General features: G+C 48.9%; 1 protein-coding gene across 4 annotated transcripts; it reads right to left on the bottom strand.

Annotated features, from left to right (window-relative positions):
* Positions 1-43,443: 43,443 nt before the first annotated feature.
* Positions 43,444-131,867, bottom strand: LOC147728480 (protein ECT2-like). Of its 4 annotated transcripts, XR_015309561.1 has the most exons (12): positions 131,407-131,867; positions 131,166-131,249; positions 121,693-121,774; positions 120,593-120,671; positions 115,151-115,270; positions 97,071-97,206; positions 92,339-92,493; positions 85,123-85,230; positions 83,016-83,138; positions 75,318-75,483; positions 74,273-74,418; positions 43,444-44,167 (listed from the first exon to the last, which is right to left on the bottom strand). XR_015309561.1 is itself a non-coding variant. In XM_086963291.1 (11 exons), exons 3-10 carry the CDS (start codon positions 121,695-121,697, stop codon positions 74,299-74,301), a joined length of 846 nt encoding a protein of 281 aa, XP_086819417.1. In that variant the 5' UTR covers positions 121,698-121,774; positions 131,166-131,249; positions 131,407-131,867; the 3' UTR covers positions 43,445-44,167; positions 74,273-74,298. The 4 variants fall into 4 exon arrangements, 3 of the variants coding, with proteins under 3 accessions (XP_086819417.1, XP_086819415.1, XP_086819416.1); XM_086963291.1 differs by lacking the exon at positions 75,318-75,483 and having other exon boundaries at positions 43,445-44,167; XM_086963289.1 differs by lacking the exons at positions 74,273-74,418; positions 75,318-75,483 and having other exon boundaries at positions 43,910-44,167.
* Between the last annotated feature and the right edge of the window lie 12,312 nt (positions 131,868-144,179).

The following is a 144,179-nucleotide window of genomic DNA, read 5'->3' as shown; positions in this document are numbered from 1 at the left end:
ACCCCCCGAGCAACCCCAACTGCTCTCGACTCCCACCCCCCCAGGACAGGCCCCCCCGCAACTGGAAGTACCCCCATCCAAACCAACACTCCCAACCACCCCTCAAAGAAAGGCAGCAATGGTCGCAGTCTCCACTGCGATGACCTTAAGGGCCAGTAGGGCGTGGTACGATGCGAAAGGTTCGTGAAAGCAAATCAACCCCGCACACTCCGCCCCACAATCCCCACATCATAGCGCCCGAAACCTCAAGTAGCAGTGCTCCACTGCCGCGGGCCCAGCGCCCCGGTGTCCAACCAGCGAGTCCACTCCATTAGTCCAGATTAACACGCCTCAAGTATCTCTCCCGAAGTCTGCGGCGTCACGATAGGGCCCCGGGCTCCACCAAATTCCGAGAGTCCCGTCTCCGAGCCCGTGCCCGGGTCCTCCGAGTCCGTGCCCTTCCCGGACTGACTTCTGGTAGACTTGGATAAGTACGCCACTGCTTGTAGGGCCGCTTGCCTCTCCGCCTCCTTCTGTGACACCGAAGGTTTGCCGGTCCTCCTGCGGTTCTTCCTGATCCGTTGAGATTTCCTGATCGGTTGTGTCACCTTAGCCTCCTCCTCCCTGGCCTTGGCACCATCCGTTCCCGCTTTATAAGTGTCCCACCAGGCCCAAGCGTCCGCCGAGGACGTGAAGAAGAGTGTCTGTTCATCTACCACCACTCTCAGCTTCGCTGGGAATAACAGGGAGTACTTGATGCCTTCATCCCGGAGCTCCCGCTTAAGGGACAGGAAGTTCGCCCTGAGCCTCTGCGTCTCAAACGTATAGTCCGGGAACATTGTGACCCTGTTGTTGTCCACCTGAAAGGGTCCCGCTTCTCTCGCCCTTTGCAAAAGCCAGTCTCTGTCCCGGTAATGGAGCAGCTTGAACACCACTGGGCGAGGCGGGAGGCCCGGGGCCGGCGGGCGCGCCGGAACCCTATGCGCTCGCTCAAGGGAGAAGAAGGGGGACAGTCCCTCCGGTGCCACCTCCGTTCTCAACCAATTATCGAGATAGCCCACCATATCGTCACCTTCAATTTTTTCCGGCAGGCCTTCGAGGCGCACGTTGTTGCGCCTATTCCGGTTTTCCGCGTCCTCGGCCCTCCGCTCCAGTACCTTCAAACGATCCATCACCTCCGTCATCTGCGCCTTCACCGCTGCATGGCTCGGGGCCAATTCCTGAACCGTGATCTCCACGGATTTCACTCTGTCCTTGAGCTTATCGTGGTCAGCTTTGAGGAGGCCCAAGCCCGTCGCCACCTGGGCTATGTCCTGCTGCAAGGCGTCTTTAGTGGTGGCGATGGCCTCCAGGATCCGGTCCTGCATCCGTTGTAGCGCCGACTGGTCACGATCCGCTCCCTCCGCAGCTTCTGTATCGGTCGCACCATCTCCCTTCCCTTTCGGCTTCCCCATCTGGGCCGGTATGAGCGGTGGCCTCCAAAGCCGTCGCCGGGCTTTGCCCAAGGAAGGTCCTCTCGCAGCAGCAGCAGAAAAGGCCTGCCGCGTTTCGCGCCTGGGGCACCGCTCTAGTCTCCGGATCCAAGGCTGCTTCTAGGGAGCAGGGTTTCGATCGCCTGCTAGTCCAGCTGGCGCCAGTCGTGCTCAGAGGCCCGGGGCCATCGTCACTGGGCCGTCGCCATGTTGTCGCCGCCGCCACCAAGGGTTCGGATCCCAACCACCGCCGGTGGCGCTCTAGAGGTCCACTCTTACACCCCGAGTGAGGCGCGATGCAGCCGCTAACACCTCCTATCTGTGGAAGTAGCAATCCTTAATGTGTCTCCGGGCCAGCGACTCCGTCGTCCCTGTGCCTCATGCCACTGCCGCCATTTTAGGTCGATGATTTCACACCTGAGTTCAGTTTTCAGAGTCAAATATCGGGCTTGGGATGGCCCCGAGTCGTCCGCCGTCGGCGCCGGACCCTCCGTGGCACCGTCCAGTGTCGGATTATATCGATTTCGTCGGGGTTCGATCAGATATTCAGGATATTTTCCGGGATCGGGCGCGGAGCTCCGAGCTCACGCTGCCTACCTCCTCGGCATCCAAGCCACGCCCCCCCCCCCGCCCCACCTCCATCACCTGAAAAGGGGCGAGGACTCACCGTTCTGTGGGATACTGCTCTGCGAACCTGCTAATCTGGACGGCGTAGCTGTGTGCTGAAGACTCCCTTCTTCGAACCCACGCCTTGCGGAACCCGCTCCGCGGGTCCCGCTTCGGATCCCTTCACACCCCTGGACTTTGCAGTGGGGTCTGTGCGAGGCAGCAGGGCTGCGAGCGTTACACCGGACTCACTTTCCCAGGGGTCCCGGTGTCAGTGGCCGAGTCACCTGGCCCCGCTCTCCCTGACCGCCCCGCCCCACCTCCATCACCTGAAAAGGGGCGAGGACTCACCGTTCTGTGGGATACTGCTCTGCGAACCTGCTAATCTGGACGGCGTAGCTGTGTGCTGAAGACTCCCTTCTTCCAACCCACGCCTTGCGGAACCCGCTCCGCGGGTCCCGCTTCGGATCCCTTCACACCCCTGGATTTTGCAGTGGGGTCTGTGCGAGGCAGCAGGGCTGCGAGCGTTACACCGAACTCACTTTCCCAGGAGTCCCGGTGTCAGTGGCCGAGTCACCTGGCCCGCTCTCCCTGACCGCCCCGCCCCACCTCCATCACCTGAAAAGGGGCGAGGACTCACCGTTCTGTGGGATACTGCTCTGCGAACCTGCTAATCTGGACGGCGTAGCTGTGTGCTGAAGACTCCCTTCTTCGAATCCACGCCTTGCGGAACCCGCTCCGCGGGTCCCGCTTCGGATCCCTTCACACCCCTGGACTTTGCAGTGGGGTCTGTGCGAGGCAGCAGGGCTGCGAGCGTTACACCGGACTCACTTTCCCAGGAGTCCCGGTGTCAGTGGCCGAGTCACCTGGCCCCGCTCTCCCTGACCGCCCCGTCCCACCTCCATCACCTGAAAAGGGGCGAGGACTCACCGTTCTGTGGGATACTGCTCTGCGAACCTGCTAATCTGGACGGCGTAGCTGTGTGCTGAAGACCCCCTTCTTCGAACCCACACCTTGCGGAACCCGCTCCGCGGGTCCCGCTTCGGATCCCTTCACACCCCTGGACTTTGCAGTGGGGTCTGTGCGAGGCAGCAGGGCTGCGAGCGTTACACCGGACTCACTTTCCCAGGAGTCCCGGTGTCAGTGGCCGAGTCACCTGGCCCCGCTCTCCCTGACCGCCCCGCCCCACCTCCATCACCTGAAAAGGGGCGAGGACTCACCGTTCTGTGGGATACTGCTCTGCGAACCTGCTAATCTGGACGGCGTAGCTGTGTGCTGAAGACTCCCTTCTTCGAACCCACGCCTTGCGGAACCCGCTCCGCGGGTCCCGCTTCGGATCCCTTCACACCCCTGGACTTTGCAGTGGGGTCTGTGCGAGGCAGCAGGGCTGCGAGCGTTACACCGGACTCACTTTCCCAGGAGTCCCGGTGTCAGTGGCCGAGTCACCTGGCCCCGCTCTCCCTGACCGCCCCGCCCCACCTTCATCACCTCCATTCATTGGACCAAGACATACAAATAGTGGTGTGCTACGCTGCGCGGGAGCGCGCGGGAGCGACCGGGGCAAAGACCGGGCAAAGAGCAGGCCGTTTGAGGCCGTTCGAGTACGGCAGAGTCCGGCCTAGGCCCACTCCCCCTGGACGTCTAGAAAACCACCTAAAATGCCATTAAGATCAGGGAAGGAACGTACTGTTCAAATTAACACATCCAATGGCGTCATTTCTGGTCCCCTGGACGCTTTTATCACACAGGCCACTGGTATCTTAGAAAAGGAAATTGCCATGGTTGAGAAAAGGCTGTCAATAGACCTAATCAGTGGGAAACGATCCTCACTGGGGGCTTTAGCTACATCTATCTCCCCTGCACCCTCTGTACCCCATGCTGCCTTCAATTGTGTCCATACTACCTCTACGGACGCAATAGTCCATATAGAAAATGTTGGGGGTAGCCAGACAACAAGGGACAAAATAAAGGAAGAAAGGAATAGTATTAACTACTCCAAAGATACACAGGGGGTTGGGATGGAGGATAATGACTCCGTGATTAGTGAGGAGAAGGATCTTAGCCAGTTATCCGGAACTCCTCTCCTCAATCAGTCCAATATTTCTAATCCTGTTGAAAAGGTTAATCCTCCTATATCCAACTCTGGCCCCAATACTAAAAAGAGAAAACGGGATTCTAGATTGTCAGGGGAAAAAAATCTGAAACCCAACGAAGTAAATAGAGTTCAAGGGGAATGGTGTTAGGGGTCCGAGCCTCATCCAAACTCGCTAAAACCCTCTGTGCCTAACAATATGTTATGCCCCTCACTCTTGGCTTTGGGTTCCTCGACCACATGTCCCATGTGCCTCAATAGCGATGAGGCTTTGCTGGCAAAAATGGAGGCCATGTTTAAAACACTACTCTTACCAGTCCTGGAGCGGACTAGGCTCATGACCTCTAAAATCGATAGCATGGAGGATTTGATCCAATCAAACCATACGATGCTACAAGTATTATGTGGCTCTAATAATAAGTGTACTGTTAACATACCAGCACCAAGTAAGGCACCCAGTAAGGTTACTAGTAAGAATATGGAAAACGACAAAAATTTCTCTAATAAAATAACAGGAATGAATAACACCACATCTAAGGGGGAACAAAAAAACTAATACTACCTTTACCACCTCTTCCAAATCAGGAGCTAGCTCTCAGACTCAGGTACTAAAGCCCCAAACGAAAACAGAGGTTAAACAAAATATGGTTGGGCGTCAAAACATGGGTCCCCAAATACAACCTAATTCAAATCGTCCTTCCCCAAGTACTTCAAGAACCCAAAATACTGCTTCCACCAATCACAGGGAGGGGGGGCGTAAAAGGCCAAATATTCCCAGTGTTGATCTTCCACCCGAAGCCGCCTTACACACCATCGTTCTGACAGGCGTAGCACCATTAAAACCAGGTTCAAGGGAATCCTATGGTGACCTTCGCAACAAAGTCACTTTTTGGCTAAACAAAAATCGCCCGCTACCCCCCTCCACCCCCACGGAGATATTGTATGTGAGGAGAGTAGATTGGGTTGGGCCGGAGGCAAAAGATCTAGAAGGAGACTGTATCCTTATATCATTCAAAGACTCATGGGTGGTAGATGCTATTAAACGAGAACCTAGATTTGCAAGGCAGGGGGGGATGTACAAACATTAGCTTTATCCTATTTTTACCCGCGCAGGCATATACCTTTTCAATCTTATCCTTTGTTTCGTAAAGGTCCTGCTGCGAGACATCCCCTGGCATTAACCCCGATTGACTGCCAGTGCCCCTTTCTCTTCAATCATTTTGGCCCCCTTTCTGGCTTGGAAGCTATAGATTGACTTAACGATCCCTCTAGCGAGTCTCTGGCTTGTAGTGTGATAGCCCAAGTGCCCATTGATTATAATATGGTGTGCCCAATTCAATTAACCAATCTAGAAGACGGGGAAGGAGGCCAAACATATCTGCCAATCAGCCCTAGACCACACGTAGTTACCCAGGGGTCCCTGACCGAGGAGAAAATTATTGCCCCTGTAGATTGTGTTAGGCACTTAGTGGTCAATGATGATATAGGGGTGTCTCATGGATCTGTACGGCCCCTACACCCTCTGTTGCCAGACAACTTGAACGACCATCTAAAAATTTTGTCCTGGAATATAGCAGGTATTAAGGCGCGCCTTCCGTCTACAGATTGGTCAAATTTTATGGACAATTACGATATTATCCTGTTGCAGGAAACATGTGCAACGGAGCCTGTCCATAAGTTGGGCTATATCAACTTTTTCAAACCCGCAACCAAAGGAGGTAAAGGGCGGGCCGCAGGTGGCTTGCTAATCTGGGTGAAACAATCCCTGGGCTTCTACCCAACGGAGTTCCCGGTGGAGAATCAGGATCTCCTATCTATTGTAATAAACAAAGGGAACAAGCAAGTTATGAACATTATTAACATTTATGCTAGAGGCCTTCCTGGCGGTCGAAGCCCACCCCTGTTGAACCTTGTTGATCATATGAGAACGAAAATGGACGGAGGCATCACTACCATTCTTGCTGGGGATCTAAATTGTACTATAGAACCCGTGCTAGATATGGGAGATACCTGGACTATGGCAGATGATTCTGTATGGGGTATCCCAGACTTACAAGTGGAGAAGAGGGCTAAAGCTACAGAGGCTGCAGTGTCCTGGATGGCCTTTTGCCTACAAAATGGGTTCGGTGCATGTAATGGCCGCTCCGCCTCGGATGTGAAGGGAAATTGTACTTTCGATAATGGCCAGAGGCAAAGCCGCATTGATTATATTTTACTGGACATGGAGCATTGGGCTCTGCTAATTGACATGGCAGTTTTAGAGCGCCCCGAAAGTGATCATAACCCACTGTCCCTATCATTGAAGATACCGGATTTAAATAGACACGAGGAATCATCTGCAACCAATACAGGGGACGTCCAACTTACCAACGACAGGAGGAGACTGAAGTGGTCACGGGTTATGGAAGATGAGTGCTTACTAATTAATATCAATGATGTGGTGGGAAATGCACTTAATGAAATGTTGCAAATAGATATGTCGGGGGTGGATACTGGAGCAGCAAATAGTGTGATGGGTGTCCATATCAAGTGTTTTGACAGCTTAAAAACAATGCTATCTAAACCATGTGGGATGGCTGCTACTAAAACTAATCCTTTAGCCCAAAAATGGTACAATAAGGACTGTAGAGAGGCACATACAGCTCTTATTTCTACCATTAAATCTCGGGACATGGTTGGAGTGAGAGCTGCTAGACTCCATTACAAAAAAACCCTTAGTAAAGCTAAACGGGAGTGGGAGGATGAGTTTTGGACAGATCTTCTAGAGGCATCATCCTCTAATAACCAGAAAAGGTTTTGGGATCTGGTTAAATGGGGTAAAAACATAGACTCTTCTGCCCCGGGAAATAATGTGCCACTTGAGGATTGGGTTTCATTTTACTCGGCCCAATTTAGAGCTGGGGACGATGAGTCCACAAATTCCTTAGGTAATGCACCCATGCAGACCCCAGAAAGTGAAAAACTCACCTTTACGGTTGCTGAGGTTGAGCTGGCATTGGCACTTACTCTCCGAGGTAAGGCCCCCGGTATGGACCTGATCCCGGCTGATCTTTTTAAATCTAATCCCACTTTGTGGCTCCCGTATATTACTAGAATAGCTAATACTTTGGCTCTTGGAGCAACAGTCCCGAAATCTTGGAAAGGGGCCGAAATTGTTCCAGTCTATAAAAAGGGTGATAAATCCATTCCAGCAAACTACCGCCCTATCAGCTTAATCGATTCGATTCAAAAGATAGTGGCGCGTATGGTTTTGGGACGGGTCCAGGGTTGGATAGAAATGGAGAATATTTTGTCACCTATGCAGGTGGGCTTCAGATCGGGAATGAGCACCATAGATCAGGTTTTCAGATTCTGCCTGATCTATTGGAAGGAGGTTTGGTTAGGTGGTGGTAACATCTATGCTGCTTTCATCGATCTGAAGTCCGCCTTCGATCTAGAGCCCAGGGACAGGCTATGGGGTGTGCTGGAAAATTTGGGGGGCCCACCAGAACTATTGGACCTTATTATAAGACTCCATGAGGACAACTTTGCGAGGGTGAGGTGGGGGGGGTCAGGGACAAGTGACAGAAACATTCCCCGTAACCCGAGGTGTTCGCCAGGGGTGTGTCCTGGCCCCTACCCTCTTCCTCCTTTTTATCGACCAAGTTGTTAAATTCTTCTTGGATACCCCCACTGATGCACCAATGCTGGCAGGGATGAGGTTCCCGTTACTCATCTTCGCAGATGACACTCTAATCCTCTCAAAAACACGCAGCGGACTACAGCGGGCTTTGGACCGCTTTGAGGAGTTCTGTGCCATCAACAATTTGGTAGTCAACGTGGGGAAAACAAAATTTATGGTCTTTACAAAAAACCACTCAGTCCGGAGTTCAGTGAAGATGAATGGAGTAAACCTTGAACAGGTTGATACCATGACCTATCTAGGGGTCACCCTTGATAGCCGCTTAAGATGGAAAGATCAGATCAATATGCAACATCTTAAACTTGCTAGGCTGACTGGTTGTCTCGTTAAAGAGCAGAAGAAATCAATCACTAAACGGGTCCTGCCGGCCCTTAAGATTTATGATGTAAAAATCTCTACAGCCATTTTATATGGCGCGGATCTATGGGGCCACATGGACTTGTCTAACCTGTACAAAACTCAATGTAGATTCCTTCGAAACCTAGTGGGCCTTCCACAGTCTACACCCTTGCTCCCCCTCTGTTTGGATCTTGGTTCCCCCCCCTATCAATGAGATGGCAAGATTTAGGTTAGTGGCATTGTGGAGACGAATATGGACATCCCCAGACCTATCCCTCTTTGCAAAAGAACTGTCGGAAGTTAGGTCTATCAGGGGTTCTGGGAAAATACCATGGTTCTCTGCTGTCAAAACAATTCTGAAAGACATGGGTTTGGAACATCTCTGGTCATCCCCACAATCTAACTCTTTCCCACCCAAAGATGAATTCAAATCTCTATATGGGGCCACTATCCGCCTGAAAAGAGTGCTGCTGTCCAACAAAAACGGCCTTACAGGCAGGTTCTTAACATTCAAAATTGACCTATTGAGAGAGCCATACTGGGATGTTATATCTCGAACGCTGGATAAGAAACTGTACCATCAGTTTAGAGTGGGCGCTTTGCCATTAAACATCTTTCTGAACAAACGATCCACAGGGATATCACCTCACTGTACTTGCTGCTCAGGTCATATTGAATCAGAAGGTCACTTCCTTTTTGCCTGTCCTAGGTACGGAGCACCTCGAAAAAAATGGCTAAAACCCTTGTTTCAAAACTTACCATTCAAAACAGCGAAGGAAGCCATACAGGTACTCAGGAACAACACTTCAGAACTCTTTGTGGTAGCTTTGGCAAAGTATTTGGGATGGGCTTGGCTTCTTAGGCTAAAAAACCGTACGCCTTAGCGCCAAGTATAAAGGTTGTTCTGTAATCGGCCATAATCTGTTTAGCTTGAGTATGTAACTGCTAAACCACCCTACGACCATCTCTCATTATCTGCATTCATTGTTCGCAATATTGAACTGCAATCCTGACCTTTTTAATGCAATGTTTTTCTTTAATTTTATATAAAACATTCAGGTCTCTTTATTCATCAATTGAAATTTAATCCGGTTTTATCCATCTGTTACGAATGTTCTTTTGTTGTACACCTATGTATTTTGCGAGTGCTTAAATATTTTCTATTGTATTGACTTTCTTTCGATATTTTAACTGAATCAGTTATATTCTTCTGTATTTTAATGTGTCTTTTATGATTTGCTAATAATCGAAATAAAGACTTTAAAACCTGAAACCTGAACCTGATTTAATGAGCCATTCGCAGTTTCACTGTACCGGCCGTGTGTACTTACACGTGCATGGCTTAATCTTTGAGACAAGCATATGCTACTGGCAGGATCAACCAGGTAGCCGCACCTGACGACGGGGTGGGAGCCGCGTGCCCATCTCCCCGACCGGCCACCTTCGCGCGCGCCCCTCCGTCTCTCGGGAGGCTGTCCGGGGAAGGAGCCCGCCCGCCTGGGCGGGAGGGACTCGCCGGAGGGGTGCGGAGAGGGTGCGGTCGCATGGGCACCGGCAGGCCCAGCCGTCTCCCCCGGGAGGGAGAGGCGGGTCGAGGCGGAGCCTGAGCGAGACGCAGGGGCGCCGGGCCTGGCGGTGGCGGCACCCCTCGGAACGGTCGTTCCGAGCTGCTGTGAAAACGTGCTGGGCAGGGAGGGGTGACGGTGTGGCGCACGGGGCCTGACGGACCTGCTGGGCAGCAGCATCCTAGGGCCTGGCGCCAACCGACCCCTCCTGCTCTGGTCTGACCACTGGAGTGGCACGAGCTGCCGGGGGCGCTCGGCCTTCGCTCTGCTGGGTTCGAAGGGGCCTCCCGCCAGGCGGCAGGCCCTCGAGTCGGACGGTCCATGCGGGGTGGAAGCTCTTTGCTTGAAACAACAGCCGAGGCTGGCCAAGCAGTCCATCCCTAAACGGACCGAGAGTGCCCAATCGATCAGAGAGTACAGCCGGGGGAAAAAATCTCCTGGCATCCCCGGACCTCACGGAGGTCTGCCTGAGCAAACTCCGAGGAAAAGGGACCATCGGGAAGGGGCCAAGAGGCAGGTGCGTACCCGGGCCCCTGGGGGCCCCCCGAGGCGGGCCCGGGTGCTGCCTGGCCCCGTCTCGGCATGGCCAGACCTCGTGGAGGCCTGCCTGAGCAAACTCGGAGGAAAAGGCCCATCGGCGGTGGGGCTGAGCGGCAGGTGCGTACCCGGATCCCTGGGGGCCCCGGCGGGTGGGCCCGGGTCCTGCCTTCCCCGGATTCAGAACCGCCCGACCTATCGGAGGTCGGAATAAGGAAAAAACTCGGAGAAAAAGGACCATCGGGAAGGGGCTGAGAGGCAGGTGCGTTCCCGGGCCCCTGGGGGCCCCGGCGGGCGGGCCCGGATGCTGCCTGGCCCCGTCTCAGCATGGCCAGACCTCGCGGAGGCCTGCCTGAGCAAACTCGGAGGAAAAGGTCCATCGGCAAGGGGGCTGAGCGGCAGGTGTGTACCCGGGCCCCTGGGGGCCCCGGCGGGCGGGCCCGGGTCCTGCCTTCCCCTGATTCAGAATCGCCAGACCACACGGAGGTCTGACTGACCCTCTCTCTAGTAATCCGGAGGAAAATTACCCTCCTTTCTTGTAATCCGTGCACTCGAGGTGACAGAGGGGACCCAAGGCGCGAAAGTACCCGACCTCCTGGAGCCCTCGCTGGGATCCGGGAGACAAATGGCACCTCACCGGAACTTCCAGGGAAGTTCGGCCATCTGGTCGCCCCATTGGAAAGCATTGCGGGCGACCAGATGGCCGAGGCGATCCGGGAGACCAGATGGCCGAGGGGATCCGGGAGACCAGATGGCCGAGGGGATCCGGGAGACCAGATGGCCGAGGGGATCCCGGAGACCAGATGGCCGAGGGGATCCCGGAGACCAGATGGCCGGGCACGAAAGTCAAGCCAGCCGGTGTCACTCTGTGCCCCAATGGAAAAAGTGAGCTGGCGCCAGGGAACGGTGGGGTGGGACCGGAGGCCCAGGGCCGTGGCACCCGGCCCGGACGGGCCCCTGGACCCAGCCTGGGCTCCCATGCCCGGAGACGCAGGGGACGCCTTCCCGGGCCCTCCGGGGCCCCGGCCGGAGCTGCTGAACTCAGCCGAGCGAGGGGAGGCTTCCTGGGCACAACGGAGCCCCGTCCCGGGCCTTTGGCAGTGTGGCAGGTCAGTGGACGGGCCCAGGGCCGTAGCACACAACCCGGGGGCCCGGCCGGGCCCCTTGACCCAACCTGGGCTCCAAGCCCCGAGGCGCAGGGGAAGCCTCCCCAGGCCCTCCGGATCCCGTCCCGGGCACCCTGCCACGCAGCAGGACCAAGGACAGAGCCCGGGATGGGGAGGCCGCCCTCCCCGGGCCCTCAGCCGAGCGAAGGGAGGCTCCCTGGGCACAACGGAACCCCGTCCTGGTCCTTTGGCAGTGCGGCAGGCCACGGGACCGGGCCCAGGGCCGTGGCACCCGACCCGGGGCCCAGCTGGGCCCCTGGACCCATCTGGGAGCCTGGAGGCGCAGTGGACGCCTCCCCGGGCCCTCCCGGACCCCATCCAGGGCTTCCTGCCACGCAGCAGGCCCAGGAACGCACCCGGGGCTGGGGCAACATCCTGGCCCGCCCAGCTGCCGGCTGAGGACCACTAGGCCGAGAGGGGTCCCAGAGTACCTTGTCCCTAGTAATCCGGAGGAAGGCTACCCCTCTTTCTGGGAACAAGTGCGCACCGCGAGGCTGAGGGGACCCAAGGAGCTGGAAGTCCCTATGAGGTGCCATTTGCCTCCCGGATCCCAGCCAGGGCTCCAGGAGGCAAATGGCACCTCATAGGGACTTCCAGGGAAGTCCGGCCATCTGGTCGCCCCATAGAAAAACATTGCGGGCGACCAGATGGCCGAGGGGATCCGTGCGACCAGATGGCCGAAGGGGATCTGGGCGACGAGATGGCTGGCCGGGCACGAAAGAGAAGCCGACAAGAACCTCCGGACCCCGTCCCGGGCACCCTGCCACGCTCCCAGGCCCAGAGGCGCAGGGGAAGCCTACCCCGGGCCCTCCGGAACCCTGTCCCAGGCACCCTGCCACGCTGCAGGACCCAAGGCGGAGCCCCGGGCAAGGAGGCCACCCTCCCCGGGGCAACTGAGGGGCCCATGACGGAGCTCCTGAACCCAACCAAGCACGGGGAGGCACCACGGAACCCAGTCCCGGGCCTTTGGCAGGGTGGCAGGCCGGGGGACAGGACCCTGGGCCGGAGAACCCCATCCGGGGCCCGGCGACCCTAGCCGGGGACCCCAAGGCCCAGAGGCGCAGGGGTAGTAGCCTTCCCGGGACCCTCTGGACACCCTCCAGGGCATCCTACCACGCAGCAGGCCCAGGGACGGAACCGGGGCTGGGGCGGTCCTGGCATGTCCAGCTGCCGGCTGAGGACCGCTAGGCCGAGAGGGGTCCCAGAATACCTTGTCCCTACCAATCCGGAGGAAAATTACCCCCATTTCTTGTAATCCGTGCACACAGGGTGACAGAGGGGACCCAGGGCGCAAAAGTGCCCGACCTCCTGGAGCTCTCGCTGGGACCTGGGAGGCGAATGGCACCTCATCAGGACTTCCAGGGAAGTCCGGCCATCTGGTCGCCCCATAGGAAAGCGATGCGGGCGACCAGGTTGTCGAGGTGAAAGGGGCGACCAGATGGCGGGGACCGAAATGACGCCCCTCTGCCTGCCCCGGGCCTGTGGGGCTCCAGGGCTGCAGGGCTCGGGGACTGCAGGGCTCCACGGCTGCAGGGCTCTACGGCTCCAGGGCTCCAGGGCAGCAGGGCTCCGGGGTTGCGGGGTTGCAGGGCCCGGGAGCCATGGAGCCCGTCTCGGGCTCTTCCCCACGCCGCGAGCCGGAGGAGGGAGCCCCGGACGCCTGGGAGGTGTTGCCCAGGGCACATCCCATCTGGTCCCCGGGAGGGGACCGCCAGCCCGGGGAGGGTGTCTGGGCATACCCTTGTCCCTAGTAATCCGGAGGAAAATGACCCCCCTTTCTTGTAATCCGAGCACGCGAGGTTACAGAGGGGACCCAGGGCGCAAACGTGCCCGACCTCCTGGAGCCCTTGCTGGGGTCCGGGAGGCAAATGGCACCTCATCGGGACTTCCAGGGAAGTCCGGCCATCTAGTCGCCCCCATAGGAAAGCATTGCGGGCAACCAGATGGCCGAGGCGAGAGGGGCAACCAGATGGCCGGGACCGAAATGACGCCAATCTGCCTGCCCCGGGCCTGAAGGGCTCAGGAGCTGCGGGGCTCTGGGGCTGCAGGGCTCGGGGACTGCAGGGCTCCATGGCTCAGGGGGCTGCAGGGCTCTGGGGCTGCAGGGCTCTGGGGCTGCAGGGCTCCGGGGCTGCAGGGCTCCGGGGTTGCAGGGCCCGGGACCCAAGGAGCCCGTCCCGGGTACTTTGCCACTCTGCGGGCCGGAGGAGGGAGCCCCGGATGCCTGGGAGGTGTTGCCCGGACATCGCCCATCTGGTCCGCAGCAGGGAACCACCAGCCCCGGGAGGGTGTTTGGGCATACCCTTGCACCTACTAATCCGGAGGAAAATTACCCCCCTTTCTTGTAATCCGTGCACTTGAGGTGACAGAGGGGACCCAGGGCGCAAATGTGCCCGACCTCCTGGAGCCCTGGCTGGGATCCGGGAGGCGAATGGCACCCCATCGGGACTTCCAGGGAAGCCCGGTCATCTAGTCGCCCCATAGGAAAGCATTGCGGGCGACCAGATGGCCGAGGCGATCCTGGAGACCAGATGGCCGAGGGGATCCAGGAGACAAGATGGCCGAGGGGATCTGGGAGACAAGATGGCCGAGGGGACCCGGGAGACCAGATGGCCGGGCACGAAAGTCAAGCCAGCCGGTGTCACTCTGTGCCCCAACGGAAAAAGTAAGCTGGCGCCAGGGAACGGCGGGGTGGGGACCGGAGGCCGTGGCACCCGACCCGGGGCCCGGATGGGCCCCTGGACCCAGCCTGGGCTCCCATGCCCGGAGACGCAGGGTACGCCTTCCCAGGCCCTCCGGACCCCGTCCTGGGCACCCTGCCACGCAGCAGGACCAAGGACAGAGCCCGGGATGGGGAGGCCGCCCTCCCCGGGCCCTCAGGGGCCCCGGCCGGAGCTGCTGAACTCAGCCTAGCCACCAGCCCCGGGAGGGTGTTTGGGCATACCCTTGCACCTACTAATCCGGAGGAAAATTACCCCCTTTCTTGTAATCCGTGCACTCGAGGTGACAGAGGGGACCCAGGGCGCAAATGTGCCCGACCTCCTGGAGCCCTGGCTGCGATCCGGGAGGCGAATGGCACCCCATCGGGACTTCCAGGGAAGCCCGGTCATCTATTCGCCCCATAGGAAAGCATTGCGGGCGACCAGATGGCAGAGGGGCGACCAGATGGCGGGGACCGAAAGGACGCTAATCTGCCCGCCCCGAGAGCCTCCCTGGGCCCTGGTGGACCCTCCGTCCCCGGCACCCGGACTGGCTTGCAGGACGGAGTGGTTCCCGCACCCCAGGGCCTGCCGGAGGGAACCAGAGCCCCGGGCCCGGTCCCAGGCACGGCTCCCGAACCCTAGACCAGGCCCGGGAGAGCCTCCCCTGGGCTGCAGGGCTACAGGGCTCGGGGGCTGCAGGGCTCCATGGGCTGCAGGGCTTCAGGGCTGCTGGGCTCGGGCGCTCCAGGGCTGCGGGGTTCGGGGGCTCCAGGCTACGGGGCTGCAGCAGTGGCGTAACGAAACTTGAGGGGGCCCCCCTTCAAACTACATGGAGGGGGCCCCCCTCCCATCCTCCGTGCCAGTCTAGAGCACTAAGGCCAGCGACCCGCCATACTGCAGGGGATGCGGGCTATTGTTACGCCACTGTCACCAATACAGCTGTTATAAGTAACACTGGATGGTGGAGTCAAAGGTTGGGCGTAGTCTGCCAGCAGGCTATCATAGGTAGTGGTCCATTCATTACAGGGTCCCTGCCATCAGTACGCCGGGGAAGTTTGCCCAATTTTAGGTGGGTTTCCTGATGCAGACTCCTGTCATGATATACAACATCGGGCCCACTCATCGTTCAGTTTTGACAAAAGGCGCATCCACGGCTCCTTCTGCTTTCAGTTTTAAAACATTAGACGATGCGACAATGCAGTATTTCAAAAGCAGATGTAACTACAAAGATCACATTTTGATAATACATTTTTATTAGTAGACAATAGCAATCTTAAGAGGCATTACATAGCTTCATACACACTTTGACCCCAATTCCATCAGTCTCACTCTCTCTCTCTCTCTCTCACAGTCTGTCAGTCTCTCTCTCTGTCAATCAGTCTCTCTCTCTCAGTCAGTCAGTCTCTCTCTATCTCTGTCATTCAGTCTCTCTCAGTCAGTCAGTCAGTCTGTCAGTCTCTCTCTCTCTGTCAGTCGGTTGGTCGGTCGGTCTCTCTTTCTCTCTGTCAGTTTCTCTATCTCTCTCAGTCTGTCAGTCAGTCAGTCAGTCAGTCAGTCAGTCTCTCTCAGTCAGTCAGTCTCTCTCTCTCTCTGTCAGTTTCTCAGCCAGTCAGTCTCTCCGTCAGTCAGTATTCAGTCGCTGAGTCAATCAGTCTCTACTCTCTCTCCACTCTATTTCTCTCTCTCAACTCTGTCCACTCTATCTCCACTGTCTCTTTCCACTGTCTCTCCCTCCACTGTCTCTCCCTCCACTGTCTCTCCACTCTCTCCACTCTCTCTCTCACTCTCTCTCTCTCCATCCACTGTCTGTCTCTCCACTGTCTCTCTCTCCACTCTCTCCCTCTCTCTACTCTCTCCACTCTCTCTCTACTGTCTCCCTCCACTCTCTCTCCACTCTCTCTCTTTCTCTCTCTACTCTCTCTCCACTCTCTCTACTCTCTCTCTCTACTCTCTCTACCTCTCCACTCTCTCTCTCTCCACTCTCTCTTCACTCTCTTTCTCTCTCTCTTCTCTCTCCCTCACTCTCTCCCTCCACTCTCTCCCTCCACTCTCTCTCTCCACTCTCTCTCTCCGCGCTCTCTCTCTCTGCTCTCTCCACTCTCTCTCCACTCTCACTCTCTCTCCACGCTCTCTCTCTGCACCTCTCTCTCTCCACTCTCTCTCCCTCTCTCTTTCTCCACTCTCTCTCTCCACTCTCTCTCTCTCCACTCTCTCTCTCTCCACTCTCTCTCTCCACTCTCTCTCTCTCCACTCTCTCTCTCTCTCTCCACTCTCTCTCTCTCCACTCTCTCTCTCTCCACTCTCTCTCTCCACTCTCTCTCTCCACTGCCTCTCCACTGTCTCTCTCCACTGTCTCTCTCCACTGTCTTTCTCCACTCTCTCTCTCCACTCTCTCTTTCTCCACTCTCTCTCTCCACTCTCTCTCTCTCCACTCTCTCTCTCTCCACTCTCTCTCTCTCCACTCTCTCTCTCTCTCTCCACTCTCTCTCTCTCCACTCTCTCTCTCTCCACTCTCTCCCACTGCCTCTCTCCACTGCCTCTCCACTGTCTCACTCTCTCAACACACTCTCTCAACTCTCGCTATCCACTTTCTCTTTCTCCACTCTCTCCACTCTCTACTCTCTCACTCTCTCCACTCTCTCTCTCCACTCTGTCTCCACTCTCTCTCTCCACTCTCCACTCTCTCCACTCTCTACTCTCTCCACTCTCTCCACTCTCTCTCTCCACTCTCCACTCTATACTCTATACTCTCTCCACTCTCTCCACTCTCTCTGTCCCTTCTCTCTCTCTCCACTCTCTCTCCACTCTCTCTCTCCACTCTCCACTCTCTCTCCACTGTCTCTCTCTCCACTGTCTCCACTCTCTCTACTCTCTCCCCTCTCTCTTTCTCCACTCTCGCTCCACTGTCTCTCTCTCCACTGTCTCTCTCCACTGTCTCTCTCCACTGTCTCTCTCCACTGTCTCTCTCCACTCTCTCTCTCCACTCTCTCTTTCTCCACTCTCTCTCTCCACTCTCTCTCTCTCCACTCTCTCTCTCTCCACTCTCTCTCTCTCCACTCTCTCTCTCTCCACTCTCTCTCTCTCTCTCCACTCTCTCTCTCTCCACTCTCTCTCTCTCCACTCTCTCTCTCCACTCTCTCTCTCTCCACTCTCTCTCTCTCCACTCTCTCTCTCCACTCTCTCTCTCCACTGCCTCTCCACTGTCTCACTCTCTCAACACACTCTCTCAACTCTCGCTATCCACTTTCTCTTTCTCCACTCTCTCCACTCTCTACTCTCTCCACTCTCTCCACTCTCTCTCTCCACTCTGTCTCCACTCTCTCTCTCCACTCTCTACTCTCTCCACTCTCTCCACTCTCCACTCTATACTCTATACTCTCTCCACTCTCTCTGTCCCTTCTCTCTCTCTCCACTCTCTCTCCACTCTCTCTCTCCACTCTCCACTCTCTCTCCACTGTCTCTCTCTCCACTGTCTCCACTCTCTCTACTCTCTCCACTCTCTCTACTCTCTCCACTCTCTCCACTCTCTCCACTCTCTCTACTCTCTCCACTCTCTCCACTCTCTCCACTCTCTCCAGTCTCTCTACTCTCTCTCTCTCTCTCTCTACTCTCTCTCTCTACTCTCTCCTCTCTATCCACTCTCTCTCCACTCTCTCTCCACTGTTTCTCTCTCCAGAGTTTCTCTCTCCACTCTCTCTCTCCCTCTCTCTCTCTCTCCACTCTCACTTTCCACTCTCTCTCTCCACTCTCTCTCTCCACTCTCTCTCTCTACCCTCTCTCTCTACTCTCTCTTTCTACTCTCTCTCTCTACTCTCTCTCTCCACTCTTTCTCTCTACTCTCTATCTACTCTCTCTCTCTCTCTCTCCCTCCACCGTCTCTCCACTCTCTCTCTCTCCACTCTCTCTCTCCACTCTCTCTCACTCCACTCTCTCTCACAAAGTAGTGTGTGTTGCCATGGGTGTCCGCAGAAATGTTTCGGGGGGGGGGGGGGGGGGGGGGGGACGACACATTCTTAACTTCATCACCATCCCCCTTGCACTCTTCTCCCTCTGCCTTGCACCCTTCTTGCCTCCCCCTTGCACCCTTCTCCCCCTCCGCCTTGCACCCCTTTCTACCTTGCACCCTTCTCCACTCTGCCTTGCACCCTTCTCCCCTCTGCCTTGCCCCTTCTCCCCTCTGCCTTGAACCCTTCTCCCCCTTCGCCTTGCACCCTTCTCCCCCTCCGCCTTGCACCCTTCTCCTCCTCCTCCGCCTTGCACCCTTCTCTACTTGCACCCTTCTACCCTCTGCCTTGCACCCTTCTCCCCTCTGCCTTGCACCCTTCTCCCCTCTGCCTTACACCCTTCTCCCCTCTGCCTTCCACCCTACTCCACATCCGCCTTGCACCCTTTTCTACCTTGCACCATTCTCCCCTCTGCCTTGCCGCATCTCCACTCCCCCTTGCACCCTTCTCCTCTCCGCCTTGCACCCTTTTCCCCTCTGCCTTGCACCCTTCTCCCCTCTGCCTTCTCCCCTTCTCCCCTCTGTCTTGCACCCTTCTCCCCTCTGCCTTGCACCCTCTCCCCTCTGCCTTGCACCCTTCTCCTCTCCACCTTGCACCCTTCTCCACTCCGCTTTGCACCCTTCTCCCCTCTGCCTTGCACCCTTCTCCTCTCACCTTGCACCCTTCTCCACTCCGCTTTGCACCCTTCTCCCCTCTGCCTTGCACCCTTCTCCCCTCTGCCTTGCACCCTTCTCCCCTCCGCCTTGCACCCTTCATTTACCAAAGAGAGTGGGCCCCTCCCACTCCCCACCGCGGGGGGCGATGGTTACGCCTCTGTCTGTGGCTCGTTAATGACCAGACTTATTTTTCAAGAAGGAAGAGTTGGAAAGCTCTTACCGTTTGGAAGGGTAGAGAAGTTCAGAATTTTTGTAATTATGGAGGAATTGTTTTATCATTAGAAAGGTTGTGGCTATAAACATTTTCAGAGTTGAGTTTTTTTTAAAAAAAACATATTAAAGGAGAAATAGTAAGCTATGGCCAAGCCTGAACACAAGAGACTTCATTTAAGGCACTGTGTGACACAAAGTATAAAGTGGAAAATAGTTTACATTTAACATGAGTACATTAACTTATAGCAGGCCATGTGTGAGAATTGTTTAATGTGTATCCTGTTTATTGAAGGGATGACTCTTTAAGCCTTTCATTCATTCTATCTGTGCAGAAGGGTTTTAATTTTGGCACATTCTTTACATTTCACAAATCTTGATCTGTGGGGAATGCTCTCTCCCACCCTTGTCAGGGCCCTGAGCAGTGCTCCTGCCTCCTGCTCTCTGGGGCCCCCACCCCATCCTCTTTCGGCCTCCGCTCTGACTGAAGTGAAACAATGTATGTTGATACTTTGTTTCTCTTCAGTCAGAGGGAGGGGCGAGGGGAACCGAGCAGGCGGCAGGCTGCACCTGCTTCAGACGAGACGAAGGAGAGAGGCTTGCTTCAGCGCAAGCCTCTCTCGCTGCCCTCAGAAGAGCTGAGGCTGGGGGGCCGGGGCCCCCTTTATTTAATGAAGGGAGTGAGGCCCCCCCCGCACTGCAGGGGCTGCGGGGGCGTTTGTTACGCCCCTGGGCTGCAGGGCTCCTCGGGGGCTCCAGGGCTCCAGGGCTCCGGGGGCTCCACGGCTGCAGGACGGAGGGGTATTCCCGCACCACCGGGCCCTGCCGGACAGGGCTCAAGCCCCGGGCCCGCTCCCAGTCCCTGCTTCTGAAACCCTAGCCAGGCCGGAGAGAGCCTCCCTTGGCCCGGATGAACGGTAAGTAGGAGGAAGAGGCCTCTCCATGCCCAGACCCACCTTGATCTTGCTGTCTTCTTCGCTCCAGCCCTTGGAGCTGCGTCTTCTCCCTGTCCTTCAGGGTCCTTTTGGAGAACTGCTGGCAGATCTCATACTCCACAGGGATGTGAGACGCAGGGAGACAGTGGATGCAAACCCTGTGTGCATCAGACTTGGCCTTCTTCCCAGCACACTCCGGGCATTTGTCAAATAATGAAGGCATATCTGACAAAAGAGTGGCCAAAATCATTTTTAAAAAAAGGAAAGGGCAAAACACGTCAAGTGAAACACTCTACACACTTTAAAAGTGCAAAAATTAGACAAAAACACCCCAAAAGGTGAGAGCTCAATGCTCCAGGGTCCTGCTAGCAGGAGCAGGAAAAAGAACTGAAAGTGGAGGGATTTGCTGTGCATTCTGGGATACTGAGAGTTCTGGAATGTTTCCTTAAAGGCACGGTATCCCTTTTTGAGCCACATAATGACAGCCTATCAGACTTGTCTGTTCATCCCTTCCGCTCTATCATTTCAAGGCTTTCTTGGTGAAAGGGAAGTTTCTCTGTGGAAGAAACTTGGCAGACTGTGTTGAATATGGTATTGGTGGAATATCCTTTGCATTTCTAGTTGTAGTGTAGCCTTGCAGGTATAGGCTGCATTATTTGTCTTTAAATTCTCTCTTAAGTGTCTATGCAGGACTGCACAGAAGACCGCTTAAGAGATTATTTTTGATTGCTCCAGGGTCCCTGCACATGAGCGGGACTATTTACTAGATTAGGACTATACACAGAGATCCCCTACTCCAGAATTACCGCTCTTTCAAGGCTGGATGAGTGCGAATGACTATTTGAGCGGCAAGCCTATCCGAGACTTATGCAACCATTTAGAGCCCCGTCCTAGTATTTCTAGTGTTGTGCCTTGTAGGATGGAGCTGATGGAGAAATCTAACCCCCAGCAGATGGTACCACCTCCAGTAGCACCGCTGGGGGGGGTGATTACCTCTCTAGTTGCCTAGAACGTTTTGTCATGGAATATAGCAGGAAAATTCCAGGACCCCTCGTGGGTGCAGTTCGTCAGGCAATTCTGCGTTTTTTGTTTACAGGAGACATGGCTGGTGAGCTGTGACCTATTTCTGGAGGAATATAAAGCTTTCTTTTTTCCTGCTTCCCCGTCAATTTGTGGCAGTGCTAGGGGTGGCTTGGTTATATTTATAGCACTAGCAGTGAATTATAGGATCCATCACTTGCCCACCTCGTATAGAGACTCCCAAGCTGTTATTTTAAGGAGAGGTAATGATAGTATGGGCATTATTAACTTTTGCAATGCGGTAAGTACACCGGGGGAATGTAAGATTGTTCAGTTGTTCTGCCTTTTAAGGAAGTCATGTGTACCGGTGGCCCACAAACTTACGGTGGCATGGATTTTAATATGCACCCTTGTGGTGATCCCAAACAAAACAACCTGTATGAGTGAGTTGGGGTGTGCTAGGATGCGGGGCTTTCACTTTGAGCATTCTGCCCAAGGGGAAGTGCTCAATAACATGCTCAATTAGTTTGATTTGATACCATCTACGTCCCTTTCCGCTCCCCTCAGCAAACAGCCTGTCCGGACATTTAAAGGACGAGGGGACGGCTCTTTTATAGACCATATCCTGCTCTCAGCTGGGCTTCAGTCTAACCTTCGGGAGTTTATAATCATGGATAGTGTATTCAGTGATCATAACCCCATCTGTGTGAACCTTAGAGGTCGGTTGCTGTCTAGTCAAGACAGGTTGACAGCACCGGGCATGTTGAGACCCACAGATAGCAGGCACCGTTTAAAGTGGTCTCAGGTTTCGCCAGATTTGTTTTATGCCAAGGTACAAGTGGTCTGTGCACTTGAAATTGCATCTTGTGTGTCTCCTTGCTCCCTACTGGGGGGAGTTCTTGAGGCCTTTGAGGGTATTATCAGCAAGGTTGGGGCTCTGTTAAGCGCACCCACCCATAGGACAGTGTTGCGTGATCCCAGATGGTTTGATTCTTGTTGCTCTAGGGCTGCTAGAGAGCTAAAAGAAGCCTTAAAAGTTACCCCAAGAGACCAAACTTTGGTTTGTGCCCATCACATTAAATATAAACGGCCACTGGCTACCCGCAAGGGGGAACTTAAAGATGCAACATGGCGAGAATTGTTGGAGCCAAGTACTTTAGGTAACAGCTCTAAGTTCTGGGGCATTATTAATCGTCTGCTATTCGAGAAAGACGGGTCTGGAGAACTAGGCACTTATATAACAGAAGATGAATGGGGTCTCATTTTAAGTCCATTTTTATGTGTTACAGATCTCCAACCATTACAATCTAAAGACCTTAACAAAACACCCGCTACCTTCACACAGATTGAGGTGGAGAAAAGCATTTTAGGGTTGTCATGTAACAAAGCCCCTGGCCCGGACGGCATCCCGCCCGATCTTTTTAAATATAATACTTTACTTTGTGCCCCGGTTCTGTTCCGCTGTGTTAAATGCAGCGGCTAGTCAGTTGTCTGGAGTCCTGTGGCATCTTTACCATTGGGCCGGTTTTCATGCAGGGCGATCGTAATAGCACTTTGTGCTATAGACCGATCTCTTACGGATTCCGTGGTAAAGGTTGTGGGTGGGGTTTTATTGAACAGACTATCCTCCTGGGCGAAAGAGAACAAAATCATTGCAGATATACAATATGATTTTCGTTCAGGGCATTCTACCCTAGCCCAATGCCTTAACCTGTGCATGATCCTGGGGAAGTAAACGGTCGCCCGCCATGGTAGGATCTACAAGGCCTTCATGAATCTTTCCTCTGCTTTCTGACTGTGTCAATCGGGGGGAAACTGTGGCAATCCATGAGGGCCATGGGGGTGGAGGCTGGCCTGGTGGACTTCTTGGGGGACCTGCACAGGGATACCAAGGCCAATGTTAGATTTCCCCAGATCTTCGGGTTTCGAAGGATTTAAAATTGAAAGGGGGAAATAGGACGCGAGGCAAGATGGCCACTGACGGATCGTAGGGAGAAGTCGCACTCCCTCCTCTCCCTATGCCTCCTAGAGGAAAGCTGTGTTTGGTGCGGTGCATCGAAGGTATCTGTGAGAAGGTGGCCTGATATGCAGTGCTCACTATTCTAGTGAACACTATGTATCAGTCCAACAACCCTTATTGATGATCGGTTGTAAGTCAACCTTATAGACCAGCTATCCTAGTAGCGTGGATACGAACAGTCTAAGGCTAAAGACTCGAGAGGGCGTGTTAAGCCAGCTGTTATACCACACATATACCCCTTGAACACCAAGTGAAAGGACACTACACAAGTGTTATGAAAATAAACAGTGTATTTATTAGAATCACAACAGCCCTGTACTCTTTATGAGGACAGGGTACTAAGCACACAACAAAACTCTTACGAAAATACTTAAGTTAGCACAGTATATACAAATGCCCGAGGGGCACGGAAAACCATATACTCTGAAAGTGGAATGCGAAATTACTAGCAGGTAAGTACAGTACTAATAGGCTTTGGAATCGCTAGGGCTTGACTATAGAATCTTTAGATTACTTCTAGGAGGCCCAGGGAACTCGGGTGCAGAGTGTGCACTCTCACGCGTGATGCGGGACAAAGTCTATGGTAGCTAGATTTCAGAAAGTTAGTGTTCTCGGGCGAACCCGACCTGGTAGGAGGAAAACGAAAGTGGATTCTGACCCTTGGATAGTGAGGCTATGCTGGGGCACCGAAATGCCGAAGTTACCTAGCCCAGGGGCTGCAGCTGCATAGGTCTGAAAAGACGTCGGGAATCCTCGTAGACGGACCAGGAGCCGGAAGAAAAGATGCTGGCCGGTGACCAGTGAAGAGAGTTCGGATGGATCCAAGCCTGGATCTTGAAGAGGGTTGACACCTGAAAGCAGAGGGGACCAAGTTCGTGACTACTAGCCAGTAGTCAGGTGGCACCAGGAGGGCACCAGATGGTAGTCACCTCGACTAGGTGAGTGGGCGACGCTGGGCTCTGCAGATCTCACGGACCAGGAGGCGTTGTCGGCGACCAGGATGGAGGAGCGAGCTGTCCCAAGATGTTTGAAGCTGTCGGCGTCGCTGGACCCAGGATTGGGCAACAAAGCCTTGGCAAATTCAAGCCCACGCGGTGGACCTAAAATGGCGTCTTGAGTGGACCAGGAGGGTCCGGGGTGCTCCTCTTTTGGAAGGGAGCAAGGGCCAGTCTGGAGCAACCAGACCAGCAGCAGTGATGTCGTCGGGCGTCGTTAGAGAAGGCCACAAGCCAGCGGGCTAGTAGCCAAACAAAAGTAGAAGGGCCCCACGCAGATCGTGGAGATGCTGGAGGGCTGATCTTCGGTGCTGGAGCTGCTCAGGATCGGGGCTTCTCGGACCCCAAAGCACTCACCGGAGGATTACTCGGCGGGCTTGCTGTGAAGAAGTCGTGCAGTCTTGGCGATCGTCGGTCCCTCGAGGTCTCGTCGCACTCACGGTTCTCAGCTTGGCTGTAGAGGTCAGAGGTGCCAGGGAAGCCGGGTCTCATCGAGCTGTGTTGTCGGATTCCTGAGGAAGGACTTGCAGCAGACCGCAGTGTTCTTAGGATGGTGCCCGCTTGATGCAGGGTGACTACTCCTTAGCCACAAGGGAGAATCTTGAAGAAGAAATCTTGAAGTCCTTTCGAAGAAAGTCGTGTCTTGATTCCAAAGATGATCTAATTTGAACAGGGGGCCCGCTCCTATTTTTATACTAAGAAAAGGGGCTGACCCGGTGACTAGGTCCTGCCTATGGGTGGGACTAGGAGGGGGGTGGTTACACCCCTCTCCCATGCCGGACTTCCCCCAGGCCAGGGGCTGGTGTGCCCCTGGAACTGGTTCTGACCGGCCTATGCGTAGTGAGCACCGGGGTGCCACTCAGCAGTCACCTTCCTGAAAAGCCCTGCCTACCCAGGATACACAAAACCCTGTCTGGGATGGTGCTAGCACCGCCCCTGACAGGAAACCCTTTGTCCAGGCTCCCCTCGCTGGAAGGACTCCCAGCTGCAGGGGGTCAGACTTGTGTCTGTGGTGGCAGCGTCCATTTTGTGGCACTGAGGCTTTGCTTAACTTTAACCGGGGTTCACAGTTACATACATGTCGTGTCCTTCTAGAAGGGTGGAATGCTAACCCCGTCGCCAGAATTGGCGAGGGGTTAGTATTCCAATTCGTATGACACCTTACTCGACATGTTTTGATAAAGCAATACCAGAGATAGCATTTAACCGCGAGGATTATAATGCACTTAAGAGTATATGGTATGCGTTATCATGGAACAGCTATTAGGACTTGGTTCCGCAAGCTGCAAACGGGCTCAGCTCATGCCAGAGCACCATTTCTCACGATTCCAAGCACTCTGCCTTCAGGATTGTTAAGGCCTGCCATAGGAGTGACTGATAGGAATCTGTGTGTCCATTTTTAGGGTTAGATATAGGTATACTATATCTACAGCAAAGGGTGATTACACCACCTTGCACCAGTTGTCGTGCAGCCAGTTGTGTCAGATTTAGATGGCCTTCCAGGGGTGGCATAATACATGCTTCAGCCCCTGGTAGGCCCTGGGTACACCTATGCCCTGAGTTACAGGGTCTGATAAGGTGGCCCAGTCCCAATTGGATAATGCACCTAAGGTACACATGTCAATTTAGTGAGAGAACAGCTAGGCTGTGGGTCTGATTGGCAGGCCCACAGCCAGAGAAAGTCGTACACCAGTGAAACAAAAGCAAAAAATCTGAGTGATCATAGGATTGCAGACCCTACTCTCCTACAGTATCCAGTACGGACGATTGGATTTAGCAACAAAGACTTCGAGTGATGTAAAAAAAAAAAGGCTGAGAAGGCTTGAAAAGGGATGAATCGAGTTTGAGACATTGCATACTCCCTCCTCTGCTGCCGCAGGTTCACCACTTGTTACACCCCGGCGCCCGGACTCGGCGGAAGGGAGCTTGATCGGAGTTTTACGGCTCCTTGAGGAGATCGCCTACGTGAGTAGACGCTGTTGGTGTAAATTGAGGAGCATAATGTCTCTGAAAATTCAAAAAATAATAAAGGATGGTAAAGAACAGAAGGAAAATAAAGAAAAGGCTGTCCTGAGTGACTCGGGAGCCCCGGCAGCTAACCTGAGGACGAAAGTACACTCGCGCAGGGTGGAAGAGCGAACCGCGCTGAGATGTTTTGAGAGACACGGATGCCTCGAAATGTACAGGCAGCGCAGGAAAACAGAAAGAAAAGGAAAAGAAAGATAAACCGAAGGAGAAAGCAACACTTGGCAGGAAAAACACTAACTTTAGTTCAAGTTCAAATTCAGGGATTTATATAGCGCACTACTCACCCAGAGGGTCTCAAGGCGCTTGGGGAAGGGGGGTTCATTTTTTGTCGAATAGCCAGGTTTTAAGTTCTTTTCTGAAGGAGATGTGGTTTTGAGTAAGGCGGAGGTGAGTGGGGAGTGAGTTCCAGGTCTTGTCCGCCAGAAAGGAGAAGGATCTTTAAAGAGTTCCGAGCAGGCAGCACTGAGACAGCCTACCGTAATAGAGGCTTTCTCCCCGGCAATGGCGGCAAGCGTCAAGGCTAAGGCGAACACAGCTTTCTCTACGGCACCACCTTAGGCTCCGGTTCAGGCTCCAGGGTCAGCAGATGACTTACAGGGGAGACACGACGACGGGGTGGTTTTTCCAGGGGGTGCAGCGCAGGTTACGGGAGTTACCGAAAAACAGAGGACAGACGCGGGTACGGAGCAGATATCGATGCTCATTACGGCAGATGCAGGAGCCGCGGATGCAAGTAGAATGCTTACAGTGCCTCAAGGTGAGACTCAGTGCCCTATTCCTGACATTGTAGATCTCCAGCCCTCGCAGGATATGCAGTTAGCACACCCACTGCAACAATGGCCTACTGTTAACGGGGCACCACAGGCATCAGCGGTAGTAATTTCATCGGTGTTGACTGACAAGGTAGATGCTCAGATAAGGGCCGATGATGTGAGTGTGAGTGATAGTAATGTTCTGACTACCCCCCTGGTAGAGGAGCAGGCTGCGGGGGGAGAAGCACCACCTGCAATAATGGAGACATTGCTTGAACTCGAAACACAAATTGATGGCAGCGCTGTAATCCCTGCCTCACCCAGTGATGACTGCTTCTACTCCCTCAATGAGGGTGAGGGGTAGGAAGAAGACGAGGAGGGTTCTGAGACAGGTTCTGAATTGGGCTCAAGATCTACGGATGTTGATAGCAATATGCAATCGTCCGGATCAGATTCAGATACCTCAGAGGTAGAAGGGGACACAGTGCAAAAACCCTCTCCCCGCCGCAAACCAAAAAGTACTATGAATAAGAGGCGGAATAGATCGAAAGCTGCTATAAGCCCCCCTCAGTCAGAAGTGGTAAAAAGACTGGATTGGGACTATTCGGCGACGTCGCAGTTATACCAAGAGGGGGCAGGGATTATCCCAGCACAGCACCGCTCACAGAGTCAAGGGCAGGCCTCGGGGTTCGATTTAATGTTTTCAACTTTAAAGCAGATGCAGGGTGAGGCCAGAGCTGAGAGCCGCAGAGCAAGGCAAGAAAGCAAGAAGATACAGGGTTCTCTACGGAAGATAAGCTGTATGTAGAGCTAGCAGGAAGGGTTACAGAGGTGGAGGAGCGAACTGGCAACTTGGAGGATTCAGTTGGTAAATGGCAGGAGTTTAAGCAGGAGCAAGAAAAAAACTACAACAGATGTACTATGAAAACTTGAGGATTTTGAGAACAGACAAAGGAGGAACAATATTAGACTTCTGGGTGTGGCAGAGGGGAAAGAAGGGCAGGATGTGCGGGCATATGTAATTGAACTACTTAAGGGAGCACTACCGGAGATAACAGGCTGGAACTGGGAGGCTCAAGTACAGCGAGCACATAGATTCCCTTTTGTCCAAAATAAGGGTAATACGACAGCTAAACCACGTGCAATTTTGATATATGTGGGAAACTACCTGCTGAGTGAAGAGATTATGGCAAAAGCAAAGCCTCAGGCCAAATGTCATTATAAAGGTGTGGAATTTTTTGCAAGGCCGGACTTCTGCCACACGACAGTGGGATGGAGGATGAGGGAGTTAATCGCTCCATTTCAAAATGTAGGATGTGAGGCATATTTAATGTTCCCCAGTCGCCTCAAAGTGATTCGAAATGGTCAGTTTAAAGTTTTTTATTCTGAGATGAAGGCCCAAGAATATCTGACATAGCTAAAAGAGAGTAGAGCACAGGCTGGCACGGTTGCCTTAGCAAGGCAAGGTAATCGTAAGACTCAGCAGTAGCAGTCCTGGAAGAGTGGATTAAGCTTTGGTTCTTGAATGGGGGGGGGGGGGGGGGGGAAGAAAGAGGAAGGGATGGGAATGGGAAATCTAAAAAGGATGGTAAAATGATGTATCAGCACTATTCTCAACGGGGAAAAAAAAAAGAGCAGGGGTAAGGGGGGGAGGAGTGGGGGTGGCAATTCCAGGGGTCACAGCTGTCACATATAGGTCTCATGGACCTATTTGCCAGTGGGGGGGGGGGGCTCGTCAGGGGGGGCACCCAGGGGAGGGGGAGGGTCAACGGGATAGGTAGGGGGCACAACACAAGGTACCACATTAATGAAATACAAAGAAGGCAATTGGTGGGTAGGAGTAAGCAATCTCAGAGTGTACAATTTCTGAATAAAATGTGTGGGTGGAAGTTGCTAGGTCAACCACCTGATGTATTTTAATGGGGACCCGGATAATGTCTTGGAATGTGTGTGGCTTGAATGCTAGGCAGAAGAGACAGGAGGTTTCTATTTTGTTAAAAAATATGAGGGTCGATTTTCTACTCCTCCAGGAGAGACATTATGGCAACCGAAATATATCTTTTGGAGCAGTTGGGGTTTTCAGTTTTAGCTTTTTCAAAACAAGGGTCTAGAAATAGAGGTGTGGCCATACTTTCAAGACGGAGAGACATTCCCATTAGGAAAAAACTGGAAGATGCATGGAGGAGAGGGGCTCTGGTAGAATGTTTAGTGGGTGGGGAATGGATTACCCTTGGTTCAGTTTATGACTCAACGGGGGATGACCCGGAAATTTTTGAATGTTGAGTTAGCTACCTGGGCCCCTCGCATTATCCTCGCAGGCGACTTTAATATTAATGGAGCAGGGGGGCTTGGGTTGGGGGTAGGATCTCGTATTTTTTACCAAGGGAGGAAAAGGAGGGTTTTCCAAGCAGTTGGCTCTGGCAAGAAATAACGCTTTAATAGATGCTTGGGACAGTTTAAAGCCGGAAGAAAAGGGATTTACATATTATTCAGTGACCCATAGGGTGAGTGGACGACTCGATTATTTCTTGGTCTCTAGTACTTTCTTGTCTATATCTCAGATATATACACCTTTCACCGCTGTATGTCGGCTACAGCAGATTAGCTGCGAGCTAACTCACTCCAATTTAATGGGTCAAAAACGGAAGTACTCCATTGTTCCCTAGACAGTCTCCCCTGCGGGTTACCGGATAACTTTTGGCCTACCTCTATCCCGGGCTCGGTGGAAGCTGCAGAATCGGCTCGTAATTTAGGAGTTCTGTTTGAACCCCATTTACAGCTCGATGCCTCTGTAAATAGGACTGCAGCGACCTGCATGGGCCTGCTTCGTGCCCTACGCAAGATCTTACCAATACTTCCCCGGGAAGCCAGAGCAGAGGTATCCTCAGTAGGTTAGACTACTGCAACGCACTACTTCTGGGAGCTCCTAAGATCCTAATCCTAAAGTTACAGAGGATCCAAAACATGGCTGCTAAACTGGCTTTATCTTTGCCACGATCTGCCTCTTCGTCTGCAGCACTAGCCGATCTGCACTGGCTGCCGGTCCAGCAGAGGATTACCTTCAAGGCTTTATGCCTTGTATTCAGGGCCCTGCATGGACTTGGACCAATACCAATTCAAAATCTTTTCTCTTGGTATCAAGCTGCCAGACCTTTGAGATCTTCATCGGCGTTCCTGGTGAGAATTCCCAGGATTAATAGAGTGAGGATTGGCGGCCGTGCTTTTAGTTTCACGGCTGCCACACTATGGAATACTCTACCTTTGGCATTGAGGAGCAGCCAAGATCTGCCCTCTTTTAAAAGGGATCTCAAGACCCACCTGTTCCCAAGAGCAATGTAAATACATCTCGCCTGTTGGTTAGATACGGTCTCAGCGCCAGGATACCCTCCCGGGTGACAGCCGCGCTTAACAAGCATTAAATACATACATACAGATTGAGAGACTACCGCGTTTACTATCTGACCATAACCCCTTGGTTCGAAGTCTAGCTCTGCCAGTAAATAATGATGGGATGAGGGCATGGACTTTCCAGAGAAGTCTTTTGGAGGATGATAACTATATACAGCATATGACGCAGTGGATTAAGGGATTTCTTGTAATAAATAGGGGCAGTGCAGCAGCAGGTATGGTCTGGGATAGCTTCAAGGCAGGGTGCGGGGGGGAGACTGCGCTATAACGCAAATAAACGTAAGCAAGAACAGGAGAGGAATTTGGCACTAAAAAGAGCGATACTTGAAGCTGAGGGGGAACTAAGTGAATGTGCCATTGATGGTAGACCAGCTGAGCAGGCACTTATTAAATTAGTGAAGTTAAGAATGGACGCAGAAGCGGATATTGCAACTAGAGTGGCGAAAATATATATGGCAAATAGAGAAAAATGTCATGAGGTTAGTGAAACAGTGGGGCGAACGTTAGCGGTACGGGCAAGGCAAAAGGCCGCTGTAGGAGAGGTAAGGGAGATCAAAGACAGCTTAGGCAACTTAGTCACGGACACACAGGGGGTAAGGGATGTCTTTAGACAATGTTATACAGAGTTATATGAAGAGCAGCAAGAAAAGGACCCAGGGGAGATAGTGGAGTATTTGCAGAACATTCCAACAATGTTTTTAGAAGACCAAGAACGGCAGAGATTGGACACCCCCTTAGACTCAGAGGAGATAAAGATTGCACTAATGAGTCTCCCATCCGGAAAGGCAGCTGGGCCAGATCAGATACCATTAGAATTTTTTTTTTAATTCTGGAACGTGCTGGGGAAAAACGCTGTAGATACAATACAACAAGCACAGGCTGGGGCATCGGTGCCAGGCTCTTGTTCCGGCGCAGAAATTATCATATTAAAAAAGGGTAAGCCACCTAAGGAACCCAGGTCTTACAGGCCTATAACGCTGATGAATGCAGACACAAAGATTTACTCAAAGGCACTTGCAATAAGATTTGCAAGTGTTATAGGGACACTAGTTACCAGTAATCAGCACAGCTTTATACCAGGGCGGGGAACTACTCACCACACTCGGAAGCTTATTACTTTATTCGAGACCGTGGAGGTCACAGGAGACCCGATGGCGGCAATGCTTCTAGATGCCGAGAAAGCATTTGATCGGGTCTCCTGGGACTATCTATGGTGTGTATTAACTAGGGCAGGGTTTGGGGGGAATTTTGTTAAAGCAATAAGAGTACTTTACAGGGATCCGGTAGCATGTGTTAGGGTAAATGCAGGTGTAACTCGGCCAATCCAAATCAAGAGGGGAACAAGGCAGGGGTGCCCGTGCTCCCCCCTGCTGTTCGCTATGTATCTGGACCCTTTGATTCGTAGGATGGCGATGAATGACAATATTGCCCCAGTAACGCATAGGGGGGAGTGTAAGATACTGGCATATGCCGATGATGTGGCAGTTTTTACATCGAATCCCACGGAGAATATTGTACATGTGGAATTGGAGGCTAAAAATTTTGGCAGAGTGTCAGGTTATTCTTTAAATACCACTAAAACACAGATTGTAATGAATAAAAATACAGTATGCCAGGATCAACGGGTGGTCCAGACAGGTACATATCTTGGTATTATAATCACTTCAGAGTTGGAGAAAGTAGTGGAATTAAATATAACATCTATTATAGCTAAAGTCAGAAGGGATTTGGTCCCAAAGGAAATCCCAAGAGAGCATTAAAGTTCATGGCACTCCTGAGAGAACGAGGGGGGTGGGCACTACCAGACTTGAAATTTTATTATAGGGCCGCTGCCTTACAATATATGGGGGCCTGATAGGTGGAGCGGAGGCAGAAGGGGAGGATGAATTAGGAACATTACCAATATATGGCTTGTTGGGTAAAGAGGCTAAAAACATCTTGCTTAGACAGTCAGATTCGGGTTACTATAAGAGAACTCGTTTCAAGACAATTATGGCAGCATATAATATTTGGAAGGCATTTAGTAAGAGATATGGCTTAGGTAAAAATAATAGATATACAAGAATGTCGAACAACCCAGCTTTTCCTCAAGATATATTTTAAGATACGGTTTTTAATATATGGGTGAGAAAGGGAATTACGAAGATTGGTGACCTTATGGGGCCCCAGGGCCAGTGCCAATTACCCGAGATCCAGGCAAAATACGGTGTAGACACAAGGCACTTTTTCAAGTACCTGCAAGTTAGAAGTTTCTTAATAAATAAAACGGGGAGGAGCTTCGCGGGCAACCAAGATGGCCGCGTAAGCTCGGAGCTCCGCGGACCTTCCGATCCTCCGCAACTATCCTGCCCGTAATCCTGATCCACGAGGGTGGATACTCGTTGCTGGTGGCTACCTGAGGCGAACACCGTTTTCAGAACTCAAATCGGTGTCTCCTACGCGGAGCTACGTCGAGTGGGACTCCGTGCCAGCTCGGTGCCATTGTCTCTGCGGACTCCGCTATTACGCCTCGCTGAACGGCGGAGTGCCAGCCTGCTTTCGTCACCGGAGAAGTGTGCTGACAGCGGTGCTAGTTGGACGGCGAAGCGCACCTGGACCTGTCTCCCGCTGACGTCCCGGACACCATTCCGGGTTTCTGGGCTTGGACTTGCCTGGCATAGCCCTTTGTTCTTTGAGACCTAACATGGCGGGCAAGGGGGACCTCGACAAGCCGTCTAATAGAGGAGGGCGCAATAAACCGCAACAACAACAGCAGAATCGGATTGAGCGCTACACTCAGCTGAAAACACCGCCTGCCACAGGTCCCTCTGCCAAGGGCATCCCACACTCGGGCTCGCCGGACGGCTCTGAGCCCGCTTTGACCGACATTTTGGGAGCCATCACTAGTTTCCGGGCAGACGTACAGCAACAGCATGAAGTCCTCACCCACAAGGTGGATGGCATGGCCGTTGATCTGTCCCTCATCAGAGCCGACCTGGGCAAGACTAATGACAGGGTCAAGAATCTGGACATTAAGACGGCCAGCCTCACAGAAGACGTTTCGGACATGCAAACGGAGGTCCGGAACCTGCAGAGGACGGCGGAGCACTTCGCGAAGCGGCTGGATGACTTCGAAAGCCGGGCCAGGCGGCAGAACGTCCGCATTGTCGGCGTGCCGGAGGGTTCGGAGGAGGCGGCGACGGACCTCCTCGTTGAAGATTTGATCAGAACACATCTTGCCCCGCCTGGCCTCAGTAACTTTTTCTCGGTGGAGCGTGCCCACCGGGTACCGGGTGGCCCGCCGAAGACTGGCGTGGCGCCTAGACCCATCGTGGCCCGGCTGCTTAACTTTCGCGACAGGGATGCCATCCTGCAGGCCTCCAGGCGCCATGGCCCTCTTAAATTTCAGAACGCTGATGTCCATTTCTACCCGGATTTCACCAGGACAGTGCAGCGACAGCGCCAAAGCTATTCTGGGGTGAAGCGACGGCTACGGGACCTGGGCCTTAAGTATTCTTTGATGTTCCCTGCTAAGCTCCGGATCGAATACGAGGGCCGTGCCCTGTTCTTCGACTTCGCCGAGAACGTCAGTGACTGGCTGGACACTCTACCACCGCGCCGAGAAGCACAGGAGGACCACGAGGGTGGCGCGGCTGGCGGCCCGGACCCATGAGACTTGGTTCTGTAATGGGTGACTAAATGACTCTCTTGCTTGCCTCGGGGGCTATCCAATGTTGCTCTTAATTGCCGTAATGTCTTTTCTGTCAGTACATGGAGGGTGGCGGGAGGAGTTCGCGGAGAGTCCTTACTCCCCTGGGTGTCTTTTTGTAGAGTAGTTATGGGGCGACAGGCACACTGCTGGTTGGGGGGGCTTTTTAGTCACATGCAGGGGTGCAGGGTGGGGGGGTGCAATTTTGCGGGGTTTGTTCCTTGTTTGTTCTATTTCTTTTTCTTCTTTGAGGCAATGGACTGTGTGTTTTGTTGAACAATGTATGACTGGGTCGAACGGAGTCGGGTGGGGCGGATTGCTTGGGGATGGGGGGTAGGACACTAAAAGTGCTTAGCTGGAATGTCAATGGATTAGGTGATAGGGTCAAGAGAGGGGTGGTGCTCCAGCTGATAAAAAGAAACATGCCTGATGTAGTTTTACTGCAGGAAACGCACTTAGTGGGCAACTCTTGTAGGGCCCTGAATCGCAAGGGTTATAAAATGGTCGCCCACTCTGGGTTCTCTTCGGGCTCCCGGGGGGCGGGCGTCCTTGTACGTGCGTCCCTTCCGCTTGAGATAGACGTCACCCTGCTAGATGATAGGGGGCGTTACGCAGCTGTGGCGGGGAGGTGGGAGGGGCGTTCTCTGGCCCTGTTGTCGGTTTATGTTCCCCCTGGTCTCCAGTCTAGCACCTTCCGGGACCTTGGTGGCGCCATTTTGTCCCTGCCCTCGGGCCTGCTGATCCTAGGGGGGGGACTTCAATTCAGTCCGCTCTGGTACCCTGGATCGTCAGCCACCGAGAGACCTCCCGGGTTCCCAAACGTGGCTGCCGACCTTCCTTGATTCTATGGGTCTGGTGGACTGTTGGCGACTTTTACATCCGGCGCTTCGCCAGTTTTCGTTCCTCTCCGGTGCCCATGGAAGTCTGTCCCGCTTGGACTATGTCCTCACTCTGGCGGCGCAATCGCCTGCCATTTCTGAAGCGCGTTTTTTGGCAAGAGGCATTTCCGACCACTCGCCGTTGTGGATCTCCTTTGATTTCGGTGTCCTTTTGTCCAGCCGCCCGGCAGCCGTAAATCCCTGGTATTTCCGCACCCACAACATGCGAGCGCTGCTGGCCAAGGCCATCGCCTTATACTTTACAGAAAATACTGGCTCAGTGGGCTCTGCGGTCACCCTTTGGGAGGCCTTCAAAACGGTGTTGCGGGGTGAGGCCTTGGCTCTCATCGCGACGGCCAAAAGAACTCGTGATGCGGATCTCCTGCAAGTTGAGGAGGAGGTCTTGGACCTCGAGTCCCGTCTGGGGCCCGGGCCCGAACCCGCCCTCCTGCATGAACTCTCTCTGAAGCAATCGGAGTATCACGATCTTGCTACGAATGCAGCTCTGCTCTTAGCGAAAGAGCAGCAAGGCCGCATTTATGACGTCGGGGACAAGGCTGGTAAATTGCTGGCCTGGCTGGACAGGCGGGAGATGGCGAGCCGAGTGGTTCCGGAGATCCTGTGCGAGGACGGAGTGGTGGTTACTGATCCGAGCGCCATCGCCGAGTCCTTTGCTGACTATTTCCGGGGGGTCTATACCTCCGGGTCGGACCGCTCCGAGGCCGACTCGGCTGAATTCCTCTCTGCAATAGACCTTCCTTGCCTCTCTGAGGAGGACAGGGTGGACATTGACCGGGACATCACTGCGGACGAGATCGCCTTGGCGATCCGCGCTTTGCGTACGGGTAAAGCAACCGGACCCAATGGCATACCGGTTGAACTATATAAGATCCGGCCGGACGTGATCTCTCCTCACTTGAAAGACATGTTCCTCCGTGCCCGTGAGGATGGCGTCTTCCCCCTGGACCAGCGACTGGCCACTATTGTGGTTATTCACAAGGATGGCAAGCCGCGGGATGTTTGCAGGTCCTACCGCCCTATTTCCCTCCTCAACGCCGAACCCAAGATCCTGGCCAAACTGTTGGCTAATCGACTGGTCGGGGTTATTAGCGACCTGGTGCACCCGGATCAGTCCGGTTTTATACCCCGCCGCAATACTGCCCTTAACCTGAGACGCTTGCACGGCGTTATGGCCAGAGTTCACGCCCTCACTGAACCGGCGGTGCTGGCCTCCCTTGATGCCACAATGGCTTTTGATTCCTTGGAATGGAATTATTTGTGGGCAGTCTTGACGAAACTTGGTTTTGGGCCGGGCTTCCTGGGCTGGGTGCAACTTCTTTATTCTAGCCCCTTGGCTGCTGTTACGGTGAACGGTCGTATGTCTGCTCCCTTCGCACTTCAGCGAGGCACCAGACAGGGCTGTCCCTTGTCTCCGCTCCTGTTTGCGCTGGCTCTGGAGCCCCTCGCGGCGATGCTGCGCTCGCACCCTGACTTGCACGGGATCTCCTGGTCCCCGGGCTTTGAGGACAGGGTCTCCCTGTACGCGGATGACATCCTGCTGTATCTCACCTCCCCTTGCAAGTCGCTTATCGTGGCGTGCGATGTGCTCAGGCTGTTTGGGCGTTACTCTGGCCTGATTATTAACTGGGCCAAATCCTCCCTTTACATCCTCAAAGGCGACACGCCGCGCCTTCCCAGAGGCTGTAATATCCAACTGGCGGGACAAGGCTTTAAGTACTTGGGGATTTACATTTCACATAACCCTAAGGCAAGGTATGACCACAACTTGCTCCCCCCGCTCCACCGTTTGCGGCGGGACGTGGAGAGTTGGCGTAAGCTCCCTCTCTCGTTGCTGGGCCGGGCGGCGTTGTTTAAAATGATGTCCCTGCCCAGGTTCCTGTATGCCTTGCAGAATACTCAGGACCTTGTCCCGGCCCGCTACTTCAGGGAGGTCGAGAGTCTGCAGCGTGCCCTTCTTTGGGACGGACGACCCCGTGTCGCTGTTCGGAAGCTCACCATGCCATGGTATGATGGGGGCATTGCGCTACCAGACGTGCGGAGATACTACTGGGCCTCTCAACTTACCGCCATCAATCATGGTTTTTACGGTCCCGTGGACAACCCCGGTTATGCCATGGACCGCTGGCTTTTACACGGAGGCAATTACTATCGCGCCCTATATTCTAGATCCTTTGATCGTAACCTCACCGGCCCGACCAAGGCGGCGGTCCATACGTGGCGGACGGTCACTAAGATACAGGGCTGGCAAGGCAGGCTGACGAGATTTACCCCTCTCTTTGATTCCGACATTTTGGGCAAGCTTTGGCACACCAAGGGCTTTGAGAAGTGGGATCTCATAGGCATCTCGAGGGTTGAGGATATGCTCTCCAGGGGGGTGGTCAAGACTTTCCCACAGCTGCAGGCGGAGTTTAAATTGAGTGCTACGGAGTTTTTCCGCTACGCCCAGTTGCAGCACGCAATAACTGCCGCAAGGCCGGAGGAGGGTGACATCCCCGAGAGTTCCCCTTTGGAGGACAGGGTGTTGGACGGGCATATGCCTGATAGCGCCATCTCTCTGTCCTACAAGAAGCTAATCAACGTTCAGGTGGACCTCCTCCAGCGCTTGAGGGAACAGTGGGTGGCCGATGGGCTGGAACTGGACGACGAGGACTGGCAGAGTGCTGTTTCCTCCCCTAAGGAGGTAGCCATTTCCTCGCGTCTGAGATTGGTCCAGTTTAAAATCCTTCACCGAGTGTATGTCACCGGCCCCAGGCTTGTGCACATGGGCTTCTCGCCGGATGGCCTCTGCCGCCGTGGCTGCGGAGCCCTTGCCACCTTTCTTCATATACTGTGGGAGTGCCCCGTTATTGCCCCTTATTGGGAGAGGGTTCATAGAGTGATGCGGGAAGTGACTGGAGTGGAATTAGCAGCGGAGGCGCGTAGGTGCCTCCTGAATGTTTGGGAGCCTAATGACTATGACACGGCGCAGATCCGATGGGCCACACTGGGCAATATGGTCGCTAAACGGGACATAGCGCAAAGGTGGGGTTCTAATGTGGCCCCCCTGGTGGTACAATGGAAGGCCAACATGGACTGGTGTATGTTGCGCGAAAAGACTGTGTATACTGCCAGGGGGCGGCCTCAGACGTGGAACAAGGTATGGGGTGCCTGGAATGCCTATAGAGGGGACTTGTGTTTACCACCTGCACCGTTGCCACGAGATGAACGCTTGTCACCGTAGACGTTGACGACAGCTATGCTATTCCTGTACGGATTCTCCTGTTCTTCCTTCCCCCCCCCCCCTGCTTTTGCTACATTCTGTCTCAGCTCTTTCTACAACTTCTCCAGCTCCTTCCGCCTCCTACCGACTAGTGGTCTTCTTCATTTCCATTGCCTTTTTCGCGCCCTTGGGCGCTTTGTTTAAGTTTTTGTTTTTAAAAATAATAAAACAACCTGCATTGTCCTGACGTGAATCGCTAAGCACTATGACCGTTCTATACTATGCTGCCTTGCCTCCGGGATGTTAGGCTGAATAGCTGTGTGCTTTTTCCAATAAAGGTTTTAAAGGTTTTAAAAAATTTTAAAAAAAAATAAATAAATAAAACGGGGGGGCCTGCGGGATGTGGAAAAAATGCCATAATGGAGTTGGTACAGGAGGGAGTAAGTTGCACTATTAAGAGGTTTTATTATGAGCTAACAGAAACGAGAGGACGATTTCGAAAAATGGGGTGGGAGTTGGGCAGAGAAGCTGGGGTCAGAAAGAGAATGTTTTAACCTGTCATTAGAGTTGGGTCAGAATGTTCTTTGCTCCACAGCCCTTCAGGCGCAACACTATAAAACATTATATCGGTTATAATACACCCCGGCAAAAATAGCGCAATGGGGGGGGAGGGGGGTAACGGGTATTAACTGCCCAAGATGTGGAAGTTTGCAGGCGGATATTACACATGTATTTGCAACATGTCCCCAGTTATCGCCTATACTGAAAGGGACTGAGGCTTTTTTACAAAATTCTTTAGGAATATTTGTTAATCTGACACCCTCAATAATATTGTTAGGTGTGAATGCGGATGGAACCCAGAGGGAAGGGGTGTATTTTATCTTTGTCGCAATGGCCGTATTAAGATTACGTATTGCCTCATCGTGGCTTGACTCATTACCACCAACATATCAACAATGGTTAGCCAGGATATACAACCTTGAAAAGGAGATCTATGCAAGAAAAGGGACAAGCATTTACAATGCAATGGTTTCGCCTTTTGAAAAGTTTGAGCTATTGGCATTGTAAATTACAAAATTTGTATTCATGTGTTGGTTTTGAAAACAGATACATAAATGGCATTGTCATTTACAATCTCTGGCAAATGCCACACAAAAACACACAGGCCCACACACACACACACACACACACACGCACACACACACACACACACACACACACAGAGAGCCCCACAGAGAGACACACACACAGAGAGAGACACACACACCCAGAGCCACACACACTCCCACCCAGAGCCACACACACACCCACCCAGAGCCACACACACACCCACCCAGAGCCACACACACACCCACCCAGAGCCACACACACACCCAACCCAGAGCCACACACACCCACCCAGAGCCACACCCACCCACCCAGAGCCACACACACCCACCCAGAGCCACACACACCCACCCAGAGCCACACCTACCCACCCAGAGCCACACCCACCCACCCAGAGCCACACCCACCCACCCAGAGCCAAGCACAGCGAGGGGGCAGGGAAGCAAGCACAGCAAGGGGGCAGGGAAGCAAGCACAGCAAGGGGGCAGGGAAGCAAGCACAGCAAGGGGGCAGGGAAGCAAGCACAGCGAGGGGGCAGGGAAGCAAGCACAGCGAGGGGGCAGGGAAGCAAGCACAGCGAGGGGGCAGGGAAGCAAGCACAGCGAGGGGGCAGGGAAGCAAGCACAGCAAGGGGGCAGGGAAGCAAGCACAGCAAGGGGGCAGGAAAGCAAGCACAGCCAGGGGGCAGGGAAGCAAGCACAGCCAGGGGGTAGGGGAGCAAGCACAGCCAGGGGGTAGGGGAGCAAGCACAGCCGTGCAAGAGAGCCGCCCTTGGTCCCAGACTCCCTGGGCGCAGGGGTGGCAATGCCAGCACTTGACTGGCTCCTGCCTGCAGCTTCCGCGGCAGTGCCCAGCTCGCACCCCCAATTCACCAGGACGTCTTTCTAGCTGTCGAAATAAGTCAACTTAACATCTCAAGAAACATGACAGTGATGAACAGCAGCCGGTGAGCTGCATGCTGCAAGAGTCCGAACCCCTTGAGAGTAACTCAGCCTTTCATCGTCCAAGGGGCGATAACATGAGTAATGCCGACTGGCAATAGCAAGCATAATTTAAGCGCCAGGAGAAATACGAGGCTCGGACTCCGGAAGTGCTCCACATTAACATTATGTGTGGTTGTTTACCAAAAGGACACATTTCATTTGCTCGGTGACTAAACCCACGCAACCTGCTGCGGTACGAGCGGAAGCGCGTCATTGGGTGCCTGTCCGTGCCATAGGTGCGCGGGCAGAGGTCAACACTCTCCCAAAGTTTGTTCTGCTGCAGCAGGGGCAACAGCTTTCACCACCAAACAATAACCCTGTTAATTAGATTGACTTGTTATAACAGCTGCGAACTATCCCAATTATCCCTACTTTGCAAAACATAAAAAATACCTCCCACAGTTTTCAGTCGACCCTCTCTAAAACTAGGACTGTGCCGGCAAATCCGGGACGCCTGGTAACCCTATATAACAAAGGCCAGTCTAGTATACAGGAATACGGGAATGTGAGAGGGCCCAATATGAACGAACCCGTCTGTTCATGAAAAGGTGCTACGGCCCATCCCTAGTTTATTGCTAGCAAGTAACCGGCGCTCAAAATGTATTCGTTTGTGGACCGTCATCATGGTTGCTTCTGACCCGTAAAACTTCCTTTAGCACAATGCAGAATTTCCCCAAGATTGGTAGATATGGGGTTAAAAGGAATGCGCCGAGAAGTCGCTGGCTGCTCACGTGTCCTAACTTCACGTGTATCATTTAGTAGCTGTTTATGACCCAAACTACAGGTCTGTAAGAAAATAAAAAATAAAAAGTTCAAAAGATTAGAAAATCTGCTTTCACTTTTGACACCGACGTGTTTTTTTTTTTTAGCTTTGGGCTTTATTGGCAGACTTCAACTCCCACAATGCAGCGTCTGAGTCCGTAAAACCAAGAGCCTGAAAATGAGGGTTGGAATTCTCGTTGAATGCACCCCCCCTCCTCCTCAGCCACCCGACCCGAGATCATATTTTAGTATGTGTCCCGAAACTGGGCTAATGTATACTTATGTACTAATGGAGACGTGTTGCAATAGGCATGCAGAGGATAATCCGCTCATCCCGTCTCATGTTGAGAAGAAACACTCGAAGTGTAGAAACTGTGTGTGGAAGTATTAAGACAAAGGGGCGGTGGGTTCCAGGAGGCGCGGGCGCAGTGTTGGAGCCGTGACTAAACACACATAGAACAAACGTGCAGCGGGTGAGCAGTGTTTGAATAAGTGTGCACCTTGTGCGCACGTAATGAAAGCGCTGTTACTACGGAGTAGGTAGGCCTTTTATTCACGTAGGAGGCAGTGTATCGTCCTTCGCCTCTAGGCTGGTTCGCCACGGTACCCGCTCAGGGGGAGGGGCCCAGTGTCTGCCCCAGAGAGGTCACAAATGCATTTGAGGGCAGTGGTGGGCGAGCACACCTCGAGCCAGACCCCTCCCCTCTCAGCCCGCTGGAGCAGGGGGCCCAGAGATCAGCGGACGAGCCCACCAAGGACCGGGCTCTGCGTGGGTCACCTCGGGATAAGTATGCACAGGTGCACGGGAGAGGGGAGGGTCACTGGAGGCCAGCAGGCCAAGTAAACAGGTTCGAGAGCGGGAGCAAGTGAGGCAGATAGCACTTACTGCCGCCGGCCTTGCAGTGCGGGCTACCGCCTTGTTTACAGGCTAATTGTTACTCGTCAGGGGAAGTATAGTCCTTCATTCAGTATAGCGTGGGCGGCTTGTTTGCACCGAGAGCCTGGCTACTTAAGTGCACCATGATGTCTCCTTAGCGCATTTCCACGACTCCCACGCCTTCAGCCTTTCCCTTGCACTGCGATGTTTGCAGCCCTCGAGGCGAGGAAAGCCACTCAAGCCATGCCGTTGTTATCTGTTTGGATTGGAAGTGATCCAATGAGAGGGTCCTGCCTCAGTTTCCTCTTCGGTACTCACGCAAAGATTACAACTTAACGCGAACTGCGAAGGGGCATTAACCGTAAATTGAATGAGGGATGTTCCACAAATTCGCACTGATTGAGTGTAACTCAAAGACCTGTATGTGCTAAGGACTGCAGCGTGCATACTGGACATATGGGGAAACGTAAATCCATGGAGGTGGGGGGGGAGGAGATGGTAAACTCCCTAAACAGCGGAAGGGAAAAAAACCGAGAAAGTCTTCTAGCCACCCAGTAGCAAGTGTTATGGAACGAATTAATGACCTTGTCGACGATTGTAGAGAGATTCTAGAAACTGACCACGACCAGGGTAATGGGGAGATTGGAAGCGAAAAGGGTGGGGACGCAATAAGGGTAGTAGATGCTATTAATGACTTACCCACTATACCAGCTATGTTCCGCGCAAAGAGAAAATTAAAAGCTAATAATCAGGCAGACAATGGGGATTGTCTAATTATCCAGAATAAGGCCCCAAAAGACATAGATCAGGATCTAGCTGTCAGTACTATGGGTGAGGGCTCATTAACCATTACTGTCCCCCAGATACCCTGCCATAATACACATACACATAATACACATATAAAACACATGTACGCATTCCATGGTTAAAGTATTTAAAGGGATGCTTTGAAGAGCTGGGGAGTCCAGACCTTTTTTTAAAGCCTGATTTTATTACCGCTGGTGATGTAGAATTTGTAAGGAAGTCTTTTTCCTCCCTTAACAGGCTCGATAGAGATGGGGTAGAACTGTGCAAACCGAACGTCCGTAACTTTGTGAAGCAAAAAACGACACCATCCATTAAACCATATCTTTTGTGGTCTTTGTCGTCCCACGAGCGCTTTTTATTAATCAGGTTTCGTTTGGATTATTTCAATTTTTTATTTGCTGTCCCAAAAGGGACTTGTAGGGGCCAAGTGCTAGCATCCTGTGGCTGCGACTGTGTGTCTCCACAGGATTTGCTGTACTTTGTTTTTCTGTAGATTTTATGAAGTGCCCCGTAGGTTTTTTTTAACCCCCTTGTTAAAAAGGCTGAATTTTATACAGGTACGCCCAGTTCTCTTTTACCTACAAATGTTGAAACCTGAATGTATTCCACTTGTAGTATGCTTCTTGAAATACTTGCTGAGATCTAGAAACTGCATGGAAAATTAATAACTCCCCAACACGAGTAGGCAGCCTCTTATTTACTAGCTATGAATTTGTACGTTCAATTACTGACAGCCCGTTATTTCCCCCTTTTTTTAATAATGATGCTGATGTTTATATTTTTGTGTATTTTATTGGAGTATCTATTACAATTTATATCATGAATTGTATGTTTTTATATTTAATGGGGCTGTATAACTTTTATGGTTTTTGTTTTTAAACTGAATAAAGTATTTGAAATTGAAAAATTGAACAAATATCAAGAACTCAAATATGTATTACATTTGTTTTTTTTAACATTTTATTAATACACAGCATTTTAAAATGGAAACCGTTGAATTGCTTAGTCTTTTAGGACTTATTTTAAAATTCTTTATTAATTAACATGTGCAGTAATATTTGCGGTCAGTGCTCGACAATTAAAAAGCATCCAACAGACCAGTGTCATGTAAGGTGGGTTTGAAAATATGCTGAGGCAGAAAATGTAGATGAACCCAAGTGCATGATCTGTTTGCAATAGTCTACTGTACAACCAGCGATAAAATAAGAAATGTTCAAATACAGGTTTTCACATGCCTCAGCCTCAAATTCTGATTTCACCCACAATTAAGGGCACTGCTTTACGAAAACCCAAGGAAACACGTCGTTCAAGTTACTCACAATGAAAAAGGAAAGTCATAAATACGATAATCAAAACAGTTGTATCACAAAGAATGTACAATTGAGTAAAAAATGTAAAGCCGAAAGGAAAACCTTCACTTTTCAGGAGACTTTGAAAGTTCAGTAAGTTTCAAGCATTAGCCAGATGTGATCTGCTATCGTCATCCTGGTAGTTAGCATGTGCCGAGTCTTTGTAACAGCCAGTTTCTTCGGTCAGTCATGGTCAAATACCGCTTCAAGGGACATGATCTCTCGGGACAATACTGCTTCGGATGAGGTGTGTCGTTGATCGGCTTATGGTATGGTACTTCCTTTCGAACAAGGATGGCAGGTTGATAAGTGAAGGGGACGGGACACCCTAATGGAAAAAAGAACACTATGAACATGGTTACCTTGAAGATTAAGACCAATTAAGCAAACATTGCACCTGTGACATGGGTAAGCACTCCACACCACTTGGAGTCAAGCTAGCCGGGCTGATGAGAGGTGTTACCTCGAAACCGGTCCGGTCCTCGGATGCTTGATTCCGTTCTGGGAAGGACATGGCTTTTGTAGTTCGGACTGGACTGTTCCCATGGGGCACAGGGTCAGAGCTGATTTGCATATCGCCATTGTCTAACCCAGGGTGGTGTGGAGTGCAAAAAAACGATGGATTTGGGCCCAGATCTTTGGACTGGGTTGAATGTGTGACATTGATCCACATTCGGTCCATCACCTGTTGTTTTTGCAATGGGTAACATGACATTCCAAGATATCAGTGATTGTGCCTACCAACACCACCAGTGCACTCTCCACACTGTGCACCACAAGTGCGACCCATCCTTTTGTGACATGCAGATTTTTTCTTTCCAAGTTTCATTGTACAATTTGCTTTTATTTTTACTGGATGCACCGATGTTTTCTTTCAAAAGCCAAAAACATTTTCAAAAGATTGCAAAAGCCAAATGTTTCGAAGATATTTGTTAAGCCACCACCAGCTATTGGCATTTAAATTGCATTCATGATGCTCTTAAGAAGCTGTGCCTTTGAAACCCCCAGGATTACCCAGCTGCCTATGCTACAATACCTTGCCTACATGTGTACGTTTGGATCTCGCAAACAAATAAAGTACTCAAGATAAAGTTTAGCAACCAGGTCCTCTGTGATCCGCCAAACATCTCATTCTGCAAAAAATGTTCAAAATATTTAAACGTGATATCAATGAGGACAGTAGTAGAAAAGAGCAATATGACGGGACCGGAGGAACTATTAAGATCAATGAATGTCTCTTGAAGCTAGAATCAGCAGCAGCGTTGCGTCTTCACATTGGTTTGGTGAATTGCTAGAATCCACGTAAAGGAAGATCAAGAAACCTCTGAAGTTGAAGTAAGAGTGCACCTGGTTATTTTAAAATGGCAAATATATCTGGCCTTGGTAGAAAGAGTCCTAATTCAACTAACACCTCAAGTAATGGACTCCAAGATCTTGACAAGGCACTTGCTCCCAACGGGCAGAGTTACATGTCCTCCACAATAGCTGTGCAAGCTGGCCAACCTGGACTCCCATAACATCAAGAACACCTCACCAGCCCCTTTGGAAAGAAAAAAACCGAGATGCAGACGCTGGAATGCAGGCGTGCAACAATGCTGCCATCTTGATCGCCACTTCCATTCTCTTTTGGGGCATATTTACATTACTCTAAAGAGCAGCAAATCCTGAGAAAACTAGAAAACATTTCCAAAAGGAAAATGAAACATCTAGTAATGTTGGTGGGAACAGCACATTGCACCAATCCTATGTGATCACACCCTAGGGTATTTAAACACCACTTAGAGGTCACTCAATTCCTAAATGGTTCCAGGCAAGACTATAGAATACGCCAAAAAAACACTGGGTTAATTGCAGAACTAAAAATAAGTAGAAGAAAATGCACCCACCATGAGCAAATGGACCATAGATACACAATTTTCTTCTGATGGATGCTACTTCCTTGGGATGCAAATTGCTCTTCTTGGAGAGATCTACTAGATACACAATTTTCTTCTGATGGATGCTACTTCCTTGGGATGCAAATTGCTCTTCTTGGAGAGATCTACCCGTCAATGTCTAAAGAATCTAGATGGAGGTGACAAATATTGCCTGTCAACTGGTTTGACAATGTTGGACCCTAGAGTTTCCAGACATGGTACCTGCTCAAATAACCAGGATGAAGTTAAAATGCGCTGCTGCCCTGAGTGGGATATCCAATAATGGTCAGGTTCACAAGGAGAACTTATACAAAGAAAGAAAGTTATTGCAACAAAACTACTTAAAGGCTATTTAATTAAGAAATGTCTGAATCATAAAAAATACAATCTGTCTCCATTTGCAGGATTTTGGCACTCATACTATATAAAGTTGGCATTTTCAAAAAGGATTTAGGTTCTCTGAAACATTGGTACGATACCTCCATCTTACGGTCATGGTCTTCCCATTTTATTGTATAAATTAGATACATCTAGAAGTTATCCCTTGGAGTTGGATGCAAACGTTGGCCATTAGTGGCCTACGATCACATAAATGAAGGCGCCCCTTTCAAGCTTTACCAATCAGCCAAGTGATTATTTCTACAGTTGCAATATATCATCGAAGTGATTAGTATCTGGGCCGAGACATTTGTGCCTTTCGCCCACTACTTCTTCACCCTCTCCCTTTATCAGAGTGCAGATGATATCTCAGCTGCCATATCTGTTTTTGATTAAACTTCTGGAATTTGTGGTTTCCTGATGATGTACTGTACGCCAAAACACGCGTGGAAGATGCATCAACTAGCCACTTAAATCAGTGTTTTACATTCTCTTTGATTCAAACAAAACTTTTGTATGAACTTTTGTCTTCGTTTTTTGTTCATATTCGTCCATTGCACTGTGTACCCTTGTGAATTATGTGGGGATAGCATAATGTATATGTAATCAGTTGTCGGATGACCTGTTAGAAAAGATTTTAAACTTTTGTATTAAAAAAATGAATTTTTAAATGCACAGTTGTTTACACGGAGGTCCTTACATTACGTCTGATTTATATGGCCTGTTAATTGCCACGGACTTTTAGTTGCCTAGGGTTTTTTCTACCATTGTGTATTTGCCCTGCCCTAGGATTCTACAATTGTTGCTGGGGGTCCTTGGTATTTAACTTTGGTTCTCTGAAACTTAAACAGTGTTTTTTGTTAAATTGAACCGATTTTAAGTTTGGTTTATGTTTCAGACTAACAATTAGCTTACATTTTCAATTTAATCCATAGAGAATTGTGGATACAAGCCCTGTAGGGATCCAGGGGTTTCCCTGCCCAGAAGGCACAAGTGTGGGCCAGATATTGTTTTTTGTTAGGACCATGGCCATAACATTTCCTACTGTTCACCTGGTTTAGTATGGAATTTAAAATGCCCATGACGGACAACCAGGTTTACTTGTTAACCTTCCCCCATCAAACTAATTTAAAAAAATATATTACTTTAAAAAAAACATGCTTGTGCCTTCACCCAGTAAGTGGGATCACCGTAAAAAAATCACCAAGCAAATTGAGATGGGACGTTTAACCCACTAAAGTTCCTGTCCTGAAATCAGCCAATTCAGTAATGTTTAGAGAAAATGTGTCTTCTTCCCCAGATGACTGCTTTGTAGACCTAACATGGGGTATTTCATTTCTCACTATAGCAGCTGTCGCTGTTTCTTTTATGAGAATGCAAAATCTGCAGTTTATCTGTAGCCACAGCATTCCTTGTGTAGATTGTACTCTGCATATTCCTTCCTCCAATTAAGTATAGATTTTCATAAGCCTCGAAGCCCATCACTGCTAAGCATTTACAAAATATGTGTTGGACTGAAATTTAAAGGGCAGTGATCTGTACTTTTTGTGCTGGCTTCATCTTTTGATGCAAATGAACTTTCCTTGTTTCTTTGGTACTTGAGGTCTCTCAACCAATGTTATCCTTGATCAAAAGATATACTTCCTGCCTCATCCTGTACTAAAAGAAACTCAAGACCTCAGTAAAAAGTGGAGTGGGGAATGTCAGAGAACGGAGCTTGTGCAAATTTGGTAAAATATCAAGCACCCATTTGTCTAGATATATTCTGCCATATTTGACTGATTGATAAGTTTCCGCGAAGAGGGACAGGATGGGTGAGAGTTCATTCTTTTTTTTTTATTGAGCAGCACATTCAGCTTTATACAGGACATATAATTATCAGAATTTCATATGACTCAATATACACAACTGCTGCACAAGTTACTACGATATATCTGTAAGAGACACCTTAGTGATAGATTCCTTACCTTAGAATATCCCCAGGCGTCAGACTGGATCAAGAAAGTTTAGCTTAGCAGTACCCCTGCGCGTCAGTAGGTGGCGTCTTGCGGCTCCGCGCCCATCGTATGCGCAGAGATGACGTCACAGAGACTACTTGGGCGCCACGCATGCGCACTGCGTCAGTTCTGTACACTACTTTCCGCGCCAGGAATACAGAGCCATGCAAGATATTGACCACTAGTGCACTGAAACTAGGGCCCTGAAAGGAATGGTCTTAACCCTAGTAATCAGTTCGCAGAACGGGGAGGATGGGAGGGCGGTAAGGAATCCATCACTAACTAATGTCCCTTACAGATATAGCGTTACACAAGTAGTACCTTGTGCATCTGAAAGAGACATGTTAGTGATAGATTCCTTACCTTAGAATAGATACCCCAGCAATACCAACCCCGGTGGTGGGTCTGCTAACAAGATTACACCAGAAAGTCATGGAGAACAGAACTACCAAAGAAGCCGTCTCTCCGGACTGGACTGTCAAGGCAGTAATGCTTGGTAAACGTGTCCAGCGAGGTCTACGTAGCCGCCTGACAAATGTCCTGCAAGGGAACGCCGCATCCCAAAGCAATAGTGGCTGCCGTCGAACCTGGTGGAATGGGCACACAGCCCCACAGGAGGCTCCTTCTTAGCCAACGAGTAACAAGCCTTGATGCAGAGACCGACCCACTGAGAGATGGTCCGTTTGTGCATGGACGACCTTTTTGGCGCCCACGTAGCCAACAACAAAGAGCTGGTCATCCAACCGGAACTGCTGTGTGTGTTTCAGATAGAACGAGAGCTCACATTTTGGGTCCAGACGGTGGAGCCGCTCTTCCTCTTTTGAAGGATGTGGAAGCAGAAAGAAGGTGGGCAAAGTGATGGTCTGCCTGATGTGGAAGGGAGTAACAACCTTTGGCAAGAAAGAAGGACGTGTCCTTAAAACCACCTTATCTGGGTGAACGGAAAGGAGGTGCAGAGGAAAGAGCCTGGAGCTCACTCTTCTGGCAGAGGTGATAGCTACCAGGAAAGCAGTCTTTAGAGTAAGAAGACACAAGGGACAGTTATGAAGGGGCTCAAAGGAAGTGCACATCAGATATGTCAAGACAATGTTTAAGTCCCATTGAGGCATTATGAACTGCACGGGAGGAAATGTGTATGTAATGCCCTTCAGGAAATGGTTAACAACCAGGGACTTAAAAAGAGAAGGCTGATCAGGAGGCCGCAGAAAGGCTGAGGTGGCAGAAAGGTAACCCTTGATAGTGCCCAGAGCAGAGCCCTGCTGGGCCAAGGATAGAAGGAACAGAAGAACCTCAAAAGAGGGGCAGAAAGGGGATCCACAGACTTATCTGTGCACCATGCCACAAACTTGTTCCACCTGCAGGCGTTTACCGTTTTTGTGGAGGGACGCCTGGCTGCCAGAATGAGATCACAGACTTCGGAAGGAAGATCGAAAGCGGTCAACTGTCGCCGCTCAATCTCCATGCATGGAGGTGGAGGCTGGACAGGTTCGGGTGAAGGACTGCCCCCTGCTGCTGCCACAGAAGATCCTCCCGAAAAGGCATTTGGATCAGGGGATCGATCGCCATATCGAGTAGCTCGGGATACAGTGCCTTTGTGCCCAATGCGGAGCCACAAGATTTACCTGGGCCCGGTCGCGCCTGATCTTCAGCACTCTGGGCAGAAGTGGAATAGGCGCAAAGGCGTGCAACAGCCCGCAGCTCCACTCGAGACGAAAAGCGTCATTGAGCGAGTGCTGCCTTGGAAATTTCAACGCGCAGAACTGATTACATTACTCGTTCTCTTCGGTGGCGAATAGATCTAACCAAGGATCTCTCCACTGCAGAAAGAGACCTTGCGCAACGTCAGAGTTCAGACGCCATTCGTGATCCATCATGCACCGGCAGCTGAGTTCATCGACCCTGGCATTCAGAGAACCTGCCAGGTAATGCCTTTATGTTCCAGCCAAGAGCCTCCCGACATAGGGTCCACGACCCCACCTCGCCCTGTTAGTTGCAGTACCACATGACAGTGGTGTTGTCTGTGAACACCTGCACTACACTCCCCCGCACAGAGGAAAGGAATGCTTTCAGTGCAAGTCGGATCAACCGAAGCTCCAAAAGGTTGATATGGAGCCGGAACTCAGCCGGAGACCAGAGGCCTCTGATCTCCACCTCTCCCAACTGGCCTCCCCATCCCAGGAGGGACGCATCCGTCACCATTGTGTGCTCCGGTTGGGGAAGGAGAGGGATCTGCCATTGACCCAATCGCGATTTGTGAGTCATCACTGCAACTGCTGTGCAGTGCCCTCAGAGATCTGGACATGATTGGACAGGTTGCCCTGACGCTGTGCCCACTGGAACTTCAGGTCCCACAGCAGAGCCCGCATATACCATCTAGCATGTTGTACCAGCAGGATGCAGGAGGCCATCAGGGGCTGGAGGGTCATCCTGACTGAAACCCGGGATAGAGGCTGAAAGATCAGAATCATAGCCTGAATATCCCAGACTCGCTGCTCGGGAGGATAGACCCGAAACTGCGTCGAATCCAGAACCACTCCGATGAAGGGGAGCTTCCGAATAGGGACTAAGGTGCGACTTCGGCACATTGATGTAAAACCCCAGCAAGTGCAGGAGGTCGGCCGTAGTCTGAAGGAGGGTGACTACTGCCTGGGGCGAGCCCGCCTTCAACAACCAGTCGAGGTAGGGGTAGACTGACACCCCTGACCTGTGCAGATGAATGCCCGAGGGGCACTGGCAAGGCCGAAGGGGAGCGCAGCAAACTGAAAATGCTCATGGCCTACCGTGAACCGCAGGTAACGCTGTTGGGCCGGCAGGACAGGAATATGAAAATGTGTCCTGCAAGTCCAACGCTACCATCCAGTCTCCAGGGTCGAGGGTAGCCAAGACCTGAGCCAAAGTCAACATCTTGACCTTCTCCTTCCGGAGGAAGCACTTGACATTCCTGAGGTCCAAGATGGGGCGTAACCCCCCTTTGTCCTTCTTGGAGACCAGAAAATAGTGGGAACAACAAAGATGCCCTACTTCTGGCACAGGAAGGCGCTCGATGGCCCCCTTGGCTAAGAGGGCCGCGACTTCCTGTTGGAGAAGCGCAAAGTGATCCCCCGACATGCGGTGGAACTGAGGCGGCATGACCGGGGGGATAGACTAAGGGGAGGGAGTAGCCCCTCCGGACAAGCTGCAACACCCGCTTGTCGTAAGTGACAGAACGCCAGTGGGGAAAGTGATGGCAAAACCTGCCACGCACTGGCGTGGGATGCGACCTGAAGCTCAGACTAGGAAGGCTTTGAGGTAGAGGTCGCGGCCATGGGCCCGCTGAGTCTGGTTCTGCGCAGGCTTCTGGCTGAACGAACAGCCAGGGGTGCCTCTGCAATGGCCACGAAAGGAATGAAACTTGGATGGTCGCCTGGTGGAAAGGCTCAAGGACTTGGCTGTAGCTAGAGTACTTTAAACGCTCCAGTGCCGGTTCGGCCTTATCACCAAACGGGTGTCGTCAAAAGGCATGTCCATGAGCAAGCTCTGAACGTCCAGGAAGAACCCAGTGGACCTCAGCTAGGTGTGGCGCTAAAGTGCCACGGTCGTGGACATGGCCCTGCCAAGGGAGTCCGCCGAGTCCAAACCACAACGAATGGCGAATCTAGCCGCGTCCTTATCCTCAGCCACAGCCTGAGACAGTACAGTCCGGACCTCCTCTGGGCACAGAGGCAACACCTCATCCACGGAATCCCACACCGCGTGGGAATAGCGGCCCAGAAGGCATGCAATGTTCACCGACCGCAGTCCCAAGCTGGCCGAAGAGAACAACCGCTTGGCAAACTGCTCCAATCTCTTAGAGTCCTTATTCGGCGGAGCCAAGCGAAAAGCAGTCTGGGACGTAGAAGCCTGATTGACCAGACTTTCGGGTGTAGGATGAGTGGTCAGAAACGCAAGGTCAACCGGCGCCAGGGGATGACGCCTGGTGACGTTCTTATCCACAGGGACCCCCGTGGCATGCCGTAACCAAGTGCCCAACAAGACTTCGGTGAGGGCATCATTAAAGGGCAGCAGCGGCTCCGAAGAAGTGGATGCAGGCTGGAGCACCTCAGTGAGGAAGGTTGTCTTCAGGGTCACCGGGGGGGGGGGGGGGGGGGAGGAGAGGGTGGGGAGATCAAGGTTAAGGGGGCAGGGGAGAGGCAAGCCCCGGATCAGAGGAGACGTTGAGGCCCACAGCCTCCTCCAAGTCATCCACCCAGTCCTGCTCAGAATCACACTGACGAGCAAGGGGGTCCTCAAACCCTTCCCAGTCATCCTCCTCCGCCAGCCCCGAAGGCTCAGGCGGCAGGGCAGGAACCAGTGCAGGAATAAACGGCGTCGGCCGGGGCCGAGCCGGCACCAGTTCTGAACTCGGATCCCAGGCGGGGACACATACCTCAAGGAACCGGGGCAGAGCAGAACCAGTGGTATCCACCGCGGTGTCGCCGGCAGAGCCTAGGGCAGTGCCGGGGCTGGAGCCGGCAGCATGGGACCTCTTCGAGCCGACAGGCCAGCAGGATCCAGACGCGGGAGCACCGGCAGGAGCCCGAGGCCTAAATAGGCAGTCCATGGCAGCAAGAAATTCTTGCATTTGTGCGGGAGTTGCCGATGGACCCGGGGAAGGCGTATAGGCCGCATGACTCCCAGGCTCCAAAGGAGCCGCAGGGGGGAAGGGGGGGTTTCGGGGGGGCTCCTGTCCCCCTTGTCCACATCTGGGGACCAACGGGGGAAGTCGAAGAGCAAAAACGCTTAGACTTCTTGTTTGTGCTGTTTCTTACCCGAATCTGAAGGGGAAGAGGAGTGGCGGTGACAACTCCGCAAGCGTTCCCAGGAACGACCCCTGGATCTGGAATGGGGCGGGGGCGAGTGCCAAACTTCGAACAACTTCTGGCGCCGTTCCCTCAGGGCCTTCGGTCCATAGCCCTAAAGTCCAGACAGGACCGGGAGTCATGGTCGCGCTCCAGGCAATAGACAGACGTCCGCCATCGACCTGTTTCGACGGCAGGTCCCGCAAGACTTAAAACCAGGCATCACAAGACAAAAGTCTCAAAAAGATAGTCAAAAAATGACTAGGGTACGTGCTGTAACCGGATCTGCTCTTACTAGCGCGGAAAAAGAAAGAACTGACGCCAGCGCGCATAGGTGTCGCCCAAGTAGTCTCCGTGACGTCATCTCGGTGCATAAGACATCAGCGACGGACGCGGAGCTGCAGGATGCCACCTACTGACGCGGAGGGGTACTGCTAAGCAAAACTTTCCGGGTCCAGTCTGAAGCCTGGGGATATTCTAAGGTAAGGAATCTATCACTAACGTGTCTCTTTCAGATCAATAAATTAATCTTAGAATACCCCATTAAAACCAACAAAGTGCAAATGTTGCCTTAAGGGCATTGTTGAGCTACTGCGTAAACCCCACAAACTACTTTAAAAAAAATGTAAAAAACCCTACAGCCTGGAATGATAAAGTGCCAATAGAGCTAATCGGTGCTTACCAAACTGGATGACTGCCATGTCCCTGTACCCTAAGAACATCCGACCAGCAGTTTCTCTAGGGCAGTCCACTAATGTGCAGAAGTAATCTAAAGTACTTAACTTCTGCACCCCAAAAATAAATACCAGCAACCTGATTAAGTACCCTGTGGCTAATATAATAAAGTAGCAATAATGCTTGCCTAAGCTTGACACACCAGAATGCTACCTTACACCTGTGCCAGGTGGACTTCAAACCCAGTCTCCATTATGGCCATATGTCAGAGGGTACCTACGTTCTCATTCAGAGACAAAAATGACCCATATCTTATAGCATATTGTTTGATACGAATATGGTACCAGAGCTCTCTTTCACGATCTTTAACCCATTAGCCCATTTAGCAAACATAGGGCTGATAGGTACTTCCAATTTTTAGAAATCCTCTTCAATTACAAAGCCTCGCCAGCTTCCTCAGAATTGGATACTAAAACATAACAAAATGTAGTACTTGCAGACCTTACTAGTCAAGAAATTCCTTTGATAAAGGACCTACATGTTTGTTCAAATGAAGATCCTGCCAGCAATTAAACCTTAAAGACCTAAAGAGACAGACAGCAAGAACAAAGGTACTGCCCTAGCATACCTACAAATTTAATTACTAAACACATTTAATTACTAAACCTAAGCCTTTCAGGCCTAAATGTGTAATGATAAACTGTTTAAGACCAGATTTTATTTTTTAAATAAAAATAGGTCTCCTCCGAGAGATGAATAGAAACACGAAACCTTGCCGCATTGGTATTCTATACAAGAACCACTTAAGGGATCTTATTGGTGTCCTGGTGCCAGCAGTGAAGAGAATTAGGCAGTTTCTTACCTCAGACGACGCAGTACCACGGACAGAGAAGACAAAACCTCTGAAACAGACCTTTTTCATAGTCGGCAGTCATCAATGAACCAGTTTTTAGGCCAGTGGTAAACTCACCCAGCACGGTTTCACTGCTGCCATCAGTGTGCCTTCTTGAAATGGGGCACACCATTTTGGGGGGGGGGTTCTTGGAAGAAACACGCCAGTCACAACTTCATGTTAAATGTCAAGACTCCGATAATGACAAACAGCAGGAATCGCAATACATGCAGGGTGAATTTGCTTTGAAGGACAGACAAGGTAAGACCTTATGGGTAATTCCTGGAATATGAGCATTATGAGAACTCCTTTGAGGCGCTACAGTCACAGGATGTGAGAAAGTGCCATCTTTCCTGCATTGGTAAGACCCCTCTTTTTTCTTAACTGCTGATGTGCTTTGACTGAGTGTGCCCTGGGTTCCTGCAAACCAGGTACCCAGGGCCTGTGTTCCTTCCCTAAAACGGTGTTGAAACCAAAACCAAATTAGCATCTCTGGCCACCTTTCAGCCCCTAGTAAATGGGACCCTAGGTACCCAGGGCATGGTGACCAGAGAAGACCCCCGAGGATTGCAGCACTGATTGTGCTACCCTCAGGGGCCCTGTACCCGGGCACCCACACACTGCCTTGGCAGGCTGAGTGCCTAAGTACAGAACCAAAACGAGAGTCGACAGGGCACACAGCCCTGTGTGCCCTGCCCACAGAACCCACTGCCCTGGCATACTTCAGTCACCCCTCTAGCTGGGTGCCCTATGCCAAAGGTGAGGGCACGGGTGCAAGAGCCCTGTGCCCCTACAGTACCGAGGGCCATTCCTAGGACCTGTAAGTGCAGTGATGCCAGTTAAGAGTATATGATGCTGGGGGGTCGTCATTACGAACTCCACAGCACCATGCTGGCTACACTGAAGACCGACAAGTTTGGTACCAAACTTCTCAGCACATTAAACCCGCACTGATGCCAGTGTGGGATTTAATGTCACATGCACGAGAGGGCCTCTTAGAGATGCCCCCCAAAACCTGAACCTACAATCCACGTCTGGGCTGAGTGGCTGCAGAGGCTGCCACCCAGCAGACATGTTGCTGGACCCCTGGGTAGTAGAGCCCCGCTCTTCTCGGCCTGGAACAAAGCACACCCTGGGCGAGGTGCTCGGTCTCCTCCCCAAGGATGGACAGGGGGAAGCTTCAAAGGCATACCGCCTCAGAGCTTCTCCAGACCATTTTCTGTACCCAGCAACCAGCCCCCCACCAACTCTACCCCCACTTTGGCGGGAAGAATGGCGGAAAAACTACGTCAGGAAGGGAGGGTGCCAACCTGTGCCAACTCCACCCCTCAGGTGGAGGAGGGGAGGTGAAGCACGACCCCGGGCTCCGGCCATCTTGAAGATTGGGAGCCCTGCCCAATCCCAGCTAGGTTCAGGTCTCCCTCCCACAGGAGAGGAGCAGGCTAGGGGTGTACTCACCCCAGGACAGGGGCCCATTGGCCCCTGCCCTACCTGTAACGCCCCTAAATTTAGTATTTAGGGGCTCCCTGAACCTCCCTTCCTCAGATTCGGACAACAAGAAGAAGAAAGACCAGGACGACGACGACCAGCCAGGCAGCTGCTAACAGGACAACCCAAACTTACTTGGTCCCAGCCCTTCAGGCCTGTTGCTCCTGGAACCTGCTCCTGCTGAACTCCGGTGACTCCCGTGGGCAGTCACCTTGGGACACCTAGAGGACCTGCCTGCCTGCACCCCCGGACGATTGGAACTCCCACCAGCAGAGGCTCTGCTGCAACAACCCACCTGGTGCCGACCAGGAAGTCCGGACCAGCCCACTCTGCACCAGCCGAGCCGGGGCTGGGCAACCCGAACCAAGACCCCGAGGACGTCCCCCCCTGGCGACTGGGACCCGAAGTCAAGTGCCCAAAGACCCTCCTCGACGAACCAGACGACGTCTGCAGACTCAGAATCAGGCCCCCCCCCCCCCTACTGCGACCAGCCGAGGGTAAGCTTTTCCGACCCCTGAAGACACCCCTGCACCCGGTGCCCTACAGCCCCCTGTGCCTACCTTTGGGGTACCTACCCGTACTCCAACATCCCAACTTACCTCTCGAAGTGCTGCTCGCCCCTGGAGAGTCTCCGTCCCCGAGCCTGCAGCCTTTGTTCCACTTTGACCTTTCCCATTGGATAACATTGAGCGCCCGATGGCTCAAAAGCGCCCAAGTGCTGCTGGCTGTGACGTCTTTGCTCTAGCCTACTCCCCCTTTGTCCTCAACAAGTGACCAGGAGCTCAACTCCCACAGCCACGTGGCCTGCTAGCCAGCAGCCATCAACCGGAGGCCCCCTTTCACTCATTGGATAACATTGGGTCTAACTACCTCTGCACCCGGCCGCCCCTGTGCTGCTGGGACTGAACTAACTGTATTAACCTGACCCTGGGGGATCCCCGAGTCTATAACCAGAACTATAACTTCATCAACCAAGTACTCACCTGGAAACCGGTAAATCACATACCTGCCATTGGATAACTTTAGCCCATTTTGACTCGAAAATTTTCCAAGTGTGAAGATATGAAAACTGAAAATATTCACATAAAATCAGCCGACGTCCGAATTCCAAAATACTCACCTGGGATCAGGAAAGAAGCCAGTACTCTACCTTGTAGCCCAGTACTGAAACGCTAATGTAATCCTTACCATATTGCCGGATAACCTGGGGAACCCATTATCTGATTTTCTCTGCAATTTCTTCTGTCTACTTTTGAAAACTGCAAATATTCTTTAAAAATCATACGAAATACTGAAACGCAATTACTTACCTATTTTGAGTTAAGCCCCCAGTGCTGGCCCTAGGAGACCAGGGCTGGGTTACAAAAGTAACGCGAACGTACTTTACCTGCAACCTGAATTTCCTCCCATTGAATACCATGGTCAGATTTACATTGAAAAATTTCGAAGTGTGAACTTTTAAAACAGCTTTATATTCATCATAATTCTTCGCAGTAACTAAAACGGTTTTGCTAATCTGGTTTCAGCTTAGACCCCAGGACTGAATCTTAGACCTAGTCCTGGAACTACCAAAGTAATCCATAGAGTAATCAACTGTACTTATCTATAAAACCCCATTAAGCTCAATGTTAGAGTGTGATTCAGAACTGTGTTGCTTACTGCCTATACTGTAATCTATGTGTGCACAAACTTTATTGCTCCTTAGCAAAGTAATTACTTGAGAGTACTCATAACCTGAAAAGTATATTTTTACAACTGTTGGTTCTAAAAATAAAACAACTATATATGAGGATATAATACCAATTGGCCTTGAGTTCAGTTCTTGAGTGTGTGGAACCTTTTGCTGACTGAGTGGGTACAGCAAATGCTTTACACTGTCCTCTGGTACTGCCTTACTGCTCGACCAAGCTACCACTTTGGAGAGTAAGGTCAGTTCTGACTTTAACCTCTGTTATACCTCTGGGGTTGGTGGACTCTATATACACACTGCACTACCTTCTAGTCCAGTACATATAGACCCACTTTTTCACACAGGAACATACAATACAAATCCCCAGTTCTTAACATGGTGCTGCAGGACTATAAGAGGTTTTCCTTTAAGGGAACGTCTTCAAAAACGGGGCAAGCTGGGGCACCACAAAGAACGAATAGTTGCTTACCTGTCGGTGTAGTCTTGCAGCTTGATGATCTTTCTGGATTCACTATGCTGTGCATTATTCCACGGTCTTGTGGTTGGGTCCGGATTCGTAGTCTTTTCTTTGTTTTTTTTCTTCTTTTTTCGTAGCCCAGGTGGGCGTCGACGTCCCACCTTTGGTGTATTTGCGGTGACATCGGCACGCTTCCTGCGGAAGCTCCCACTCCTGGGCGCCATTTTCGGATTCTTTTTTCTCATGTTCGTCTTGTTACCGAAGTTATGGCAATGTTCAACTAAACTTTTTTCACCGCTTTAACCTTTAAGGCTTCTTTTCCAAGTATTGTCTTTGTTTCAACCACCTTATCTCTCCAGCCTCATCTTTCTGGCGGAGGTGGGTGAGTTCGCTAGTGAATCCAGAAAGATCAAGCTGCAAAACTACACCGACAGGTAACACCGACAGGTAAGAAACTATTCGTTTCGCAGCGTGAATCTTTCTGGATTCACTATGCTGTGCATAGACTTTGTAGCGGTTTCTCATGTTTGTGGCGGCTGGGTGGAAGATGAGCGTTTGTTATTGAATATGTGTTGAAGCACCCTTTGTCCGACTTGTGCTTCCTTGTTAATCTGTATATCCACACAGTAGTGCTTCGTGAACGTGTGCACAGAAGCCATGTTGCCGCCAGGCATATGTCCTGAATTGGAGTGTTAGCTAGGAAAGCTATTGTAGCTCCTTTTTTCCTGGTAGAGTGGGCATGTGTACCCTCTGTTAGTTCCTGCCCTGCCTGCTTGTGGCAGAACTGTATTGTTTGTTCCTTTAGTTACTGGTTTCCCCATGAAACTGTTAGCGAAGGACGCAAAGAACTGCTTTGTTTTCCTGTGTTCCTTCGTTCTCTCAATGTAGTGCATGACTGCCCTTCTGGCGTCCAGAGTGTGCAGTGCCCTTTCAGCTCTTGTTGCCGGTTTTTGGAAGAAACTCGGTATCTGTATAGTTTGATTCGAGTGGAACCTTGACACCACCTTTGGCATGAAGTGTGGGTCCGTTCTCATCACCACCCTATCGCTGTGTATCTGTATGAAGGGTTCCGTAAGTGTTAGTGCCTGCAGTTTGCTCACTCTGCGCAGTGAAGTGATTGATACCAGGAAAGATGTTTTCATGGTCAGCATTTCGAGGGAGGCCTTGTGAATCGGTTCGAAAAGGTTCCTTCATGAGTTCCGTTAGGACTAGGTTAAGGTTCCATGCGGGTGGTGGCACCCTCTTTGGCAGTGCGATCCTCTTTGCTCCCTCCAGGAATCTCTTAACGACCGGTGATGTGAAGAAACTCTTGCACGTTTCTCCTCTTGTGTAAGCGACTATCGCTGCCAAGTGAACCCTCAGGGAGGATAAGCTCAGATTTTTGTCGAGCAGGTGCATGAGGTACTTTAGCACTGTTGAGTCCTTTTTCATCTTATTGTGTAGCTTTTACCTCCTGCACCACAGTGTAAATCTCTTCCATTTTGCTACGTAGCACTTCTGTGTGCTGGGTCTCCGTGCCTCCCGAAGTACCCTTAGGGTGTTTTCTGGCAGTTTCAAATGCGCAAACTCTATGTCCTCAGGAGCCAAGCTACGAGGCTCAGGCTCTCTGGCTCTGGGTGCAGCACTTCTCCGTTTTGCATGAAAAGTAGGTCCTTTCTTCTCCCGAATCTGTGGGGTGCCCTCGGTGTCATCTCCATGATCTGCAAGTACCATGTCTGCCTGGCCCACTGTGTGGCCACCAGTATCAGGGTCATGTTGCTCGCTCTGCACTTGCAGAGTACCTTGTGTATCAGCGGTATCGTGGGAAAAGCGTAAGCAAATGTCCTGGACCAGTCTATCCATAGGGCATTCCCCAGGGAGCCCTCCCCGGGCTGTCTGGATGCAAAGTTTTGGCATTTTGCAGTCTGGCGTGTTGCAAATAGGTCTACCGACGGTGTCCCCCACCTGTCGAAGAGCCTTCTTGTCTCTTGTGCATTGAGTTCCCAGTTTCGAAAGCAGGGCTGATTGTGTCCCCCCCCCCTCCTTGTTGATGTAAAACATCGCTGTTGTGTGTCTGGATCAACACTCTCTGGTTGTACAGTTTTATTTGGAAGACCTTTATGGCTAGGAAAACGGTTTTCAACTCCAGGTAATTGATGTGTCTGACCGAATCTGCTGGTGTCCACAGGCCTCTTACTTTGAGTTTCTCCATGTGAGCGCCCCATCCCCTCTGGTACGAGTCTGTGGTAATGGTCACTCTTGGCGTTGGTTGCGTCAGAGGCTTCCCCCTTGTTATCTTCCCCATGTTCCACCATGCCATCTCTTTCTGCACTGCGTGCGTGCGTTACAACCACTAGATCCTCCCAACGACCTGTAGCTTGTGACCATTGCTCCTGTAGCCATTCCTGTAAAGGTCTCATGTGGAGCCGTAAGTTTGGCACTAGGTGTATGCATGATGCCATCATGCCCATGATTTTGCTCGCTGTCCTCACTGTCAGAGCTTGCCCCTTCTGGTAGAGCCGAGTCTCCCTCAAGAGCGCTATCTTTCTCTTCTCGCTGGGGAACACCTTGCTCTCTAAGGTGTCGATATGTGCTCGCAGGAAGATTTTTATTTGTTCTGGTTCCAGGGAGGATTTTCCCCAGTGGATGGAGAATCCTAGGTTCATCAGTGTGCTGGTCACTCTCTGTGCGTGCCACTTGCACGTTTTGTATGAGCTTGCTTTGATCAGCCAGTCGTCCAGGTAAGGGTACACGTGTATCCCTTTCCTTCGTAGGTGTGCTGCGACTGTTGCGAGGCATTTTGTAAAAACCATTGGTGCCAATTTGAGCCCGAACGCCAGGGTTGTGAACTGGTAGTGGTCTTCTCCGATGAAGAATCTGGAGGAGGTGTTTGTGGCCCCTGTTCATTGGGATGTGCAGGTAGGCATCTTTTAGGTCTATGGTGACCATGAAGTCCCCGCCTTGCAATTGAGGAAGTACCTCTTATAGGGAGGTCATCTTGAACCTCTGCGTTCTTACAAACTTGTTTAAGAATCTTAGGTCCAGGATGGGTCTCATAGTTTCGTCCACCTTTGGTACCAGGAAGTATGTGGAGTATACACCCTTTTTCCTTTCCCTGTAAGGTACTGGCTCTATGGCTTGTTTTTGCAGGAGCTCTTTTGCTTCCTCCCGAAGGAGCTCTAAGTCTTTCCTTGCTAGTGGCCTTTTTGGCTTCCTGTCCATTGACTTTCCCTCCAACTCTATGCAGTACCCGTACTGTATGATGTTGAGTACCCATTTGTCTGGTGTTATACTCTTCTACTCCCTGAAGAAGTGTTTCAGTCTTCCTCCCACTGGTCTTACATGTACGGCGGTGTCTAGTTCGTTTAACTCCTGTCCGATGTGTTTCTGCTCCACCCTGGGAGTTTTTGCTCGGGTGGGTACATGGAGTTTTATTAAGTCACTTAGAGGCGGGCTGCTGTCCCCCTCTCTTATTATGCCCACGTCCATTGCCTCTCCTGCGAAACGACTGGCCTCTTGGTTGGTACTGCCAGGACTGTTATTGCTGCCCCTGCTGTGTCTGGGCGTCTGCTTGGTGGGTTTGCTGGAACGCCTGGTGTGATGTCCCTGGCTGGTTTCCTCCCCTCCAGTTAGGTCTTCGTGACGGGGTGCCCCTTTTAGTACCTCTGAACTGCAATGCCCCCATGGATCTTGCAGTCTCGTTATCCTTTATCAGTTGGCTGAGTTTCTCGTCAACTGGGGCCCGAACAGCGTTTTGTCCGTTGAACGGTGTGTTGAGGATGCTGTGCTGTACTTCTGGCTTGAAGCCCGAAATCCTGAGCCAGGCCTGTCTTCTCTCCATGATGCCCATCATCATGAGCCTGCTGGAGGGGTCTGCTCCGTCCAGGGCAGTCTTGAGGCAAGAATTGGCTACATTCTTCCCCTCTTCGACAAGGTTTTCAGCTCTTTGCTTGAATTCCTGTGGCATGTTCTTTATTATTTGGCCCAGCTCTTCCAGGATCTGGTATTGGTGCCTGTTGAGAAGTGTATTGAATTTGCAATGTGCCAGTGCATTGCGGCATTCCGTTCAATTCTTCTCCCCACCAGGTCCATCCTCTTGCTTTCTTTGCCTGGAGGTGGCCCAGAAGTGGTAGGCATATTGGCCCTCTTTCTTGCCATGGCTGCAATGATTGAGTCTGCCGAGACCGACCCCTGTATGTAGGGTGGGTCCTTGGAGGAATGTTTATACTTTTTCTCCGCCCTGGGAGTGACGGCTTTGCATGTAGCTGGTTCCTTGAAAGCCTCTTTTCCCTGTGCCATGACACTGTCTAGCATGGGCAGGAACTGGCTCCTGGTTTGTGTAGGGAGCAGTGTCTCGAGAAGGAAGTCTGCTTTCTGCTTTTCTTCGTCGAGTTTTACCTTGAAAACTGCAGCCGCATTCCTGATGACTGTGTTGTAGACTCCGATGTCATCTGGCAGAGAGGGCCTCGAGGGATACGTCTCGACGGCTTCCTGTGGACTTTTGGTGTCGACGTCCTGCCAGTCTACTTCCTGAGTCTCTGAGGATGCAGACCCGAGGAGTGTCCTGGGGTCGTCGTCTCCTTCATCCTCATAGTAGGAGGCCTCCTCCTCTTCTTGGTCGTCGAAGGTCTCGACGCCCACCGACTGATCTTCGACGTCGTAGTCCTCCTCCTCCGTTTCCTTGACCACCTGTACCCTAGGTTTCGTCGGGATTATGTATTCCTTCATCCTGGCGTCGAAATCTTTTTTCCGCTGCAGGATGTTTTCCATCTCGGCCTAGAGGCGTCTTTTCTTTTTCTCCATTTTGTCCACATGGTCAGCGTCGAATGGATCAACCGCTCTTTATGGAGACAAGCCGACTTTCGTCGTCTAAGGTTTCGGTGCTGAGCTGGCTCTCTGGTCCTTCGTCGACGCTGAAGCTCCCTTCGGATCCCTTTCCCTCTGCGTCGAACACTCCTTTTCGGGGGCGATTTTCGAAGTCTTCTGCTGTTCCCCAGGTTTTTCCCTCAATTTTTCGAGACTCTGGGTCTCTCTGTGCCTTAGGGGCCGTAGAGTCTCCTACCTTATTTGGAGTCTTCGTAATATCGGTCTCTACTACCGTGTAGCCGTAGTCTTCAGTGGCGGCGTTGTCCTCCTCTTCCAATGATAGCCCCAGGTCTCGAAGGGACGGTGGCTGTCCCTTGCCCTGCATGGTGGCGTTGGCTATCCTCTGTCTCTCTCACTCGAAGAGTCTTCGGCGTGAAGGCGGAGCAGGCGTTGAAGTCCTCGCTCTCGTGGTCGACCGGTAGGCAAAGGTTGTAGAACGGGTGCTGGTCCTTCGCCCCGTACTTGTGGTGGCAGTTACGGCAGAATTTGAAAGGAGTGTTGTCTATCTCATGCGTTCAGGGGGCCCCCTGAGCTTGCATTCTCCGATGGACGTCGAAGTTCTTCTTCTCCTTCGTCGTCCTCTTCGATGATGTAGTCTCCTGTAGTCTTCTCAATCTCTTTTCTTGCAAAAAGGTGCGTATTTTCTTCTTTCTCCAAAAATGTCTGGAGCCCTTTCGGGAACGATCCAGATCCAACTGCGGAAAAAAGAATCTGAAGATGGCGCCCAGGAGTGGGAGCTTCCGCAGGAAGCGTGCCGACGTCACTGGAAATACACCAAAGGTGGGACATCGACGCCCACCTGGGCTACGAAGAAAAAAAAAAAAAAAAAAAAAAAAAGACTACGAATCCGGACCCAACCACAAGACCGCGGAATAATGCACAGCATAGTAAATCCAGAAAGATTCACACTGCAAAACCTTCATTGCAGGAACCAACTCTGATGCCACAGCATACAGAACACCCATAACCATAACTACTGGTACTGGGACATGGAGTGTCCTGAAGAAGGCAGAGGTGACCATAAGATGGGGCACATTTAAAAGGCCGAAACATGTTGACCACCGGGCAGTAAGATGGGGTCTAAGGGGCACACTGTAACTCCCTAGCACCACCACCCTTCACGTTTTTAATCCTGACTGGAGGATCCAGGAATAAAAGAAAATGGGGATACCTCCAAGTTAGTTTTAACACAAATCACACTGCACCTTCACCTCCACTGTTCCAAGTCACAATTTGGAAATATATTTTTTTTCTTTTTATGTTGTGTTGGACTTCCCCCAACCCTATTGCCCCACCCCAGGAGTTGGCTGCACCGGGGTGTTTTTTAAGCAGCTCTATGATTAAGCATGTCACACTTTGGTGTGAGTGAGGGCAGTATTAAAACACACAGCACGTTTCCACAATATATCACAACACCACGTGCGTTCACTCCCTACTCCTTATAGTATGTTTAAGTATTTGATTGGGGGTTCGGAGTAGGTGAGCACCGTACCCTCTCCCCTTCTTTTGTGTGTGGAAAACCTATAAAAGCTACCTGTATACTGTAGTTCCCCAGTATTGATATGCAACGTGTTTATTTCGCATAGGCGAAACCTTCTGGCTTTACCAATGCTGGTTTTGTTTAGAAACAGGGAGATTAAGTAATTTATCTGTAAACTCAAAATGTGGTACTGAGACAGAGGCTAGTGATATATGGCATCCTTTAGGGAGAGGATGTGGCGTAAGTCCCAGAGCTGTCAAATATAGTACTAGTAAACTGGGCTAGAGTTTCAGCGTCGGCATAACATCCTTGATTTTGGGCAAATCCCCCAATTTTGCCATAAATAAAAAATGAATGTGTCCTTGTGCAAAGTAACTGGTGCTAATGTAAAGCGCTCCAATATCTTTGGGTGGCACTAGTGCTATACAAAACTGCACACAAAAACAAATTTGAAAAGCAGAGTCAGTGGAAGAGGGAGTCGGGTGGGGGGAATCTGGGGGTGGGTGGTAATCTGGGGGGGGGGGATAAGTGCAAAGGGAGTTCAGCATGGGCAAGCAGCGCAAAGCGGAAAGTTGACGGGCAACCAAAAGCAATCGCAGGTAGCCACGGAGAGATTACGTGATTTGCCTAAGTTTACTATGTCCTCGTGAAAATTAACTGATGTTTATATAAAGCACTCCAATACTGTCGAGTGGTGTTGGCACTACATAAAACTTCACAAGAAGCGAAAAGCAGAGTTGGTGGAGGAGGGGGATCTGTGCAACGGATTACAGCAGGGCAAGCAGCAATGGGAGGGAGGTGGACGGGCAACCAACAGTAAATGCGGGCTGCCATGGGGAGATTAAGTGATTTGCCCGTAATAACAAAATGTGAAGATGAGGCAGAGGCTAGGGAGATGTGGCAGCCTCTTTGGGAGAGGATGTGGCATAAGGGCAGGAGCTGCAGACTCGAACTGGGAACCTGGGTTTTAGTTGCGGCTCCTGCTTAACATCCTGGATTCTTGGCAAATCACTTAATCTACCTGTGCCTACAAACTGAATGAAATATCTTGCTGCAACTACAAGCAAGCAAGGAAAACCATGACAATCATACAAACAAATGGAAAGTAAGGACAGGTTGTAAGCCTCATGTAATTATTATTATTATTATTTTTTTTTTAAATACAAGAGTTCACCGGCTCTACACAAGTGCTGTGCAGGTGAAACCTAAAAAAGGTTTGCGAGATCCCTGCAGAATGATTGGCATGTCTCTTGGCACAACAGTCTTTAAGCAAACAATCTGGCCAGGGTAAAATTATGCACAGTTGCATTATATGAAATTAAAACATTTTGTGTATTACACAAACCAAAACATGGCTGTTTTGTTTGCATAACTGAAATTTCACCCAGACCAAAGCGCCATACAATGTACGTTATTACACAGTCCTGTAAAAAGGAAGATCCACAAATGCAAACATTCAAGTTATACATATTTTTGATGTTAAAAGATTACTCTTTGACCCACATGTCCTCTTAATAGATTTTATTTTAACTAATTTGTTCACATCTAGTCTTCCTTCTCCGAAAATATTCAAATACTTAAAATTTTGTTCCAAAAGTCAACTATTTGAATGTTTTTGTAGCGAACACCTTCATGAGGTTGGATAGTCTATGCTCCCATATTTTATTCAACTTACTTAGCTAGAAATAGAGTAAGATACTACATAGTTCAATCTTGGTTATATCAAATCTTTTGTAAAGGTTTAGTGACTACAGAAGGCACGCACATACTTTCTCTGACTCACTATTTAGAAGGCATCTAAAAAAAGCAGCAATAGGAAGTGGCTGGAGTCATTTATCAATAACTGTCAGGAAAACAAAAAGGCATTGTTGAGGAGCTGATGAAAAAGGACAAACAATATTTCTTACAGATTTAAAAAGAAATTTCTCAGCAAACTTTGCAACTACATGATGGTTTCTGTATAGTTGTTAAACGACAGTGGGTTTTAATCGTGAAAATTCATCAAGACGACTTGCACCTTCCATTTGTGCATGTGATGTACATTGCTCCTTTGGCAAGAATACTAACGCACCTGCCACAGCACAAAGGTAGAGGATGCTGGCTCTGCTGCCTTTCCACTACAGATTCTGGTCTCTCAATGTCAGGAGGTAACACATGCAGAATAATGGATATCACAAGACAACTGCTTGGAGGGGATCAAAAGGAAGCAAGAGTGTAGCAGAAAAGAGGCACTACATAGATTTTGTCTTGCATGTGGGTAGACGATGGAGATAAACTGCAAGGCTTCAACTAAAGGAATCTAGTCGGGCATACCACCGGGTCACTCCTGAAAGTTTGGCTCAGGCCTGTTTGGAGCATCCCTGTATTCTATCAGGTGACTTAGACAGTGACCTTGACACGCTACAGAAGTGGCTGGTCGAGCGGTTAGATGAGCTTGCACCACCTTCCGCGCCCCGCTCATCCACCAAGCGGACATCAGCACCTTGGTTCACGGAGTCTCTGGCACTATCCCGGCGTAACTGCAAGGCAGCCGAGAAGCTTTGGCGCAAGCAGTATGATCCGGAAGCCAAGGCCACCTATAGGGCTTCTATTAGGATCTATAATGCAGACATTCTGGCTGAAAAAAAGAGCTATTTTGCCGCAAGAGTTGAGGCGGCGTCTAACTCTTGCAGGGAAATTTTTACTATTGTCAAGGAGTTTGTCACCCCCAAGGCCTGCGCAGTGCATCATGAGTTTTCTGAGCCATGGGTGATTTCGCTGGCAAACTTTTTTACAACAAAAATTAAGCCGATTCAAGACTCTTTCCCTTCCTCGGGTCTCAGTGTTGTTACCAACCCGAGCATTTCACCGATCTTGTCAGTTGAGTCCAGTCCTGTTCTCTCTGAGTTTCCAGCTATTTCTGATTCCACCTCCCTGGACCTCCTCTTGAAACTTTAGTCAGGCTCCCCTTTGGACCCTTGCCCTGCTACCTTTTTGGCTAGAGCCGCGAAGATTTTGAACCCTTTGATTAATCCAGTTCTTAATTTATCGCGGACCAAGGGTGCAGTCCCTTTGGTTTGGAAACAGGCAATGGTTGTTCCACTCCTCAAAAAGCTGGGCCTTGATCCTGAGAATCATGCAAACTATAGGCCAATTTCTCTTTTGCCGGGTCTTGCAAAGATAGTGGAAAAGCATGTTCATTCTGTGCTCTCCACTTTTCTTGAAACTCATGGCTTGCTTCACTCCACCCAGTCGGGCTTTCGCTCCAATCTAAGCACCGAGACAGCTCTTCTGGAGGTTAATGAAGCCATCAAGGAGGTATTGGATTCAGGTGGAAGAGCTATGCTGGTAATGTTAGATCGGTCGGCAGCTTTCGACACCGTCCCTCATGAGGGTCTCCTCAGCAGACTATACGAGATCGGTCTGAGAGGGACGGTGTTGAGCTGGTTTAGATCTTACCTGGTGGGCCGCCGACAGGTGGTCTGGGCCCCCCGTACTCTCCCGAAGTGCCGCCTTTGGAGGTAGGAGTCCCACAGGGGTCGGTGCTTAGCCCGACTCCTTTTAACATCTTCATGACCCCTTTGGCGGTGCTGGCGGAGTCTTTTGGGGCTCAGATCATATCATACGCCGATGACACCCAGCTCCTTTTCACCTGTAGTAGGGGCGCTGAGTTCAATGGAGAGAGCATCCGCGGGTGCCTTGGGGCTGTTTAACTGGTGTCAGCGAAACAGCCTCAAGTGCAACCCTGACAAATCTGAGGTGCGTTTCTTCGGGTGTCAGGCTGACCCGTTGTGGCAGGATTGGTGGCCTGTGAATATGTTCCCTCCTTCGTCTTCCTCCTTGGTGGCTAAAAACCTTGGGGTCAAAATTGACAATGGTCTATCTTTGAAGTCCCAGATCTTGGGCCTGACTGGCACCTGCTACGGTCTCCTTAAAATGCTGTACATGTTTCTTCCTTTGCTCCCTCTGACGCATAGAAAGACGACGGTCTAGGCCTTAATCTGTTCCAGGCTGGATTACTCAAATGTATTATATTTGGGTCTTCCGTACTACCTATTACAAAAACGTCAGGTAATCCAAAACTCAGCGGCTAGGGCAATTTTTGGCCTTCCCCGCCAAGCCAGAGCCTCGGATTTGTTACTCTCCCTTCATTGGCTCCCTGTTAGGAAGCGGATCACTTTTAAGGCACTTACGCTGGCGCACAAGGCACTCCATGCAGTGTGAGCAGAGTACATCCAGAAACGCCTTCCCTTCTACAAACCTACAAGATCCCTTAGATCGGAATCCCTTGGTTTGGCAATTGTCCCTGCTATTAGGAAAGCTAGGGTAGGGGGACGCTCTTTCAAACATCTGGCTCCCAAGTTATGGAACACACTCCCCCCGTCGCTCCGCTGTACCTCGAACCTTCTGGCCTTTAGAAAAGGTTTGAAAACATTGCTCTATGGTCAGTGATTGGTCTGTTTTCCCCTTCTGTATCTTTTCCATTTCTGTTTTAGCTGTGGGTCAGAAAGCGCCGGGACACTCCTCGGAGTAGCCGAGCGCTATATAAGACACCCATAACATTAACATTAACAATCTCAGCACTGCCTGCCAAAACTAAGCTTTAGGATTAGCCCTCAAAGCACACAAAGTATTTAAAGAGTGGGGAGGCAGCTTTATATCAATTTGTACCTGATCAATATTTCAAAAGTTATTGAGAGGTGGCTTTCAGAAGACTGGAACTCAGTCCAGGCTAATTATCATTGGCTTAGATTAATTTGGGTATTCCTTGCATTAGTTTTCGCCTTCAATAACCTAATCCAGCCCCATGGAAGCATATACCTTAGGACAGGGATTTCAATCCTTGAGTAACATACAATGTAGGGCATCACTTAACAGCCCAAGAAACTGTTCAAGTCAACCTCGAGGCTCAGGGTCTCCAATGGTGACTGGGTGTAAAAGAGGAACAGACAAGGTATGCAAGATTGGGAAGGTTTCAGACTACCCTCAAATTGGTTGGAGAATGTTAGATCAAATATAACTTTATAAATAGGAAACGTAGATCACTATAAGCGAGTGGAGCGGCTAGCGCTATTTTAAACTCTTTGTGTTCAATTGATTTAAAAATTGCACTTTCCTTCCTGATTTAAATATTGTACTTTTAATTACGCGGGTGTGAGACAGTTGATTTTAGAATTGCTCTCCTAGCGTGAAGTTCCCCTTTTTAAACTGTGTATTTTACAATTGATTTTCGAATTGTTTGCACATAGCACTTTACATCCTCAGAAATACTATCTGCTCGGTTTCCTACCTGACATCCCACCACCTAGAATTTCGATGCCATCTTAGGTGTGGTGGGAGTGCAGGACGCGCTCTAGTTCTGATAGGGACACGAGGATACAAAGCCCCATGTTCTACCGGAAGCGCAGCGGCCGAGCGCAGCGGGCACACCGGCAGCGCGCCGAAGGCGCGCCCAAGGCAAGCCCGTCTGCACCCGTCCGCGCCGGTCCCGCGCTGGAAACACTGGCCGTTTTCAGGGGCCCCATTACTCCATTTTCGAGCTGCGCAATCTCAACCTTCATCAATGTGAGCAGCCGGCAATAGTTAATCTTGGGAGTAATCATATTACCTCCTCCTGTCCCGCCTGTGCTTTTCGCTTCTCCACTTTTCTCCCTAACACTCTGCCCTTCACCCCGATGCCTCTTTCTGTTACAAAGGCAAATATTGTAAAAAATTCCAGTCACCTATCCTCTACTCAGAGCAACCGTCTAAGGAGTATGATCGGCAGGAACAGAAATTTGACCTGCATTCTGCTGTATGCCAGATCCATACATAAACATAAGGTCGCAGCCCTGATTATCGACCATCAGGCCGACCTCATGTTTCTTACAGAGACATGGGCACACGAGGCCTCTGGACCTGATTGGAACATGGTCACTCCAGAAGGCTACTCTGTGGAATTTGTAAACAGAACTAAAAATGTGGGCGGGGGAATTGTAATAATTTATAAATCACATCTGAAACTCTATGCATGCTCCCAACAGGATCTGGAGGCGGAGGCCATGACTTTTAAGGTTAAAGACAATAATTGTCTGATCTTTGAAGGACTGCTTGTATATCGCCCCCCTGGTCCCAGAGGTCCCTTTATAAAAGCACTCCACACCTTTTTGGAAACAACCTTGGACTCAGTCACCTACACCATCTTGGGTGACATTAATTTTCATTTAGAGAGACCAATAAGGATCTGAACTCAGTTGCGCTATTGGACAATTTCCTCAGTTTCGGAATGAGGCAACTAGTTGATAGGCCCACTCATATAGCAGGGCACACCCTTGATGGGATTTGGATTTTTACCAACAATGACCACATCAAGCTGATCTCTATTCTCCCTGTACCTTGGTCCGACCACAGCGCTGTCTCTTTTAATCTACAACTCAAAAACGCTGTAATGAGGCGTAGAACTTCCACTCTCCCCAAAAAAACTAGTCCTTGGAAAAAAAACTTGAGTCTGAGCCCCTAACTAAAATACTGGCCAGGAATCCTCCGGATTTTATGGGCAGTAATAACGATAAGGATGCCATCGACTTCAATAATTGGATAAATGAGGCTATGGATGAGCTGGTTCCAATTCAAACCAAGAAATCCAGAAACCGTTCTGCTACCGCTTTATGGTACACCGCGGAGGTAAAAGCAGTCAAAATAAAGTGTTGCAGACTGGAGCGCACCTGCCGCTTGGATTATGGTCAGGCAAGCAAGCTTAATTATGTTAAAAGCCTCCAGGAGTACAAACTTATAATCGCCCAGGCAAAAACAGTTCACTTTACGAACAAAATCCAAAACTCCTCTAACTCCGCTAGAGAACTTTTTAAGACAGTAGCCTGTCTAGCAAAAACTCCCCGTGATGTTATTTTCACTCCGGACCAAAACTTCGTCAATGGTATCGCCACGTTCTTTCAAGCCAAGGTACAAACAGTGTATGATGAACTGAATACTATGGCCATAGATACTGCTGATAATAACACTGAACCTTCTAATATTACCTCATCCACCTTCCCCAACTTTCCTGTACTTGACGAAGAACAAGTACATAATCTTTTCATTCAGATGAAATCTGGCTCGCCCCTTGACCCTTGCCCCCGTTATGCTCTGCATCTGGTCCCAGAAAGCATTATCAAGGTACTAACACCTTTCCTCAACAAAATTATTGACACTGGCCAATTTCCGTGCAGTTGGAAAAAGGCCTGTATCAGACCCATTATTAAAAAGGAGAATCTAGACCCTTCCGTGCCCAAGAACTACCGTCCTATCACTTGCTTACCCCTGCCCGCAAAAATACTGGAAAAAGCTATGAACCAAGAGATCATGAAATATATAGACAAAAAGAAACTGTTAGACCCCTCACAACACGGCTTCAGACCATACCACTCCACGGAATCTGCTCTCATTGTGGCTACAGAAAACATTCGCAAGGCTATGGACGAAGGTGGCCGAACAGCCCTGATCTTATGGGGCTTAACGGCGGCCTTCGACACGGTTAACCACTCCGTCCTGCTAAAGAGTTTAGCCACCCTGGGTTTTACAGGCAATGCTCTAACTCGGATTACCTCCTTTTTGGACTCACAAATTCAGCAGGTACACTGGAATGGGCTACAGTCAGCTGAATTTTCCCTTCCTGGCGGAGTCCCACAGGGTTCGGCCTATCGCCCACACTTTTTAATTTATATGTTACCCCTCTGGCAGCACTGATCAGATCCTATGGCCTACAGTTGGTGTCCTACGCTGATGACACTCAAATTGTAGTGTCAATCTCACAATCTATTGAAACCATAGCGGAGCGTTTTAGAAATTGTCTCACTGGAGTGAGAGAGTGGATGAGCCACAATTTTCTAAGACTAAATATGGACAAAACGGAAATCATCGAGTTTGGTCAAAAACCGTCCGTTTGGAGTGACCTATGGTGGCCTCCAGAGGTAGGGTCCTGTCCGGTCCCAGTTGACAAGGTCAGGAACCTTGGGTTTGTATTTGACAAAAACCTTTCAGGCAGGGCACAGATCAACCAAGTGACTTCGACCTGTTTCTTTAAACTTAAGGTGCTTAGAAAGATTCTGCCCTACATCCCGAATACACTAAGAAAGGTGGTGATGGGAGCCCTGGTCCTGTCCCGGGTAGATTATTGCAACTCACTCTACCTGGGAGCAGGAGAGAAACAACTCACAAAGCTGCAAGCCATCCAAAATGCTGCGGCAAGAGTGCTGCTAAATCTTCCCAAGCGGCACCCTACATCCAAATCCATTCGGGAGCTTCACTGGCTCCCGGTTAGGCGCCGTGTTCAATTCAAGGCACTTTGTTTGGTACACAGATCACTGTATGGAAGAGGACCTGACAAATTCATCACATTACTACCTCGCTATGCACCCTCCAGAACTTTGAGGTCAGCCAATAAGGATCTGGTGTGCCAGCCAAGAATAAACAGAGCTCGGTGGGAAGGCAAATCCTTTTCCCACCAAGCCTCCAAGTTGTGGAACTCCCTGCCCCCCCTGCTGCGTGCACAAAAGTCCAAAATATGCTTCAGAAAGGCCTTAAAAACCTGGCTCTTCACTCAGTCCTAGGCCTGTCCCACAGTGCTTTAAGTGATTCTCAGCGCCAAGACGCCGCGGCATTCGTGCGCTCTACAAGAATTTCAGTCAGTCAGAAAAAAGTTTAAAAAAAAGAAAGTCAGGTGGCCACCAATTAGTTCTATCAGACATGCATTGTTCATTAGCAGAGAACACATGCAACTCCGAAGTCTACCATGTAAACAGTTTCACAATTTACAAATCCAAGAGATTTACTGGCTAATGAGAGAACGCCAAGAGTTCCTTTAAGCAACAACCCAAGTATGCATGAGAATCAAGTCTCCACTTGAGTCTGAACTGGTAAGGAATGACATGGGCACCACATTTTCCCGATAAGTGCATTTGACAAGCTTAATGGAGCAAAGAAATGCTTTTATCATTGCTCCTTATGTAAAGCTCACATGCAGAATGAGGATATTAATTTAGCAAACCGTTACCGGTACATGCTCAAACAACTATGGAGGAGAAACACTAAAACCATCAAACGTAAAGGGATCTGTCCCCAGCTATGGTACATTGGCCCCAGTGAGATGCAACATAGACTCTTCTTAATTTAATTGAAGGTGAAAAATGCTTCACAGAGGGGTTATTGGAGTTGATGAATTTACTCTACCACATTCGCATGAACCAGCCAAGTTTCTCCAACTCTGTAATACGCACATGGGCCTGCAACAAGCCACTGTATTTTTTAACCATTTTTGCACCTTGCCTTCAACATAAATATTGTCATTATAAGTGAGAATAGATGGCTTACACTGGTTGAGTACTGAAGGACAAAAGCATAGTCTGCCCCAAATCAGGATCTTAATTAGGTCATAACCATAGAAGTATCCCTTCCATGGTTACAGCTGCATCAGTCTTTCCAGGTCTGGAAAAACTGATTAATAGAATATTGGGAACCTGATATGGCAAAATAAACTACAGAAATTAATCTCGGCTAATGGCAGGTGCTTTTTGTGACTGCCCTGGCACTGGCAGGCATCCAACATGGAAGAGAAGGGAAAGGAGACGAAGTAAACATTTACAGGCATATCAAAGCAAATCATTGGCTATTTGTCTTCCGGAAAAAAGGAGTTGCACCTTTCACCAGTTTCCACAAGTTTGCAAAAACATTTTACTGAAGTCAGAAAGCTTGGAAAGAAAGAACTGACTGTTTTATGGATGTGTAAAAGACATAACTATGCACACAAACCGTAACCAAAGTGTTTAAGTATGCCAAAGTCACCTATGTGTTTTCAATACAAAGTTCAGCTATTTTTCAAGACTAGTCATTGTAGGACTTGGTGTACTCCCATCAACAGAGTTAGAGCGTCGAACACTAATGTGTTTGGCAGGTCCATTTAAGTTGAACGTGAAAGAGGAGCGACGCATCTACAAACAGGAAGGAATTAAAAGGTTACTATTATACACACAATGTTTAAACAATGATCAGAAAACGTACATGAATATGGAAATCAGTCATATAAACAGGAAATAGTCATAATAGCAGAAACTTTACTTTTCTTGGCAGCATTAGCTTTCATGTCACCCTCTGCAGTAACTTACACTGAGGGTCTATAATATTTCCCACTCCACAACATACTCCACCTCTCTCCTCTAGATCATCAGGCACTCATCCAGTACACGTCATGTGCCGTTGCTTCTCTTAGATGCTCAGGACATCAGAGGAAACTTGAGGAAAGTGTGGTGGGTGGAATGGGATTGCATTAAATACCATTAGTACCAGGTACTGGTCATTAATTTACTCAGCTATACTCCAGATGCTGATAGCTTAACTTCTTGTTGGTCCTAGATGAATTGTACATAACCAGTGACCACAACCATAACATTTTAAAACTTATTTATGAAACTGTTAAAGCATTTATGAAGCTGAAACAGTGTACAGATTTATCCCAAAAAGATAAAGGAGCTGAAGGACAATGTGAAAAGGGTTGAATAGTAAGACAGGATTAATATTCATCCCTAAACAGTCTACTGTTAAGAACAAACATGGGTCTTTCTGAAAGAAAGCCTATACATTTGGGCTTTTCATAGCTTTTTGATGACTGTACCAATCCTTTAAATCCAAATGTAACCCCTGATGGGAAGACTTATTTAATAAGCTGTGCTTGACTAAGTTAAGCCCTTTGGATGCACTGTATTATTCCGGTCATAAAATGGTTTTACCCACTGTGAGAATACGCTCGAAGGGACAGGGCAAGAGGGTGTTACTAAGGCTCTACCTTAGTGATTGTGTCCTATTTCAACTGTTGTCCCAGAGCCAAACTTACCAGGACACTGCTACCTGAACACCAAATACACACTTTCAGCACTTGATACCCAGGATAGCGAGTCGAGCAGTTCAAAACTTCTCAGGAAGTTAATGTGAGTAAGATGTGGAGGCTCAGCCCAGCAGTTTCCAAATAACATTTAATGGTTGTCCATTCCACCGATTATCTTTAAAAAAAGATAAGTTCTTTATTACAGAAAAATAAAACATTACATAAAAGAATATTCTGTGAGCATACTGCCTACAACAGGTACCAGGCAGACAGAATAATCTCAGTTTCAGGCTCACCGACTACAAAATGCAGACTGTCGTGGCATGTCGGCCAGTCAGTCAACACTTAAGTCACAGCCCCCTCAACTGCAGAATTTCTTAAAGAAAATTGCCCTTTTAAATCAGACATGGAGACTTATTTGTCATTAGGAAAGAAAGAGGGGAAGAAAACAAGTTACTTACCTGTAACTTTGGTTCCCCAGTATTGGTAACTTTCATAGATTCCCATGCTTTGTATCATTCCCAGTCGTCGGAGTGGGAGCCTCGGTAGTATAAAAACCATAGAAACAAAAGAGAAAAACAGGCCTAATCTCATTTTGTATCCTACCACTCTGTGTAAAAGAGACCAAACTTTTGCCAGGACCAATCAGAGCAGCCTCACCCTCTAGAACCTTCCTGAGAGAGCTCAGAGCCTCAGATTTTTGTAGCCGTTGTGCAAACCGCCACTATCTCATGTGAAAAGACTGAGCTTTCCCAGGGGAGGCGGGTGGGCGCATGGGAATCTATGAAAGTTACCAATACTGGGGAACCAAAGTTACAGGTAAGTAACTTGTTTTCTTGCCCCAGTATTGGAACTTTCATAGATTCCCATGCTTTGTATCAGAGAAGCTAGCAGTAAAACACCAAGACACATTTTGTAAACCAAAAAACATGGCATCAACAACCATATAGCAATACTTATAGTAAAGTAAGAAAAAGTAAACTAAATGTGCTCACCAGGATGGAGGGACTGAAGGGAAAGCTCCTCTCAATGAAAAAGATTCTGCAGAACTGCTTGACCAACAGCCGCGCCATCTCGTCCTGCAGACTCTAGGCACTAATGTTTCGTGAAGGTATGAGTACTGCTCCACGTTGCTGCCCTGCATATATCCTTAATGGCGACTCCAGAGAAAAGAGCCACAGATTAAGCCACAGACCTTGTAGAATGGGCACGAACCTTACTGTTCAAAGGCTGCCCGCCTCCTGATGGCAAAATTGAATGGCACTGGATATCCAGCGGGAAATGCCACTCTTTGCTAAAGGAAATCCCTTCCGTGGTGCGCTGTAGGAGACGAACAACTGGGATGATTTTCGAAAGGGCCTTGCACGTTCTAAGTAGAACTTTAAACATCTCTGAACGTCCAAAGAATGTAAAGTCTGTTCCGCAGATGTAGAAGGACGCGGAAAGAAAGATTTTAAAATCAAAATGTTCATTCAAGTGAAACTCAGATGGTACTTTCGGAATGAACTTTGGATTGGTGCGAATAATAAGAACATCCTTTTTGAAATGAAGGAATGGATGCACTAGGGAGAGGGCTTGAAGCTCACTAACTCTTCTCGCTGAAGTAAGAGCTAGAAGGAGAGCAAGTTTCCAAGAGAGGAACTTAAAGTCCGCCATGTGCACCGGCTCAAACGGAGGTTTCATGAGTTGAGCCAGAACAAGATTGAGCTGCCAAACTGGAGGAGGAGGTTGAACTGGAGGGTACATCCGGAACAAACGCTTCAAGAACTGCTTAACGATCCGAGAGGACCATAAGGAAGGGCCAGAAGAAGTACGCCGAAACCTTGAAATGGCTGCAAGATGGACTTTCACAGACGAATGTGCCAACCCAGATTTAGCCAATGATAGAAGATATGGCAAGAGTTGGTGAGGCAGAGATTTGTAAGGATGGAGACCTTGTCTTTGACACCATAGGCAGAACCTTCTCCATTTTGCCTTATAAGTCTTATTTGTGCTCGGTGCTCGAGTCTGCGACAAAACATCGACATTCTTGGGAAAGATTTAGATGACGGAACTCTCTGTGTTCAGGAGCCACGCTGTCAAGTGGAGCGATTTCGGATCCGGATGATAAACCTGCCCCTCATTTCTGGACAACAGGCACGGAATGGATTGTAAGCGGATCGGAGGAGCCTGGGAGAGTCGCAGGAGCTCCGTGTACCAAAATTGTCGGGGCCACGCTGGTGCAATGAGAATCATTTTGCACAGTTCTGCCTTCATCTTGAGTACTCGAGGAATGAGGGAATTGGAGGAAAAGCGTAAAAGAATGCGCTGTACCAGGCCATCGAAAGGGCGTTCCCCAGGGACCCCTGATGGTGAACCTTGCTTGCGTAAAACCGGCATTTGGCGTTCACTGGGGAGGCAAACCGGTCGATGGTAGGTGTCCCCCAAACCGAGAACACCCTCTCCAGAATGGACTGATTCAATTCCCATTCGTGCGTCACCTCCGTTTGTCGACTCAGGGCGTCCGCTTTGACATTGAGTGAGCCTGCCAGGTGTTCGGCTCTCAGACTGATGTTGTTTAGGATCGCATAATCCCAGAGTTTCTGAGCTTCTGTGGACAGAGTCTGCGATCTTGTTCCCCCTTGCTTGTTCACATAGTGCATGGCCGTCGTATTGTCCGTCCGGACCAGCACTGAATGATTGCGAACTCTGGGAAGGAAAGCCTGCAAGGCCAACCGAATGGCCGTCAGCTCCAAAAAATTGATATGGCACTGGCGCTGATCCGGACTCCAGTGTCCGCTGACTTGAAGTTCGCGGAGCACTGCTCCCCAGCCTTCCAAAGAGGCATCCGTGGTTATGATGAGGGGGGATGGCGAAATTCTGAACGTCAGACCCTGTGCGATATTGTCTTGTACCAGCCACCATTCGCATGCCTTTCTCATTGCCGAAGTCACCAACACCTTGTCGTTGAATGATCCGTCTGCCTGGCGCCATGGTCTGTCTAGTTCTTCCTGCAGAGGGCGCATTCGCAGCCTGCAATGAGGTATTAATGGTATGCAGGATGCCATCGACCCTAGAAGGGATTTGTATTGACGGACTGACAAGCATTTCTTCTGGTACAGTTGGCGAGCTGATAGCATTAACTTTCGTTGACGGTCCTCCGAAGGACGAGCCGTGCACTGTGTGGTGTCCAAAATCGCCCCCAGAAATCGTGCGGTTTTGGAGGGTAGTAGAACAGACTTGCCTTTGTTCAATTGAAGGCCTAGATGACTGAATGCAAGTCGAAACAGCCTGAGAGGTTTCCTCGAAAGATGGAGCCTTGACTAGCCAGTCGTCCAAGTAAGGGAACACCTCCAGGGAATGTGTCCTTAGAAAAGCTGCCACAGGTGCTAACACCTTGGTGAACACCCGGGGTGCCGACCGCAGGCCAAACGGAAGCACCTTGAATTGGAAATGGCTCTTGCCCACTGTGAACCGCAGATATTGTCTGTGAGCTGGGTGGATCGGAATGTGGAAATACGCATCCTCTAAATCCAGGGAAGCCAAGTAGTCGCCTGGGTTTAAAAGAAGAAGGATTTCCTGGAGAGTGACCATCCTGAAAGAGTTTGATGAGATAAGTGTTGAGCTCTCGTAGGTCTAGAAAGGGGCGCCAAGTCTGTCGTCTTCCGCACTAGGAAGAACCTGGAATAAAAACCTCTGCCCCTCTGAGAAAGAGGCACCGGTTCTATTGCCCCTTTGAGGAACAATTGATGGTCTTCTAGATGGAGTAGTCCCAGATGTTTTGTGCGGATGGCCCCCGGAGCTCGTGTTGGAGGAAGATCTTGGAATTCCAACGTATGGGCACTCTTTACAATATTCAGAACCCACTGGTCCGATGTTATACACCTCCAGCTGTTCAGACAAAAAGAAATCCTGCCCCCCACTGATGTGACTGGGAGGGAAGGAACAGCAGGTAGAGCCAGGAGGCCGCTATTGTCGCTTGCCGCCATCACGTCCTTGACGGTTTTGACGTCCTCACGACGTTTGGCGAGAGTAAGACGCTGATTGTCCCTGCCGTTGATTAGAGTACTGGGTCTTGTAAGATTGGGACGGTTGTGATGAATATCTCTGCTGGGCGTTGCCTCTATACGAAGAGAAACCCCTGCCACGAAAGCCCTTAAATGGGACCTTGCGATAGTTGAGAGATCCCAGCGACTTTGCAGTGTCGCTATCTTTCTTTATGTTCTGCAGGGCATCATCCACATGCTTTCCGAAAAGCATTTCGCCATCAAATGGGAGGTCCAGGATCCTATTTTGGGAACTTTTTGGGACGTTTGTCGTTGGCGAGCGCTGTTTTTTTCTCCGGACCAGTCCCAGAAGTGACAGAAGAGTGTTTGTCACTGGCCTTCTCTTTTTTGGACGGAGGAGAAGTAATGGGAACCTCCTTTCTTTCCTTTGAGGCTATAGCCAATCCAGAAGCCTGTCCCTGCCTCTCCTTTTCACTGCCGTGAGGAGATTGAAGGGGACCAGCCCTCTCAGACCTATCAGAGATCTTGTAAGGGGCCTTAAGAGGGGGCTCCATTGAAGAAGAACCAGGGGGAGACCTACCCCTCTTCCTGGACTTATGAGAGGATGCCATAGATGTTGAATCCTCTTCATCTGAAGACAGCAGCTCCTCCCGAGTCTTCATCTTTTGAAGCCAGGTCAAAAGTCGACCTTCTCTGTCACGGAGAGTCATGGTAGAGAAGGTTCTACAGATCTTGCAGTCGGTGGCCTTGTGGTCCGGGTATAAGCAATAAATACAGTGGTCATGCTTATCCTCAACAAAAAGTTGTTTTTTCCCCACAAGAGGCACAGGACCTGAACAGGGCCTTCTCCTTGTCAGACATCTTTAAAGTAGTTGAAAGGTATGTAGTAGAAATCCAAAAATCCAATAAGTTTGTAGAAGAAAACTGAGCAGAGCTCAGTGGAGACTCCCTAGCACAACGTGCGGTAGAAAAATCTGAGGCTGAGCTCTCTCAGGAAGGTTCTAGAGGGTGAGGCTCCTCTGATTGGTCCTGGCAAAAGTTTGGTCTCTTTTACACAAAGAGAGTGATAGGATACAAAATGAGATGAGGCCTAGGCCTGTTTTTCTCTTTTGTTTCTATGGTTTTTATACTACCGAGGCTCCCATTCCGACGACGGGGAATGATACAAAGCATGGGAAGCTATGAAAGTTCCAATACTGGGGCAATATACTCTAGCAGAATGAAACCACCCAGAGCAGCAAGGTGATGTCGCATTGTTTGTAATAGGTTAAGTGGGATGGGGGTGTTTGCGTTCAGCGATTCCTCACCATCTCCCCCTGCTGGAGCCGCACCTTGAGGTCTGCTTGGAGCAACTCAATCAATTTGAGAATAGCTGAACGTAAATACCCCCCCACCCGCCCAACTTACCCCGAAACAATTGAGAGTTTGGTATGGTGCTGGTGATTCTGCAGTTTGACCATCCTCTGCTCAACAGCAGAGCAGCACTGTATAGCAGGTCAGCTACAGCAGCTCCATCCATTGTTACAATGCACCAGTAATGGTTTAAGCTTTGATCAGGAGGCAGAGACCATCCTTGTCATTCAAACAAGACTCCTGTGTTGCCCTACACTCGTCTGCACTTCTGTCAGTACCACTTGGGCACAGCAGCTGGGCAGCCCTGGGTAATCTCAATCAGCAGGGGTATATTCTTCTTTCTCTGAAAACCAGATAGGTTCTAGTACAAAGGCAGCATTACAGCTTCTCCAGCAGCTTCTTGCAGACTTTCCAGGTGATGTCCCCGGTATGTAACTGTTACCACGCATCTTTTACCACGCATACCATTACCACGCATACTTTTACAACGCAGGTCATTTTACAACGAATACCTTTACAACGCATTACACTACAACGCACATACTATTACAACGCATACCATTACAACGTAAGTATAGGTAAGTTTATCTTTTTTTTAAAACATTTATTAGGGGTATTGGGTTATAGGGGAAAGGGGTCTTTTTAGGTTTCAGGATTGGGTTTGGGTTTTGGGGTACAGGGGTATTTTTAGGTTTCAGGGTTGGGTTTGGGGGTACAGGGGTATTTTTAGGTTTCAGGGTTGGGTTTGGGTTACAGGGGTATTTTTAGGTTTCAGGGCTGGGTTTGGGTTTTGGGGTACTGGGGTATTTTTAGGTTTCAGGGTACATGGGTATTTTTAACATATATTTACAAATAGAATTAAAAATAATATTAATTAAATTTAATAAAATAAATAATTTAATAAAATATTTTAAAAATTATTATTTACATTATATATTAATATGATATACTTATGTTGTAATGGTATGCGCTGTAATAGTATCTGGGTTGTAGTGTAATGCGTTGTAAAGGTATTCGTTGTAAAATGACCTGTGTTGTAAAAAATGCGTGGTAATGGTATGCGTGCTAAAAGTATGCGTGCTATCATATATCCGATGTCCCCCTCAACTCTGGAAGAGGGGCAGGCAGTAACACTGGCAATGGGTCTCCAGAAGTACTCTGGCACTTGAGTACCACCTCTTCAGCCAGCCATTTAATGGGCCACCAAGTGGGGAAGTTTCAAAACTGGTTCTACAGCCCTGTTGCAGACAGGACATGGCAATTCCACTCTTAGGGTCCTGAAACTTGTGGTAAGTGTCTCCCTATTAGTTTGCATAGCAGGCAGTGGAGCACAGTACTGCATGCCACACATTTTAGGACCTGCACCTGGTGAATATCAGCTTTTGCGTATAGCACCAGCGGGTGAGCCAAAGGGGCAGGCCCCGCCAGGATTATTTATTCTGCATAACAAAGGAGACATGTTTCCACCTCCATCACCCTCCATTAAGCCATTGTGTGGTGCTTATGAAAATAATTAAAAGGCCTCTGCTAAAAAGGTCATTGCTGCATATCTAAAATAACCAGGCCTCCATCCTACCACATCTTACTATTACAAAGCACAAACATCACAAATGCCTACAATACATGTTGCTAAAGTGAAGAGGCTGTCCCTGAGCCTCCATTTCATATTATGCCTTATCCGGTTAATAGAAAATCACTTACCACTCTTAAAGGCAGACTTTTCTGCCATGTTTGACTTCAGTTTAGCATAATCATATTGTTTACATCATGACTAGAATAGTAATGCAATAATTAGGGGTGGGTTCAAACCAACTATGCCTCACTCATGAGCCTTCCTCCTGCCAAAAATCTTCAAGAAGGGTTTGGATCTCCTAACTCAGACAAGTGTAGATCCCCACAGGAAGATGTTTAGGTGGGAAGGTGCGGGGACCACTGGAAATCCCCACCTCCCAAAGGGCACCTCTGGGGACACAAACTTTATCCATATAGGTGGTGAACTCTGTATGTGGTGAAAATCTCATGATGGATTGTTTGCCCTTGTACTTGTATTATGGTATAGGCACAGGAGCAAAGATGTAACTTCATTTGCATGGAGTCACACCCTGTTTAAATGATGAAGGGTCTCCTTCGGATCCTACCCAAGCACATTTTTGGCATGTCTAACCTCATAATAGAACAATCATTTCAACAACGCTGGAGAGATTTCTGAATCAGATTTGAATGCTGCTAGAAGACAACGACTCTACACGTTTTCAGCTAGGTCAAGAAATCGGGCCCAAAAGATGAATATCTGCACGTGGACTCTACCCAAGGAAACCGCTACCAACATATACTGAAGAGTACACAGTTAAGAGAGGTCTGCAATTACTGCTAACGATGAGGTGCTGGTGAGGTGGCTTGGAGGACTCCTTCCATCAGGTGTACTGTGCACCATTAAACCTCTTTGTAGAGCTCTTTCCGGTGTTTTGGAAAACGACATCGCCATTGTGAACTGAAATATGAACGTAAAAAAATACATGTAAATCCTAATAAAAGGCTAAAGACCTGAACCAATACATGATTTTGCAACACCTTTAATACACTCATTAAAAAAAACTCTAAATGGCCAATAATATCCATCTCTAATGAATGCTCTACATGGTTAGATCCTTGTAAGTCTTTCACTATAAACTGACCATGGAAATCATGTTAATTTAGAATACATGTAGGTAAATTTATCTTCTGCAGATACCTCGAAAATCTAGTATGGAAGCAGCACTCTTGGACAGAAACTGGACAAATCTGCATTAAACAAAATTGTTTGATACTTTATAATTATGTCCCAAAAGTACATTACTCCTATGGTTGTGAATGGTAATTTCAGGCAATCTTAAATTCATCCACAATGAACACAAACGAAATTCCAATGTGCATGCACAAAGGTTTGTTCCCGAGTTGCATGCACATAATCTGATTTTATTTTAATAGGACCGACCGGGATAGATTAGATATAGCAATGCATTCAATAAAGCAAGGTGAGCTTATCAGTTTGCCATGATAATTACCCAGATAAAACTTATTTTTTGATTGGATACTTTTATTGTCCTTCATATTCTTTACCTGAACAGTATCAAAAGGTGCCTGGATGCAACACAGGAACCTTTGAATTACGGAACCTTTGAATTACTCAACTAAGACCCAAGAGAAGGAGGCAATGATCAGACACAGACTGATGTCGGTCGAGAAGGGGAAACAGTTTTGAAATGAGATATTCCAATTACAGTCCTCACAATCTCCAAAAGCAAAACAGAACATTTCTGATATGCAAATGGTTTCAGTGGCTAGATAGGCAGGCTGCAAATGTGATTCTTCATTACACATTCTACTAAACAACGCTATGATCAGTTTTCCAATACACCACCAAGCCTCATGCACAGCACCAAAACACATTACCTAGAAAAGCTTGACAACTCTAAAAAACTGTTCGACCATTCACAAAAAAAGGAGTAGCTACTTGCAACAGTATATTAGATAATGCTATGGAGTCCCTAAAAGGGGTAAGAAACACTATACAAATGTTACAATACATTATGCACATAATTAGAAGAGAGGAACTGCTGAAGAAAGATGGCTAAGTGTATTAAGGATCAACTTAAAGTTGATCTGTGTACTGAATTGTTTCAAGTTTAATTTTTTTTATTTTGTAACTTTTAAACCATCACTGTTGGACTTGGCCCTTTTGGCATGTTCACCCTGAAACTTTTTGCATTCTCTTAGCCTTTTTCTGTAACCTGGTGTTGATGATTTTAGGCCTCTGAGCACTTAAGCACTATAGTCCAGTGTAAAGTGTGTGCGCTCTCTGTGTGCGTGTGGTGAGACTGGCCTGCCCTCCCATAGGAATGCATTGGGGATGAGTGTGTCCGTGGTAATTCCTGGTATGAGAAGAGCGGCAGGGGCGAGTTTAGTATGTATGAACTTGTGAGGATAAATGCTGCGCAATGGTGTGTGCAGATTTATGGTGACTGGTGGAGAAATACCACATCTAGGAGTTGGCATTTCTGGGGGCTATGTGTCTGCCGGCCTGATGTGAATTGCATTTCTGGCTTGTGAATGACAGGAGCGGAGAGGTGTAGGTGGCTCCAGGAGGGGCAGGGTGAGTCAGCGCTGGGCTGGATGGGACACCTGGGCTGGGAGAAGAGAGGAAAAATTCCCCTGACTCTGAATAGGATCAGATTAGACAGTATATGAATGTTGCAGTGTCAACAACAATCTATGGTTCCCAGTGCGCAATACATAAGCATCATAAGTTAAGATAAAGGACACTGCCACAAAGCTGTAAGGCCAAAAGGAACGGTATGTAGTTATCTACAAACTTAGTTCTGTTATCAAGGGATCTCAAAGCGAAAACAGGAAAACAATCAAATATTAACCATTAAATATAATGAACAAGAAAAAAGTTAATATTTGTGAAAATGCAAACACTAAAGCCACGTTACCTTTTTTGACGTCTTTTTAATAAATCTAGATGCCTTACTCAGAGTGCTTTCCATGTCTTTTGTATTAACTTCAAGAGAATCTGGATCTGTGGTGTAAATTAGACTTTCCTAAGAAGAAAATATGCAGTTAGATCTGTAGAGGTAAATGATAGGAGGTAGTTATAGTTAGGATTATTTTCAATGCAAAATCTCAACATTCTATTGTGAATAACTTTGGCACCGGTTGAGGAATCTGCCTGAAAATTTCCTCAAATTTGCCTCGCGGTGCTCTGGTCCTTCCTTGAAAGTTTGGGGGGGGGGGGGCGGGGGGGGGGGGGAATTCGTGAAGCGGGGGCCGAGATAAAAGGGGGGTCCCAAAACATGTTTTCCCCATGTTAATTTCCATAGGGCGGTCGACCTCACTTTTAGCCCGAACGGCTGAATGGATTTCCACCAAACTTGGCAAAATTGTAGGGACTGGTACCCCGATGTGCCTTTGCTATGTCTCAAGATATATGCTCCAGTGATTTTTACGAAAATTAACTTTGAAAAAATATATATTGGGCTACATATATATATATATATATATATATATATATATTAGAGCCCAATGTAGCCCAAAGATGGCCACCAGAGACAAAAAAATCAAATGTAGCCCAATGAGTGATGTCACTGACCATGTCATGAGTGATGTAATATGTGACGTCATCAGCAGTGCATTGCACGCGCAAGTTATAGTGAGTCCAACTAACTATAACGTGTGAATTTCAATGGTTTTATGCAAGTAAAATTTCCACCTAACTATAACTGGTGTGAAACCTATGGTTTTTTCAGTGAATATGTATATGCGTAGGACAGCACAGAACGGTTATAAAGCCCCACAAAACTATTTTCAGGACTCTGACAGCCTTTTCCATCATCCGTCACGAAGGATGCTGGAACTTGCAGTTCCTGGGTCTCCACCAATGGGGAGGATGTACTTTGAATATTAATGAGGGACTGCATTTGGCGCCAGTTTGGGGGAATGAAGGCATCTGATGAAGGAGACACTACTCTGAAACGCGTCATGCCAACACCATTCTGAATCAATAAACCTACCCGAGTACTGCCCGCTGAGTCTCCCGTTGTTTCTTTTCTAGAGGCGACTTTCCTGGATATATTTGCGGAGCCTTGGTGGCAATTTTGGAGGAGAATCGTGGAAGCGGTAGTGTGCTTGGCGAGCTGCGGCCACGGGAGGGCGAAATTCTGGCCTAGATGGGACCGTGACTTCACGGAGAGACACGGAGCACTGGCACGGCGTTTCCCAGATACGCCCAAAACGTACGCTGCAGAAGGCGTAGGGCAGCACAGAACGGTTATTCAGCCCCACGAAACTATTTTCAGGACTCGGACAGCCTTTTCCATCATCCGTCACGAAGGATGCTGGAACTTGCAGTTCCTGGGTCTCCACCAATGGGGAGGATGTACTTTGAATATTAATGAGGGACTGCATTTGGCGCCAGTTTGGGGGAATGAAGGCATCTGATGAAGGAGACACTACTCTGAAACGCGTCATGCCAACACCATTCTGAATCAATAAACCTACCCGAGTACTGCCCGCTGAGTCTCCCGTTGTTTCTTTTCTAGAGGCGACTTTCCTGGATATATAAGAGCCCTACCACATGGAAGTGGTCGAAGCTGCAGGCACATGGTATGCAGCAGAAACTGGCAGGCAAGGTCGTTTTTCAGGATGTTACTTGCAGCGCAGAGGTGATTGAACATTTTCCAGACCCACACGGGTTCAAATTTGAAGTATTATTTTACTCTGGGAGCAGCTCACTGGAGCGTGATTTATTGAACTACTAGAACCAGCAGGCTCTGGGGGCGCCAACGCTCACTGGAGCAGGTGCTACTCATTTAAAGACTCTGAAAGCTCCACACAGAGTTTACAGATGCCTCTGAAGAAATGCTCAGGGGAGCATGAAAGGCGTCAGGCTTGTAAATTGCATGGACTTTGTTTTCATCATTCCACGCTGTTTTCCTGAAAATAAAAAACAAAATTACAAAACCTCCCTGAATGCTGGCTCTTCTAAATGGGGCAACCTTCATGTTGGAGATATGTATATATATATATATATCCTCCACAGACTCTAGTATTCTCTACAGGCTAGTCCAAGTTATGTTGGCCGATTATGTGCCTTCCCACATTGTCCCAAAGAAAATATTACATCCTAGATAGCGCATGTGCAAGTCTGTAATCCCTCTCCAATAGAGCACATTAGTCCGCACCACAAACTCCACCACACTCCAATTACACGGGAATCATTAAAAAAAAAAAAAAAAGAAAGCCATAACTTAAACCAGATTAATTACACCCAGTACAAAAATATCTTGGGCATAATCCTATTACTAGTAAAGGTTCCTAAAGCAAAATGTACGTAATGAAGCTTCTCCCCACCAAGCTTACATATCGCATGCAGGTGAAGTTGTGAAACATCAAGGTTTCAAAAAATCTAATTGGCTAGGAGGTTTGTTAGATACTGTATTTCACATGCAGAAACAAATCCCACATTGAATACTGGCCACCAAGTTGATATGTAGGTGAAGGGACTACACAAGCATCTGTCATGAACTGAATTTTCAACATGCTCAAAAACGCAGCGAGGCAGAATGTACATCCTTCTCTCAAGACATCTCAAATGGTCGAGTGAGAAACAAATGAGGCATGGTCCACACTACAGAAAAGTGCACAAATCACCTACTGTTTAACATTGCAGAACTCAGAAATTGCACTGCTTCAACTTTAACTGAAAATAATTCATATTTAAAAACATACCTGAAAGATTATTTTCTGATGCCTAAACTTATATGATGATACTTACCAATTTTAATAAATTGGTCTTGATTGCCTGCTTGTGTTGTCATTTATTGACCCATGTGTCCATTTTTAGACGTCTTGCACACCTCCGTGTTGTGCTGCTACCACGGCCATGCACTTCGAGAATGTTCTTGGCGCAGACTTCAGTACGAATGACAGTGCTGTGTACTGATAATGATTGGCGCTGACTTGGAATCGCAGGAACTTCCTGTGTTTGGGTGCCATGGGCACATGGAAGTACGCATCTTGTAGGTCTATAGCACATAGCCTGTCTCCCTGTTGCAGTGGAGGATAAATCTGATGCAACGACAACATGCAAAACTTCTCTGCGAATCCACTTGTTTGCCTGTCGCAAATCCAGAATGGGCCTGAACTCGTTCTTGTCCTTCTTGCGAACCAGGAAGAACCGGGAGTACAGACCTCTTCCTATTGGAGACAGAGGTTCGTCTTCTATCGCCCTTTTCCTTAACAGGATATCAGCCTCCGCCTGGCGCTCGCGCAGCTGACACTGCGCACCGATCGGAGGAATTGATGGAGGCGGGCTGGTGAACCGAAGACTGTATCCATTGCAAACAATATTCAGCACCCACTTGTCCGGAGTAATTTTTCTCCACTCTGCCAGAAAAAATTGAACGCTTCCCCCCCACCGGAGTGGGTAACGGATGCAGGGGAAGTAAGCGCTCAGGGCCTAGACCCGGCCGGGCCGGGCCTTTAGTCGCTGCTGCCGACTGTTGGCCGCCTCTGCCTTTCTGGCACTTCTGGAACGGTCTTCGGAACTGCTGCTGTTGTTGCTGCTGCTGCCCCGAAGTCTGGCAACGCCCTCTGCCCTCTCAACCGAACCATCTCTGGAACGGGCGGTAAGATTTCTTGGTATCCTTGGGCTTTTCCAGACCCACAGCCGTGAGCGTTTCGGCCTCCGACGTCATGCAGGCCATTTCGTCATCTGTATGTTTTCCAAACAGGGTTTCGCCAGAGAATGGTAAATTGGCAACCCTTTGTTGTGCGTCAGGCTTCAGCGACGTGAGGCGGAGCCAGGCGTGTCTTCTCTGGTTAACTCCATGGCAGTAACCATGTGCCGCCAGGAGGGAAGAATCGGCTGCAGCACTGATGACCTGATTCGCCACCAACATCCCCTCGTTCAACACCCCTTTGAAATCTTCTCTGGTCACGAGGCCGGTGTTCAACAAACTGCTGGAGGGATTCCCAGAGGGCTCGGTCATACCGCCCTAACAACGCCGATGTCCCACAAACTTTACTCCCCGCCGAATCCAGCCATCTAGATTCCTTATCTGGTGGGACTGTGGATGACAGAGTGGTGGCATGCTGTTTCGGAGCCGCCGTCACTATCACCGATCCACCCTCAGAAAAGCCAGATCCGAGTTGGGAGCCCGGTATTTCTTCTGGAGTCTCGAGGGGGCCGCCTTCGTCACCGCCGGGGTGAGAAACAGGTCCATGGCCGGATCCTCCAGGCCCGGTACCAGTGGTAGTAATGTCCTAGACAGATGTTTCTGGTGCAGCGTCTCAAAGATCACCGATGTTTGGGCGTGGGCACCGTCAATGAGATGCCCAACTTCGCTGCACCCCTCAACAGGACATCATGGAAGGACACAAGATCATCAACCGGCGACACCCTTGTCTCCGGCGACCCCGACAACATCGGGGAATAGTCCCTGGTCTCTGAAGACCCCGTATGCGAACGGGACCTGCGCCTCCTGTGGCGTCGTCTCAACTGCGTGGATGACCTGCTGTGACTCCGCGATCGCTCCCTCCTTCTGGAACAAGAACGCGACCTCCCAGTTAGTGGACGCTCCGCAGGTCTCCGCGGAGGAGTCTTCCGTGGCCTATCCTGGGGGTTTGGCTTAGGAGTCCCCTTAGGCGGTGTAGGGAGGGGAGGCAGCGCCACCGACCTCGGCAGAACAACAGGAGGTACCTCCGGCCAAGGGACGAACCAAGGAGGCGGAGGTGGTGGTGGCAGTGATGGCAGAAGCGGTGGAAGAGGAGGATTGCTGGGAGGAGCCTCCTTAGGTAGAGGTGGAGGAGGGGGGGGGCGTCTTCGGCCGAGGTGGCGTATAAACCACCGAGTACACCGAGCCCGGTGACTTCTTCGGTGGAGGGGGCTGCGAACTAGCCCCTCCAGTCGGTGATCGCCATCTCCGGCGACCTCCCCCAGATCCAGCCTGACTTCCGGCGCCAGAACTCCTTCTGCGCCGCGCCAGAACTCCTTCTGCGCCGCTTAGGAGAGTTGGAAAGTCTGAGACGCTGATCTCTTCTAGACGCTGAGTGTCGCTTCTCCGGCGCCGAGCGTTGCTTCTCTGGCGTCGAACGCCGCCTCCGCGATGTCGAGCGCTTCTCTCGACGCCTAACGCCGCCTCCGCGACGTCGAACGTTCAGTCCGACAACGAGCGTCGACTCCTTTTCGGTACCCACCGCTTTCGACGTCTAGGATCCCCTCGACGCTGACCGTCTTCTCAACAGCGACCGGCAGTATCGCCTCGACGGCGAGCGCCGACACCTGCCGCTCTTTTAGACGTCGATGGCTCGACGCGGACATCGACGTCGATGACTACAACGAAGAATCCGTCGGTGGTGATCTCGACGGCGGCCTATCCAGGCCCTTCGACGTCTATCCTTCACGCTGTCTCGACACGGAGCCCCGGGGAGATGGGGAACACAACGTCGTCATCCCGCTCGACGTTGTCTATGCAATAGACGTCGACGGAGACCGGGACCTGTTGCTGGGCTTCCTGCCTCTGGGGAGCCCCCCAGAGGCCTCAGCAGGGGCAGAGGGAGCCTTCCCAGCCTGCCCAGAGCCGCCTGCAGTCGTCTCTCCTCTAGGTCTTGAAGCCTGATTTTCAGCATTTCCCTCAGGGTTCGTGCTGAAAAGTTCTGGCAGATGTCACATTCTTCAGGGGCATGTGCAGCAGGGAGACAGAGGATGCAGACGTCGTGTGGATCCGACTTGGACTTCTTCCTTCCACATTCTGGGCACTTGTCGAAGAGAGCAGGCATTTTAGAGCCCTAAAAAGCCTGAACAAATACACAGAAGTGAAGAAAAAACACCAAGCACACAAAATGAAACACTTTTAAACACCAAAAGGGCACAAAATTTCAATAAACCCTTGATAAAGGGAGAGCTCAATGCTCCAGGGTCCTGTTAGCAGGAGCCGGAAAAAAGAACTGAAAGCAAAAGGGACCTGCAGTGCATTCTGGGATACTGTGAAGTTCTGGAAAGTTCTCTTAAAGGCACAGTATCCTGTTCTGAGCCACATAATGGCAGCCTATGGGGCTCGTCTGTCCAGGTCTTCCTCTCTATCACTCCAGAGGGGTTTTTGCTGTTGAGGCAAGGGAAATCTGGACAGGCTTTGCTGTTTGTGGGTTTTTGGTGGAATTTCTAGTTGAAGTACTGGACAGTGTAGCCTGGTTTTATAGGCTGCATTATCGGTCTTTAATTCTCTCTTAAGTGTCTGTGCAGGTCTGCATTTTTTCGACACTTTAAGAGATTATTTTTGATTGCTCCGGGGTCCACGCACATGGGCGGGACTATTCACTAGATTATGACTATACACAGAGATCCCCTACTACAGAACCTTGATATTACACGATTAGCGTAAAAAAAAAAAAATCCAAAAAAAAAAAAAAATAAAAAATCACAAGCACATGCTCAGAAAAGACCTCAAGTACTGTAGAGACACAGCCCAGACAGTTTCTTGAAAATGTCCATCGGTCTTGTGGGCTTACTCTTCCAAAAGGCATCTTTTTGTTATCAGCGTCTATTGACACATTGGGTTGTTGACGGATGTATGAACAGCTGCTATTAAAGCAGTCCAAATTCAACTCGTACAACTTGTACATCAATTAAATACATTGAGGCGGTGCAGAAGAAATACTAAGGGTGTATGTAAAATGTTTGCCTTTCCAGAAACCATGTCCGAAGAAGACCATAAAAAAACAATGGCTGGAGAAGGGTTTACGCACACTCTATACTAGTTTTGTTCATGAATCTTTGGCTTACCCCCCCAAAAAAATGCAGAGTTCTGATTTTTGGCAATTTCCAGCGTCATAACATGGACTACCCCCGTCAATCTTCATGCAACTTGCAAAAATTGAACACATTAAGACTTTTTGTAAAACACCAAGCAGATCTCAACCGACCAGTGTCAAATTGATTAGTAAACCTGCTTTTCTGTGTAAAGACAAATTCAAACTATAAAGTCATTAGTGCACTAATATATGCGCCTCTAAATTTAAAGTTATTGCTAATTGATGGCACCTTTCAGAATAGCAATCTGCAATTCACAAAATCACTAATTTAAATAGAGAAAGCCATGATCTGCAAACTTATTGCATATGAAAAATATAGACAATACTTGGGCAACTTACAGAATCTGCTTCAGAAATTGTGTTTGCAACTTGTCGACACAGCATCTTCAACCAATCCACTTTTGGTGGCTCCTCAGATGTCAGCTGGAAGCTAAATAACTTGTTTGTCTGCTCTGTTGGCGGCCTGACTACCAAAGCAAAAGCACTGCGACAATCTGAAATTAATAAAAGGTCAAGTTTACAAAAGTTATTTCCTTCCTGGGGCAACATTTATACCTAGTCCTACGCACCCAACATGCAGAATTATAAACGATTACTGAAGAGGTTACTGACTTTACATTGCTAATAATTCAATAATACACCTTCCAGGGGATAAGCCATGTTTGCATCAGAACAACAGCTTCCCACTATATAGTAAAAAAAACCAATGGAAACAGTTCGTTGAAAACATTCATTCACAAAGAATAATCAACTTTGAAAACAGTGCTTATTTTGGGACCACTGTAAATGAAATCTTTGTACAGCTAATAAAACAGTGTAGTTTTGTTATGTTATGTTAAATGAATTTATTGAGCGTGACTAACACCATTAGGTTTCTTGGCGCTTGTGCTGAGGGAGCAAAGAAAAAAGCGTGAGAGTGACAACTAATTATAGGACTCAGTGAAGAGGAAGGTTTTAAGGAGGGATCTGAACCTGGAATATGGAGAAGGCAACCTAAGAGGAAGGGGAAGGGAATTCCAAAAAGATGGGGCTAAAAATGAAAACCTAAGGCCGCCGTGTTTCTTCCTCTTAAATCTGGGAACTGATAGCAAGGCCATCTGGGATGACCGAAGATTGTGAGGAGGAACATACGGGTGGAGAAGGGAAGAAATAAAAAGGGGGCCGTGGCCTGCAAGAGATTTTGAGATAATGCAGCCAAGCATGAATTTGCAGCGAGCAGATACCGGGAGCCAGTGGAGACTTTTTAAAAGGGGGCGAACGTGTTGATCTCTGGGTTGGTGATCAATCAGTCGAGCGGCCTGATTTTGGATCAACTGAAGTCTCTTAAGTTGGTAGTCAGGAATGCCTACATACAATACGTTTGCGTAGTCAAGCCTAGACATGACTAACGCAAGCAAGGTCAAAGTAAGGGCCTCGGTAGTGAGTAGGCGGGAGATTTTACGAATTTTCCTGAGTTGAAAATGGCTAGAGGACACTACTGCGCTTATCTGGGGCGTCATAGAGAGATCGTTGCTAATGACGACTCCCAGGCTTTTGGCTGAGTTGACAGGGCAAGGAGGACTGCCCAGACTTGCCGGCCAGAAGGAGGGTTGCCAAGGATTGGAGGGTCCCCCGACAAGAACCAGCTAGGTCTTGTCGGGGTTGAGCTTCAGGTGGTTTGAGCTCATCCAATTGCTAATGAAGCAGAGCGTATTTTGAAAGGTAGTAATTGATTTGTCAGAGGAATCAATGGTAAAAACCAGTTGAATGTCATCCGCGTAATTAAACGCGGTGACACTAAACCCGCGGAGGGAACGTATTAAAGGAGCCAGGTACAAATTAAAAAGGAGGGGGGACAAAGAGGAGCACTGCGGGACGCCGCAGGTCAGCTCGACCTGAGTAGCGGAGAACTGGGACAGCCTGACGGCTTGTTGACGTTTAGTCAAGAAAGACTGAACCCAGTCCAGGGCGGTACCCTGGATGCCAGCCTCTCTGACACGGTCGACCAAAATATCATTGTCGAAAATGTCAAAGGCAGCCGACAGATCCAAGAGGACCAGGGCCTGACAGATGTTAGCGTCGGCCCCTCTGCGCAATTCCTCCATCACGGAGAGGAGGACTGCTTCTGTGGAATGCGCAGGTCTAAACCCGGCCTGCTGGGGGTCCAAGACGCACGAATCCTCAACAAAAGTGCTGAGGGTTTGGGTTACATGCGACTCCAGAACTTTACTGAGGAAGGGGAGAAGAGATATAGGGCGATAGTTGCTCATGATGGAGGGGTCTGCCGAAGGTTTTTTCAGGACGGCAACCACCTCGGCCTGTTTGAAGGAACAAGGAACCTCCCCAGTGGTCAGAGAGTTGTTTAAAAGGGCCAGGGGGGGGGGGGGTTCAGGACAGGAAGTAAAGGCTTCCCGAAGGGCCGAGGGGGGGGCGCAGTCGCCAGGAGAACCCGAAGAGACTTTGTGCAGAAGTGAAAGAAAGTTGACTTTCGAGATAGGGGGAATCCGGGGAATCTGGGTTAGAATATGAGTGTTGAGATGATGACAGGAAGCACTAGGCGGAGAGGGGACTGGCTGGGCTTGGGCGGAAATGCTGGTTTTAATCTTGACAATCTTTTCCACAAAAATTGGTTCAGGGAATCACATAGGGACTGGGAGGGGAGGGGCGCAATAGTGACTCTAGCCGGATTAGACAATTCCTCAACAATTGAGAATATATCCTTGGACTTATTTGAGGAGTCCAAAATTCTATTGGAAAAATAGAGAGATTTAGCCAAAGTTATTGCTGACTTATACTCTCTAAGCAGAGAGGAGAATATCTCTTTAGTCTCGGGGGAATACCCCCGGCGCCAGCGCCGTTCTGCCTGACGAAGACCACGTTTTTGGGCTCTGAGGTCCTCAGTGAACCACCTCTGGGCGTCATGACTGCGCCTCGCTCTGACTAGTTTTAAGGGTGCCACCAAGTCAGCAGCAGAGGTAAGCCAGTGAGTGAGACCTTGTGTCTGAGAATCGAAAGATGGATGGTCCAGTGATGGGTGGAGCAGATGAACTAAGGAGGGAGGTGAATTTGTTTAAGTCAGCCCTGTTTTAGAATATATCTTAATACATTCCTATTCCCCAGTGTATCGGTACCGCTTAAAAACAGCAAAAAAATTATAAACACTTCTGCATGCCTCCAGAAATCAATCTAATGGGCCGACACCATCTCCATGAATATATTATAAGCTTCCATACTAACAGTTTGGTAGTGATTGATGTAAAAATAACTAACTTGCCGTGAAATTCTCCAACACCCATGCGAAACCGAGCACCATTTTCAAACTAGTTTTAATATAAATCTGAATATACTCTGTTTATAAAACATGCTCTTGGAGAATAAAGGGAGAAACTGTAAAACCACTTACTAAATTAAAGTTTAACATTGGACTTAAACAGCAGACTTGTAATCCAAAATAAATGTTTTGTCTGAAACATCACAATGGTTGGTCTAGACCATTTTTATGTGACCTCCAGAACATGCTTACAATGCACTGAACATTTGGACGGAGCCGTAAAGTATGGAAAATTCTTGCAGACTCTTACTGGGCTGAATAAGAAAGCATGCAAATAGTTACTATCCTGCAACTGTGGTACTCCAGCGTTTGTGTCATTCCCCAGAGCAAGTAAGAAATCCTCTGTAGCCTTAGCATGGCAGTACAAAGCATTGACTGGTTGAAAAAACCCAGACAGTGCTTAATGAGGTGAGTGCGCTCTATGCCTCACCCCTCAGAGGACCGCATAAGTCCATCTTGAAACTTAGGCTTTAGGTGCAGATTTCTCACACTACAGCCTCTGAGAAAAGTAAACAAGGCTGTGATTTTGCAGAAAGATTAGGGTTTTCTAAGATGATCCAACAAAATGTACAATCTCTACCCAGATCACAAGGCTAAAGGTTGTAAAATCAGCAGAACACTGTCAATACCTTGAATGACTGCGAAGGAAGAATTAAGATGGATCCAGAAGAACAAGGGTGCTGAATGTCCCTCTTCAGGGGATGAGTCTTAGGCCAGCTCTTCTAAATCTGGAGAGAAAAAGGCACTAAAAGTAAAGCCTGAAACTACTGAGGCCTCAAAGGAGAGATTAAGACTAAAAGATTCAGCCTCCGAGTCAGAGGACCATTAAGCCTCCAATGTCATCTCCTCCAACAAAGAAGTCTAAAAAAACCCTCCCTTCTGCCTTGTTAACGACTACTGCTGACAAAGCTTCATCAACACTAAGGATGAGAAAAAGGCTCTCTCGGTCAAGCCATCTGAAGTCACCATCTCCCAAAGCTTTGCAAACAAGGTCAGTGCAGCTGGACAAAAGAATCCTTGATCAGAGAAGCTGTGCTGACACATCAGTCACTGAAGCAGGCTACTCAATCGACAAGACTGTTAACACCACGGACACTATCCATCATTAATGTGAAGCCGGAGAACATTTCCCGCATCAAAATTCCACCACAGCCACAAGCTAAACACCGGACACCGGGGCTGGAGAGAATGCCGATGACCACATGGGACATCCTATAGTTCAAAATAATGCCTAGAGACGGAGGAAGAACAAGCATTCGCCTCTGGTACAGATGGAAATCTTTCATCACAACTATACTCCGCAGTATTGGGATGATAGATAGGGTGTTCTGACCAGGAGTTGGACATCTAGGAGTCTGTATATGAAAATTGTGAGCAACTCCTGATGAGTCAGTAGAGTTCCCATCAGGTGCTCAACAATTACCTCAAACTCCCCAGAAACAGCCTGATTCTCATTTGAGGAAAAACCAAACACTAGCATAAAATAAAATCATAAAAAGGAAAGTAACAGGAAGCCTAAATGCAGCTTTTATCAATTCACTCTTCTAATATTTGAAAAAACATTTTAGATACTTAACAGAAATACAATTGGTTTACATGGAATATTTACCAAAATTATTCATTAAAAAAACATTACATTTGACACCACCATTTTAGAAAGTGCTTGAAATCCAAAGTTACTGCCATCAAAGGGTTGCCTGTGTGCAGACCACCGCAAGAGTCACATTTCCAATTAATCAGAATACTCTTAAACATCCTTACCGTCAGTCTCCCGGAAATCCAGAACTTTCTTGATCTGGGACAGAGGCATTAAACTAATGTGTTTGAGAGATGCTGGAGGTCTTGTTTGTCCATGGGAACTTTTGAAAGATGTGACTTTGTGCCTTTTCCTTGCAATCTGAAAATAAAAAGTAGGAATAAATACCCCGGTCTGTAAAGTGCAATTGAGAAATATTTTAGAGGAGACATTTGACCTAATTGCTATTAAAGCTGAAGTAAGTGCCAGGTGAAACACAGAGAGCACTCTGGACAAGGTTAATGAGGCGTGAAAAGAAAGAAATAAAAGACTATATTGGCACCTTTTATACGATAGTCTGGCCATATATGGCATGCAGAATCAGTCACACCTTGGAAAGAAAGTTTGCTGTACTAATCAAACACTTGGGAGGATAGTCTTAAGGCGAGTCTTTTGCAGGAAGATGTATGCATTAGAAAACAGTTTTAGAACTGTGACAAAAAGGGTACACTTGTGAGGTTATGCAAGAGTGAATTATGGGTCACAATGTGTTCAACTACAAACGAGCTCACTGGAATTATGCGATTTTACAGCATTATCTGCATAATTATGGATTTACAGCATTTGCCATAAACAATTATCTGCTGCATAATCTGTAGATCAAGAAAAATGGTTGCTATCTCAAATGGACTAAAGTTAACAAAAATGCAGCCATGTGTTGCGGCTCATTTGAAGGTCTTTCTTAAAGGTTGTGCCACAAACTAAGACTCTGGCATAGATGCACTTACCTTCAGTAACGATTTATCTGTATGAAACATTATTTGGTGTTAGATTCCTTACCTTAGAATATCTCCAGGTGTCAGACTGGATCCGGAAAGTTTGTCAGCAGTACCCCTGCACGTCTGTAGGCGTTAGTCTGCAGCTCTGTGTCAGTCGTCGGCTTCGTGATCGCCGGGATGACATCGCTGAAATACTTAGACGACGCCCTCGCGCGCGGACGTCAATTCTGTACATAGCTTTCCGAGCCAGGAACATAGAGCCATGCAAGAAAGCTACACAGGTGCCATGAAACTAGGGCTCTCAAAGGGAAATACCTTAACCCTAGATATCGGTTTTCAGAACGGGGAGGATGGGTGGGGCGGTAAGGAATCTAATACTAACTAATGTTTCTTACAGATATATCGTTACTGAAGGTAACTAACTTGTGCATCTGAAAGAAACCCTTTAGTGTTAGATTCCCTACCTTATAATAGATAGGAATGGCCAAAGAAGCTATCCCTCCGGACTTGGCTGTCTAAGCAGTAGTGCTTGGCAAACGTGTGCAGCGAGGCCAACGTAGCTGCCTGACAAATGTCCTGGAAATCGTTCCAAGGCAGTAGTAGCCGCTGTAGCCTGAGTGGAAAGGGCGCGGAGCGCCACAGGAGGTTCCATTTTAGCCAATTTATAGCAGACCTTGATGCACAAAACGACCCACGAGAGATGGTTCGCTTGTGCACCGCCCATCCCTTCTTAGCGCCCACGTAGCAAACAAAGAGTTGGTCGTCCACCCGGAACGGTCGTGTGCGATCTAGGTAAAAGGAGAGCGCACGTTTTGGGTCCAGATGGTGGAACCTCTTCCTCTTTCGAGGGATGCGGAAGCAGAAAGATGTGGGCAAGGTAATGGACTGTCCGATGTGAAAGACAGTAACTACCTTGGGCAGAAAAGAAGGACGAGTACTCAGAACAACTTGGTCTGGATGGACAGAGGAAAGGAGGCTTAGATGAAAGAGCCTGTAGCTCCGACGACAAATGAGAGCCTGGGGCAAGATGGCGGACTGAAGACGCTGCTGAGCAGCAGTGGCTAGTGAGAGCTCCCCAGTCCTACCCGAAATTGCGTGATTTCTTACTCTCAGATATACCATGATCCCTCAACCAGCCCGGGATTCTGAGAGTGCATGCAAACTAACAATGTAGCAATTTTTTATAATTTGCAGAGACTGCAGTTACATTGTGTCTCCGGTGAAGCGAAGCGACGACAAGCGAGGCTGGAGGGAAATTGACAGAGGCTTTCACAGAGCGAACGGAGGGAGCGGCGATTACGGCTGCGTGGACATTAAGGATTTGTCTAGCCTACGAGCACTACAGAAACTAACTAAGCATAATTTATCTTGTCAAAACTCAAGACGGATGCAGAGGCTCTTACGAGCTTGCCCGGCATCTTTTCCCGCGTCTGATCAGGGTCTCGGCCCTCAGCTGGTCTGGTGTAGGGCTGCGCTCCGGATTACAGGGGAGTGCAGACCTTGCACAAGTCGGTGGCTCGCAGATGGCTCCAAAAAACCCGCCCAGATCGACGAGGTAATACCAGCGGGTAATGGAACAATTGCAACAACTGCAGCACATGTCCCCGCGGCCCATGGAAAATCTAGAGGGGGTCTCTCCACAGGAACCGCGATCGCTACCGCTGCCATGGCTGGAGAACCCGCTTCACCTCCAGGTGGGGGGACTGGCGCTGCTATTCCCTCCTACAGCTTCCACAGCATATGGTAAGAAAGTCCTGAGGCCTCCGATCTTGCTTGTACCTCTGCCCTCACCTTCATCAGCTTCTGCTCCCGTGATTGATTGCAATTCGAAAAACTGCACAAACAATGTTACTAAAGTTAAATTAATGATAGGGGGAAAATGTGTAGTGGAGCTGGAGGCGAATCCAGTCAACATGACTGTCCACACTGAAGCTACCTCAGAGAGCTCACCGGGTGGGGGCACTATAGAAGATCCAGTGAAGATCTCTCCCCGGAGGGTGGACCAATTGATATCTCACCGGATAACAGAGCAGAGGCAAATAACTCTGAAAATGGAAGACTGTATACAGAGGAGGAGGAGGAGGAGGAGGACGCGTCGGAGGGTATAGCAGAGGGTACAGCCGAAGGTGAAATCTGTAATGATGAATTTGAGGATCCAACGTCGGTGGGTTCCCCTTCAGACACAGCTAAATACCTTTCGAATAGGAGGGACAAGGCTAAGTTCAAATCCAAAGTAAGGGGTAAAAAGGGGAAAACCATAGAACTAGTAGTAAGCTTAAACCCATCGACAAGAAAAAACCTGCTGGTCAAGAAAAGCCCCCTCAGAAAATGAATTCAGGCCAAGGGGTTGGTGTAGAGCATGACACTTAAGCTCTCTGGTACAGGCCCTTCTGATCCTGATGGTATTGATCCCTCCGCACTGTTATCAGAGAATCTTGTAAGCACAGCAGGTATTGCTCGACCGCCCTCAGCTAGATCAATCGGAGCAGCGGGTGCAATTAATTTAGTTGGGCCCCAGGACCTGGTTTCCGGAGAGTGATCCCACATGGGTCTCCACAGTCACTGAAATCGCCCCAGACGGCCCCTCTATGGCTAACATCACCACTGCCATTATCTCTCCTGATAGGGTAAAATCACCAACGACTCTTCCTCCACCAACTTCTATAACCCCTCAATGTATAAACAGTCCTAATGGACCTTTAGAGCTAGAATCTCACATTTCTCCACTGGACATCATCTTACAGACGTTGACCGGTCATCGGAAAGAAGCACAAGAACACTTTTTACAGTTGCGGGATGACAATATCAAGCTCCAGAGTGCTCTACTTGAGATTACATCTAAGATGGGAGGGGTAACTCAGGAAATGGAGGACTTGCAGCAGAGAGTGGTTCAGGTGGAGGAGGGTTCAGTCAGAACTGGTACTATGGTTAGTCAACATGAATATCAGCTTCTGGCTCTTCAACTGAAAAATTTGGAGAATCGTCAACGGCGACCTAATCTTAGGCTCTTTGGTATCCCAGAGGGGGTAGAAGGGGATGACTCGAGGGCATTTATGGTAGTCTTACTCCAGAAAGGGGACTGCAAGCACCCATAGACTTGGCTGTTTGTGTCTTTTTTTTATCTTTTCTAAGATTGTGTCCACATCAGGACCAAATAAAAAGTCAGGGTTTACAGGCTGAATTAGTAATGTGGTCTGAATTTCAGGTTTTAACCCAGAGATTCGCAACCAAGCATGTCTCTTGAGCATGACACTTGTGTTAATGGCCCTGGCTGCAGTGTCTACTGCGTCTAGCGCGCATTTGATGGATGCGTTTGTTATGAGCTTCCCTTCCTGGATTAGCATTTCTGCTACTTCTTTGTAGGCCTCTGGCAAATGTTGAAGCAGTTGCTCTAGAGTGTCATAATGCGCCCTATCGTATCTGGCTAATAGGGCCTGTGTATTGGAAATTCTCCAGATAATAGCTGCTTGAGCAGCTACCCTTTTCCCTGAAGCTTCCAATACTTTCGATTCCTTGTCTGGAGGAGGAGCATCACCCGTAGTCTGCGAGTTGGCTCGCTTACGAGCATTTGAGACCACCAGAGAGTCCAATGGCAACTGTCCCTTAATATATGTAGGGTCCACAGGCGCCGGTCTGTACTATCTTTCAATCCTGGGGTTTATAACCCTTGCTCTAGTGGTTTCTTTGAGGATGTCCCCTGCGTGTTTAAGGACACCTTTTAGCATTGGTAAAGTTTTAACAGATTTCTCCGAAGTGGAGAACGTGTCGAACAGGAAGTCCTCCTCCACTGGGTCAGCGTGCATGTCCACATCATGATATAGCGCTGCCCTTTCAATCAAAGCGTTGAACGCAGCTGTATCTTCTGTTGGGGAAGTTTTAACAGGATAAGAAGGAGTATCCGGAATAGTCTGACTCCCCCTGCTCAGCAGGGTCCGTCCAGGCTTGAGTCTGGTCATCTTTATCCGTGTCCGCAGGGTAATGATATTGTTCATCATCGTCATATCCCATATCCTCAGTAGTGGGCGTGGGAGAGTATGCAGAAGCGTCCTGGCCATGGTACCTTACAGTCTCAAAAAGGACAGGCGACGTTGAAGAATCCCTTTTCTTCTTGAGTGGGATTTTGTATGATTTCAGAGGATGTTCCGACCTTATCTTCCTTTGATAGATAGTAAGTCTACCAGATTCGGAGTCGATATGTAGCGTCGACTGGTCATCATACGAGGGCTCCTGATACAAAAACATCCTCTTCTAGAGGATGTGTCAGTTTTCCCAACGACACAGTCTTGGACGTTCGACCCCAGGCTTCGGATCGAGCGCTTTAGGGCGCGCAGTCGGGGGCAGACCGAACTTTATTGGCGGCACAGTGTCTTTAGACAGACCGACCTTCTTCGGGGCCGGCGTCGATGGAGGCCCGACTAATTTTGCCTTCGCCAATAAGTTTATGTCCTTGCGTCGACTTCGGCGCTTGTGGCGTCGGAGGTGCGCTTTTTTGTTTCGGCTCGACGTGGTCTTTTGAGGAGCTCTTGGATTTCAACTCTAGGCCTTTGACGAGCTGGGGCCTGTTGACTATATGCTTCGGATCGAGAAGCTTCCGAGACTAGAGTCCCTTGTTTGTGTCGCTGTCCGTCGACGTTGACCTAGTCGGCTCGACGTGCTTTGACTTAATGGTGGACTTTAGCGCACCGATCTTCGGTTCGACACTCTTCACTTTCGACCCGGCAGGGTCGTCGACACCTCTTTTGTTCATCGACTCCGATGGGTTGGAGCTCTTCGATCCGAAGACTGATTTCAGCAGTTTCGGTTTCGTTTTTAGTAGGTGGACCGATGGCTCATGTGATAGATTCTTAGCCGGGCCTTGACGCGGGGCTATAGAATGTTCTTGAAGATCTTGGCTAAGGCCTTCTGGCGATGCCTCGACCTGAGCCCTTGTAAGTCTTTGAGGGTCTGTTTCGGGCCCTGTACCCACCGCTGGGCCTGGTTCATCGATGAGTCGTTGTCAGCGGCTCCGATGGGGGGATACGTCGTCCCTTACCTAGACGACGTTTTCATCCTCGACGTTCTCCTAGTCGTCTTCATAATAGTTGGAGTCATGCTCCGAGCCGGGATCCGACTGCTGTTCTGGATCCTCAGTCTCGACGACCTCATCGTCTTCAGCGTCGAAGATATTCACCGGGTCGGGCGCTGGCTTCGACATAGTTTGCCTCGCTGCACGTCGGAGTTTAAGCGTCTTCTTTGACCTGAATCGAGCACAAGCTAGACAGTTGTCCTCGTTGTGCTCCGGTGATAAGCACTTGTTGCACACCGGGTGTACATCGATGTGCGTGTATTTAGAGTTACAAAGGGGGCATCGTTTGAACGGGCTCCGTTCCATAGACGATCGTCACCGGTGTCGAAAAGGCCACGCGGCTCTCTTCGACGTCCTGCTTAAGAATAACTGGAACAAGATTTCGGCACCGATCGAAACAATACCGACGCCCCGAAGGCCTTTTGGCCTTTAGAAAAGTTTCTGAACTTGAGCAAAGAAAAGTACATCTGAACCCAATGGCGGAAAAAAAACAATCTGAGAATGGAGAGGATGCCCATGCGCACTGTAGTCCGGGGGAGGAGCCACTTATCTCGTGATACTTCGAAGACTCTTCCAGGACAACAATGTGCAATCATCCGGCCCCCAACACTATGCGGCGATCTATTCACAGATATGAATTCAGCAGCCCACATGCCTCGAACACTATTTTTTGGGAAAGGAGCTGCTTAAATCTACGCAAAACGAGAGCGGGGACAAGGTCGGGAAATTGCTGCCCTATAAAATAGCGGATAAAAAAGCTAGTACTTTGATAAAATATATAAGCGGCCCAAGCACCACAATATGTGATCAACCAGCTCAAATTCTGGAGCAATTCGCAATGTTTTATGAAAAACTGTATACCCCTGAAGTATGCCGCACCTCGGCAGCTATTCAAAAATATCTGGATCTTTTTGTAGGAGTATCTGAGCCCCTTGAATTGGAACAATTGTCTAATAATATCAGCCAACAGGAGATTAGACCGGCGATCTCCTCCTTCCCATCCGGAAAAACCTCCGGTGAGGACGCAATACCAATAGAGATCTATAAAATATGCCTGGACGAATTGATTCCCCTTTAACAACAAGTAATCAACTATATCGGTGATCACGGGAAAGCCCCTTGCTCTTGGAACAGGGTAAATCTTGTGTTCTTTCTGAAAAAGGGAAACCACCTGATAATAGTGGCTCCTACCGCCCTATTTCATTGGTCAACACTGACGCCAAAATATTTGCCAAGGTGCTGGCCACTCGGCTGGCCCCGTATATACCAAGACAAGAAATCCACCCCACTCTGCATAATTTAGCTTGACGTAGAAAAAGCCTTTGACCGAGTGGGGAGGGGGTACTTTTGGCTGGTGATGACTAATCTTGGCTTCAGCTGTAAATTTATGAAATGGACCCAATCCCTATATGATAACCCCACAGCTAAAATCAGTTATGCTGGTATCACATCAACTCAGTTTTCTATAGCCAGGGGCACCCGACAAGGATGCCCCCTATCACCGCTATTGTTTGCCCTGTCAATGGAACCATTTCTTTTTGCTTTGCAATCCCAATCTTGTATTTCTCCTTTCAAGTTTGGCCCCCATACATTAAAAATGACGGCTTATGACGATGACATAGCTATTTATTCAACTGACATTATAGAAGCATTGAAGAGTATTACAGAGGAGGCTAATCGATTTGGAGATATCTCCGGGTACAAATTGAATTTAAACAAAAATCTAATTGTCTCTAATCACAAACCTGTATTGCCAACTGGAGGATTATGCCAGACTGCAACTTATTTGGGGGTTCAAATTACTGATAAAATAAAGAGCATAATTAAAATAAACTATGACGCCCTAGTTAAAACCACGGGATTACTATTAAAAAAGTGGCACAAGATTCCCTTAAACATCATAGGCAGAATCAATCTGATCCGAATGATTATAGTGCCAAAATTTCTATATTTATTCCGCTCTATCCCTCTGGCTCTCAATAATTGTTTTTTTTTTAAAAATGGATGGCATATTTAGCAGTTTTATTTGGGGGTATCGTAAAGCTAGGCGTTCAATGGCTCTATTAAAAGAGTCTCTAGATGTAGGGGGGCTAAACTTTCCGGACTTTAAGGTATATTTTTGGTCAACTTTTATAGAACGTCTCAGACGCCTAATCAATATAGTCTCTGCAGATAACCAATTCTATTTTCTTACCTTTACGAGACATGGACTCTAATATGTTTCTATGGAGGGTTAACAACCCCAATTACTTTAAAAGGGTCAGATTTAAGACCGCGAGGGACTTAGTTAAAATATGGCGGAATATCCTGGATTTCGGTCACACCTCTTTCTTTCACCCTAAATTACTATTATGGGGCAATCCGGGTATCGGCGCAATAAACACTTGGTCAGTACACGGCATAAGGACACGTGGGGACCTTTATTGGGACTGTATATATTTACATAAAAATAAGTGCTGGATATAAATGCTTCAATACTTACCAAAACACTGCATGTAATAAATTAACGGAAAAATGGCCAGAATCCGGTATCGTAGCGCTATCGTGCAAGACAGCTCTTTGCCTTTGTATCAATATCGCATTGCTCCTGCAATAATTTGTGCCAGATTCCTGAATCGATTTATATCGTAGCGCTATACTGTTAGACTGCGCATTAATTAATATACTGTTGTGCATTGCTGCCTTTGCCTGCTTAACCTATTTGTGCCTGATTGTGCCGGAGCCACTGCCCATTTCATTGCCATTATCAAACTTGTGCCCCAATCTCGTCCTGCTTGGATTTTGTCTTGATGCCATTTTGTTGATTGTTGTTGTGCCTCTCAGCCCGGCTCTCCACCCCACTCCCGCCTCCCAGCTGCTCCTCCCTCGCTCCGCCCCCCTCCACTATCTACATATGTCAATGCATAAGACGCGCAGCGTTCACACGCAGCGGTCGCGCCCTATGCGCGCCAAAGGTAAGCCTGTCTACGCCCGTCCGCGCCTGGACCGCGCCCAGCTCCAGACCCTCCTTGCCCCCGCAAAATCCACTCCACCCGCATATCGTACGACGCCGCAACCCTCTCAGCACTTAACCCCGGCCGACTCCCAAACTGCAACCAAGCCGCCCCAGGACAAACCCATGGACCCTTCACCTGCCACTCCTGCAAGTTCGACTGCGCTCAGGATCCACACCAAATCCACAGACTCCACACAGAACTCCAACACTAACCACCTGAAGTGCATCCTGCTCAACACCCGCTCGGTCCACAGACACGCCATTGAACTTTGGAACCTACTGGACACCACATCGCCGGACGTCGCCTTTCTTACTGAAACCTGGATGAACGCCTCATCAACGCCCGACATCGCCATAGCCATCCCGGAAGGCTACAAGATCATCCGAAAGGACCGCATCAACCAAACAGGAGGAGGGATCGCCATTGTCCACAAGAACACCATTCACATCACGACCAGTTCCGATGACAACCTCACATCCGCCTAACACCTTCACTTCCAGATTCACACCGACCCTAAGACCACACTCATAGGCACCCTCATCTATAGACCACCTGGAACCCGCACACAATTCAGCGAAGACAGTGACTTCATCAGCCCTTACGCCCTCCCCTCACAGGACTACATTCTACTGGGATACCTCAACTTCCACCTGGAAAAGAACAACAGCAACACCACCACCCTACTGGACAACCTCGCCAATCTCGGACTCAAACAACTTGTTAACACCCCCACCCACAATGCTGGGCACACGCTCGACCCAATCTTCACCTCCAGCAAGCACATCTCCTTTAATCACACCACAGCTCTTCATTGGACGGACCACAGCTGCGTTCACTTCAACTACAAAAAGGCTACGACCCACAACCAATTCCCCGGAGAAACTGGAACAAAATTACCACCGACCAGCTCCTCACATCGCTTCACCAAAACCCTCCTGCAAAATCTTCGAACCCAAACCAAGCAGCCACCAACCTCACACAATGGATCACCCACAGCACTGACGAATTAGCACCCTTGAAAAACCATCACATCTAAGGCAGCAAAAAAGCCCCCTGGTTCAATGATGACCTTAAGAAATCCAAGAAGATCTGTTGCACCCTTGAAAAAGCCTGGCGAAAAAACCCAACCACTGACAACCTGGCCACCTTCAAGAACGCCACCCGCAAACACCACCAACTTATCCGATCCACCAAGAAATCAGCATTAAAGGATCGACTCGACAACAACGCCCACAACAGCAAGTAACTATTCAACATCGTCAAAGAGTTTACCAACCCCACCGCCGGCACCAACGACATCACTCCCTCTCAAGACCTCTGCGACTCTCTAGCCTCGTTCTTCCTACAACAAAATCGCTGACATACATAACAGCTTTGGAAACCAGTCCACCCCACCCACCTCCGAACTAAAACCCCCCTCCAACAACCTTTACGCCTGGAACCCAATCACCACTGAAGACACCATCCGCCTGATGAACACCATCCACTCAGGGTCACCAACCGACCCATGTCCCCACCATATTTTCAACAAAGCAGACTCCATTATCGCACCCCATCTCCGAGACGTCATCAACTGCTCCCTCAACTCCGCTACCTTCCCGGAAAAATGGAAACATGCCGAACTCCGCGCCCTCTTGAAGAAACCCACAGCAGACCCCACTGAACTCAAGAACTACCGCCCCATTTTGCTCCTCCCTTTCCCTGCCAAAGTCATTGAGAAAGCCATCAACAGTCAACTCGCCGCCTTCCTCGAATCCAACAAATCCCTCGACCCTTCACAGTCCGGCTTCTGAGCCAAACACAGCACCAAGACCGCCCTCATCGCAGCAACCGACGACATTCGAACTCTACTGGACAACGGAGAAACAGCTGCCCTCATCCTACTTGACCTCTCCGCAGCCTTCGACACAGTCTGTCATAGCACCCTTATACAACGCCTCAGCAACGTCAGAATACAAGGAAAAGCATTGGACTGGATCATTTCGTTCCTCGCCGGAAGAACCCAGAGAGTCCGCCTCCCCCCTTTCAGATCAGAGGCCACCGAAGTCATCTGCGGCGTACCACAAGGATCTTCACTCAGTCCCACCCTCTTCAACGTATACATGAGTCCCCTAGCATCCATCGCGCGCCAACACAACCTCAACATTATCTCCTACGCAGACGACACCCAGCTGATCCTCTCCCTCACCAAAGACCCTAATACCGCCAAAACCAATCTACACGAAGGGATGAAAGAAGTAGCCGAATGGATGAAGAACAGCCGTTTAAAACTGAACTCGGACAAAACGGAAGTCCTAATCTTAGGATCATCCCCCTCCGCCTGGGACGACTCATGGTGGCCACCGGCCCTTGGAACCGCACCCATACCTACGGACCACGCACGTAATCTGGGCTTCATCCTGGACTCCTCCCTCTCGATGACCAGACAAGTCAACGCCGTCTCATCATCATGCTTCAACATCCTATGCATGCTCAAAAAAAATCTTCAGTTGGATCCCCACCGAAACAAGAAAGACGGTCACCCATGCACTGGTCACAAGCCGACTGGACTACGGAAACACCCTTTACGCCGGAACCACAGCCAAATTACAGAAAAAACTCCAACGCATCCAAAACGCCTCAGCCAGACTCATTCTAGACATTCCCCACCAAACGTACATTTCCGGTCACCTGAAAGACCTCCACTGGCTCCCTGTCAAGAGAATAACGTTCAGACTCCTAACCCACGCACCCAAAGCCCTCTACGACCCGAATACCTCAACACGCCTGTCCTTTTACACCCCCAGCCGCCAACTACAATCGCCCAATCAAGCCCTCGCCGCAATCCCACGCATCCATATATCCACCATGGAGGGGGGGGGGGGGGGAAATCCTTCTCCTACTTAGCGGCCAAGACCTGGAATTCTCTCCCCACCCACCTCCGCCTTACACAGAACCACCTCTCCTTCAGAAAACAACTAAAAACTTGGATATTCGATAAGTAAAGTTCCCCCCTCCTGCAAGCGCCTTGAGACCCTCTGGGTGAGTAGTGCGCTATTCAAATTCGAACTTGACGATTAACACGTTGTTGCGTAACATTAATAACCCCGTCTCTTCACCTAGTCTAAGACTCCAGCAATTTAGAACGACTTGTATGCTCTATCATACTCCAGAAAGAATTTCCAAATGGACTGGGAACCCATTATATAATACTGACCGAACTAAATGCCCCAAGTGGTACATATGCTGTATTTGTGCCCAATGTTAGTAGAATTCTGGAGAGTATTGGGTAAAATAATTAATCAAAAATTGAATTGCCTCTTTCCACTTGTAGCTTCTTCAGTCTTACTAGATATTAATACTACTAACACCCCACACAAGGCTATTATTACTATTATGCTGTCCTGTGCCAAACTTAAAATCGCACGTGCCTGGATTTCCCGAAATCCACCGATAATCATGGAGTGGTGGGCTTTGCTCAACGATATTCTCTGTATGGAATCTTCTTTAGCCAGACTCAGGGGTACGAAGTCAATATTGAGGTTTGAAAGGATCTGGGGGATCTCTTAATATTTGATGGTTATCCGTTTGTCGGAACTTGCCCCCTCGTCCTTTTATTTCATTAATTTATTTATTTCTCTTTTTTTTTCTTATCTGGAATGACTACCTGCAATGACTCATGTTATTTAAATTCACTGCGCATTATGTTCTGAATTACTCCGATAATGTTATTTTTGAAATGTTTATTCTGTTATCACTGTATGATTTTTGTATATGTTATGGTCGTCTTGTAAATGTAAGGAATATGCTACTTACCAGTATGCATCTGTTCTTGGCATGTAGGGCTGCTGACATTCATATCTGTGCATAGATCGCCGCCTAGTGTTGGGTCCGGATGATTGCACATTGTTGTCCTGGAAGAGTCTTCGAAGTATCACGAGATAGGTGGCTCCTCCCCTGGACTACAGTGCGCATGGGCATCCTCTCCATCTTCAGATTGTTTTTCGCCATTGTGGCAGAGATGGAGTGTAACACAGTAGGTGATGACCATGCCTGAGAATGATTCTGAGTGCTACAACTGCGACAGGCACCGGGGAGGAGGGCGGGCGATATGAATGTCAGCAGCCCTACATGCCAAGAACAGATGCATACTGGTAAGTAGCATATTCCGTTCGAGGCATGTGGGCTGCTGAACTCATATCTGTGCATAGAATAAATAGCAGTTACCTCCTTAGCGGTGGTTGTCCGTGCCAGCTGCAGCAGTCTGAAAAGGGGTTTTGAGAACAGCCTGTCCTACAGCAGCTTGATGTTTGGAGGGTACATCTACTCAGTAGTGTTTGGTAAATGTATGTATGGTGGTCCATGTGGCTGCTCTACATATATCCTCTAGGGGAATGTTTCCTAGGAAAGCCATGGATGCCCCTAACTTGCGTGTGGAATGCGCTCTTGGGGGAACTGGTAATGTGCATTTAGCTTTTTGAGAACAGATTTGTATGTACTTAACAATCCATCTGGCTATACCCGATTTGGAAATGGGGTTGCCTTTGTGTTGTGGAGAGAAGGCAACAAACAGTTGTTTAGTCTTTCTAAAATCTTTTGTCCTGTCGATGTAATACAGGATAGCTCTTTTAACATCTAAGGTGTGCAGTGCTCGCTCTGCCACAGAATCTGGATTGGGGAGCAAAACTGGCAGTTCTATGGTTCGATTAATGTGGAACTGCGACACCACTTTAGGCATGAATTTAGGGTTGGTACGTAGCACTACCCTATTAGCATGAATCTGTATGAAAGGCTCTTGAATAGTTAGGGCTTGAAGCTCACTAACTCATCTTAGCGATGTGATGGCTACCAGAAAAGCCACTTTCCATGTAAGAAACTGGATTTCACAAGAGTGAAGAGGTTCAAAGGGTGGTCCCATTAGTCTGGTGAGAACTACATTTAGATTCCAGACAGGCGAAGGAGGGTGCCTGGGAGGGATCACTCTTTTGAGTCCTTCCATAAAGGCTTTAATGGCAGGCACCCTGAAAAGGGAAATATGCTGCCTGTTTTGAAGATATGCTGCAATGGCGGCCAGGTGTATCCTGGTGGAACTATATGCCAGATTGGAACTGTATCGAAGCAACAAATAACATATGATGTTATGCGTGGACGCATCTAGCGGATTAATGTAATTATTGGAACAGTAAATGACAAACCGTTTCCATTTGGCCACCTAGCATGCCCTAGTTGTAGGTCGCATTGCCTCCTTGATGATGTTCATACAGTCAGGGGGTAGGTTGAGGTAGCCAAACTCTATGACCTCAGGAGCCATATCGCAAGGCTCAACTGTTGTGGATTTGGGTGCTGAATGTCTCCATGGCTCTGAGTGGGGAGACTGGGCGTGAGGCGCAGCCTTTCGTGAGGCACCACTGAAATTTCTAGGAACGTGGGGTACCAGGCCTGCCGTGCCCACGTTGGAGCAACCAGGATGAGCGCCATGGAGTGTTGTCTCAGTTTGCGTGCCACTAGCGGTATGAGTGGTGCTGGGGGAAAAGCGTACGCAAATCTGCCTGACCAGTTCATCCATATCGCATTGCCCTGAGACTGCGGGTGTGGGAACCTGGCGGCGAAGGTTTGGCATTTTGAGTTTTCCTGTGTGGCGAAAAGGTCGATTTCTGGATGACCCCACTGCTGGAAATATGGTTGGAGCAACGAGGGGTGTATCTCCCACTCGTGCATCCGATGGCTGTGCCTGCTGAGCAGGTCCGCCCTCTGGTTGTCTTTGCCTGGGAGATGTTCCGCCATGAGGAACAGGTTTCTCTGAATGGCCCACTTCCACATGCTTTGCGCTAGATGGGACAACTGTGGAGAGTGTGTGCCTCCCTGCTTCTGGATGTAATACATGGCAGTCATGTTGTCCGTCCGGATCAGCACGACTTTGTTGCACAAGTGTAATTTGAACGCCTTCATCGCCATGAAGATTGCCATCAGCTCCAGCAGGTTGATGTGCATTTTCTGCTGCTGTGTCGTCCATAGTCCCTGCACTGTATAATGGAGGACATGCGCTCCCCAGCCCAGGAGAGATGCGTCCGTCGTCAGCACTATTTGTGGCACAGGCTCTTGGAACGGTCGTCCCCTGCAAAGGTTTTGTGTGTTCCACCAATGCAGAGAGTTGTAAGCACGACCGGTCACCAACACTATGTCTTTTAGATGTCAACAAGCCTGGTTCCACAGTCGTGCTAAGCACTCCTGGAGGGGACGCATGTGCAGCCTTGCGTGTGGGACTATGAAGATGCAGGAGGCCATCATACCTATCAGTTGCATGAACACCTGCGCCGGGAGCAAGTGTTGGGGTCTGAATTTCTGAATTAGCAATTTCATGCTGTTGACTCTGGGCGGGTTTGGCTGCGCTGTTGCTGTCATAGTGTTTATTGTTGCCCCTAGGTACTATTGTACATGTGCGGGCTGAAGGTGTGATTTTGGGTAATTCAGTGAAAATCCTAGACTGTAAGAGGTGAATCGTGCGGGACATGTGGCTGGCACATTGCTGGGCTGACTTTGCTTGAACAAGCCAGTCGTCCAGGTAAGGATAGACGTGGATGTGTTGTCTCCGAAGGTGCGCAGCCACTGTCGCCAAGCACTTGGTGAACACCCTGGGGGCTGTAGTGACCCCGAAAGGCAGGACCTTGAACTGGTAATGCTGGTTGTGGACGGTGAACCGGAGATACTTCCTGTGACCTGGGTGAATGGGAATGTGGAAACAGGCATCCTTCAGGTCTAGTGTTGCTAGGAAGTCCCCCTGCCTGAGCAATGGTAGAACTTGCTGTAAAGTTAACATATGAAAATGTTCTGACAAGATGCACTGGTTCAGGGGTCTGAGGTCTAGAATGGGCCGCAGGGATCCGTCCTTTTTTGGGGATCAAGAAGTACAGGGAGTACACCCCTGTAACTTGCTGTTCTAAAGGCACGAGTTCTATGGCTCCTTTTTGCAGCATGCAGAGTACTTCTTGCTGCAATAAGCGCATGTGCTCTGCGGACATGTAGGACGGTGCCTAGGGGGTATGTTGGGAGGAGTGGAGGTTAGTTCTAGACAATAGCCGTATTGGATAAGTTGTCTCACCCACCTGTCTGTGGTAATGCCTTCCCAGACTGGCAGGAACTGCTGGAGTCTTCCCCCGACCGGTGTTATATGGTCAGGGGCAGTGACAAGGCGTCACGGTTTATTGGTGGCGGAGGATCTGGCATTGTTATTTCCACGTCCTCTGCCTTTGGTGCTGTTCCCACGATATCCACCCCTGTTATTCTTGTTGTAGGTGTTCTGCGTGCTCCCCTTGTTGTATTGGGCTTGCTGCAATGCCTGACCTCTAGAAGCTCCCCTGTTACCAGAGCGACGAAAGGAACTGCCCCTGAACTGCTGTGAATGCAGTGCCCCCATGGATTTTGCGGTCTGTCTTTTTTAATTTTTTCAAGGGTCGTGTCTACATCAGGACCAAAAAGAAAGTCAGGGTTAACAGGCTGATTGAGCAAAGTTGTTGGATCTCTGGTTTGAAACCAGAGATGCGGAGCCAGGCATGACGTCTCAGCATTACACTAGTGTTGATGGCTCTAGCTGCTGTGTCTGCTGCATCGAGTGCACACTTGATGGATACATTTGAAATTAACTTTCCTTTATGTATTAGCAATTCTGCTCCCTCTTTATGAGCATCAGGCAGGTGTTGCATCAGCTGTTCTAATGTGTCGTAGTGAGCCCTATCATATCTGGCTAATAGGGCCTGTGTATTTGAGATTCTCCAAATATTAGCCGCTTGAGCTGCTACCCGTTTGCCAGAAGCTTCAAAGATTTTGGATTCTTTGTCCGGAGGAGCATCACCACTTGTTTGAGAGTTTGCTCTCTTGCGAGCATTAGCCACTACTAGGGAGTCCAATGGGAGCTGGCCCTTGATGTACATAGGGTCCACAGGCGCAGGCCTATATTTTCTTTCAATCCTTGGGTTTACAACCCTTGCCCTTGTGGTCTCCTTGAAAATGTCAGTAGCATGTTTGAGGACACCCTTTAGCATAGGCAATGTTTTTACAGATCTTTCAGAGTTGGAGAAAGTATCGAATAGAAAGTCCTCCTCCACTGGCTCAGCGTGCATTGCAACGTCATGGTTAAGGGCCGCCCTTTCAATTAAAGCATTAAACGCCGCCGTGTCCTCAGTAGGCGAGGTCTTGACATTATAAGACTGAGTATCAGGCGTAGTGTGTGGATCATCAGGGTCAACAGCGTCAGTCCAGTGTTGAGGTTTGCGCCGATTGTCGCGCTGCGCGCCGAATTCGAAGCTTCTTCTTCGAACGAACTTGGAACAGGCCATACAGCTGGCCTCGTCGTGGTCCGGGATAAACATTTATTGCAACCAGGGTGCACATCAAGGTAAGGGTATTTTGAGTTGCAGACGGGGCATCTCTTGAACGGGCTCCGTTCCATCGGCGTCGTAGTTGGGGCCTGTGGTGTCGAAAAGGCAAACGGCCTTTGACGTCCTGTTCGAAGAACTGGATGAAGTATAGGCACCGAACGAGAAAATACAGACGTCCCAAAGGCCTTTTGGCCTTGTGCAAAGAGTTTAATATCGATTCCAAACTGGAGTCAAGAAAGTACATCCGAACCCAATGGCGGAAAAATACAATCTGAGGATGGAGGCGATGCCCATGCGCACTGTAGTCCAGGGGAGGAGCCACCTATCTCGTGATACTTCGAAGACTCTTCCAGGACAACAATGTGCAATCATCCGGACCCAACACTAGGCGGCGATCTATGCACAGATATGAATTCAGCAGCCCACATGCCTGAGAATGGAAGTAGCACCAAATGACTACAGACACCCAAAATACAAGGATGAAAAGGACTAACGTGAAGATTCCAGATCGAATAAAACATTTTACAATGCACAGCATGTTAATCCAGATAAGAATTTTGCTGCAAAATCACAATTAATTAGCATTTTTTTTTATTAACCAGCTGTACCATACACACAAATGGTGCAAGTTGTTTAAAAGCTAAATCCCCAATATGAGCATGCAGAGAAAGTTCTCCACTCTTCTGTGGGGAAGATTCAGCAACATGCACCTAGAAATCCAAGTGGCATCCATAGGCATGTATGGGCATCACAAGTAGAAACAGCCATGTACTTAAATTAAAAATACCATAGTTAACACTAGTTCCGTTACATAAAATACATATTCAAGCAAAAAATATTCTTGAAGCCAAGTTGGGTTTCACCAGTCTAAAGGTTTGATAATTTCTGAATGTATTTAAATCGAATTCTTACCTCAAGGCAGTCATTGAATAGAAACAATGTAACCTGTTCTCCTCGATCACAAAAGTCATCGCCAAGAGCAATGGTTTCCATTTGCTGAACTAACAACCGGTGAGGGGACAGGAGATTAGCCTACAAAAATAACAAATGTAAAACAGTACAGAAAGACAATGCAATGAATAATACTGTGCTGCAATGAAAATAATTCAACTGCAACTATTAATATAGCATCTTTAGCCACATGATACTCCAACAAAAAAATAATACCCAATAGTCAAGGGACTCCTTCAATCAGAGCTACAACTATGCTCCCTCCCACAGGAGGGTGGCAAAAATGAAGGGCGCAGTCAACTCAAGTGAGGGGCCCATTAGCCCCATTACTCCCTTAAAACACCACCTAAATGTAGAATTTAGGAAACTCCCTCAAACCTTTAAGTTAGTAACCTGCAACCTAAGAAGGACGAAGACACGCAGTGAGCCTGAAGACTACTGACTAGGCCCCAGCCATACTAGCCTGTCTCCAGCTTCAAAGACCCCAATAGAAGACGATGCCTATCCTGCAGCCAGCAACTTCCAGAAACCAGAGGAAGACTGGCTTAACTTTGGAGACCACAACTCCAGAGAACATTGATTCTGTCCCCAAGAAATCAACACAAAGGACACAGGTGCCCTCCGTCATGTTCCCCAGCGATCCTGACCTCAAATCCTGCATTGGCTGGCCTACCCCTACCACCCCCCTCCCACCCCTCCTCCCCCAGCCAACCCTCTCCCTCATCCTGGACTCCCAAGACAAATCCTGCAGTCTGAACACAGAGGCTCCGCCTGACGGCAAACGGCTCCGGTAAGAAGACTGAGACGTCTAAAGGCACCCCAGACTCTGGGCCTTGGTAAGCTGAATCAATGGTGCCCCTATGACCCCTTACAGCTCTACTCACCTTGGCTATCACTGGTCTCCATTCTGCAACCTGCGGTGTGAAGCCTGCAGATTATTTGTCCATTGGAAAGCATTGGGTGCCAGACGCTGTATTTGCACACAGCCGCGCCCGTGCTGCTGGTGGTGGTGGTGGTGTTAGTTTGGTGCCGCTTTGTGCCCCCTGTGCTTGCTCTTACCCCCAAAGTGTGGCCCTTGCAGCAGATTTACCTACCTGATAACAGTGTGGCTTCAAGCACCCGCAGTCTCCATTGAAACGCATTGGGCTAAACTCAGATTTTGATCTCTGCACCCGGCCACCCCTGTGCCGCTGGTGGTGCAGTTTTGGTACTCACCTGACCCTTGCCCTGTGAGCTTAGATACGGCAGACTGGAACTGTAAGTCATGTACTTGCATGTAAAATCACATTCTTTTCCTCCTTAGGATAACATTGAACTCTCTAAAAATTGCACTGTCAACATTTGAAACTAAAAAGTATTTTTCTTTAATAATGTACTTGCCTTATTGTGAAGATGTTATTGGTCAGGTGTGTGCAATAAATGTCTTGCACTCCTCTGGTCTAGGCCCAAGGCTGCTCAACCACACTACCACTAATAGAACATCTTGGGTTTGCATTGAGCCCTGTACACTTGTGGGGGAATCTCTGGAACCTGCACAGTGTAACTACCTAGTGCCATACCAAATACTGAGCCAGCTTCCTACAGAGCCTTGTAAGGATACAAATTGATTACTCCATTTTAAGGGTGCTGCTACCACTGCTGTCAGTTTTATGGTCAACTAAATCTAGTAAAAAAAGAAAACATTTGCTCCAATGAATAAACCACATTTAAGCCCTGTAGGAAAGTGAACCAATAAATCCATACTGATCTAAGTATTGGACTTTTTATGGCCTGCACCCAAAGGGCACCTTGGTGCCACCTGAAACCTAGTAATCCTTTAGTGTGCTGGATGACTAGTATTGTCCACCCTGCCACCGCAGAAAAGTTGAACCTGCCTGCAGGTGACAGCCCATTCTCAGAGGCCAGAATCAATGCTTGCTCTGGAGGAAGGTGTTTACACCTCCTCCAGCAGGATGGCTAGTGATTTAGTATATCAAAGCCAGGGGCGTCAAAGCCTCTGCTGCTTTGAAATGAGGCGGAGCTTACCCCCTCCCTCCCAGACTTGGGAGATGTCACCCCCTGCCCTGAGGCCCATTTGGCATGAGGACAGGCGGGTATTTAGCTATCCAGTAGACATATTGCTTCACCAGGATAGTCTCATCCCTAAGGTGGGCTATTCGACTTGCTCCACGAAAGAAGGATTCCACCATCCTGCTTTTTGTGGAATTAGAAACTCTAGGACAGGGTTATGCCAACTCCCCACAGAAAATTGTTATATAAGAACTCCGAACAGGAGGAAACACTTTCTTCAGTCCTTCCAAAAAATCCTTAATTACAGGGATCTGGAAGAAGGAAGTCTGTGTAGGACATTTCCTATATGCACATAACGCTCCATGGAAAGGTGCTTCAGGGACTCCCATAACGACCGGTCGTACCGACCCAGGAGAGCTTCGGCCTTCATTGATGTCGCATCTGTGCAGCACACCTTACGCCCCGCAGAGTCCATCATATGGCTCTCTTTGTCTGGAGGCACCGTAGAGGAAGGGGCTGTAGCGTGCTGTTTCCTCGTCGCAGTGACAATCACAGAGTCCGGTACTGGGTCCGATCTGAGGAACGCCGGATCGGAGTCTGGAGCCCTGTATTTCTTCTGCAGCCGGGAGGGGGCAGATCTTGTTGATGTCGGCGTCAGAAAAAGTTCCATCGCTGGTTCTTCCAGCCCTGGCACCAAGGGCAACAGGTGTTGAGACAGCTGCCACTTATGAAGGGTCTCGAAGATCACAGACGTAGACTGTGTGGCCACAGTCAGGGTAATACCCAGCTTCTCCGCCCCTCGCAGTAGCACCTCTTGAAAAGGACACAATATCGTCCACCGGCGATACTCTCGTGTGGAGAGAGTCAGACAGAGTGGGCGAATACCCCTGAGCACTGGACAAATCCATACAACAGGATCTCCACCTGTCTCTTCTATGGCGACGCCGGGACCGTGTAGATGAACGGCCACTAGAGCGGTGTCTTTGTCTAGATCGCGATCTGGACTTCCTAGGTCTCGGCCGATCCACTGGCCTGGTCGGTAGCGGACGCTGCGGAGGCAGAGCCGGAGTCCTCGGCTGTGGCATCCCCTTAGGTGGTGAAGGGAAGCGCCGCAGCGATATGGACCTTGGAGGCCGCGGTGGAAGAGGAGGAGGACGACGACGATGAGGAGGAGGCAGAGGAGTCGTCGTCTTCGGAAGAGGAAGAGTCCTCGGAAGTGGAGGAAGAGGTGGAGGAGTGGAACTCTTCTGCGGCAACGGAGGAGGCGTAGGCGACCTGCCCGAGAAGGTGAGTAGATTTGAGAATACTCCGAGTCGGAGGATCTAACCACTCTTCTTCTTTGCAGGCCTTTGCGATGAAGCCCTAGCGGGAGACCTTCTACGAGACGAACGCCGGCGCCGCCATGACCGGGGGCTCGTACAAGCAGAGGACAGGCTGACCACCGAGCCCGAGGAAGCCCTCCTTGCCCTGGACCGAGTCTTGGAGGTGGACTTATCCCTTCTGGACGTCGACCGTTTCCTCGACGTCGAATGCTTCGACACCGACACATCCCTCAACGTCGATCTCCTTGTTCTCGACGTCGATCTCCTTTTCCTCGACGTCGAATAGACCTAGACGCGAACGGCGGTGTCGCCTCGACGGCGAGCGCCAGTGACTGGACCTATCACGTCGACGACTTTGACGTTTATTTAGTTCTTGGGGTCGACGCCGCTTCGACCCAGAGCCCCGGGTCGACGGGGAGCACACAGTGGTCAATCCTCTCGACGGAGATATGTGCCGTTTTCTGGCCTTCTCTTGACTGGGGAGCCCCCCTGAAGCCGCAGCATGGGCAGAGGACCCAGATCCATTCCTCCCATGCCCAGACCCACCTTCATCCTGTAGACTCCTCTGCTTCAGACCTTGGAGCCGGATTCTCTCTCTGTCCCTCAGGGTCCTCTTGGAAAAGGACTGGCAGATGACATGAGATGAAGGTAGACAAAGGATGCACACTCGGTGGACATATGATTTGGCCTTCTTCCTGGCACACTCCGGACACCTGTCGAACAATGCAGGCATTTTCGACAGAAAAGTGGCAAAAAACTGGTAAAAAAAGCACAGCAAATGAAAGAAGGATTAGGCAGACGTTGAGTGAACACACTAAACACTTTAAAAAGTGCCAAATTTTAAACCCAAAAAGGGAGAGCTCAATGCTCCAGGGTCCTGCTAGCAGGAGCCGGAAAAAAGAACTGAAAGTAAAAGGAGTTTGCAGTGCATCATGGGATACCGAGGGCTCTGGAGAGTTCCTTAAAGGCACAGTATCCCTTTTCCAGACAGATAATGGCAGCCTATGGGGCATGTCTGTCCATCGCTTCCTCTCTATCATTCCAAGGATTCTGTGAAGGGGAAGTTTCTCTATGGGTGAAAATTAGCAGACTGTATTAAATGTGATTTTGGTGGAATATCGTTTGAATTTCTAGTTGAAGTACTGGACAGTGTAGCCTTGCAGGTATAGGGTGCATTATGGTATTTAATTTTCTCTTAAGTGTCTATGCAGGTCTGCACAGAAGACAGCTTAAGAGATTATTTTTGATTGCTCCGGTGTCCACGCACATGGCCGGGACTATTCACTAGATTATGACTGTACACAGAGATCCCCTACTACAGAAAGTAATTGCTTACCTGTCTTAGGTAGAGATCCCAGGGCTGGACTTAGGATCCCAGTACTGGCTTACAAAAAGTAACGAGAACGTACTTTACCTGTGACCTGAAATTCCTCACATTGGATAACATTGCTGGGTTTTAACTGAAAAATTTTTAAGTGTGAACTTTAAAAATACAGTTATATTCTTTAAAAATCACTGCAATAACAAACGCTTTTACTAAACAGTTTTCAGCTTACGTCCCGGGACTGAATCTAGGATCCAGCCCTGTGGTTAGAAAAGTAATCAACTGCATTTAAGTAACAAAACCCATTGAGCTCAATGTTAAATTGTGTTTGAAATTGTGTTGCCTATTGCAACCACTGTAGCTACTCCTTCTGAAAATCGCTAACTCAAAAAATTCTGTTCTAATCTCCTAGATCAGGTCTAAATTAATATAAAAATGTATGTTATTTTTATAAATTGGTGTGGGACTTCCATAGAGTGGTTCTCATTTATAGATTGGTTACTGTGTGCAACAAATGAATGACACTCTCCCTTTGATAAGCCTAATGCTGCTCGACCATACTAGCACAAATTGAGCACCTTGGGGTCGGTAAAGCAAGCCTCTGTACACTAAGGGATACCCAGACTGTGTACAGTGCAGCTTATTTGGGTACACTATATAGAGAGCCAGCTTCCTACATGCCCAGACTTGAACCTTTAGCATGCACCAGAAAAACATTTTAAGACCATTTTTACAAGCATTACTTACAGGACATCCATCTACTTCATACACCACATCAAAGATTTGCCTTTGACTTTCCGTTTTTCTTTTATCTTCATTAATATGCCTAAAGAGAGACCATGAAACAAGGATTATAGTAAACTATTAAAATGGAAGCATTCCAAAGCATTAATTTTACAACTGTATATCACTAACGTTAGATGAGACTAATTCTAGGTTTAAATTCTTCTTCCTCCATTCCTTCAGTATCTAAACACATATTAAGGCAATACATTCGAGTATTGCTGAGGAAGCTCCGGAATTCTGCGTTAAATTGGGTAAGTGGTGGGTAAGATGGAAATACATTTTGAAAGTACAGTTTCAGGAGGTGTTCAACAGGTATGAGCGAACAACTAACATACCAAAACTATCTGAAATTAAAGACCTTTTAGTGGTTTAATCCACTAGTCAAAATATACAGGATACTTTTACCAAGCCATTCTATGATGTTCATGTTAAATATGTGGTTCGAACACTGAAAAGGTCATATTCAATGGTCACACTGCTTGCAGGGTCCATACTAGGCCTGAACATGTTAATGACTGAGCTAGCCATCATAGGTCTAAAGGAAAGTTGTGGTTAAGATTGCAGGCCTACCTCCAAAAGCCCCCACTTTGAAACATACCACTCCCGTTTAAAGGAAAATGCCAGTGAATGTTTTTCTCCACTGGATCTGTGCCCAGGACAGAATTATGAATGAAAGTTGTCTGGGTTGGCTGCTCCCATCCACAAACACCGGGAGATCTGCGCTCCCAAAAGTTTGAGATCTGGCAACAAATACTAGATCTTAAAGGTTTTTCATTTCATCAAACTCTCATTCAGCTGCCACTGGCGAGATGCATTTGTAGGTATACTCAACCTTACTATTTAGTGCAAAGTTAAAGCATAGGAAACAGACTGTTATATGTCCCTCCACTTCGAATGCACACATCCAGACAAACTGAGGGAACAAAAAAGCTCCTAATTCGAAGGTAAACTATAAGAGGCACAGACATACCAAAATGTTATACAAAAGGCAAAGATCTGTAGAGCTGCTTTGCAGGTGCCTTTCCACGTCTCACGTTTTCTGTAAAAGAAATTTTACTTACGTCATATCCTCTTTTAAAGATTCAATTGCTTTTTCCAAAGTAACTTTATCAGGGTTGTCATCAGTTGTATGCTTCTTTAGGTCTAAATACAGAAAATAGGTGTTTAAGTACAAATGAGAAAATATTCACTAAAATAAATAGAGCAAGCATGTTTTTCTCTTAACAGGACTATGTAGTTGGGAGGAAATACCCAAGCCTAGTTTTCATATAGTGTAATTTCTAGAGTTGAGATCCCAAAAAAAAAAGAAACCTTTTTCTAGTTGCCCTTGCTCCAGATGCATGAATTTTCTAAAAGCAAGCAAAGTCACCAAAATATGCTTTAAGCATTATGCATGCACAGCACTGGCTGCAACCCTCAGGACTATTACACCAAACGTTTCTCCTGAATGACTAGTACAGAAGGCAGAAAGTGGGAAGCTTGGTCTAGAGGAAGAGCCACTTGGGAGTGCCCAGGAGTGGACATATCATAGGAAAGCCAGGAAGGGTTCCACAGCGGTATGAATACATCGCTACGAGACCTCTGGGTAGAAGGCGCTATAGAAATACAAATACAAACACACTATGAGACCACAGGACTGCTTTTTAATTAAGGAGATTTAGTTTACTTAATCTAATTCTCCAACAGTGGCATATTTTGGCCATACATGGTTTTGAACATCCCCAACCCCTAGGCTGAAACACAAATAAGCACACAATGAAGAGTTAATTTTCCAAAGTTCAGCTTAGATTGAGGCATTAACCCAAGTGCAACCTTTTTGGGGAAGTAGTGCAAGTCACAAATTAAAACATGCGATTAAGAACCATGTTTAACAGCAAGGTATCTTTTTCCACAAGTGTACTTCTTCCATAACCACTTTTTTTATTGGGCCAACTATTGCAGGGCTGCATGTCCAACTCAAGGGTCTGCCAAGGAATTGATGTGAAGAGTGCAGGAATGGCAAAGAAATCAACATTCGTATTGCTACCATGGGGTTCTCCTAACCAGGAATACAATTATGGCGTTCCTCTTGCAGAATAGGTCCTGAAAATGGCCCTGGAATTGATAGCTCTGGCATAGGTGAAAATAAGGCAGTCTGCAACCCATTTGTTTACATCTTTTGTTTCTTGTCCATGTGATAAATGAATAATGACAAATAAGTAACAACCACCATTTCATTTAACATAATAGCTTAACGTCTGCCCCCTCCCCCTGGTCTGTTGTATGAAACATCACTTCCAGCAGACTTGCTTGGGTTTTTCAAAAAGACTAATTGTGTGAACCTGGATAGTATCAAATTCAGACCTTTACATGGAGGCAAACCTCAGAAGGCCCCAGAATAACTTGGTCATTACGACCTTTCAAGAAGGGACTCAGACAATGTCTGAATTCACTGACACTTAGTGTCACTTTTCAGTCCATATGATTGCATGAACTTAAATGATAAAACATTCATCTTTAATAAACTACAATCTCCATCCTAAAGCAAGCAGAACTCCATGAATTATAAATTAAAATTCTTAGGAAATCTCATTACAGATTTTAGCTAAAGATATCCTGGTTTCATTTTCTTCGAAAATGGCCTTGCTGCCACATGAACCTTAATACGTGTGCTGCAGAACAATCAAAGCTAGATGAAGAAGTTGCTTAAATTCCAGAGATGAAAGCACCAAAAATATTCTTTCAACGGTCTATAAAATATTGTGTTGGCTACAAAGGCTTTGGACATGAACCATAAATCCACCAAAGACTATTCCAGTGGACCGCACTCTAGGATCAGGCGTTTAAATATAAAGAGGGGGGATTATGATTAATTCTGATGAGCCTTGAGAAGGGAGCTGCAACAGCACAGTTTTATTAAGACAAGGTGTTTAATACCAAACACCACAGGATTCTGTAAAGCCATCATGTAGCTAGGGGACCCATGACCAGTGCCCAGAACATATACCTAAGACCACTTCCCTACTTACTAGTACCATCAAGTAATTGGAACCAACAGCACAGGGGCATATCTTCACATGCAGATATGCCCTCACATGTAACAATGCACCCTCCTTCAGGGCTACAAGGCCTGCTGTAGGGGTGACTTACATTTACTACATGCAGTGGCTTTGGCATGGCACACATGTGCCATGTTGTGTTTCCACTCATGGTTTGCACTATGAGATGCAGTCGGTAAGGATGACCTAATGCTGCAGCCCTTAGGGACCCTTTTTGGTACCCATGCTCTAGGCACCAGCGGTACCACTAACTTGGGTAATACAGGGGCACCAAAGTGTATGCCAATTGTGTTACAATTAGGCTATTTTACCTTGTTTTATGGAAGGCACTGGAGCCTGGTTAGCAAGGACCCAGGGCACATCAGTCGAAAAATATGATAACGCATACCATATACTCTCAAGTGCTTTATAATCCTCGCGGTTATTTGCCAACTTTGGTATCGCTTTATCAAAACATGTCGAGTAAGGTGTCATACGAATTGGAATACTAACCCCTCGCCAATTCTGGTGACGGGGTTAGCATTCCACCCTTCTAGAGGGACCCGACATGTGTTTAACTGTGAACCCGGTTAAAGTTAACTCGAGCCTCAGCATCACAAAATGGATGCTGCCACCACAGACACAAGTCTGATCTCCTGATGCTGGGAGTCCTTCCAGCGAGGAGAGTTTGGACAAAGGGTTTCCTGTCAGGGGCGGTGCTAGCACCATCCCAGACAGGGTTTTGTGTATTCCAGGTAGGCAGGGCTGAGAGGAAGGTGATTGCACGTGGCACCCCGGCGCTCACTATGCATATGCCGGCTCAAACCAGTTCCAGGGGCACACCATCCCCGGAGCTGGGGAAAGTCCGGACAAGGGAGAGGGGTCTAACCACCCCCCTCCTGGTCCCACCCATGGGCAGGACCTAGTCGCGTGCCAGCCCCTTTTCTTAGAATAAAAAGGTAGGAGCGGGCCCCCTTCCCAATTCTGAATCTTGAACTACTTTCCACGAAAAGGAACTCTTGATACTTTCTGAAGACTCTCCCTTGTGGCTAAGGAGTAGCCACCCTGCACCCGCAGGCACCAACTAAGCATCGCGGTTTGCTGTAAGCCACGCTACTAGGATAGCTGGTCTATAAGGTTGACTTACAACCAATCAATAAGGGTCGTTTGGTATGATACACAGTGATCACTAGCCTCTTAGGTGCTGCGCCTATTCCAACGGCCGACGGCACCACTACCTCAGGAGTGCTGCCGTCGGCCGTTGGACGTTCGAACCTCACCTGCGCAATGGAACGTTCAGCACTGGAGCTGGACGTTCCATAGCTGCTAAGAGGCTAGAATAGTGAGCACTACATATCAGGCCAACCTCTCACATTGGTGTGCAGCGGTTGGGATTTGAGCTTGCTGTTGTTTTACCTCGCACGTACCTCGCACGTATCCTAAGAATATCACTTGAAAGCTCACATAAGTACCCAGGTACATATAACTTAGCTTAGAATACTCTGAGTTCTACTGAACCAGCTGTTGTAGTGTAACAGGGCTTAGCACACCCCGACTACAACTCTTAGCAAGGGATCAGCAGGTAAACAAATAGTGTAGGTAAGTGCACCACTTACACCTCACTAGAAAGCATGTCTGACCAAGGAGAATCTTCACAGACTCCCCTAGTGGTCATTGACCCTCCACAGGTCATGTTAAGATATGCAGCTCTTAGCTTCCAGGAGATGAGACAACTGTGTACCTCCAGGAAGCTAAACAGGGTTCTAACCCTACCACTCCTTTTCTGATAGGTCTCTTAGAGACTTAGGATTCCAGGAGGGCTTCCAACACAGGCCCCCCTAATCCAGATGGGAGTATGCCCCCCTTAGAGGGAACCCTTGGGGACCCTGACCTCAACCTCAATGGAACAGGAAGTGAAGAGGAGGAAGAGGATCAGGAGTTGTCAGGGGATGAGGCAGACAAAGGTCAGGTAGTAGTCAGTAGGCTCACCAGGACCAACTTAAGCAGGCATGAGAATGGAACTAGGGGACCCCCAGGCCCACTCTCAGGCAGGCTTAACATTGGGAATGGACGAGTTAGGTCTCTCTCCAGAGGTTCTAACAGATCCATTCGTACCAATGACTCTCAGGCATCTTCTCACAGAGGGATGACATCCCCTCAGAGGAGAGAATGAAGCTAAGATGAGGGAAGTCAATCTGAGGATTGAAAGGGAAGAACTTGCCCTTGCCAAGGAAAGACTTGCCTTTGCTAGAGAGCAGAAATTGAGTGGGGCAGACCCCACTGGTGGCAGCATTATCCCTAGAGATAACTACAGGAGTTTTGATACTAGACACCCGAGTAAAATAATACCCCCCTTTAAACAAGGGGGTGACATCCACAAATTGATGACTGCTTTGGAGAGGGCCTGCACTGTCCAGTGCATCCCCCAGAGTCAGTGGGCAGCTATACTGTAGCTCTCCTTTGAAGGTAAAGGTAGAGATAAGCTCCTCACTACTAGATCTGAGGATGCGAACAATTACCAAGTCCTGAAAAATACACTGGTTGATGGGTTTGGCTTAACAACTGAGCATTACAGGTTGCTGTTCAGAGACACCCAGAAAACTCAGTCTAAGGATTGGGCTGACTTTGTTGATTGTGCCACTAAGGCTCTAGAATGCTGGCTATTGTGTAGTAAAGTTACTGACTTCACAGGATTGTATAATCTTATTATGAGAGAGCAAGTCTTAAATAATTGTCAGAACCAGTTATTACACCAGCATCTGGTAGACTCTGATCTGACCTCTCCACAAGAATTGGGTAAGAGGGCAGACAAATGGGTCAGAACCATGATTAGGCCTAAGAACCAGGGTGGTGACCAAAAGAAAGAATCAACCAAGCTTCAAGAGAAGGGTGGGAATAAATCTTCTGATCAAACCACAGGGCCCCAAAAATGCTCTGAAAAGGGTGGGTCCCAAAATCCTTCCAATTCCCAAAAGAAACCTTATTGTCATACCTGCAAACAGGTAGGCCATTACAAAACTGACAGCAGTTGCCCAAGGGCCAACAACAATAAGGAGAACATACCCCCAAGTAAAACTTCCCACCCTCCTGTTACTACTAGTAGTAATCCCCCAGGTGGTGGGAGTGCCCCCAAGAATCTGGGTGCATTTACTTTGGGAGTTCCTTGGGACTCTGGCCTAACCAGGTCCCCTGACTTAGATACTCTTGTCTGTGAGACTGGCATGGGATTTGCCAACTTCACAGCTTGTCCCAACACTTTGGACAAGTACAGACAGGTGCCCCTCACACTACTTTAGTTTAATGCGGTGCACCAGGTATACCTCACACTGGGCATGCTATATACCCGGGATCACCCCCTTCCCGCCCTCTTCCTGGCCCTGCTGCCCTGGGAACAGGACAGGCTTCCTGGATACATTTTAGGGGTGCCCGAAGCTTGCGGATAACTGGGAGGCAACCCTCAAGTCTCTGAACACCATCACGTGGTGGGCTATTCCTAGGGCGGAGAGTCAATGCTGGTTAGGGCTGATCTATAATAATAAATAGAAAAATGTAAAAAGAAAAACTCAGTTGAGGGTTCCTTCTGCTGTGCCTGGTCCGGCCAAGTAGAGAATCGCTATCCGCTCGTTGTCCCCAGCCATGAAAGACTGGATGAGAGATATGGCTGGATGGGCAAACGCCGAGGAGAGCCACATGCGCAAAACACGCATTGACAAACTTGTGGACGACTTGTAGGCATGGCTGGCAATGCTCACCAGACTCTTAGAGGAAGCCCCAGATGCACTACCACTCTATATGTACATGCTGTGATGAGTTGCTGAGGCTACGCGAAGAGAGGGGGATGGGGTGGGTGATGGGGGCTTGGGGTGGTACCACAGTTTAAGGCAGTCATCCCCTCATGCTGACCGCAATTGAAATATACAGTGCCAATTCTAGCCTATGATGCGCTAGAGCCAGGGAGGGGGGAGGGATACGGTCACAAAATGCTAGTTGAAATAGTTTGTGTTGCTCACAAAGAAGATGTAAAATGCTACTGAAAATGTATAGCACAAAAACAGCACAGGGAGAAATTCCAGGCCGGTTCAGAGCATTGTTAGGAGTGTACCTCTGAAACGGCATAATTTAAAAGACCATTTTACCATCTCACCACCCATAAACAATCCAATCACTTTTACTGATGAAAGTAAAGAGCACAATGCGTGGAAATGTCACCTAGTGTGTTCATTTGTTTTGGTCCTTTTAAAATATTTGTTTGCACCACACACAGAAAGAAAAAAGAAAAAAAGAACACAAACTATCACCATGGGCCCCCGGCATGCATGCTTGTATACAACTCGGCTACTGGCTAATTGAAATGAAAATCCCTACAGTGAGACTTCTGAAAGTGACAGCAGATGGATATCACAGTGCGGCTTGCTTGTGGCTACAGAAATGTGGCAGTAGAACACCATACCACAGCTCAATACATTGGTCTTTTAAAACACAGGATAAGCTTTTCAAATGCAGATGGTTTTTTAAGAAGGTAGATGTAGAGTTCAAGATGTTGCACTTTATTTACCCAACAGTTTGAGTTTGGCTGCAAAACAATATTAGGGTAACTACAAATGCCTAGGTTTATTTCATCTGCTGTTGAGGAAAGGAAAAAACGGTCGTATCAACAGGAAATGTTGAAGTAGATAGGATACCATCAACGAGTGCCAGATACCAGAGACAAAGTAGAGCTGCAGATACATAGAATCTGCAAGCAAGGTCATCGGAGGGCCTGCAATTGCCATCCAATAACATTCGCTAAATGTATAGCAACAGGCACAAATACTTTGAGGAATCTGGCATGACTAGTCCACTTTTTTGTGGAACACAAAGTAGTTAAGTCATTCCCACCTCCTTAGCCGCAGTGATAAGGATTGGTCAGAGCCGTTTGATGATTCCTGGAGCCAAACGTGAGTTAGCCAGATTCCCTAAAAAGAATGTCACCTGAAGACCCCAAACCAAATCTATTAAGGTGTCCAAGTTTCTTAATCGACGAAGAGCTCCTGGCTATCGTGTGCTTTCAATGGATGAACAGTTTGCAGGATAAAGAGAGCCTGCACCGTGATCAGGACCAAGCAATCTTCCTCTGCAATATCATTGACATGTGGCAGATTGGTAAAAGAGAGTCATCCCGGACATACAGTTCCTGACATCCGCATTGCAGCCTACCCTATCTGGTTAAAGAAGTGATGAGAAAGATCACCAACTCCTCTCATGAGTATCAGTGGAAAGTTTCTCGCACTGCTCCAGCAAGCCTAGAATCGTACACCTAATAGTTATTTGCAAAAATGACCACGAGCACCATTTCTGCTGGCATCTAGCACAAGTACAGTTTTATACTTTGCCTCTGTGGCCTTTATGATAATTTGGCGATAGTAATCAACTTAACAGAACTTAGTAGAGCATTATTTGAGGGGCACCCTTGGACAGCAGTATTCAAATGTGACAACCTCTGCATGAAAGAATTTGAAGTTTTAGCATTTTCTTTTTATTAATTAATGCCATGTTTCCTGATGAAGATACTCCCTTCTTGAGGGCCACAGTACAACGGAAACAGGTTTAGACTCCAGGTTCTTTTTTGGTAAAGTACATAAACAGGTTGCTCTTAAACTATGTTACACAATTTCACCTATGCTCTTGAAAACATTGCATTGTAGCCCCCGCCTCCTTCATATGCGTCCATAGATTTTAAATACATTAAGGATTCAGGTAAAGAGTGCACCCACAGAAGGATAATACCTACAACACAGCGAGAATTCTGCAGCATTGTACAAAAACGACGCGTTTGGCTACTTTTGTGATAACAAGAGACAGCCTCAGTGAGAGGGCTTCCATTCTCCGTCCTTCCCCTTACACAGAGAGCACAGTAGAATGCAGAGAACCAGCAACCTGAGACGGCGGAATCCACTTGTAAGATATTAATAGCACACGTTCAACTCTACCGCCAACTCTTTCCCAGCTTTCCCATACCAAATACATACGAGGGTCCTGAAAACACTTTCATGCACTTGCTGCTATGCATTATTAACATCCTGGTAGCTACCCAACCACCGCTTACAACAATTGATCAATGAAAAGTATGTTCTGGACTGTGAGTATTTGTCAAATGGCACCAAAGTTAATAGCAAACGAATGTCATTTCCAATAGAAAGTGCATCTGAACAGAACAGCTCCCACCTCAAGCCATGAACACAACAATTTGTTACATCATATAGGTGGTGTTTTTAAGTAAAGAGCACCCACAAAAAATAAATACATAGACTCTAGAACTCCGGGTAGCTGATCAGGGCACTGCATAGAGTATTTTAGTAGTGGGTGGATCAAGTGAGACTTCTAAAAGGTGATTGGAAGATATATTACTTGCATAACAGTCATGAGGCACAAAGCAAGCCTGTGGCAAGGTTTACTTGAAGAGCCTCAACATGATTAGAAAGCTTGAAATTACAAGTAGTGCTTATCCGGCACTGGCAATGTGGATGGGTTTGCTCATTGGGAGATCGGGTTTAAGGTAGCGAATAGGGTAGGTTTGAAAGTCTACGGCTTTTGTTGGGTGTGAATTTACTTACCCATACTCAACTGGGAGCAGAGATCTTTCTAAGGTGCAAAAGGTACATCATTTTTTTTCCTTTTTAGTAGATGGTCATGCATTTTTTTTACGGTCATGGTCCGGCTTAACAGCATTCCACACACTGAGCGTACTACTCACAGAGAGCAGGTAAATGCTTATTCCTACTGTGTTTCTAATATAGAAAATCAGATATATAGTTAGAACCAATCCAGTAGGACGACTCACAATGACTGTAACTGATTGCAGACGGAGACATGGAACGATACCACTGCGCAGGGGGGGGGGAAGGGGGGCGGGGGTGAGAAAAGAATCACAGTCTGCTATGTTGGAAGAAGTAACACCGATAGTGCACAATGACAGCTTTCCAATGGGGCAACCCTTGTTAAGACAATGAACCAGTTTCGGGCTTTATTTTTCTAGATTACTTAGTTTTACATTTCATATTAGGATGATAAAGGACCTTCAAGTCCCAGCATGCAAAGCCAGGCGTGGATTAATCGTCACATGCACAGCTAAACTTACTGAAGAGGAAGACCTGTAATGGCAAACTTGTTGCCAAAACTTAATTTGAATACATGTATACATGCCAGTCCTACATGCACAGGACAGGGAATGCAATCTATGCCGAAATATCCGGGGGGGGGGGGGTATCACTAAGAAGCTATACAATGCAAATCACATGAGCTGTGCACTAAATAAATGCATTCCTCCAGTTTCTGAGGTCCCTCGACTGAACCTCTTACCCAGTTCGGCTTGTGTATATTATGTGAGTTGACCTGTTCATTCTATTTTAAAGCAAAGACTACAAGTCCCAGAGTGCAAAGGAAAAACCTGAACCGAGCATACTACTTGCGCACCGAGCTAGAAAACGGAAATATAAGCAAACACTATAACATACACCAAAAGACAACGAGATACTCACGAGATCAACAATCCGATGATGAGAAGTGACAGAGCAGCACGGCCGGTCCAGGCCTTCGGAAAGGCTGCCAGAGTGGGTCAGAATCTACATTTTAAAATAATAGCAGAACGTTTCTGAATGCTTTAGCACAGGCTTTAAACAAATAATGAACAAGCAAGGGAAAAATAGTTTCTAAGACGCATGGAAAGAATATTTGCACGAACGCTGCAAATAGAAAGAAATGAAAGCACTTTAAACTTACCTGTTGGTGGTTTAAATCTTCAGACAGCAGCAGGAGAGCACCAGTCTGAATCAGCAGAAGAATTCTTCACAGCGAGGGAAAAAAATGTAGATCTCGGACCAGGAGAACCTCGACAGGGCAGCAGTGAAGAAAGCCACATACCCCAAAAAGTAAATGGAATTCAGAAGCTTTATGCTCCAGATTTCGCGGCACTTCCTGCCTTCTGTATTGCTGTCCTCTTCATTGGTGCAACGTCAGTAGTGCTGATTGGCTGCTGAGCAGGAGTTAGCCAATCCAAAAGCGAAGAAATGCAGGACGTAAACGTACTTTCGACGTGGGACATTTAAACAAGCATTGGAAATGCAATAGGTCTCGCATTAGGAAAGTTTGAGCTATTGGTATTGTAAATGACACTTTTTTTATTTATGTGTTGGTTTTGAAAGTAGCAAAATTAATAGGTTTGTCAGTTACAATGCCAATAGTTCTAACTTTTGCAAATGTGACACCTATAGCATTTGTAATGCAATGTGTGTTGTATTTACGTGACTTAGATGTCTTGATATTACAAATAACAATGGCTTTTAATTTTGTAAATAATTAATGCTTAAATAAAAGTTATTGTAATTTATAATGGCAATAGCTTAAACATTTGTAAATAACTTTTGTGAAGATTATGTTCAGTGTATTTTATTGTGACGAAAATCCAAGAACATTGCATTTGCACCTACACACACACAGAGCCACACACATATAGATGTGGTGGTGGTGGATGTGGTGGTGGTGGTGGTAATGGTGGATGTGGTGGTGATGGTGGTGGATGTGGGGTGGATGTGGTGGTGGATGTGGTGGTGGTGGTGGAGGTGGTGGATGTGGTGGTGATGTGGTGGATGTGGTGTATGTGGTGAAAGTGGTGGTGGATGTGGTGGTGGATGTGGTGGTGGAAGTGATGGTGGTGGGTGTGGTGGATGCGGTGGTGGATGAGATGGCGGATGAGATGGCGGATGAGGTGGTGAATGTGCTGGTGGATGTGGTGGTGGTGGATGCGGTGGTGGATGTGGTGATGGTGGTGGATGTGGTGGTGGTGGAAGTGGTGGTGGATGTGGTGGTGGATGTGGTGGTGGTGGATGTGGTGGTGGATGTGATGGTGGATGTGGTGGTGGATGTGGTGGTGATGGTGGAGGTGGTGGTGGATGCGGTGGATGTGGTGGATGGGGTGGTGGTTGTAGTGGATGTGGTGGTGGGTGTGGTGGTGGTGGTGGATGCGGTGGTGGTGGATGTGGTGGTGGTGGATGCGGTGGTGGATGAGGTGGTGGATGAGGTGGTGGATGAGGTGGTGGATGTGGTGGTGGATGTGGTGGTGGTGGATGTGGTGGTGGTGGATGTGGTGGAAGTGGTGGATGTAGTGGTGGATGTGGTGGTGGATGTGGTGGTGGATGTGGTGGTGGATGTGGTGGTGGTGGTGGATGCGGTGGATGTGGTGGTGGTGGTGGATGTGGTGGTGGTGGATGTGGTGGTGGATGTGGCGGTGGTGGATGTGGCGGTGGTGGATGTGGTGGTGGTGGATGTGGTGGTGGATGTGGCGGTGGTGGATGTGGCGGTGGTGGATGTGGTGGTGGATGCAGTGGTGGATGTGGCGGCGGATGTCATGGTGGATGTGGATGTGATGGTGGATGTGGTGGTGGTGGATGCGGTGGTGAAGTGGTGGTGGATGTGGTGGTGGTGGATGTGGTGGTGGATGTGATGGTGGATGTGGTGGTGATGGTGGATGTGGTGGTGGATGCGGTGGATGTGGTGGTGGTGGATGCAGTGGATGTGGTGGATGCGGTGGTGGTGGTGGATGTGGTGGTGGTGAATGGGGTGGTGGTTGTAGTGGATGTGGTGGTGGGTGTAGTGGATGTGGTGGTGGGTGTGGTGGTGGATGCGGTGGTGAATGAGGTGGTGGATGAGGTGGTGGTGGTGGATGTGGTGGTGGTGGTGGATGCGGTGGTGGTGGATGTGGATGTGATGGTGGATGTGGTGGTGGTGGATGCGGTGGTGAAGTGGTGGTGGATGTGGTGGTGGTGGATGTGGTGGTGGATGTGGTGGTGGTGGATGTGGCGGTGGTGGATGTGGCAGTGGTGGATGTGGTGGTGGATGTGGTGGTGGATGTGGCGGTGGATGTCATGGTGGATGTGGATGTGATGGTGGATGTGGTGGTGGTGGATGCGGTGGTGAAGTGATGGTGGATGTGGTGGTGGTGGATGTGGTGGTGGATGTGATGGTGGATGTGGTGGTGATGGTGGATGTGGTGGTGGATGCGGTGGATGTGGTGGTGGTGGATGCGGTGGATGTGGTGGATGCGGTGGTGGTGGTGGTGGATGGGGTGGTGGTTGTAGTGGATGTGGTGGTGGGTGTAGTGGATGTGGTGGTGGGTGTGGTGGTGGTGGTGGATGTGGTGGTGGTGGATGCGGTGGTGGATGCGGTGGTGGATGAGGTGGTGGATGAGGTGGTGGATGAGGTGGTGGATGTGGTGGTGGATGTCATGGTGGATGTCATGGTGGATGTTATGGTGGATGTGGAGGTGATGGTGGCTGTGATGGTGGATGTGGTGGTGGATGTGATGGTGGATGTGATGGTGTATGTGATGGTGGATGTGGTGTTGATGGTGGATGTGGTGGTGGATGCGATGGATGTGGTGATGGTGGATGCGGTGGTGGTGGATGGGGTGGTGGTTGTGGTGGATGTTGTGGTGGATGTAGTGGTGGTGGGTGTGGTGGTGGTGGTGGTGGATACGGTGGTGGTGGATGTGGTGGTGGTGGATGTGGTGGTGGATGTCATGGTGGATGTCATGGTGGATGTGGAGGTGATGTTGGATGTGGTGGTGGTGGTGGATGTGATGGTGGATGTGTTGTTGATGGTGGATGCAGTGGATGCGGTGGACGTGGTGATGGTGGATGCGGTGGTGGTGGATGGGGTGGTGGTTGTGGTGGATGTGGTGGTGGATGTAGTGGTGGTGGGTGTGGTGGTCCTGTGGGTTCCATAAGGGTTTGTGACAGAGAAAAGATGATCTTATTTCAATAACATACACGACCCTTCAACCTGATTGTTGCCCTGGTAACGGACGCTGCTGAAACGCTGCTGAAGGAGCAGTGGTGGTGGAATAGGCAGAATCCTGGTGAGGAATCCCAGGGGCAGACGGAGGATGGAGAAGGACAGCGGGTGGGGATAGATCCGGGGCAAGGGGTGAAGGGGTGGCATATCTAACATTACATCCCTGAGTGCCAAGCATTGTTGTACATTACTGTGCCAGAGTTTATCAAGAAACGAGATGTTATTTAAAAAAAAGTTACCCTTACCGTGCGTATGCATATAATGTAGGTGTATCGATGTTTATTCAGAAGTTCAAGTTTGCCGGCATGGTAGACTAATACATTTACAGATGTTAGAATCGTGCGTATATAGGCTAATGGTCAGGAACATTAACTTAGGACTCTGTGTCAAAGAACAGTCACCGCCATTGTGAAATGGTGTAAAACGATACAGCATAGCGCTGCATTATAGCTCTTTCAAGTTCATTACATGGAACATTTGTATAATAAACACAATTGAGTAATAAATACAATAAAGGGTGTGGGTGGTAATTGTTCCAGACAAGCATGAGAAAGGCTAAATAATGATGCCGCAGCACAATGGAGTGAGCATAGGAAGAGGCCAATGGAACAATTACAAGCTTTGCTCGGACTAAAAAGGAAATGCTAACAGGAAATAAACAAAACATAACAGTAAATAAACTAAACCAAACACTGAGTTGAGTATCCAGGTAACGTAAGAGGAACTGCACTAGCTATAGATGAGGAGCAGAAGGGTGAAAGTAAAGATCGCAAGGATAGTAAGGAAGGACAGGGTATTGGTAATGGTGCAGCAGACTGGTGCTTGGCCCAGTTCAGAGGCCTGGCAGGCCTGGCAGTCCCGCAGGTACTTCTCACCTGGGCTCTGGGGTATAATTAGGGCCAACGAGCTCCAGTACAATGTCTCCCGGCGGGGGGGGGGGGGGGGCCTGCTCTTCCTTAAGGCAGATTCCCAGAAGACGCCAGGAGGGGCGAGCAACGACCCTGTGCCCCGGCACACACCCCCAACTCCCCTACAGGCAGCCCCACTCACCGGGCTCCTTGGTTCTGTGCGGGTCACACGGGGCTCTCCAGGACTCTCTCAGGCCCCTAGAGCACAACCGGGACTCCTTTGTTCTCCACGGGAGCCCCGCAACCACTCGGCACCTCCGGCCGGCTTCCCGCTTCACTCCGGCCTCGTCAATCCCGGGGCTCCGGGTTCACAACCGGCTGGCGTCTTGCTTTACCCGGGCCCTTCTTCCTCACAGGGGCCCGGGGTTTTGCAAACGGCTTCAGAGAGGCCACCAGGGACGAGTGCGGTGACTCGGCCCGCGCGGGGGAAGCCTGCCTGGCTTTCCTCCCATATCCCACGGGGCTCCCTCGACCTCCCGGGAGCCCAGCAACGCTGTCGGGTCGCTTCTTCTGTCTCTGGCTGCCGGCGGGGCTGGCCCCGACAGTGTGCCCCGGCCCCGCCTCTTTCACCAGCACTTCACCCGGGCCACAGACCGGCGGGGTGGGCTCCTGCTCTGGTCACTCTCCGGGGCTCCACCTCGACCACGGGAGCCCCGCACCGGTGCTTCACCTGGGTCCCCCTCCCTCACGGGGACCCAGGGCTTCGGGTCGGCTCCTCTTCTCTGGATGCCGGCCGGCAGCCAATCCCTGCGTGGCCTTCCAGGGGCACGGCCGCGCAGGCCAATCCGTACGCGGCCGGCTGGGGGCGTGGCAGGTGACGTTACCAGCGCCCCAGAGACGTGATGCTGGCCAGGCTGGCCTCAGGCCTATCGCGGCCCTCACTCCACTCCGGCGGCCCTCTCCTGGCACCGGGGGCCGCCGCAACGATAACCACCACAGTGGGGGGGTCCCTCCAAGGCGGCGACGCGGCGGTGAGATCGGCGGCACAAGGGGTAGGCTCCCTTTATTTAATTATTTATATGGCGGACAGCGCGCCAAAACGAGGGTAGGCTCCTCCAGCTCGATTCCCCTCACAGTTCCTTCAAGCCACACGGCGCTACTCTCCTCAGCAAACGGCGCTATTCACAGCGCACCGCTCCTCCCTCTGCCCACAGGGCTTCCAAATAATTCGCTTCACAGGCTGCAACACAATTGTTGGAAAGGGGAGTCTCTGGTTGGCGCAGTGCAGCACTGGCGACAAGCAGGGACCCTCTCTTCCACGTCAGGGCTAAGGGTTACCTTCAAGACAACCTCTGTTTACCCTCTTTGTAGTGTGGCGCAAGCAGTCTAGGCTAATCTCTGGGGCACATGGGGTTAAACATTTGCAATACCGTACCACCACAACCAACCCACCACACAATGACACCAAACTGTATTTGTAAAAATAGATTCTCTTTATATACTTTTTAGAAGCAGGCTTGTAAATACAGTCTTGGTTACTTTAAAAACGGTTCCAGTGATTCTTAGCAAAAAGTCACAGTGTCTTAAAGAATGCAATGTTTTGGGCCTCCTGCCCGGTTCTTAGCAAGATTCAGTGCTTTCTAGCGCTTCAAGGCGCCTTCCCCCGTCTCCGCTCACTTCCTCAGAGAAAATCGGGCCCGGCCTGCCAAAGCTCACGCTTCCTGCGTGAGCAGCGAAAAGGCACGACCAGGTCCGCTCTTGCGATGAGTCACCCTTCGGGGCGCGACTCGAGTGGAGGGGGCCGCGGGCCACAGGGAGCGTTAGGAGGGGCCTCGGGGGCCAGAAGCAGTGCGAGCCTCTGTCTCAGGGGCGGCTTGCGCTGCAGGGCAGACAGCAGCTGCGGGGCTCCCGGGGTGCCCAAGTTCACACAGCGCGGTGCGAGCTAAGATTGCAGGACGCTCGCACCGCGAGGGGGGGGGGCAAAAGCACAGTACCTTGGAATTCTTTGGGTATCCTGAAGCGGACGGCTGCAAGGGGAGCTGTCCCACGTCGTGTTGCTTCCCTGGCGGGCGGCGGTGCTCGATGGGGTCACAGGCCCTCTTCTTAGTGTTCGCTTCGGTCCTGACGGCGGCGGCTGAGTGTGGCGCAGTGGCAGTACGGTCCCCAAGTGCGGGACGTACCCAGCCAAAGTTCCGGTCGCGCCGATGCCCTTTCAGCGGGGCAGACGGGCAGGACGCTGTTAGAGGGAGAGGACAAAGGGCGGCAGTCCGTCTTTGCGGGGAAATCTACGGCGCTTGAGCCCAGTAGACTTCAATGCTTGGACCGGACGGGTCCTCCATTACTTTGCTCTCGTGGGGCCAGGTGCAGACGCAGTCACGGTGCTCGGGCCAACGGCGGGCTGGGCCTCACGTTGCTATGGCGATCTGCTAACCCACGGTCACGGTGTGCAGGGGGACTAGATGCTCTCGTCCTCCTCAATCAGCGCTGCAGCGATAAGCAGCACACACAGCTGATGCCTTGGTCAGGGAGGGTAGCGCCCACTGTTTCTGGGGCGCTGGTCAGGGGGCAAGTTCCACAGCAAGCCCTTGGAGATCTTTTTAGAAGTTTGGCACAAAGTTCAAAAAGCAAAAGTCTCTGGTAGTCTCTTCTTTCTCTCTCCTTCTGCAGCAAGGCACCAGACACAGGCCAGAGACAGCACTCCTCCTTGTAGCCCTTCCAGGTCCTTCTCTTCAGGCAGAGTTTCTTCTGTAGCGCTAACAGGATCTAATTTACAAGGAGCAAGGCTCCTACTTTTATACCCAGTTTCTTTTGTTCTTACAGGCCAGGGGGGCCTTTGCATAATTGCTCTCAGTCCCTGAGCACTTGTGGTGGGTACTTCTGCTTCTGCATTCAGTGTGAGGGCAGGCACATCAGCCGCTCCCCAGGGGGGCGGAGCCAGCATTGTGAAGACAGGGACAGCCTGAGCACTTTGTTGACAAGCTTCGGTCCTTCCTGGGCCAGGTGCAGGCTGAGTCATCAGTCGCTCCCCAGGAGGGCGGAGCCAGCATTGTGGAGGCAGAGCACAGCCTGATGCATCATTCAGGGAAACTCCCACCTCCCACTAAGGTGTCATCCTGCTATTCACCACCTGTCAACTCCCAGCCCTGTCACTCACACAACTCAGACAGTCAGATACACACAAAAGCAGAGGCGGGCTGAAATGGTTAGACAAGCAAATGCTAGCTTTCTAAAAGTAGCATTTGCAAACGCAGGATATTAAAATAAACTTTACTAAAAGAAGTATTTTATTATTCTGAGTTCAGGCATATTAAACATTAATTTCTACCATGTTCCCTGAGCCTGCTAGGATTATAGAGTGTAATAATTCCAGCAGCCCATCTGGCCTAAAGGGAACTGGTAGCCTTACAATAGGGAAAAACGAATTTGGCAGTAATTCACTATTAGAACATGCCACACACATCAGGGCATGTCCTACCTTACACTTACAATGCACCCTGCCCTCAGGCCTACCATAGGGGTGACTAATATGAAGTTAAGGGAAGGTTTAGGGGTGGGCAAGTGTGTGCACTTGCCCAGCCAGCATGACAGTACCAGACTGCACGCAGGTTCTGCAATGGCAGACCCTAGACACATTTTAAGGCTGCTTCTGTGAGTGGCGCAACCAGCGCTGCAGGCCCACTAGCAGTATTGGCATTTACAAGCCCTGGCACTCCTGGTGCACTCTACTGGGGACTGATAGTAAATCCAATGACCCAATCAGGAATATCAATTACAGATACACTTTGTACAGGGAGAGCATATGCACTTTAGCACTGGTCAGCAGTGGTAAAGTGCCCAGAGTCCTAAACCAACAAAAACAGGTCAGAGGAAATATAGGAGGAAAAAGGCAAAAAGTTTAGGGATGACCCAGCAGGAAGGGCCAAGTCCAACAACAATCCTCCAAGGCCTTGGGCACAAACCTCCCTCTGCAGCGCTTGATAGGCAGTACCTCAAAAGGGGCGACAGTTCCTAGGGGCATACTCTTCCCCAGATGGCGCTTTGAAGGGGGCCACAGCTTCACAAGGGGGCGGACAGTCCCACAGCAGTTCCTCAGGGGCACTTTCCTCACCTCCTGGGTGCTTTTTTTGCGCAGCACTGGCGTGGTTCAAGGTCCATACAGCGTCAGTGACCAGGGTAGGGGCCCTCCTTTGTCAGGGGCCCGGGGGACAGCAGGGGGGGGGGGTTTAGGTATGCAGGGCCCAGCTCACAGGCCCAAGTAGCGGTAGCACCTCGCAGCAGGTCCCCTCTCTTTCTTGTCCCAGCTCTGACTGACTCACTGGTGGCACATCCCCCTTACTTATACCCTCCTCCCAGGCAGTGCCAGAACCTTCTAGAATGTTGGCAACTCTGGCCTAAACTGGCTCAAGGGGAGGGGGTGAGCTCCCTAGGTGCCAGGCTTTCCCTCAAGAAGCTAGGGGTGTCTGGGTAATAACATCTAGGCAGCTGACCTATGGCAGTCAGGTGGCAAAACCCATGGCCATGGCATCCATTTTAAATACAGAACTTTTCAGTCAGGTGCATTTCTAAAATGGGGGAAATTTACAAGTGCTCACACCATTACATAACATTACCATTTTAAAACAGGTCAACTCCTACCACACATGGCCTATACAGGTTTATTACCATGGGGTAGACATCCTAGACAAGGGGGTCAAAAGCGAAAAATTTTGGGGGAAAAATGCCAAGTCCAACAACTATAATTCAGAGGTTAGACTAGAACCCAAATAAAAGATTGTTATTTCATTATTGACCTCCGAAGGATTAATGGCTGAGACACTTTTTCAAGAATTTAAACCTGCGCTTGCCTGTTAGACACAGATCTCTTCAGCAGGCACATTAACCTACTGAACTATAATACATTTATACACACACACACACTCTATAGATATATTTTGCTTTTAAGACTTCTTAAAAGGTTTACATCTATAAACAGGTAATGGAATTAGCATTTCTGTTTCATAGGAACCACAGCTTTTATTTTGACACATTGATATATTATCGGCCTCAGAAGGATTAAGGGCTGAGTCAGTTTTTCCAGAATTTAAATATAAATATACATGTAAATATTATCAGCCTCAATATATGTGTATATTATATTTATATATTCTGGAAAAACGACTCAGCCTTTAATCCTTCTGTGGTTTAATTAATAGAAATGTGCATATATAAAAGGTGTGGTTCCTGTGAAATAGAAACAGTAATAAAACCTTCTGTTCAAAAGTTGCAAACCTTTTGAAAAGTCTCAATAGCAAAACGTGTGACTTTTAAATAGTATTGTTGTCTAACTATCAGTGACACATCATTGCAATCAAACCCTTATTTTTCTGCAGTTTAATATAGCACAAAGTGAACCGAAAGGTATTGGAGGATTTACTTGAGTACCAGTTACATTGCACTAGGACACATTCATTTTTTGTAGGAACGGGGGCTTTAAATAATTTGGCCAGGATCACATGATTATGAGCTGAAGCTGAGACTCGAGCCTTGATCCCCAGCTCTAAACTCGTCAGCTCTGCCTGTTACACCACATCCGCTCCCCAGATTTGGCACAATAGTTAATGTAGGAGATCATCTCTTGTGACAGGGGAAGAAACATTCTCATAACTGTCATACCTGATATTGCATATTATGACAGTATCCATGTTGTGTATTTGATGTGTATTTGATATATCCCGCTGTTTTTGTTAATTCCCTGGTCACGAAAAACGTACGTTTTTAATGCATGCTCAAATTCTGCTGTGTTGCTGTTTCTTTTAAAGTACACGGACATGACAGACCTCTCTGTTAATTTTAAATAAGGATGAACGTGTTTTCCGTATTTATTTGTGAAAGATGCTAATTTCTTAAGGAGCCCAACATTTTCATTGCGGTTCAAAATAAAGTGCCGGTTACATGTTACAAAATGCCAAAAATACATTTAGGGGGCGAGTCAGCAGCATGCACACATGTGGGATTTTAACATGGTAGCGCCTACAAACAACACAGCTACCGTCATATACAAAGTCTTTAGGGAGTGGTTTGCAATTTTAAATGTATGCAGGAATTGAATCCACGCATTTTGTTGGCACGCATTCTGTTCGTTTCATCTTGCTTTTATTTTCCCAAAACAATGCGCTTTGGTTTATGGTGCAACTCTTCCACACTTGCGCCAAACATTAAACTAAAGTGAAAAGAGGGGGCAAAGCAGCGCACATTACCAGGAAAACAATGTACATCGGCGCTTTGCATAAACCTTGAGACACTCCAGGACGTTTGTAATATCAAACTCATCACAGAAGAACAGCCTTTTATGAATAAGATGCTTTGTCGCATTTACTTTCCTAGAGCTCGGCGCATTGGTCTGTGTTTCTGGCTTCTAACATGAGTTGCTAATTTGTTTTACTGCATTTACTTTTAGCGGACTGCGCCGCTGCATTTCCCATATAGTAGTTCTTAACCTTTTTAAACACTACTGTACTAGTGCCCATGCACAACTAAACCAGCAGTGCAACCCATGCCACTTTAGTATCTAGTGCGTGGCTTCTGACTTTTTTTTAAATGAGCTCATGCCTACAACTACATAAACAATGCACAATACTGATACCTACTGCTCTTGCCACAACCACTAACAAATAATTTCACTTCACAATCAACATACTTAGTCCATTACATTGACAGCAGCTAATTATCTTCACATACATTCTCTACGCTGCACACATAATCATATCACATAATATTTTTGCTATGCCAATAACTCTAACAAATGCACAACCTATTGCATTGCAAATGCTTGCCACATGACCGCACACTGTGATCCTACACATTGTAAAAGGTGTGTTATTCTAGGTGCCGAGGACATTGGTGCACGTTTTTAAAGTTGGATTATGCAGCATTTGTTCTATTTGTTACTAGTGTTTGCGTAGCAGTGTTTTATGCATGTTTGTTTTGTTCCACTGTGGTTACCGTTATTATCCCTACTGCCAACACCCCACCGCTACCTGCTTCTGCTTTTGTTTTGTTAATTGCTGGTTTGCAGACTATTTTCAGTTCATGGACAGTGGCTAATCGGCTGTGGTTATTTTGTTCGGACACTGGTGCACTATAGCAGACTTTCTGTCTGTGTTTTTTTCTAAACAAATGTCAATACATTACAATATATTAGTACAGTAAAAGAGTACGTGAATTTATTTAACACAAAGTTTAAAGCGTATTGCCCAAAGCACATTGTTTGTTTTTCAAAGCTGTACTATTATTGGTGTGTACGTTTAATTACGTAGATACAGTTGCAATTGTATTACTAGTTTTTTTGTGAACAAAAAAGTGCCAGGGTTCTTATCATTTAGCATCTTAACGCACTGTATGCATCTTTTTCTGTCTTTTGGGTGTTGAATGTATTTAACAGTGAGCATACACACTGTGCAAATCTAAAGGCTATATTATTTAGAAGCCAAAACATCAAATGCTACTGTTCCAGTGTACATGGGGCAGCGCTTCCTTTTAGTGCAATGATTGCTTCATTTTTATTTTCCCGGGTCTGGAGTCTGACACTTGGCTAAATTTATGAACTATTTAAAGTTCATGAAAATTGTCTAATTAGCTGTGCGCATATTGTACGGGCGCGTGTTAGAGGGAGATTTATTACGGGTCAGAAAGGTGGGGGCTTGGCGCAGGGCTTAGAGATCCTGCACTTGGGAGCTTGTGAGAGTGAGCTAGGGACAAAAGGGGGCACCTTAATTTGTACCGGGGTGTCCTGGAACGCTTGCTCTAAAAATAGAGAAAAACAGATATATGAGCCGTGGAAACTGAGGCTGAAAGTTTAACAGGTTTATTAAGAAGGTGCAACTTCTAGAAACTACAGTCACAGCATGAAAAATCACATAAGTTCTTAGTCCAGCGCTCCGCATTCACTGATAGTCGCATAGACCAATTCGATTATACTAAATACAGTTTCCTGATTGCGAGTGAGTCTATACTTAGAAGCACATGTAGGCTTTGAGGTAGATTACTTACAAAAGGTAAAGTACATTTCATTGAGAATACTCATATTCGCCTATAAATGAGAAATCCTGTAATTACCATAGAATACAAAGTACATATTATTGGGAACACTCACAATCTTATCTATACTACTATTATAAAGAGAGAACTGTGACCTTTGAGCCAGGTAAACTCGAAAACTACACCACCAATCCAAACACCCAATACACCACGGCCCTCGGCAGAGGTTACAGCATTGGAAGCGATGGATGAGATTGAGCACAGATTCAGCGCCGGCGAGAGATGCTTTCCCGAAAACCTCTAGCACAAGTATTCTTGGCGCCCATCTCTGACTTGCAAGTGACTGTTCCTGCATCTTGTACAAAGAACATATCTTTTACAGCTACCAAAGGCGTTTAACTGAGACGGAGCTCCTCCCTCCTGTAAAGGACATTTCCAAAGTACACAGGAGTATAGCTTTTTTTTTTTTTTTTTTTTTTTAAGTATCAGGGATTCGACCGAAGGAACTGGAGCGCTTTACACAAGCATCAGTTAATTTACTCAAGGTTGCATACATTCATATTTATTTAAGCCAAGGAGATTTACTAATTTGCCCAGCATCACAGGATGTAGAGCGACTCAGACTCGAACCTGGGTCGATAGTCGGCAGCTCTGGTTGTTACTCCACATCCTATCCCTCCATTGTCAAATCTAACTTTGAAGCTACTTTGCGTTTATGGTCGCTATTGTAAGTCAGCGTATCTGGTGCCGGAGCTCACTCACAGTTACTAGTCAGTGCATCAACCCCTGCAGCACTGTCTCTGTTAGACGTCAGTGCATCAAGCTCTGGAGCACTCTCAC

The sequence above is a fragment of the Lissotriton vulgaris genome, chromosome 3_1 (assembly GCF_964263255.1).
Source record: "Lissotriton vulgaris chromosome 3_1, aLisVul1.2, whole genome shotgun sequence".
NCBI lineage: Eukaryota > Metazoa > Chordata > Amphibia > Caudata > Salamandridae > Lissotriton > Lissotriton vulgaris.
Note: the sequence above shows the minus strand (reverse complement) of the source record. Positions and strands in the feature narration are given on the sequence as shown.

Coding starts and splice junctions, on each gene's coding strand:
- LOC147728480 (XM_086963289.1), bottom strand. Junction 85,231..92,338: donor CAATTTCTGAAGCAGATTCT/GTAAGTTGCCCA, acceptor TTTTCTTCTTAG/GAAAGTCTAATTTACACCAC. Junction 44,168..83,015: donor CCAGCACCTCATCGTTAGCA/GTAATTGCAGAC, acceptor TTTTTCCATTAG/GGTGTCCCGTCCCCTTCACT.